This window comes from Hypomesus transpacificus, chromosome 10 (assembly GCF_021917145.1).
Source record: "Hypomesus transpacificus isolate Combined female chromosome 10, fHypTra1, whole genome shotgun sequence".
Lineage (NCBI taxonomy): Eukaryota > Metazoa > Chordata > Actinopteri > Osmeriformes > Osmeridae > Hypomesus > Hypomesus transpacificus.
Window position 1 is genome coordinate 1482195 of NC_061069.1, and position 140943 is coordinate 1623137.

The following is a 140943-nucleotide window of genomic DNA, read 5'->3' on the forward strand; positions in this document are numbered from 1 at the left end:
CGACAAATGCCTTGATTGCATCTCTGTTCCTCTTTCAAAATTAATGCGCTGTCGATGTCTTCTAAAACAGGCTCGATGGCAGAATCATAACATCCCAGATCTCCAGCGGTAGCCATGTTTGTTCAAAACAAATTCAACTTAAGCGCTCTTTTGCGTCGTGGGTGATTACGTTACTGTTGATCATCTGTCCATCATCGTATAAAGCCCGCCCTGGCAATTTCATTGGTTTGCCCAGATTCTGGTTTTCTGTAGTTGGTCCCCAATACGAGACCCTCCAGACCCAACTTCCCGACCAAATTTTTTGGGGGCGGGGAGAAGTTGGGCTGCTAGCTGGCAGCTAGTAAATTCCTATTTCCCCCTATAAATGGCTTTGAATTGAAGCATCTACTAAATTATGACATTGTTAAAAAGATGCAGGTAAGCCCATAACCATACAAGCCCCTCTTCAAATCAAATAAACTAATCTAGGGCTCTCACGCATTTCAACAATTTTCACGCAACACCTTGTATTTCTCACGCATTTCAACAATTTATTTAGAAGGGATAACTTGTCAGCTAGGCCTATATACAATTGATGGACAAGTTGCAGATTTCTGCCGAGTTGATAGTTGTCTCGAATTGCACAGTTATAAGCCATCAAATTAGAAATAATACCAGCAAACTTTTGATCAAACTTGAGAGCGCTGCAAAGGGTGGAGTTGAGAGTTTAAGTTTGGGTCTTCATGCTGCCACGCATCTCGTTGTTATGATCAGTGACCTATGCACTTTTGTACAGCTCTCTCTTGGAAGTCGATTGGATATAAGCGTCTGCTAAATGCATTAAAAAAATCAAAAACTTGGGGTTGCAGTATTTTTTATTGCCACCCCTTAGATCCGCCACTGCTGCCACGTTCTTTTTTGGCTGTTGAGATGCTCCCACATAATGGGACCGTGCTATTGAAGCCTATAACCAGCTGGCTAGCAACTCAAAAGTGATATAAACTTGTAATAAGTAGGCCTATATGATCCCTTGGATCGTAATATCGCTATCCCTGTAATCTCGACCAATGTCAGCAGTCAATTAAGCATGGTTAGTGTCTGTATTCAATTGATTAATTACTGTGCAGGAAAAACTGCACTCTGAAGCTACAGATGTACAGCAGGTTGGTGATGGATAAGCATCAGGGGTTCAGGTGAGAAGTTGAATTGTCCATTTTGGGAAAGATTGCATTAAATTGCTGTTTTTTAAGGGATGTTTACACAATGTTACCCATGAATGTTATCGTTCACACTTATACTTGGTAGGTAATAAAAAGGTGCTATGAATTGGGATGCCCAAATATAGGCCTAATTCATTTATTTTACTGGGGGGGGGGGGGGGTGAGTCCCTACCAAAGCTGAGACCACACGCCCTTGGAGCAGACCACCACATCGTAATCCATGACTTCCTCCCTATAGGCTCCATCGCTGTTGTGACCGGTTGTGCTTCTTGATTGACGCAAGATCTCTGATCACGGCTTGTACCGCCAACATCTTCAACAAGCCCAGTACACTTACACAAATGTTTGTAGTGAAAATATGGTGCTACTAGTCTGTGTTTGTGTTTAGATGATGCACACTCCTGAACAAAAGGTGGCGATAATGCACCAATAAGCTGAATGCCAGCTACCATAAACCAAGAAGAAGAAAAAGAAAGATGGCGCTACCCGGCACAGTACTCGTGCAATTTAGAGCGTTGTGCAACCTTGGGCAATGTTTTTATTCCCAAGGCAAAATTGGATTAAATGTTAGCAGTAGTGTTAGGTGGTACAAGACAAAAGCTCGTACCTTTCAGGACTCAGAAACGCCAGCAGAGCCAACTAAACAGGGTGAGCTACAATGAGTCACATAACTGCCTAGATGATGAGCCAGGTGACCATCACAACTGCGTGTAACCTCAAGGACAAACCAAATTAATATGCCTCGTAATAATTGTAGTGTTGATGAGTGTAAAGTTAGTATTTACCATTTACCGTAATACCTGCGAATTACAATACGTCCCATTTTACTCCGATTCTCATGTTTCACATGTTTCATGTGTTCTCATTCGTGTCCAACCAGGTAACCCCAAACTCTTGAAGGAGTTTCCTGAGCCGAAAGGCTTGCTGAACAATGCTATTTCCCGTTCACTTGGAGTGTCAGACCTCTCTAATCTCATACAGTACCACTGCACAGAAAATGGAGATGTCAAGGTCAGTATTCATGTAAACGAATCAGTTCACCATGAGGTCATTTCTCCAAGTCCATCACATTCATGGTTAAAAATGTCTGGTTTGATTTCAGAAAGCCACTGTCACGGTCTTATGGCCCACCAAAATTGAGGTGGAGGGCTTTGCATCCAGGAGACTTGATGCTGAACGCTTTGCTGCTGCAGCTGCCTGCCAGAAGCTGAAGGTAAACAAGACACCTGGTGGCTCTTGGGATTGAATGAATTGTTCCTGACCGTTTTTAGATAAGGATTCGCCTCAGGCTTCACAGCACTCTATTGTAACTTCTTCTCTAATGACTTTTTATCTCCTTGCCCCCTCGCTCTTTCTCCCCCCCCCCCCCCCCCCCCCCCCCCCCCCCACACACACATACAACCACACAACCAGGAGTTGGGGGTGCTTGGTCCAGATAACCAGCTGCCCAGAAAGGGAGCCGGCCGGGGCTGGGGAACCCAGCCGTCGGCCTTGTTTGATGCAGAGGAGGATCCTGTCCCAGATCAGGTCCACATGTCTGGAGTCTCCCAGACTCAACCCACACAACCGCAACTACTAACGAGGTATTAAGGATATCACTGGAAAAGAATCGTTTTAGGATGGGGGTTCAAATCTGTGTTGACTATTTTGTTGTCAATGCGTTTTGGCGTCAACAGGTCAACTGACGAGGACACCAGTTTGTATAAGGCTCTCTCAATGTTTCCCCAACCGAAGGCTCTCCTGGCCAGGGTCATCCAGGTGGCCACGTCCTCCAACTCTTTTAGGGTGGGTATTTCTCTCTCCTTTGTCCACACAAGCAAGCACACAGACTGACTGTTTCATTCATCACTGCAGGACCCAATCATTAACTTCACTTCCTTGTCCCCGCCCTGGCGGGTTAAACCCTTTTGGCTACAGGAGCTGGTTCAGTACAAGACAACCGGAGGGAAGACGAAGAGATGTGAGCTGACCGTCCGGTGGCCGGAGAACCTCACCTTTGTGGCCTCGGCGGGCCGCAGAGTGGAGGCCGAGAAGAGGGCATCCGCGCTGGCCTGTCTCAAACTGAAGGTGAGGACCGGCCAGTTCCAGGGGTCCCGTGTCTCAAACGGGCCCTCCCCCTGACGGCAACTCTTATACCTGTGTAGGAGATGGAGCTTCTGGACCAGGAAAACAACCCTCTGACCCACGCCAGATACCACAAGGAGCAGGTGCGCGAGGCGGGGGTGAAGGACCGGCGGCCCTACCCCCTGGAGATCCCCGAGTACTTGCAGGACAGGATGAGGGAATACCTGGCCGAGGTCAGTTCACCCGCTTCTCTCCTCTCTTTAACATGCCGTAGTCTGCCTGGCTGTACCCACAGTACCCAGACAGCTTAGCCATGCTTATTGTGCCCCGCGTTGTGAACGGCAGTACCCGGTGGCGTTGGAGGTGAAGCGGCTGTGGGAGGATGAGGAGGAGAGGGCCCAGCGGAGGCTGAACCAGCAGGACCGAGAGGAGGAGGACGACCTGGTGACGGACGCCATCACGGGCAGGCCTCACCGGCCTCTCTCCGCGTCCGAGGCGGAGGAACTGTCCGTCGACCTCCAGGAGCAGTGGGAGAGGGCCAGCCCCCGGCCGGGGGTGGAGCTCCCGGTCGACGCCCACCGGGAGAGGGTGCTGTCGGAGGTGGAGGCCTCCAGGGTGGTGGTGATCGCCGGGGAGACGGGCTGCGGCAAGACCACGCGCGTCCCCCGCTTCCTGCTGGAGGGGCGCGTGCGCGGGGGCCAGGGGGCCGACTGCAACATCCTGGTGACCCAGCCCCGCAGGATCAGCGCCGTGTCCGTGGCCCAGCGGGTGGCCCAGGAGATGGGGCCCGCCCTCAAGCACTCTGTGGGCTACCAGGTGAGTCTGGGGGATTGTGGGTAAAGCCCGGGGGATCGGGTCACCGCGGGGGGTCTTTCTCGAACGGCACTTTACTCACCCCCTCCCCTCCCCCCAGGTGCGCCTGGAGAGCCGACCCCCGGAGCACAGCGGGGGGGCCCTGCTGTTCCTGACGGTGGGGGTGCTGCTTAGGAAGCTGCAGGGCAACGCGTCCCTGCGGGGGGTCAGCCACGTGGTGGTGGACGAGGTCCACGAGCGGGACGTCAACACGGACCTGCTGCTGGCCCTGCTGCGCTCGGCCCTCCAGGACAACCCTCGCCTGCGGCTGGTGCTGATGAGCGCCACCGGGGACAACGTGAGGCTGGCCCAGTACTTTGGAGGCTGCCCGGTGGTCAAAGTTCCTGGTTTCATGCACCCGGTCCAGGACCGCTACCTGGAGGAGGTGCTGGAGGAGCTGGGGCGGCCCCCGCCGCGCCCGGTCAGGGCAAACCCTGAAGGACGGGTGAGTAAGGAGGGGACTCGAATGACTGGACTTGACTAAGACATGCGTTTCATCCAGATGGTCTGTGTGCTTTTGAAAAGCTGGCAAATGTGCCGTTTTTATAGTTTGGTGAGACAGCGTCGTCGTCTTGTTTGTGTGTTTGTGTTGTTCGTTCAGGAGCCAAAAGACGACGCCACGCCCAACCTGGACCTGGTAACTCACGTGATCGAGCACATCCACAGGCACGGGGAGCCAGGTGAGGCAACGTCTCGACGCCACTTCCCCTGCTTCGTCTCCCCCCCCTCCCCCCTAATCTCCCCCTCACCCCCCCCCCCCCCCGCTCTGCTCGTGTCCTCCCCCAGGGGCTGTGCTGTGTTTCCTGCCCGGCTGGCAGGACATCAAGGCCGTCCAGGAGCGTCTGGAGGAGAGGCCGGCCTTCCGCTCGGCCTCCCATGCCATCCTACCACGTAAGAAGGCTGTCCCACCACCGTGTCCCTTCTCCAGCTCACCTGATTCAAACGAGCGCTCGTTATCAGGCTTCCACTGTTTCTTTTCTCCAGCTCACCTGATTCAAACGAGCGCTCGTTATCAGGCTTCCACTGTTTCTTTTCTCCAGCTCACCTGATTCAAACGAGCGCTCGTTATCAGGCTTCCACTGTTTCTTTTCTCCAGCTCACCTGATTCAAACGAGCGCTCGTTATCAGGCTTCTACAGAGCTCGATAACAAACGTGTTCATTTGAGTCCGTCGTGTTGGAGCAGGGAAACGTGGAAAACACGTGGGGGTCCTGAGGGGCCGGGATTGAACACCCTTGGTCTAGACGTCTAGACTACGTGAGCGCTCGCTAGGTCTGAGCCGTCCTCCTCCTCCTCTGCCCAGTACATTCCAGTATGTCCGTGGCCGACCAGCAGGCGGTGTTCCAGCGCCCCCCGGAGGGCCGGAGGAAGATAGTCCTGGCCACCAACATCGCCGAGACCTCCATCACCATCGATGACATCGTCCATGTGGTGGACTCGGGCTCCCACAAGGAGCAGAACTACGACCCGCGGACCAAGGTGGGTCACCTCTGCGCCCCCTGGAAGATCGATTGTTGGGTGCCACTTCTGCCTTTTTTAACTATGTTTACGGTGACCATATAGAGAGACTGGAGATGCAGGGGAGAAATGGGAGGCCATGACAGAAAACAAAAACAAAGCTTTATTCAAACCCAGCAATAAGCCCTCAGCCAGTTTGGTACGTGCACTAACCCAGTGAGCCACCGGGGGCGCCGCTTGTTCCCTGTGTAATGTCTGTGGTCCGTGCAGGTGTCTTGTCTGGACACGGTGTGGGTCTCCCGCTCCAACATCACCCAGCGCAGAGGGAGGGCCGGACGCTGCCAGCCCGGACACTCCTACCACCTGTTCCCTAAGGCCCGGCTGGAGACCATGAGCCACTTCCCCGTGCCAGAGATCCTCCGCACCCCTCTGGAGAGCCTGGTGGTACAGGCCAAGATCCACAGCCCTCATCTCACGGTGGGTGGTGAGGACCGGGGCGGGGGAAATCCTCTGATATAGGGGTGTAAAGAGATTCTTTTTGTTGCCCCCTACCTACCTCATGTTGAGATATTGTGCTGGTGTGTTTTGTGCAGGCGGTAGATTTCTTGTCCCAGGTGTTGGACAGCCCAGAGGAACAAGCGGTGATTGATGCAGTCCGCAACCTGCAGGAAATCGGTGAGAGAAAAAAACATTTGTGTTGAAAAATAAACACATTTTCATCCAGGATAGCAGGTTTCCGATCATGTTTCAAAGGGAACGTCTGATATCCGCGGTTGTCTCGATCGCTGTCCTGCACGCTCGGATTATCTGCCATGACTCCGGTTCAATCCACCCTCTCTCCAGGAGTGCTGGACACCAGCGAGGCCCTGACCCCTCTGGGGGAGCGCGTGGCCTGCATGTCCTGTGACCCGCGGCTGGGCAAGGTGCTGGTGCTGGCGGCCGTGTTCCGCTGCGTGCTGCCCCTGCTGTCCGTGGCAGCCTGCCTGACCAGAGACCCCTTCCACAACAGCATGCAGAACCGAGCCCTCGTCTCCAAGGTACCCCTCCCCCCCCCCCCCCCCCCCCCCTCCCTCCCACCCCTCGAAACACCAGCCTACTCCCCTCGAATGGCTCTCTGTGTCGATGTTCCACAGATGAGTTCATATCCTTTCAAGGAAAATGTGCTGGAACGTATTGTATTCCGAGGTGAGAGAATGTGGCGAGTGACGGCGTGCCGTGTCCCTGTGTTGTGTCCAGTCTAAGAAGGCTCTGAGTGGCTCCAGCCACAGTGACTACCTGGCCCTGAGCAGAGCCGTGGCGGGCTGGAAGAGGGTGCTCCGTGAAGGGGGCCGCGAGGACAAGCAGGACTACCTGTACCAGCACACGCTGTCCGGAAGCAGCCTGCGCTTCATCAACGGTGGGACACGACACACACACACTGTCACATGACACACACTGTCATACGTCACACGACACACACGCACACACACTGTCGCACGACACACGCGCACACACACTGTCGCCCGACACACACACACACACTGTGACACGACGCACACACTGTCACACAATACACACACACTGTCGCACGACACACACACACACTGTCACACGACACACACTGTCACACGACACACACACTGTCGCACGACACACACACACAGACTGTCGCAGCCCAACGTTGAGACAACTTTAGCGATCCCAATAAAGGCGATGCATTCGCAGCCTACCCAGTCCATACACACAACTGAAAAACTCACTGGCAAGGAGTTATCAGTATACCATGGCCTATATATTCAAATCAGTGACAAAAACCTTTTATATACGGTAACCAAGTTTACAAAAGAATGAAGAACGGTCCTGTCAAATGACAGCTGTCTGTCATATCGGAGCCTCACAGCGGCTTCCACACGCAGGTCCGGTGTCTGTGTTTCCTGGTGCTGAGTGTCTGTGTGTCCTGGTGCTGAGTGTCTGTGTTTCCCTGGTGCTGAGTGTCTGTGTTTCCCTGGTGCTGAGTGTCTGTGTTTCCCTGGTGCTGAGTGTCTGTGTTTCCCTGGTGCTGAGTGTCTGTGTTTCCCTGGTGCTGAGTGTCTGTGTTTCCCTGGTGCTGAGTGTCTGTGTTTCCCTGGTGCTGAGTGTCTGTGTTTCCTGGTGCTGAGTGTCTGTGTGTCCTGGTGCTGAGTGTCTGTGTTTCCCTGGTGCTGAGTGTCTGTGTTTCCCTGGTGCTGAGTGTCTGTGTTTCCTGGTGCTGAGTGTCTGTGTGTCCTGGTGCTGAGTGTCTGTGTTTCCCTGGTGCTGAGTGTCTGTGTTTCCCTGGTGCTGAGTGTCTGTGTTTCCCTGGTGCTGAGTGTCTGTGTTTCCTGGTGCTGAGTGTCTGTGTTTCCTGGTGCTGAGTGTCTGTGTGTCCTGGTGCTGAGTGTCTGTGTTTCCCTGGTGCTGAGTGTCTGTGTTTCCCTGGTGCTGAGTGTCTGTGTTTCCCTGGTGCTGAGTGTCTGTGTTTCCCTGGTGCTGAGTGTCTGTGTTTCCCTGGTGCTGAGTGTCTGTGTTTCCCTGGTGCTGAGTGTCTGTGTTTCCCTGGTGCTGAGTGTCTGTGTGTCCTGGTGCTGAGTGTCTGTGTTTCCCTGGTGCTGAGTGTCTGTGTGTCCTGGTGCTGAGTGTCTGTGTTTCCCTGGTGCTGAGTGTCTGTGTGTCCTGGTGCTGAGTGTCTGTGTTTCCCTGGTGCTGAGTGTCTGTGTTTCCTGGTGCTGAGTGTCTGTGTGTCCTGGTGCTGAGTGTCTGTGTGTCCTGGTGCTGAGTGTCTGTGTGTCCTGGTGCTGAGTGTCTGTGTTTCCCTGGTGCTGAGTGTCTGTGTTTCCCTGGTGCTGAGTGTCTGTGTTTCCTGGTGCTGAGTGTCTGTGTTTCCCTGGTGCTGAGTGTCTGTGTTTCCTGGTGCTGAGTGTCTGTGTTTCCTGGTGCTGAGTGTCTGTGTTTCCCTGGTGCTGAGTGTCTGTGTTTCCCTGGTGCTGAGTGTCTGTGTTTCCCTGGTGCTGAGTGTCTGTGTTTCCTGGTGCTGAGTGTCTGTGTTTCCTGGTGCTGAGTGTCTGTGTTTCCTGGTGCTGAGTGTCTGTGTGTCCTGGTGCTGAGTGTCTGTGTTTCCCTGGTGCTGAGTGTCTGTGTTTCCCTGGTGCTGAGTGTCTGTGTTTCCTGGTGCTGAGTGTCTGTGTTTCCTGGTGCTGAGTGTCTGTGTGTCCTGGTGCTGAGTGTCTGTGTGTCCTGGTGCTGAGTGTCTGTGTTTCCTGGTGCTGAGTGTCTGTGTTTCCCTGGTGCTGAGTGTCTGTGTTTCCCTGGTGCTGAGTGTCTGTGTTTCCTGGTGCTGAGTGTCTGTGTTTTCTGTTGCTGAGTGTCTGTGTGTCCTGGTGCTGAGTGTCTGTGTGTCCTGGTGCTGAGTGTCTGTGTTTCCCTGGTGCTGAGTGTCTGTGTTTCCCTGGTGCTGAGTGTCTGTGTTTCCTGGTGCTGAGTGTCTGTGTGTCCTGGTGCTGAGTGTCTGTGTGTCCTGGTGCTGAGTGTCTGTGCTGACCCAGCCGTGTGCCGTGCCCCGTCCTCAGGCCTGACGTCCCAGTTCAGTGAGAACCTGTACGAGGCCCAGATGGTGTCGGCCTCCCCCGACTGCCAGCGGCCCTTCTCCCTCTACAACCAGCACAGCCAGCAGGAGGAGCTCGTCAAGGCCGTGCTGCTGGCTGGCCTCTACCCCAACCTCATCCAGGTGCCACACACACAGCGCGCACACCAGTCCGTACCTAGGATGTACACACCGTGTAAACCCTGCACGCTGTCCAGGGGCTGTTTTTGTGTTTGTGTGTGTCTGTCACGGTCACTAACCCTCCTCCAACGGTTTGTGTCCCAGCTGAAGAGGGGCCTGGTGACCAAAGGAGGGCGCTTCAGGCCCAACAACCTGGGCTACCGCACGCAGAGCGGCCCTGTGCATCTCCACCGCTCCTCGGTCAACAGGTGTGTATGTGTGTCCCTCCCTCGCTCGCGATATTGGGTAGTACTTGGCTGCACAAAGCTTTAGAGGGACAATGCTGTGGGCCAATCAGCACGTGCGTGTGTTGACGAGCTCCCGCCCGTGTCCCCCAGGGGGAGGGAGGACCTGCCGAGTCGCTGGCTCACCTTCTTCACCGCCGTCAAGTCCAGCGGCCAGGTGTTCATGCGCGACTCCTCCTCCGTGCACCCGCTGGCCCTGCTGCTGTTCACCGACTGTGACATCACCGAGCGAGGTAGGACACACGCACACGCACACACACAAACACACACACACACCGACCGAAACGAGACTTGTTCAAATTCCCCCCCTTGGAGGATCCATACTGAACAAGTCTGCGTTCAGAAACCACATTTCCATCATGCCCCCCAAAACAAAGCAGGCCGCTTCAACTAACCTGTCCTCCCCTTGCCCCTTCCTCTCCCCTTGCCCCTTCCTCTCCCCTTCCCCCTTCCTCTCCTCTTCTCCCCCCTCCCCTCTCTGTCCCAGTGCTAGGGGACCGGGTGGAGGTGTCCTTCCCGGGCCACTCCCTGTTTCGCTGCGAGCTGGCCACCCACACGTGGGAGCTGCTGTGGGAGCTCCGCACCTCCATCCAGACCATGGTGCAGCGCAGCCTGAGGGCCCGGGGAGACGCCCACAGCCAGGGCCAGGACGGGGAGCTGCTGGCCCTGCTGGTGGAGCTGCTCCACAACACAGACTCTGACTCGCAGCAGGGCGACAGCGAAGTGGACTAGTGGCACTTTGAAAATACCCTTTTCTTTTTTGGGGGGGGACGGTGAAGTTCTGCTTCCAGCCTGCAGGGGGCCCTGTCTGCGTGTCATGGACATGGTCAACGGGATACAGAAGAATCAAGTCGACAGTAAAAAAACTAACAAAACAAGTAAGAAACAGTCGTGTGATTTGTAAGCTGGAACATGAGGGAGAGGGATTACAGAATGTTTGGATGGCTGCCTTGATTACTAAACTGTCTCCGTTCGTCGTGCATCGTGCTGTCATTGCTCCATCCGGCCTTGAAGGCTGTGCACCAGGTCAATGACAATTCTTGTAGACTTTGAAGCATGAAATAATGCAGGTGAGGAAATCCATTTGCTTTGAGTGGATTTTGGACTCGATATTTGCTTTCTTAAAAGCAATAGTTGACTCTGTTAATGAGTACGGTGAGATGGGAGGAGGTGAGATTGTGCATTACTTGACCAAGTGGACAAGAACCTCTTTCAATGAAGATGTCATGGTCAATGGACAAACAATATAATTTATTGTTACAAATGATTCATCGTATTTAAGTAATATATGAATGTCAAATACATTTTAAAACACTCATTGGTTTGTGTGTGGGATTCTTTCCGTAAAGCCAGAACTTAGAAACATGATGTGGATGTTACTGATTGATCAGAAGGTTCTAGTGTGACAAGGCGCTGGTGTGTGTCTGGTAGGTTGCTGCTTAGGAAAAGTCCTCCATGAAGCGCAGGTGGAACGCTGTCAGTCGTCTCAGGGCCTCCTCCGCCCTCTCCACTGATGTTGCCATGGATATCCTACAAGGACATGACACCGTTAAAAAACAAACAGGGACTTGCATCATTGATTTGCTGTTCAGAGGTCTATATGTACTTATATGTTATGTTATGCCAGGTGCTTGTCTTGTCTTAAGAATTTCAGTGCCCAGTCTAACCTTGTGTTGTTCTGTGTACCTGACAAATAAAAAAAACACTTGAAGGTTCTTTGGTCAGTCAATGAGACACTATTGTCATTTAGTGGATTGTCCAAAAACGATTCTAATTTAATATGATAACATTTTATATTTCCGTTATAATTCTATGTCAGGCATTAGGTTTTGGGGCTATCTTGTTGTTATGTTCAGTGACCTATGCACTTTGTAAAGCTCTCTCTTGGAAGTCGCTTTGGATAAAAGCGTCTGCTAAATGAACACATGTAAATGTAGGTAGGGATGGATCCTGGTTTGGGTGGGTCAGTGAAGACAGTCGATGGTTGTACTGGATGTAAAGACTGACTGGTGACAGGAAGAGAGAGCGAGCTACCTCAGATGGTGTGTCCCCTCCATCTGCCCATGCTCACACCCCGGTGCCACACACAGCCCCTCCTCCTCCAGCAGCCTGGAGCAGTACAGCAGGTCGGGCTCCAGGCCAGCCTCCTAAACGGTCAACACAACCACACAACAGAAGAACTACTCCCCATTCAACTCCCCTCTGCTCAGCTGTTAAAATAGTCCACCGTCTAACAGGGAAGGTCCTGTGTGTAAGGATGTGACGTTTGTCTGTTGTCTGACCTGGGCCTGTTGGACTGCTCTGGGCGGGAGGTGCAGTCTGGGGAAGACGAAGGCTCCTCCCTCCACTGCCTGACAGCTGACCCCTGGAAGGCTGTTGAGGACCTCCAGGGCCCGGCCCACGTTCTGGACCAGCATGGCCCGGATGGCCTGGGTCTCCTGCAGGGGAGGAAAAAGAGTCCCCGAAATAGCACCCGCTTCCAATAAACTAGCGGGAGATGCATTGCTAGCTATGAAAACAAGACGGGAAAAACGATCGTTGCTTTCTGGAGGGGATGTCCCGGGATGGACAGATGATGCAGCCCACCTGGGTGTAGATGGGGTACGAGGGCTCCCCCGGCCTTGGAGGTTGAGCCATCAGTTCCAGGGCCAACTGGCCAGACACAGGCGCCCCAGCATCGGTGGAGAACAGGGTGTGGACATAGTCTATGATGCTGGGGTCCAGGTTTACCAGCTCCACATAGCCTCCTCGCAGACCTGCCCTGGGGGAATGACAGACAGTTGGATACAAGTTCTTGTGCAGTAGTGCCGGTTACAAATGATTGTAGCGGTGCTCTGGAGCCATGAAACTCACTCTCCCATGAAGCCTTTGGATGCTGAGTGGAGGGAGGCCAGTTCCACTGTGTGAGAGAAGGGGGGGCCCATCTCTGCCAGGACTCTCTTATAGGAAACAAACGTTTGACCTTTCCCAAACGTCATGTCTTGATACACCTGAAGACAAAAGTGAAAACGTTTGTCAGGCTTCATTGGTGAGGCTTCTATCAGGTCACTTTCAACCCCACACCCTCCATCACCTCATCAGCCATCAGGAAGAGCTTCTTCTCTGCAGCGAACCGGATGACTTCTTCAATAGACTTCCTGCTCTGGACATGACCTAGCGAAACATCCATTTGTACATTTGTCACACGATTCAATAAGCGAGTTAAGGAAATGGAATGGAAGAGAGGTGAAACAGTGATCAACAGGACCAGAAACGGGTCGACTCCTCACCGGTGGGGTTTCCTGGGTTGATGACGTAGAGCACGGTGGGCTTGCAGCTTCCCTCAGTGGCCCGCAGCGCTCTATGCAGCTCCTCGGTCTGCAGCACCCATCCTGGGCCCTCCCTGAGGTGGTAGGGCACGACGGCAGCCCCGAACGCCTCTAGGATCATGGTGACGCTTCGGTAGCCAGGGACTGGAGTCAGCACACCGGTCGGGGGCGAGCCTTCGCGGTGGACCAGCAGCTTGAGAACTTTCTAGAGCGGAGGAGCACAGGTGAATGGGAGTGGCCTTTCGCGATGATGATGGAGGAGGATTGGAGGAGGAGGGGGATGACGGCGGTTTGTACCATGATGGATCTCTGGGAGCCAGTGCTGATGTAGATGTTGTCGGGGTTGGACGGTACACCTCCATCTCTCTGACATATGAATCTTGCTACACTTTCCTGAACGTGACGCATGCCACTTGTGGCTGCGTATGAACCTATGGTTTAAAGACAGACAACAGAAGCGAAAGACGCCAACTGAACCAAAACAGGCTTTATACATGACCACACATCACACGAAACAGCCCTGAACCGTTAACCTCTCACCAGTGAACCTCCCCATGCCAGACTCTCTTACCCACACTCCCTCCCTCGCAAGCACCCAGCAGTGCCTGAGCCCTCTCTCTGACATCGATTGGAAGTTTGTCACTGTGGACCAGCTGTGGGTAATAGCAGGCTGCAAGAACCTGAAATACACAACAGACAGACAGGATATGGGACAGACAGACGAGCCAATGGCAACAGATGGAAACAAGCTTTATTAGAACGGCAGTCGGTAAGGACAGACAGCTGTACCTGTCGGACAAACGATAAAGGCCTCACTCCTCCTCCCTGAAGATCGCCCCAGAAGACGTCCATGAGGTTTTTATAAGGCTTCTTCACACCCTGGCGGAAACATGGAGGACAAACCATGTTGCGGTGGGTTTCCAGTGAAATACAGACGTCGGAACGGCAGAGTCAGAGGAGACTCACGTGTCGGAGCTCCTCTCTGAGTTGCTCCCCTCGCCTGACGAGCCTCTCCAGCTGCGAAGGCATGATTCTCCTCACGTTCTGATTGATCTCTCTCAAAAGAGTCATGACGCGAGGCTCTATCTTCTTTATGATCGTCTGCGGTCCAATACGTCTGGCCCCCCTCTCTTCTCTACAGCCTGCCTCTGTGATGCTCCCTGACAGGGTCGTCTATGGGGCTCCCAGCTGTATTTCTGAGGAAAGAGAGAGCGAGTCACAGATTCTCTCCTCACCGGTTTGTGACTGACTTCGTTTTCTAGGTATTCAGTTAGTCACAGGTACTTAGAGGGGACGTTTGTCATCAAGGACGTTGAGCTGAATTGAGTGTTTTTGGTGAGTAAATGAACACACCTTGAAAGACACACATTAACACGTAGTTGACATATCTCAGGCAGTGAGGTTTAGACTTGAAGCTCACTCACTCACTCGAGAAATGTAGGATGTCACAACATTCATTGATTTCTACATTAACTGATCACGTATTAGGACTAGACCTGCCTAATAGGTATAAAGCAGCTGAAAAATCCTGCATGTATGTATAGTAAAACAAATGTAGTAAAGTTGTAGTAAATCAATATCAACTATTTGTTTTGTAAATTATTGTATAGCAAATATTTTTTGCAAACGGAAAAAGTTTATCAGTAATTGTCTCAATTTGGTGGGTATTGGGAGATCTTGAAATTCAACAGCAGCTGGGTATGTTGGCTACTCCGTGACCCAGTTACCCAGACATGCCTAGTCCTAGACCAAAATCTTTTTCAATGGAGATCTTCAATAAATTGTTCTCTTAATTTAGCACTAGGCTAAATCCATGTGTGAGAAACTTGACCTCACAGTTGAAGCAGGTCTTTGCACGGACCGTTATGTTAATTGTTTAGCGGTAGAATCTTGAATCGGAGGTAAATAGAGGACGTACATTTCTACTTCCTGTTTTGATTTCCAGGTCGGTTTCGATTCTGGTTGTCAACAGGGCAGTTAGCGATCCTCCATTCTAGGCACCAGCTAACAACAATCTAGCTATGAAACTACATCTATTTACACACGGGTAGGCTGTAGAATTACTCTTTCTCAACGATCCGCTTTGACACCTGTCGTTCCGAGCGGTGTGTCACAGATGGCACTGAGCTCTGGTGGATGGGCTCCTACACCCGTGGCAGCCCCGTCCCAGGTTGCGCACGGTGGGCCTCCAATGGCTAGCTGCAATACCGTATTAATGTCGGTACGCGTGTCTGTTTGCCATTCGGGTATTCGGCCGCTGTGTCTCCCTGGAGCTGGTGATGAAGCTCTTCGTCTTCAGCTGAGCATGGACCCTAGCCGGGCTGGGGAGTTTAGGCTAGCTCTCCGAGACTCAAACAAAAGCGGCCGCAGTGTGGTAACAATTTTCTCCTTACCCGAGTTTTTTACGATTTTATAATTACATGGTGGAGTTAATTAGTCACATTTCCCTAGAAGTTGATCATGAATTTATTATCATCTGAAATAATAATATGTATGACCTGACGGAACAGTCGAACACCCTACTACTACTCTTAGCTTTGTGGCACATCCACATTTACTGTAGCAAAAATATATATATAATGTTTGTCTTGCATCATACTCAGATGTTGTCTTGTCAGTCACACTTGGAAAGTACCAGACTATATACTGGATAGATTCCTTTGTAAACGAATCCAAGTAACCTCATAAGTTTAGTGAAGAATACAATTGTCCACATACAAAGATAAACATGGCACCTTTCTTTTCCCCCCACAGTTCATAGCTGAGTTTGATCTGCGCTCTGTGCAGTATGAAATCAAGTCCCCTCGCTGTCATGAGATGCGTCTGGCCACGCCTCCACACGACTGCATCCGTTTCAACTTCCGCTGCGACAGAGAGGCTCAGGAATGGGCCACTGTGGCGATGTCATCACTCAGAGAAGCTCACAGAGGTCAGTGGGACAACACTCTCGCTGTCTGTCTCTCGTTCAGCCCCTCACCCCGCCACTTGTATCCCCAAATTCCTATCTGGTCTGAGAACACTAGCCTTGCTGTTAGAAACCGGGGTCTAAACCCTGGCTTTCTTTTTTGCAGTGGCAAACAGTTCCCCTCATCCTCTGAACGACAAGCCGCAGAAGCAGCAGCAGCAGCAGCAGAAGCACGCAGCCGCCGTAGAGCAGTGGAGTTCAGCCTCCTTACCCCTCACTGGTGAGGCCCTTCCTCCAGCCTGCCTGGCCCTGTCTTTGCTCCACAACCACAGAACATGCGGAGAACATTTCGATCTGTCTGCATCTCACTGTGACAACCTCCCCCCCCCCCCTCTCTCTCCTTGTCTTTTTCCCTCTCTCTCCCTCTGTCTCTCTGACAGAAGAACTGTGCTTAGAGCTGGCCCGGGCGATCGAGGCAGGCGACACCCAGGCCGCCTCCCAGCACGCGTCTTCCCTGGCCCGGCAGAAGCCTTCTCTGACCATCCAGCTGTCTGAGAAGAGCTACACTGACGGAGAGATCAGGTGAGGCGGCCGTCCGGGCCGGGGGGGGGGGGTCTGTCCGCAGCAGCCGCTGGCGTTCTAGCTAGCACGCGCTAACGAAGCCTCCCGTCTGTCTCCCAGCTTATCCGTGGCCGTGGAGGACGTTTCCTCTTCCTGTTGCGTGACGGTGAAAGTCTTCCCCCACATGACCGTCGCGGCACTCAAGCAGCAGGTGAGAGGGGGACTCAAATCTCTGCTTTTTTCCCAATTCCGTCTCCACGAGCACCCCACGAAGAAGAAGCAGAGCCGCCTCTCTTCCCGTCGGTCTGTGTAAAGAGAACGCTCTCTGTGACAGGTGTTCCTGGAGTACGGCTTTCACCCCCGGGTGCAGCGCTGGGTGATCGGCCAGTGCCTGTGCACCGAGCCCAGGTCGCTGGCCTCTTACGGGGTGCAGAAGGACGGCGACACGGCCTACCTCTACCTGGTCTCCGCTCGCCACAGCCGCCTCACCCGCCAGCTGTTCCAGCAGGACCAGGAGAGCGCCCTGCTGGCACCCCCTCCGCTCCCCAGCAACGGGCCCGCGTCCCAGGACTGGAGGGGCTACAGCACCCTGCCCTCCAGACTGAGCCACAGCAGCCAGGGTGGGGAGGGCCAGAGTGGGGACACTCTGACTGACTAACTCTGACTAACCTTCTGTTTCTGTGACTTTCCCCCCCCCCCACACCCCCATCCCCTGTTGTCTTTCTCACTTCCCACCTTGTTATCGTGTATATATAACCGTCCCATTGTGATTGGTCGTAGGGAGTGGAGGCGGGGCTGAGAGAGTGGGTGCGGCCGAGATCACGGACGCCCTCAACCTGAAGACGCTGCAGCTGAACGACAAGCCACCCAGTAAGAGTGGCAAAGCCCAGGTAAGGGCCGCTGGGGCTCCGACCAATCCCCTGTTCCCAGTCTGGAACGCTTCTGTTAGAGGACTTAGCCATGGATGCGAGAGTCATTCTACCCCTTCACCCCGCAGACGGAATGGGCCTGTCCCTCGTGCACCTTCATCAACAAGCCTTCTCGTCCAGGCTGTGAGATCTGTGCTACGGCCAGGCCCGACACGCGCAAGGCCCGCATCCAACAGGTAGGTCACCTGGACTGCAAGTCCGCATTGGTAAGTCCACCACCTGTATTTGTCCAGTGACTCAGCTTGAATTCCCGTGCTTCAGGAAAAGGGAAGGAAAGAGGACCAGGGAGAAGTGGCTGCGCCGAGTAGCTGACTGCCTGTCGCACAGACCGTCATTCCCCGAACAGAAGCCCGACACCCATACGCACACACTCTCGTCGTTTCCTCTCGCCCTCGAACGCTCAAAACTGGAGGCGGTGCTACCGCCTGGATGAGCCCGCAGAACTACTGACAATGTACTCACCCTTGGTGCAGCGACAGGCCTGCCGGCAGTCAGGTTGTCGCGACGCTGCAGACTCCTGCTGAGCTAGGGCTGGGGGTGTCAAGAGAACGCCTCAGTGTCTCTCTCTCTCTCTCTCTGAGGGTCACTCAGGCCTGTTCAATATTTATTCTAAAGGGGTGGGTCAGGGTTGGATGATGTGCGCTGTTGCTCAAGAAGCAGACTATCCCAATATTTATTTTAAACACAGAGGGGTCGATGCCTCACCTCTCTCCCCATCGTTTTAACACCAATGAAGATGAGAGGAAGTCATACGACCAGGCTGATGGACATTGACGTGCGAGGTGAGGTGAAGAAAGGAAAAAGGGCCAACGTGTTGTTCGGCACATCGAGAGGAACCTGCTTGCTTTTAGGGCATCGTCTGCAGAAGTTGACAGGGTTTTCAAAAGTGCTTTTATTTTTATAACATTGTATCGTGTATTCTCTGTATCAGAATGTCTAGAGTTATTGCTGTTCATTCGTTTGACCTATTTGCCATAAGTTACTCTGAACTGTGATTGTGATGGAATGATTTGTTTCGTCAGAACATAATACTGTAACCGGTGTTAACTGAATAAACACATGTTCATAAATTGGCTCTTGGCTTCCACATTATTTATGTAAATAAACGTGAAACTCCCAGTCAGTTGTCAGTTTTCAGATTTATTGGTTTGGCATATAAATGTGGTTGTGCACAGAGGGCTCACAAAGTTATCAAAACAAACGAATATAAAAACATTAAAAGCAACAGACGTTCGTACAGTGGATGAGTGGATACGTTCAACTCTTCTTCTCTAGAAGAAGCGTCAGACATCTTCTCTAGCGTCAGACATCACGCCTGTGGGGCCTGTACCCCCTCAAAATAAACAAACAAACAAACAAACAAACAAACAAACAAACTGACCATATAAATAAAAACCAGTGCCAGCATTTTCCCTCTGCTATCCAAACCCCCCACACCACCAAAAAAAAAAAAAACATTTAAATGCGCTCGAGCATTTAGCCTTTAACCTCGTCAACCCCATGAGTGTCTGCATACAAATCCAACCAAAGCATTCAACTCCTCCCCCTGTCCTCCTCAGCCAATCAGGTCATCTCCTCCCTCTCCCGGGAGGGGCCCAGTCCTCGGCCCAGCTCAGACACCCTGCAGCCGGAGAGCCCCCTCCCCACCTCCCCCTGGCCCCGGGTCTGGGATGGCTGTGGGTGAGGGGCAAGCTACTTCCAGAAGAGGATGTTCCAGAGCAGCAGCCAGCAGGGGTACACCAGCAGGGCCAGCAGAGGGTAGAGCAGCGAGCCGTACAGGGCGTGGTCCAGGATGCCCTGGGAGAGGACGGACAGGTAGAGCACCCAGCCCTCCAGCAGGGACACGGGCATCTCCTGCAGCTCCTGGAAGAGGAACACGCAGAACAGGAGGGTGCAGCCAGGGCTCAGGACCACCATGAGGAAGGCCGACAGAACCCTGGAGGGCGGACAGGGAAAGAAGGGCGGGGAGAGAGAGAGGGAGAAAGGGGGAGAGAGAGAGAGAGAGACCGACAAGGACTTTGAAAACAAACGACACCAAAGAGCGTGACTGAACGAGAAACTGCAACCAAACGGAACGGCGAGGGGCCCGCTGGCGTGTGCGAGAGGCTCACTTGGGCACGTGTGGGGTGATGAAGGCGGCCAGGGGCACCAGGGTGAGGGCCAGGATGAAGCCCAGGGAGAAGTTGATGAGGGCGGTGCAGCTGAGGAGCACCGCCAGGTACAGCACTGCCACCAGCTTCAGAACCCTCCAGCCCTGCTCCGTTCCCTCTCCCGACACCAGCCTGGAACACACGCACACAAACACACACACCACCGCAGCTCAGCGCCCTGTATGCTAGTGTGTCTGGGAGAGAAAGAGACCATGTGTGAAACGTGTGCGTGAGCTAATGAAGTGTGTGTGTGTGTGTGTGTGAAAGAGAGACCAGGTTAGATGTGGGTTCCTGTGCTTGCATGTGGATGGGCAAGTGAGATGTGTGTGTACCAGTGTATGTGTGTGAGATCAGGTGAGGTGTATGTGTGTGTGAAAACCAGGTGAGGGGTGTGTGTGTGTGTTTGTGAAACCAGGTGAGGTGTGTGTGTGCGTGTGTGTAACCAGGTGAGGGGTGTGTGTGTACCGGTGTGTGTTGTGTGGCAGGGCCAGGCCGGCTGTGTAGATGGCGATGGCTGTCAGGACCACCGCCTCAGTCTTGGACACGGGGAAGTGTTCCACCGCCGTGTCCTGAGACAGGATGGGCAGGGTGTAGAGGGCCACGCCCGTCATGTGACTGATCACCACCGGGGTCAGAATAGACAGAATCCCAGGGCTGGACGCCTGCGAGCCACGAGGAGAACGACAGGGGAGGAGGCGGCGGGGGGGGGGGGGGGTTAAGAGAGACAAGACAGACCAGGAGGGGAGAGGGGGGTCAAAGTTCAGATCTGATTCATCTCCGTGGGTCAGAGCTCCTTAGCAATGTCCCCCAGGGCAGGCGAACAGGAGGGGGGAGCGTGACTGACCTGCTCGGCCTCCACCTGCCCCTCCTCCGTCCTGGGGGCGGCGGCACCCAGCTGAACCCACAGGTCCAAGGCCTACACCGGGGGTTAAGGTCTACAAAGTACAGGGCTACGCACGGATGTCAGCAGCGCAACTAGGGGAACGTGCACACGCGCAAGCATCAAAGCAAACACGCAAACCACTCAAAACATCCAAACCCTCACAACACCCAAACACACACACACACTGTAGTTTGCCCGCGAGGCAGCCCGTGAGGCAGCCCGCGAGGCAGCCTTCAGTGGAGGTGCCGTGTGCTCCTCAGCTGCTGGTGCTAGGGGGAGGATACACGCAGGAGGAGGATGAGGGCCAGCAGGCCAAAGGCCGGCATGTAGTAGCCAATGGAGACGAAGCGAGAGAGGGAGGGCATCAGGTAGAAGAAGTAGGACTGGTGGAGACGCTCCAGGAGGTTGTTCAGCTTCCGGTACATTCCCTCCAGGAGCCTGAGGATGAGGACACACACAGACACACATCAGGAGACAGCCTTCCTGTGCATTGAGTGTAACCTACACGGAGATGGGTAGAGTCCAGTCATGTGAGCTCTGGGTCCTGACCTGCCTATGGTGGTGACGTCCGTCTTGTACTGCCGGAAGCTGTTGATGCCTCGCAGGGTGGCCGCCTCGATGTGGTAGCGCAGGAAGAGGCCGTGGTCCCCCCAGGGCCGCCCGCTGGCCTGCTTCAGCACCATCAGGCTCATGGTCTGGACGGCGTGGCTGTAGCCCGACGCCGTGTCCCAGTCGCTCCTCTGGAGCTGGGGGACGGGAGGCGAGGGTGAGCCACGGCCGACTGGGTTCAATTCCATCCGCCCGGGAGGGGGCCATTTTCCTGCTCTCTCCCTCCCTGCTCTCCTCTGTGTCGTGCAGAAGGGAAACGTCCACGCGGTCCTACCTTGCCCTGGATGGTGCAGAGCACGCCGATCTTCTGGCAGAAGGCGTGGAAGAGGTTGGCCAGGTCCAGGTTGGGCAGCTGCCCGTTCAGGCCCTCCAGGACCAGGTCCATGCTGGTGATCTCATCGCTGCTCAGCTCCAGCGACAGCGCCGCCTGGATGGACCCGCCCCGCCCCTGCAGAGGCGACCAATCCATACCTGAGGGACAGAGACGACGGAGGGGAGGGAGGGAGGGGGAGAGCGGGGGATTTGAAATCAACGCATTCTTTGGAAAAAGTAACAGGTGTGAGTGTGTGTGTGTGTGTGTGTGTGTGTGGGGGGGGGGGGGGGGCAGATGTCAGGCAGCCCTTACCGGTGGTGTTGGTGTGGTGGTATCCCTCCAGCCAAGCCTGCGTACCGATCAGGTCATGCTCGTTCACCAGGAAGATGATGTCCTTCGCCCAGAAGATCTGGCCTATTGACCAAACACCAACAGGCTCGACGTCGTAGAGCAACTAGGTGTCGAGGAGCGTGTACGTGTGTGGGCATGTGTGTATGTGTGTGTGTGTGTGTTGTACTCACTCCTGAAGTACTGGGCCAGGCCCAGCAGGAGCCCCACTGCCTGGTTGTTGCTGTTCCCGGGGGTGCAGGGGGCAGTCAGCACCAGGGCCTCGGTACGAGGCGCCCTGGGGGCCCGCAGGATGCCGTACACGTTGGTGCCACGCACCATCTGACCCACACAGGACACAGACAGAGGCCAAGGGACACTTTAGGGGGGGATACGCAGGTACCCGAACACTCGTGGACTACAAAGATGGCCGCTACGAGGTGCAGAGGGCTGTTCCTGGGTCCTATCGCTAACGTCGCCTCTTTGCGCACGCAGGCTCCACGTTTCTCCCACCGCACACTCACGTATCTCTCTTTGTTTTCGTCGGGGAAGGGCAAGGTGCGAGTGAAGCTCTGGGTGAACACCTCCAGCCCCTGAGCCTGCATGGTCTTCACCAGCCAGTCCACCGGCATCCCTCTACACACACACACACAGACGTCAGAGTCAGGACAGGTCTGCTAACACTGGCTGGGTTAAGAGTTTTGCTGGTAGAGCTGGCTTGTCTTACTCACCCTGCCTTCCTCTTGTGAGCGGCAAATTCTTTCCCCGTGGCTAGTGCCCTCTCCCCAGCTGGGAAGCGTTCCTCCACCATGGTAGAACCCATGGCGTTCTCCGACATGTAGGTCCGCAGCGTAAATGGCTCGAAGGCCAGCCCCATGAACCAAGCCACGCCCGCCATGTAACACACCACACTGAAAAGAGTGGCATGGGTTCAATTCATATTGATTCATGTAGTCGTATAATTTCACACACTGGCATATACCCGTTTTTGATGTTTAGGCAGTGTAACGTTTTAGTGAAAAGTGCATATACATTTTTTTTGCCCTAGGCAACATCCCAAGCATTCAACAACAGCCCCTTTTATGAATGACAATATGAGTTATTCACCAGATTGGTGCGTTGAGGCGGGTAAGGAGTTTGGTCAGGGCGCGCCTTCTGTTAGGGTCCGACAGAAGACCCATGGTCCAGTTCCAAGGGTTGTCTCAGGGCGGGACCCTGGCTAGGGCAAGGGGGACACAGTGTGGAACGAGGCTTTCTTAATACACTTGTACTAATGGTGAAAAAACGGAAGAGGATGGAATAGAATGGGCCACATTTGACAACACGAATTCACATACACACAAAAAAGACAATCACATTGATTTTAGAAAGTACGGTTGGCTAACGTGCAAGCTAACAAACTACCGCGCAAGCGAGCATCAACCCTAACGCAAGCGTCACATATCTGACAGCTTGTGAATGGTAACGGGTAAGATATGCTAATTAGATAAACGTTCATTCAGTTTTAGAAACAGAAATACAATTAGCCTACCTCGCTCACAGCAAAACCGGTAAACCACCAAGGGTTTTTGCAGGTGCAGCTGTTTTGCCGCTGGTCTATAATGTGGTTTCCGTGTTCCCTGTCGGAACCACAATACTGCGTACCAATTTCCGTAGAAGCAAAGATGATCAAAAACGAGATCTCGCTAATTAAATTACCGGCGGTCTGACACAAACAGCGATTTTGTACACCACACGTGAACTGTCGAAACGTTCATAATTTTGGATGCATGCTTAATATTCGGATTTAGGTATTTGACATAGGGATCTATTCGTTCCTAGTTGAATGTGTAATTTAAACAAGAGACATCCATTCGAGTTTAATGTGTTTACCGTATTTATTACAAATGCATAAGTAAATGAAAAAAAAAACTTCCAGACTCAGCCCCTCCACAGCTCTCAACCCATCAGTCTAAGTACTGTGTCCCACATCACTCTCCAGTCAGCACCGACACTTCCTGTAAATGTTGCCGGACCACCTCGTCCAAAACCTTGCTCACTCCCTTGCATGCAGTCATGGCTGCCTCCATCAGCGTCTCCAGGTGGTCCTGGTGGAGTCTGGCGTCCATCTGCAGCAGAGCGATCTGACCCCCGCGCGGCAGCAGAGCCAAGGCCAACGACGTGCCCCCTCCACTCTCCTCTGCATGGCACAGGTCTGCCAGGGGCGTCTCGTCCACGAAGCCAGCTGTGCAGGCACACACGTAGTCCCGCATGGGGATGCCTGCGTCGATCACTGCCAGGGTTGCAGCGTTCACACACGCACTGTAGTTCCCACCGTCTGACTGCAAGATCTAGGAGAAAGGAAAACTCATGAGTGTACAGTAAAGGTATAATAACATGGAACAACCTCGCTTCGTCAAATCTAGCACCTTAACATAGATGTCTATTTGCGAGCGAGGGTACAGTTGAGTCAACACAGCGGCTTCGAATGTCTGCTTGAGGTGAAGGCTCATCTCTGTGGACTTTCGGTCTCCATGGGGTCTTCTTTTCCTCTCTGCAGTGCTGAAAGTGGCCATGCTGTACTGACAGTTGATCGCTGCTCGGTCATAAAGAATCTTACTGCGGCCTCCACGCACCTGGTGATATCAGGGGCAAAATGACATCAGTTATTACTCTAAACCAAAGACAGGCAGGCAAAAGCCTGACATATATATATCTGTCTTATTGATCCTTAAGCTAGTCCTGGTTGATCGTCAACATAAAGAACTCGGCTAGAAGTTTTACTTTCATATTTCATTTATCAGACGCTTTTATCCCAAGTTATACAGCTACACTACAGTGCTTACAGTTAATACAGTATGTGCAGCATTTCATCAAAACACTGTCCACAGTTCTAATAGTAATTTCTTGGTCAGTTTCACAGGTAGGCCTACCATAAGAGGTGATGTAGCCTACAATTAAATGCAGCTTAAGTTTTGGAACTTTATGTTGATAATGAGATGCTGCGTGCAATCGATGGCATTTTTTTTTTGTCATTGCTGGTTTAAAGATAAGACAGTCATACTGCATAGTATTAATACATGTAATTACATATTATAGTAAATGCAATTTCCCTCCGCCAATACTCTCAACTCTGGTCTAGAGTACCTAGTAGGCAGCAATTTATCTAAATGCTAGCGTAAATGGTGGCTAGCTAGCTAGCTAATACTTACTTCATGTGGACCATACACAACGGCGAGGGCCTTGGTATTTCCCTGCTCTATGTATGCAGAGCCATCGGCTTGGGCGAAAACACCCATGCGGGCTTGAACTTTGCGAAGTTCGGTGGCTTTTCTTCCATCCAGACGATATCCCTGGTCGGAAAGTAATTCCAGTCCTGCCATGTTCGCTGTGTGTGCTACTGTGTTAAACTCGTGTGCACAAAGCAAAAGACTACGTTACCCAGACGCCCTAATGTACAGTAAGTGGGGGTAAAAAAAATTATAATTCTAATCTAAGAAACTCAATTGTATTTAATAACTGTCTATTAATAACGGTCTAAAACTGAAATAGCAGGTTTGTGCTACATATCAAATCAGTTACTAAAATAAAACGAACAACAGTTGACACTTTTAAAAATAAAATTTATTAGCATCTCTAATGTGTATAAATAAAAACATATATATGAAACAATGTATATACGTATAATGTAATGATCTGAACAATGACTGGATTATATGTGATACAAAGGAGCAGTCTTGTTTTTTAGCCAGTGTATGTGAGAGGAAAACTGTACCTTCAAATCAAGCATCTTCTTTTTTTTTTTCTTTTTTGACAATATGCATATCTATAAAGTTTCAACTCTATATTCTTTCAAAAGAATGAGCCAAACAGGGATGGCAATTCAAAAACATCAACAGGGAAAACATGGAAAATTGTTACTTTGCAATCCCTCAAAGTTTGCAAACAGACAGCATAGCATTAATATGTTAGGAGGTGTGGACTTTTTAGGTATTACTAACGAGGTTGAGGCTCACGCCACAACACTTTACACTGAACTGATAAATGAAACAGTACACTCTAAAGAGGACTTCCTTTTGCTTGTATCCCCACATATTGGAGGAACATCCCTTCACAAATGAATATACAAAAAGGGCCCTTTTCATTTGTGTACTTGAAATCTGGACCTGAAATAAGATGAAGTAACTCAAAATGTGCTTAATGTTTATGTTTACCCCAAAGGAAAAAACATTTTTTTTGTGTATCAGCTTTGTCATTCTCTGTAGTAGTGTACAGTGAACATCAATGGGTCAGTGGATCAATGGGACTTCATGGGGATCAGTGGAATCTGCACTCTAAGGCAAAGAAAGGAAGGGGCCCCTCTCTTAACACATCGTCCAATTGCTTCTATTTTGGTCATGCTTTTAACACCCAAAGTGTTCAAATGTCTTACAAAAGTGACAGAACAGATATGCACATAGGACAAATACTATTTCTGAAAGCTGGCCAAACATAAAAACCTGTTTCAGTCCAAGATACAATTATTCTCTTGATAAAAGCATTTGACTTGTAACAGACCACAAATATACACTGTCGACAACTATAGGCAATACCCTACAAACCATGTGTGATTGTGCCTCATAAAGAATCGATCTTGACGTTACACGGGGTGGACGCAACATTGGCCTTGGCCTTGTTTCGGGTTTTCCTCCTAAGTTGAAAAGTATCACATTTTAAAAGGGGAGCACAACATCCAAGACTACAACAACTGCTTCAAAGTTCAAAAAAGAGTGGGAAGATTAAAAAAAAAAAAAAAAAAAAAAAAAAGGAATAGAAAGAAAGAAAATATACTGGGGTAGTGAGGTGTCTGCTGCAGACTGCAGGTGGGTGTAACAGTGAGGTGTTATCGGCACCAAAAGGATCATGGCGACCTCATTCAGCCTTGTGGAATGAAGGGACTACGTAATAGTTTTGAACAATGGCGGTCTCTGCTTCAATCCCACGTCTTCAGAAGAGTGCAAAGATCCCATTACTTCATATGTGTTTTAGCCCTGATATATCCACGTTCCTGTGTCCTAAAACTCAGAAAACTCCTTTGCACACTTTTCTGTTAAGGAAACCCGGATTTCCTCTTCCTCGTAGTCGTCAAAGTTGCTCGTGTCCCCGGGGCCTCTGCACTTTGGTATGAACGGGGCTTCCACCTGCGGGCAAAGAACATCAGACCCTGAAGCTGGCACACAGCCCTGGAGGACACCGGCAGGCACGACTGAGCGTCTCCCAGAGACGGACGGGCGAGAGAACACACCGCCACGTACCTTCCGTTCGTAGATGGCGATCCAGTCCGTCGTGGCGAACCACTTGTGGCTCTTGATGTCGCTGACGCCGTTCTTCAGGTTCCCGTAGCGTTTGGTCAGGTCCACCTGCAGCAGGTTCCTCAGCAGGTCTTTGAGGTCGGAGCTGAAGTGGGAGGGGAATCGTACCTGCGGAGAACCAGTGGCAAGCAGCCCCAACATGAGAACGTTTGTGGCTTTTCACAACTGGCATTGTCGACCGAGCAGCACGGATGTTGATGTTTTAAAGAGGACGCCTCGCCTACCTTTCCAGACACTATCTTCTCGTAGATCTGAATGGGCTGGTCGGCGAAAAATGGAGGATAGCCAGCAGCCATCTCATAGATGAGGACCCCGAGCGCCCACCAGTCGACGGCTTTGTTGTAACCCTAGTCCAACAACAGCGGTGCACACGTCGTTCACGCCACAACACAGAAATAGCACCAAACAAACAACGCCTTTTCAACTGCTTTTCTTCCGTAGTGGCTTTCACATGGGAGACGTGGCTCTTACCTTGCTGAGGATGATCTCTGGGGCCAGGTACTCTGGGGTGCCACACAACGTCCAAGTCCTGCCTTTTACCCTCTTGGCAAACCCAAAGTCTGTCACCTGACGGGGCGACAGCACATAGGCAGGAGTCAAGGAGGAGCCAAATGATATAACCCGAGGCCTGTCCTCTCCTGCGATCAATCCTACCAACCTGGATGTAGCCATGCTGGTCAATGAGAAGGTTCTCAGGCTTCAGATCTCTGTAGATCAGATCGAGCGAATGGAGGTACTCGAATGTCAGGACTATCTGGGCGGCATAAAATCGTGCATGGGGTTCACTGTGGAGGAAAAAAGACTGTTATAGGGACTCTTGTATGGAATGTACCGTGTAGATGCATGAGCAAACATCTTCTTACTGAACATACAAGGTAACACTTTTTTGAACTACATAAAAATCGAAACGCTGTTTGTGACGAGGAGCGACGGTCACCTAAATCTTCCGATTCGTCTTAGATGTGAGAACATCTCTCCTCCTGGTACGTACTCCATCACCATGTACAAGTTGGAGTTGTCCTGGGAGAGAAATCAAGCAAACACACAGGCCACTCCACTGTCATTGAGCTGCCAGTCAAATGAAGGCTCTGTCACTAACAGACAGCACAGGGCAGAGATTGTACCTTGAAGGCTCTGTCACTGAGACAGCACAGGGCAGAGACTGTACCTTGAAGGCTCTGTCACTGAGCAGATAGCACAGGGCAGAGACTGTACCTTGAAGGCTCTGTCACTGTGACAGCACAGGGCAGAGACTGTACCTTGAAGGCTCTGTCACTGAGCAGACAGCACAGGGCAGAGACTGTACCTTGAAGGCTCTGTCACTGAGACAGCACAGGGCAGAGACTGTACCTTGAAGGCTCTGTCACTGAGCAGACAGCACAGGGCAGAGACTGTACCATGTCTTGCAAAAAGAAATTGATCAATCCAATACTCCACCAACAAAAAATAACTTCAATTGATCAATTTAAGTCTTGAGGTCTTTGTTTAACAGGTCTGTACCCCTGGTCTTTTGTTTATTTATTTCATTTTGTATCCGTATAGTATTGTTTGTTATTGTCATATACCGTACTTGCGATGCTACGATTTAGCTCATTTGTTTATAACTTTTGTCATTACTTGCATTTCAATACTGCATAACAAAAAATAAAAGACTGTACCTTGAACGAATACTCCAGCCTGACGAGGAAGGGGAAAGACACAGCCTGCAGGATTCTTTTCTCGTTCAACGTGTGCTCTATTTGTTTGAGTTTCACCACCTGATAAGACAAAAATATGAATCAACAGGCAGCTGCTGTGAAGGCATGACACTGCTTAATCCTGTCCTGAAATAACAAAACCTGTACTGAACAGACCTTCTAATATAATAACCAGGTATGTGCCCCATTTCTAACATGTGGGTCACTCACAACAATAAAAACCATGTGGGTGGCGTGAGGGTGGGGGCAGCACGTTAGGGAAACAGTGGTTTTTCCTCCCTGACCTTCTGCTTGTCCAGTATTTTCATGGCGTAGAACTGCTCTGTTCCTTTATGTTTCACCAGCATGACTCTGCCGAATGAGCCTGTGCCCAAGGTCTTCGTCCTTTCAAAGTCGTCTAGGCCCGTGGTGCTCTGCGATGGAAACACAGTCAGCTCGAAGGGGGTAACTGGACATCCAAATACGCTTCTAACTCCTGTTCCCCACTGCTTACCACAGGAGAGGAAACGACTAAAAAACGCTGCTCACCTGTGGTGGACACTCCCATTTCCGTAGGAAGTCTTCTTTGGCTTTGGCTAGAAACTCTTTAACTGGAAGGAGAAGTACACAACAAAAACTTGAGGGAATCCCGTGGAACACCACACTTTGTAAACTTAGACGAGGTCTGGATGGAGCGGGCAACAAACACCAACAGATGTTTTACGACGAGGGGGTTTTAGCAACACCAACACACAATATCCACTTTATAAGTGGGCTTGAGGAGGACACACACACACAGCAAAAGCACCGTTCTCTATCTGAAGAAGCACAGAATGACGACACACAACAAACAACCAAGACGACCACCACAGACTGGTGAGAAGTGATGACCGTGAGAGACCTCTCCCCCCCTCCTGTCTTATTAGGGCGGTCGAGGTTGACGAGGAAAGGAGAGGCCGGACTCCCAGGACATGCATGGCTGTTGTGCATCACTGTCTCCACAGCAAAACTGTTTTAATGAAAGCCTAAGAAACTCACACAGAATCACCACACTGATTACACAAGCAGGGACAAACCAACATTACATGGAAACAACAGCAGACATCCAGAATGACAGAGTGCAGACGACACGACACAATTGAGATTTGAAGGGGGGGGGGGGGGGGGGGGGGATTTTTGCAATGCATGTAGTACTGAATCACAAGACATATTTTGATGTCTTTAGAGAGAGCAAAGTTCTGTCATTTTGGGCATCTAGTGGAAAATATGGCCATACCAAAAGTCTCTATAGATCACCAAGGATTTGCCGGAACAATCACCCACATGGATGGGATGATAAGGAAGGAAAAAGACAAAGAGAGAAAGGGAGAAAGAGAGGTCGATTTTATGTACATACAAGAATCTCGGATCAACAGACATGAAGCATACAGTTTGCAATGACGAAGCAACAGTAAACAGGAAGGCAATGACAGCCGCGCCACTCAAATACAAGCCGATGCACTTGGAATGGCCCCCGAAAAACATGGTGCACAGAAGTTCAAAACACACAAGATGACAAGATGACCACATTCTCAGTGCTGTATATCTGGAATAGACAAAGTTTGACAAAAAAAGGTGCGTAGCCTATATATGATGTACCAGTCCACACCACACAGGCATATCTAACATGTAACACAATAGACACGATGATTATAGGTCCAGTCTGATCACATCTTTCTTGTGTTAAAAAATTAAAAAATAAACTATTCTAAGAAAGACGCACACCCACAGAGCTATTATGGGGAACCAGGTCGCCTTGTGAATCAACCCTTCAGACAAATCTGCAGCTCAGGGCACTGTGTCAGCTTAGACAGGTTTAACACCCAGCTCCAGCTTGGGACACTGCTGCTCGGGGGCCGCACTCCGAGAGCCACCCAGCAGAGCGCCCTGCTCATCTGGTCCACGGTGCCAGCGGGCATCTGGAAACGCAACCAGGTTCGTTTGCTTCGTCTCAGGACCCCAATCCATCTCACACCAGCAGATTCATAAGAGTCATAAAACGAAATGACACCCCTTAACAACCTTGATGCAGGTTAGCGGCCATAAATACTTACACTTCCAAGTGCATGTAGCATACTAAATCAATTCAACTATTTCCAAGTGAATGTAGGCTTCCAGAACGTAAAACAGAATGAAGAAACAAAGAGGTATGTCGTTAACACAAATTAAGTAAGTTAACAAGTCTAACCAATTTAATGAGCGTTGTCCCACTGAAATTTGACTACAAACCAACACCAATTCTGTATCTAAACTTTAGCCAAATGCGAAGAGAAGCATACGAATTTTTGCCTTATCACTATCAAATGGACACTGGTTATCAGCAAAATACGTCAAAGCATACCATGGCAAATTAATGCAGGCTAAAGGCTTGTTACGTCAAACCTTTCAAAGCTTGTAATTCAGCTTATCCTCTGACGAAGGTCTGATGACAAGCCTTTCCAGTCAATGACAAACTGTGTGTGTGTGATTGTACACACAGTACAAATGTGTGTGTGTGTGAGCGTGTGCGTGTGTGAAAGACACAGAACCTTAGCTCTACCTACATCAGAACAGGAACTCTAAACAAAAAAGATTGGTGTGATAAATCACTTGGGGTGGTTGTAGTAAAGCCTGGTTTTATGAATGGGAACAAGAGCATTTGTCATATCTTCACCATATTTGGTCACGCTCTGTGCGCTCTGGGAGAAAGCTGTGTTTATACAGTAAATCAAGAATAACAAAAAAGGCTAACTGCTTTCTAATGATATAGCACGCCATGGCTGTCTACAATGACTTTTGTGTGGCCATGGATTACTCCAACATTAATACAGTTAGGTAGCATTCGTACACATGAAGATGTGTTGCAGAACCACCCATATTAGCTTTCAAGCTATGATAGCTATACAACAGTTGCATGCAGCAACCACAATATACCAACAGCAGGCCATCATCGCCGGAATTACTTTCTAGGTCTAAAACCCCGACCCCGGTAATAGCAATGCATTTAGCTCTGCGACCAACAGTGGATTATAGGCTCGGGGCCGTCTCCAGTCAAGACACTGGCCCGGTACAGTAGCCTGTTACCGTTAGCTTTCAGACGCCAAATGGTTAGTGCTAACAATGCCAGATAACTGGTAAGCTAACAGGTTCGCCAGGTTCTCGCTTGTTAGCTAAGGCCTGTTGCAGACTTAATCCACCAAGTAGAATGATAGCAGACAGGCTAGCTGTACATATATCTTCCCCAGGCCGTTAAGTCTTAAAACCAAGTGACTAACACATGCATATCGTTTAGATGGCAACAGCTATCTAGCTAGCTAAAGAGAAAGCTGACACTCGGCATCTGTAAAGTTAGATAGTCTTCCTCTGTAGCAAAAGTAGCTAGATTACCCAACCCAGCCCCCTCGCTAAAATAGGGTTGCCAATGACAACATCGTCTAAAAATGTTGCTAATGATCAAACTGGCTCACATAACTTGACCAGCATGTTCCAATTAGTTGGCCTATAATGGACACTTCCTATAACTATAAATACAAGAACAGCTGGAGTTAGTACACAGCAAATGCATAATCGAACGTTATGCATGTAAAATTGTAGCTTTGCTGGGTAAGACTAGCCAAATTCCAACTGCATGTATAGAAAAAGACCATGTGAGCCCCAACCTTATTTTAAAATATTGGCTCTCTAAACTGAATTTGATGTAGGTGCTGTTCTCTGTATCTAAATACATTTGAGCGTGTTGACATATTTTAACTCACCGCTCTCTAGCTCGTTGCCTTTCTTGGCAGTGGCAGCGTTTCCCATCGTATGGAAGACACGGCGATCGCTAAGACTGCGGGAGATGGTGGTAGCTAACTACAGAAATATGCCCCCGCTCCTTGCTTATAACATTAAAATGTTAATGCAACTCGATAGCAATGTAATGATACAACCAACTATGAAATATATTGTCAGCAGCCCTATTCAACCCCTTTGGTAGCGATGTTTTCCGCCCCGACTATCTCTGACATCCAGCTAGCGGTCACTTCTCCCACAAGCATTCTCTGTTATTGGACGCTTTGCTCAGGCAGAGATCTCTGGTTTCGAGACATCGTACTTGATCTACTTCCGCCTCTCGAAGTTCTTCTTCTTTTAAATTAGCGGCAGTCTAGACTGATTACTGCCCTCTTCAGGCGAAAGAAAAAGCATAGCACTAAATATCTGCTCCAGGCTATACCCAGCCTAGGCCAAGAGTACAGGCCTTAGGATATTAACTTGAGGACCATCCAAGCAGTCACTTCCACAGCAGGGTCAGCCAACCCACAAAACAAACTGCAAACCTCCACTCAGCCCAGACCACAGTGCCCCAGCTTTCATCTGCCAAACACGCATCCACCCTACCGCCCCCAGAGCCTCCCTCTCCTTTTTGACTGTCGACTGAAAGGAAAACTACGTTTAATTCCTACCATTCCTCCCAACCACCCACACCTCCCTTGCCAATGTGCAGCCGATTCCTGCTCCCCTTCCCAAAACACACCCTCTCCTCCACCTCACCCCTGGACAGAGCAGTCCAAGCAATCCCATCCTATTTATTACCTGCTACCCACACACAATCCCCACTGCACAGCCTAAGTGCTCCCCCTCCAGAGAGAGAACCATGCCTCTAAGTTGTTCATATACTGTAAAATTAACATATCGCTATAAACATAATGGTACATTTATTCAACCTAGTGTGGATTGTGGGCTCACTTTCAAACATAAATCAAGAGATGAGCGTAACATACATTCTCACGCTTTAGGACACGGCTTTAACCACTGGACTCCGTTCATTCAGGGTCAACAGAACAGTTTTTGCCATGGTAACTTGCCGAGTTACTAAAAAGGAACCTGTAGTTTTCCCATCCAAAATCCAACGAGACTTTTCTAGAATTAAGAAAAAAAAGAGGCCAAAAAAAGGCCAAGCTATGTATTGCCAAGCTACTGCAAATGAGTGCACTGAATTCAGTATGACCCACCATTGAAAAAAATATTCTAATAGGACTCGATAAATCACACAAGCCAACAATTTCTTCCAGTACAGTACATCACAGTAAAAGGCCAACAGTTCCGTCTTTGTCCAATGGCAAAGTGCGCCTGTACAAGCTAACTTGATGGTTAATCAGTTTGCATTATAAATTACCATCCAAGATCAATCGATCTCAACGTTGAACTCAAAGCAAAAGTTTTATAAATAGCCAGCAGAAGAAGTAGAATCTAATCCAGCTAACCAAACCGTTACAGTATCCTAGTACTAGCTAGCTAGCTTACCATACTGTAGTATGAATGTACTAGTGTAGCTAGATAGCTACAGTAGAGCTAACTTGACATGACTGCTTTGCTGCACTTTGAATTACAGATTTTTGATACAATAAAACAGTTTGTTCATAGTCTCACACATACCGTCCATTTTCACCGATTTTTGTACAATGCCTTCCACCTGGCTAATAAAATCGAGCAATTAAGCTAGCCATGTTCGATCCACTTTAGATAGTAACGTTTGACAGCAGATCGAGAGGAGTCAGTTTGGCGGCTTGGCACAAGCGCAAGCTTGTGATTGGATCCACGGTGTCCGCGGACTGTCCGACGTGAGAAGATTGGATTTGCAAAACAAATGTTAACCCATTGCAATAATTGAGGCAGATCATTTATGCTTAAAGGAGGTATATATATTTATTTTTACACGTACATAGAATTCTTTCCATAACCTGAACGTTTATTTTTTTTAAAGCACACCAGCAGGGCACCACGGGTCATTTCCCGTCTCTCTAAAAACTATCACGACACCGCTGGCTGGTCAAACATGAGCTCGCAGATTCGTTCGTATATGGGGCGGATCTACCCCATCTACTCTCTATCTTACATGCCACCCCATTTCACCCTAAAAATAGCCTTGCCACACCAGTTGCCACCCCAGTTGACAGCTTTGAAAACAAAGAAAAGTTGTGGCTCATCAGACATTTGCAAAAGCGAATTTCTAATATCCCACTGCAAGTGAATGCAGCACTAGACGACTCCAACCACCCTCCCCACTCCACGGAATCGGACATTTGCAAGGCAAATTTATAATATCCTAATATCCGAATGCAGGTAAATGCAGCACGAGATGACGCCATCCACATTCCCTACACTGCCACCTAAGTTGCTTTCATTTGAACACAAAGAAGGCGCGAACTGACCATAAACGGCTCCAACTCAAGGAAGCAATCGTCGGCACGGACAGCAGACCACATCAGAGGAATGAGGTGTCAAGCAATCATCCATTAATGACTAAGAATTATAAGAAAAGGGCAGGTAGGCCTACAACAGAGTTGCAACGTTACTTTTCCCGTTGAATTGAGGTTAATAACGTTAATTCGTGAATTCTTGGGAAAACAACAACAAAGATGACCATGGTAAAGTTAGTTTGAAGTTCGATATTCAACAGATATTTGGACGCCCAGTATTGTGTTATTTAAACTGGTGATTAGCATGTGTATGTTTAGGGACTGTCAACAAATTACACATTTCATTCAGATAGACTTCAGTCAATAAATATTTTTCTAGATCCGCCCCTGATATGTCTTTAACCTGGAGATATCTCGTCTGTAAAACTTGAACATGTCAGCAGGGGGCATTGTTTGCTTGTGAAGGAAGTAATGTGACAGTCTGTGGGCTGAGGATTGGCTTTAAAGGTTGGATTACAGTAGCCTAAGGGAGTCCAATCCAAATGGTTGTATTCCATATTTGCTGTGAGTATGATGGGTAGGCCTAATTACCCTTAACAAAGCACTAATGGAGTAGCTTTTGGCACCTGCATTGACTAAAACCTTAATTTAACCTCAACCACTTGTTCTTTCTCTCCTGCTGTCCAATTGTATTTTCTTCACTTTCTTTACTTCCTTCTATTTTTCCACACAGCATGCTGAACAACGTATAACTGGACCTACGGCAATGCGTAAATAAAATGTTCTTGTACATGTACAGTACAATGCCAGACAAAAGCACAAATTATTGTATTCTTTCCCACAGTTTTTGTGTAACTTTTTGAGTGCACTTTAAATCTACGGACTTAACATAACCCACGTATATTGTAACTTGTCGGAGTGCATACCCTGGTCACAGCAATATGTTTCATTTCAGTTTTTGGTTTAGTAATATCCAAATTCTGAAATAACCTCAATCCTGGTGACAGTCACTGAGTGCTGTTTCCTGGATCATGACTTGATTTGCCTCTTGTAATCAGGTTTCTCTGGAGTCTTTCTTGCCAACCTGTGGAGGGACCCTCATCGCTGCTAACTGGGTCATGACTGCCGCACACTGCATCACGTGACCACAGCCTGTCAGTCAAGGAGATGTCTGGGTTGGAGTCACCACAGTATATTCTAGGCAAAAGATCCTAATATTCCTACCAGTCCATGAAATGAGGATATGAGTGAATGACTAAAGCATAATACCAGTTTTATTTCTATACTGACCCTTGAAACTCTACCAGACAATAAACTGGACTGCTTTTCTGTCTAGATTCAGATTCTTATATCAGGCCACCAGCATGTGGTGCTATAAGACTGAGCACTATAGCCTACTGTACTAAAGAGGAGCATCTCAGATAGATTGCTGCTTGTCCATCTCACATGTGTTTGTGTGTTGTCCAGGTTCCACACCTACAGGGTGGTTCTAGCAGAACATGACATGAACACAGAGGAGGGCTTTGAGCAGTCTATCGTGGTGGATAAGATGATCCTCCATCCAGACTGGAATGATAACTGTGTGTCCTGTGGGTAGGTCGACCGCCTTGTCTTAAAATTGCAGTGGACTCATGCATACAATGAAAAAACTATATGTATTTGCCTCCTTACACATTTTGTCAACAAAAGTTGATGAGGCTGACTGGTGTTCAACATTGGCTCTGTAACATTTTTCCATCTTCTTTTCTTCTTTCCTAATGATGACAGAAATGGAAGGCTTGTTGACTTGCTTGTTCAGAAAATGTGTGCATGGTTTTGAGGGGATGACGTGCATGAAATGTGAAGGATGTCTGTTTTTGCTCTTTTATCCCATCATTTAGCCTTTACATCCAGATTCCTCTCACTAACAAACATAATGTATTGTTCATCCAAAATGGCCAGCTGCTCTCAATATTTTCCTTGCAAGCGTGGCCGGACATTCTTCAAAGGGAATGATTGATGACCTTGAGTGAATGAATGAAAAGGACGCATATTTCCCGGTTGCCGTTTTGACTGAAGTACAGTAACCCTGTCATGTAGTCTATGATTCCTCTCCTATTCCTTCTTTGACCTCCAAATATAATATCATTTGGAAGACTTTGCCTGCATGGCACATTATAATATAATTTCATAAAGAAGGGTCATGCATTATCCAACATCTATGTTTGTGTACCTTGTGTTTGCATGCTGTGTTCGGAGGACTGCCATTTGCTTTTTTACTAGGCTCTTTTAATTATCCTGTTTGTTTTTCCAAGACCTCAAAAAGCACCACTAATCAGAGACTGAAATATCTGTAGAGGTGGCAGCAGACCTGTTGCGTGTTGGCAGCAGAATGTAGCTAAACAACAATACAGCAAAAACAGGGTTAATACACTAATACTAGGTTGGGAGTCAATTGGAGAGAAAAGGGAAGGAGGCGGGACTGAGAGAGATGATCTGGCAATCTCTTTATTATCAATCACCAGTTCCTATTAGGATGTTGCATGTGGTTCCAGGACATTACCCATTTCCTACTCTGTGTATCAAAGCCTCCAGAGTCCTTCCCCCTCCCCCTCTCCCCTAATTCACTCCAGATGAGCACAATGGGACATTTGATGTAGTGTGCAAAGACACATGTATACAGCTGTGTCTGCCTGTCTCCACCAGCTGGTACAAGGCCTGAAATGCAACGGCAAAGCGGCTCCAATCATGCATTTGTTTACGTAATTAAGATCAAGGAATCCGAGCCAAAGATCTTTTCCTATATGTTCTCAGCCAATGTCTGAAGTGATGTTTCAGTGCGATATAGCTAACTTGGTTGTGCTGGGCTCCTTGCTATTTCTGCCAAGTACAGAGTCATGGCTTCATAATGTGCAGGTGATATAAGTCTGGCTCTTCCAAGTGTGTCCCTGCATGTGTGAATGTCTGTCTGTGCATGTGTACGTTCCTCTGCAAACAGACCTATCGCTCCAGTGGTCAGAGGTGGCACCCCAGCGCGCACGAAGCTGGAATAATCCTGAACAGTTGTTGCTGTGACTAATTTCAAACATATCTTTTTGAATCTCTCAACGATGTGGGCCATCTTTACAGACACCGACTTAGACTAGGCTGAACTCGATGAGACGAGTCATCTGTTCTCTTTGAATCCATGCTGAGCACAGTGAGTCATCAGTTGTTCTCTAAAACGAGAAGTAATTCTGCTTCCCTCTGCGTTTATGACAGGCTTCCCAGAGCCTCATACAGTCACACCTTTGTAAAGGACTTGTCTGTTGAGGGTAAGGGATTTGAGACAGGGATTTGTAGTTTAGTGCCCTCTTCCTCTCTGCCACCTCCGGACTGAGCGCTCTCCGGGCACAAAGGGCTCTCCTAAAGTCTGTGTGTGTCTGGGAATGTTGATCTGAAAACCAGAAGGTATGGTTTGTGTCTGTTCAGTTTCTCCCAGCACATCAGACAGGCCTCTATTATGACTGTGGCTCGCAGCAAGCCTGTGTAGTCCTATACTTACAGAGAGACTCGCAGGCCTGCAACATAAATGGCTGTGATCTGTCTGCCACCAAATGAAATGTGTTCTAGAATCCCGAATGTCCACGCAGCTCTGCAAGTAGCTTATGCGACTGAATGTGCTGCTGCCTTCTGGAAGTCCCTGTGATTGAGATTGGTCTCAGAACACAGTCGACATCGAGTTTATCCCAACACTGTCCTAAAAATAAAGGTTTTCACGTGATATAAGACTTGGTAACAATTTGCCATCTTATTCTTGCAGTCTTTACCTGTAGCCTCAATGTTAAATGCCACCGTGGAAATGGACCTATTATATTCCAGTTGAAATACGATTTGGTCTAATTGTGTATGAAATGAATTACGGTGACTTTGACATATGGTTATGAAGATGTTGTTTTGATTGTGCGCCGAGAAGAGAAACAAACTTGAACGTGAGAGTGAATGCCATCATATTTCACTCTGAACTATCACACAGTCCCCATTTATCACAGCCAATTACAGCGAGGCAGAGCAGGAAGGGAGACTCTCGGGTCTCTCTCAGTCTGCTGCCGCAGTTTGGAGACAGAGCACAGATTATGGGAGGATAACACTGCACAACATGGCAGATCAAAGCCAAGACAATCAAAGCCAGAGTGAAAGCTACAGCCTCAGTAAGCCCCTTTAAATGTCTGCCTACCCCATCCCATCTACAGTGTTACATCATTCTCCTCAACTGGCTCCAATCGCCCCAACTTTTTCCATTTCTGGGGGGCCCTTCTTGGGCCTCTCGCACGAAAACTGGACACTGAGTAGCCAGGCATAAATCCTTCAAACCAATGCAAACACCACAGCAAATGACCTTAGTTAATATAAAACTTGAACTTCCATGTCATAAAGCCTACGTAATGCCATTATAGACATGACATGACACTGGTCATAATCATTTATGACAGGATATATTATGACAAATGACTCACGTAGGAGGTTGAGAAGGAGAGCGAGCTCACAGACTGCGCTGTCATTGAGTTTTGTGTTACCCAAACCTCCTCCACATGGGTTGTAATGTGGGATGTAAATATAATTCGCTGTCAAATGACTCATCTCCCGTTCATGTGAAACTACATGTGTATGTGTGCCTGCATGTGTGCGAGAACGTCTGTGTTTGTGCAGGAGTCGCGTATGTTTGGTCTCAGCTGTTAATTAGAGCACAAATATATGTAGATATTATGTTTTTTTTGCTGTTTTTTTACAAAGAATTCAAGGCCCCTTTGTGGTGAGATTAGATCAAATGGGGCTTGAGGTGGGACAGATTAGAGCAAACCGCCCACTGACCTAATGTTTTACACCCCGGAGTATGTCCTTTGATAACATCCCTCTGATCAAAATCAGCCAGCAGGGCAGGAGTTCTCTCTCCCTAGGTGTGGAAGGAGGTCTCCCTCCCTAGGCGTTGCAGGAGATCTCTCTCCCTAGGTGTGGCAGGAGATCTCTCTCCCTAGGTGTGGAAGGAGGTCTCCCTCCCTAGGTGTGGCAGGAGATCTCTCTCCCTAGGCGTTGCAGGAGATCTCTCTTCCTAGGTGTGGAAGGAGGTCTCCCTCCCTAGGTGTGGCAGGAGATCTCTCTCCCTAGGTGTGGCAGGAGATCTCTCTCCCTAGGTGTGGCAGGAGATCTCTCTCCCTAGGTGTGGCAGGAGATCTCTCTCCCTAGGTGTGGCAGGAGATCTCTCTCCCTAGGTGTGGCAGGAGATCTCTCTCCCTAGGTGTGGCAGGAGATCTCTCTCCCTAGGTGTGGCAGGAGATCTCTCTCCCTAGGTGTGGCAGGAGATCTCTCTCCCTAGGTGTGGCAGGAGATCTCTCTCCCTAGGTGTGGCAGGAGATCTCTCTCCCTAGGTGGGGCCACCACGTCCCCATGAGAAGGGAGGGAGCAACATGGTGACGATGTTTTCCACACCCGCGCGGAATTGTGCCGGAGTAAAACAAACTCGGGAATTTAGGCGAATTGGAGCAACAAGGATTGAGACCAAACCCTGTGACCTGGCACTGCTTGTCACTTCCAGAGACAGCAGCTTTCGGAGCACTTATGATGTGTGTGTGAAGAGAGGAGATGAGCTGGGCCCTCTGGGGGGGGGGGGGGGGGGGGGCAGCCCTCCCTTTGATGATGTTTCATTTCATCAATCCGTTTGAAGCTCTCTTTTTCAGTCTCTCCCCACTTCTCTCTTTGGTGGGCTCTTGCTTGGTTTGCTGTGTCAGTGTCGGATGAGTCATAGCAATAGACGAGGTCCACCGAGTCTGTGTGATTAGACATAAATGGAGATCTTCTTCTCCTTGTTAGAAAACAACCACACTGTCCAACAGGCTACTGAATGTTGCTTTTTCCCGGCATTTGGCTCGAAACTTGGAACGTTTGTGTGACAGTTGGAGAGGCCGTTTATACTTTAACAGCTGTCAACATGAATTACTTGTAAGAGGGTTGTTTGTTCGTATGCTTCTCTTTCAGAGGAACACTGAGGCCAAATAATGTTCACTGAAAAAGCAGCACAGAAGCCAATATGTCTGTCTCCTTCTCCCAGTTTCTACACTCTCTTTATTGTCTCCATTTTATCTTTCTCTCTCTCATTCTCAAGTCCATTTTTGCTGCCTTTTGCCCCGTCCAAGACCTGTAGTGAACGCACATCTCCCAGTTCCTCCATGGCCCTAGTTAGACGGGGACATGACTCCACTCTTTGTGTCCTCTCATGCTCCTTTGTCCATCCAGATCTGTGCGCAGGGGAAGAGTCTGTGTTTGGCGCCAGGACGGTGGAGGGAGGTAGTAAACGCCCAGGCACATAACACTACAACTGCTGCCTCTACTCTCCATGTCTGGCCATAAGGATCTGGCAGCATCTGCCTTGTGTCTCGCTAAACACGATGTGACCGTCAAGCCAAAACGCTCCATACCTCCTATGGATGGTCAAAGTTTTAAAAGACGTAATTGTCTGTTAGTCTGGATATAAAGGGCAAAAGAATTGTCTATGTAGAGCCGCTGCCGGACAGAGAGAACTTTTGAACAAAGTCTTACGTTGGATCAAGGTACGGTACATGTCTCTCATGCATGCTAATTATTTTAGTTCCCGGTGGATTTCACTCCAGTTCCCTCAGCCCCTCATTCGGTTTCTGAAGGAAGCCTGGCTGACAATGCCAGTGGGTATCTCAGTCTAATGCGTTGTATAAGTCAGCCTCCCGTGTCCAATGTCCTCTTTTAGACCAGAGCTTTACCTGTTACCATTGTAATTAAGAGAAAGTGTTCAGATAGAGAAATGGAATGAAAGACAGATGTGAACGCACAGCTCGGTTATCCCCTTGATTTATCTTCCCTTTGTTCCCTCGACAGTCTCACTGAGGGTGTGACGCAGCGAGGGAATGGAGGGCCCTAATGACAACCGCACAGGTATCGGAAATGACCGTTTCCATTGTCACCAAATGGCCCTATGAGGTTTCAAAGACTCATTGGTTCCATGTGAAATGAAACATGTATGCATTTTAAAAGGATATTGTATCTCCAAGTTGGATCTAGTCTTGAATAAGTAATGCTCTTGTCAGTACAGCCTAAGGTTAGAGAGGCCAGGACTAACATTCCCCCCTGCACTCAACTATACTTCCTCTCCATTAACTTTAACCACAGGACCACTTGTGGCCCACAAAAGAAATATTATACTGTAGCACATTAAAGTATAATGTGCAAGTCCCTTGGATGTAGAATCTGTACACTTGATGAGCATGGACGACTCCAAAATTAGGTCATTGCATCTGGGCCTACCAGATCCCTTATCCATTTTGGATTAATGAAATATGTTGTTTGAAGACCATCGGCTAGTTGATTCCTTGTGCCGTGCTGTCAAACGTTTCTGTCTCAACAAACCATTTGGTGGCGCTGTTTGCACCCTCTCTGACACGTTATTAGCCTTAGTACTCCTGTTGCCCTATCAGTCGCTAGCTCATTAAAGTGAGTGATGATAATAAGTCCCCCTGAGCCTGTGATCGTGCAATGAAGTCATATTGAGTTATAGATATATACATCAACAGCATATGCATATCAATTCATATGCTTCTCATCTATACAATAGAAGAATGGTTCTGCGGTTCTCAAACACACACGGACATACTCTCTCTTGCCCTCTCTCTCTCTCTCTCTCTCTCTCTCTCTCTGTCTCTCTTGTTTACACACAAACACAAACACACACACACATTCAGGCAGGAGAAAAAAAGCATACGATTTTCTCTACCGCCCATCCACTCTACAATCAGATTCCAATTCATCCAGATTGTTCAATGTATATTATTGTTCTCTGTGGGCCACACACACTCAATACATGGTTCTCTGAAAGCAGACCAGGAAGGTATTGGTTTAATCAGCCAAGGTTGCAGTGCGTTGCCTTCCAGTGTTGTTTGATGACATTGAGGGGCGGGGAGAGACACTGATCTGTATTCCACTCAGATGGCTTGTGTTACTAGGATCATGCAGATATGGGATTTTTCCCCCCCAGAATTAGAATCCACACGTCATGCTAATGGTCACATAGCCATAAAATATAATTTATGATTCTGCAGTTGGTATGACAAATGCCTCACACACCACACAGTGTTCGCTCGCTGTGAAAAATACTAAACACTGTTTTGAATTAGAATTTGATGGAAATAATCAATTCCATCTATCTACTTTCATCCCAAAACCCCACCTACAGTAAATGCTGAAGACAATCAGATTGACTTGCAAAACGGCCCCTTTTGTAGTATTCTGGAGGACTTGAATGCAGACATTGCTTAGAGGCTAAATGTATTTGGAAAAATTAATTTGCAATTGAACAATTCTAGTTGATGATCATAGCATATTCCACAAAAAATGTGTGTGCAAGCCCTCAGTAATAAGATTGTTTTTACATTTAACAATGGTGTTCTTTCCTTTCATTTGTATTCAGTTTTTATTTGTGTTCATCGGCAGATTCATTCAAATTAATATATGAAAGTGAGGACATGAAAATGTATTGCACAATTGTACAAGAAAGGGTGACAGTCGTAATCAGTTTCACATTAATGCAGAAAAAAATCACACTACTCTCAATATTAAGTCTTGTAAATGGCACACACAGTGAAGATAATCATATCAACTTGATACACATCAACATTTCATCCTTCTTTGAATTCTTTATTCAACAGTAATTTAGTTTGTGTTCATATGCACAATTTCTGAGCATAAACCATTTCTGTTAAATTGGACAATATGACAGCGATGCACGTTGTTATAGAGACGGAGATGCAGAAAGTCGTTTCTAGTTTTACATAGAGAACTAAAGCTTTGACGCCTCTCTCTGTAAATTATGCTGGAAATGCCTGAACAGAAGTGATAACATCAACCCATGGCATGTATATTTACAATGCAAAACACACGATGCAGATATGACGGTTGTACATCAAACAGCAATATTTGATTATGCTAATGAAACAAAAAACAAAGGCGTGCCCAGACATGAATCCTCTGTATAAAATCCTCCTTATCTGTGCTGTGGACCAGTGCTTGAAACCAGGAGACTGGTAACCAAGAAAGGATAATAGAATATTAAACACGTAATGAAAAAAAGAAGAAATAATCCTTTACAGACAAGCAACCACACGACTGACAAGTAGCACTGTTCTTGTGTACTTGCTCGTACGAGCGCATGGCACAGTTACAGTTCATGGGTGTCCTTGTTTGAGAATGTTTGTCTTGGCAGACATTTTTGAAAACACCGCTTCCAATGAACCTGTGAGTGAAATCTGTTTTTGAGGCCCCCACATTATCCCTGGTGCTGTCATTATGATTACGCACAACGGAAAAGCATTCTGAGTCTGTGCCAGACGCCTATACTTAGATCGGAAGACTTTTAATGGAGACATACCTGAAGTGACATAAACTTGGCAAGGCTGAAATAGTTTCCAGATAGTTAATTAACCTTAGCGACTGGCATTGCAGTCCTGCAGGGCCAGTCAGTCTCAATGAGTGCTGGGATAAATACAACCATTCAGGTGGACGTGTCACTGCTGATTCATGTCACCTGTGTATACTGGCTCCCTTCACGCTTTGTTTAGAGGTGAACTCACAGGGAATTTAAGCCCCAAAAAAGGAAAACTGTGTACTTGGTGCGTTGCCATAATGTAATACAAACATACCAGCATGAGTCACTTTTTTTCGAATTAGGTCAAAAGGATTGCAGATGGCAAAAGTTTACTTGATTATATTTGAGTAGGATGTTGACGGTTGTCAGTGTAAATGTTGTAACGGATAAAATGATCAAATCCACATTTAAAAGAGCAACAATTTAGTGCCACTTACCGATCTAAATGTTTGTCAATTTCTGTGAACCACAGCAACTCAGTTAATTGTTTGAATTATGAAGAATTGTGTTGTGTGGAGGACTGGCGGGGTGTGATAGCCTGGTAGAGGATGCACACAACACCCTCCCTTTTTTCTACTCTTGTTAGAGTACAGTGCACTCAGAGAAACCAGAGAAGTCAATGGCCTGCTACATTGGGAGACCACTGTACTTTGAGAACCTGGAGTTTTGGCTACTGTAGCGGGAGTGTTTCAAGCAAGGTAGAGGTAGCCCTGGAAGCTGTATCCTCCCTTACGCCACATTAACATTTATGTGGAACGTTTTCCAGGTTTTTAACACTTCCACGTTTTCCCAGCATCATTACACGTTGCTACATTCTGACTAGATCATTTCGAAGCCCCAGCTCAGAAGTAAAAGGAGAAGGTTGATGTAAAAAGTCAAAGAGAGAGAAACATATGTAGGATAACATCTCACAGCTCCTGGAGAAGAAAGTCATCACATTGGTAAAAAAAGATTAAATGTGTCAGAAAAATGGATTCAAGAATGGTATTGAGAAATTGGAATGATGAAACTTGCAGGGTTGAGATTACGCAAATGAATAGAAAACAGGTGGGCTTGGCTTGTGCGTTGCTCCTTGTCAGCATGGTTAATTCTTTGCAGGCGTTTTCGCAGACATCTCACACAGCACTGGGCATTACATTTAGGACGTCTTGAAAGGGAATTGACCATATTTAGAACTGACATTTTCCCTTATAAGCTTCCAAACCCATAGTAGGATTCCCCTGGTGCCTCACTAGAGTGGATGCCAGTGGCTCATGCAAGGCAAGCCCTCACCATGGAACCCACAAGTATACTGCTAGCTTTGAAACGCTATTCATTCAACGCTGGCCAAGAGCCAGTAATGCGACAGTGACGATTTTAGGTGGAGGGTTCAGCACAGAACATTGTTAAATCTCCTAATTGTCTGAGAATTTGTTTTGCCAACAAAGTTTGTTTGCAATTTGGTTGGGACAACCTTGCGAGCACCAAGAGTTTTATGAGCATGACGGTCAGTGCCATAGCCAATCAGGGCTCACAGGTCAGATACGTCACCCCCCCTCTGATTCTGTCAACGTCATTCTTCGCGCCCATCGTCGGACATGTCCCGGTCCAAACAGACTCCCATATTTTGTTTTAACGGTGTCGAGGTGATATAAGAATCTCTAACAGAGAAAGACATGCGGTTCATATTCTCATGGTTGTCTCGGCCTAAACGTCTCCAGATTTGTATAAAGGGTTGAGACTCTGGGAGGTGGGGGGAGTGTGTGTGTGAGGGGGGGGGGGGGGGTTGAGTCTCTGACGTTATTTACATGGGGAAAGTTTTGCAGCCGCCCTGTTGGCCAGCACATCAGGATTTAGGAATTTTTTGCCTATGACCTACATCTGGAATTGTGTATGCGAGCAGGGGTGCCCCCCCCCCCCCCCCCCCAAGAGCACGTCCCTGAACTGGAGTCAAAGACCTTAGAAGCTGCTCTCCAAAGTAACACTCTGAGCTGTTAAAAACGTTGCCCCGAGAATGTTTCGATCGCGCCTATCTCTGCTTTCGACACAGCAACACTTCCCGTTGTTCTTGCGTTTGGATCCGAAGCGCGCTGCAGCAGAGAGAGCTGTCCGACAGACCGTGCTCTCTGACAGCAGACGGGCTCACCTCAGACCTGGTCTGGTTTTCATCCCTGGTGCCCCACCCTGGCCCATGCACAATGGATTGAGAGCAGGCCCGTGACTTTTAACTCAGTCTGCAGATTCCATGCTCTACCGCCAGTTGGGCCAATATGCGTCTTGGAGACTCCCTTGATGTGTCAGCCAGAACAGCTTTGAATCCAATCATAGGGCCATAGGTTCCCAATGTAATAGCCCATCCATGTTCCTTCAGGGAGGCACAAGGGAATTGCGTTTATGTTCAGCAATGTGGAAAAAGATTCTAGTTGAAAAATCTCAAGTCTTACAGTACTGTGTTTCGAGAAAGAATAATAGATATAAATGACATCTGTCCAGTAGTTAGCCTAGCTTAGCCCTAGCCTCTTAGTCTACCCTCGACACACGTTTACTGCTCGTTTATCGAATCTCTCTGACTTTCCCTATCTTTTGAGACACACTCAATCTAAGGCCGTCATTAAGTAACCTCCCACAAGACACTTCTACATGAGAGAAACAGACGTGCTGCAGAATCTCCCAGAGCACTCTGCTGCCCTTCGCCGCAGCCTGCTTGTTGTTGAAACACAGAGGGCCTTTTGAGCTCCCACAGAATAAGAATGAACCGTTTAATGAAAGAAAGCTGGAGTGAATGAATCAGTCTGTCAGTCTGTCAGCCAGGTAGTCCGTCTGACGAAACAACAGAATCGCGGTTCTCTGCAGTTTGGAGTGTCTCCTCGGTCGGTTTGAGTGGTTTTCTCCTTGTAGCCTCCATGCAAACAAAGGCGGCCCCCCTAGCTCCATGCCTCATCCTCTCTCTCATATTGGACTCAGAGGGCTTTAGGGCTGTAATTAAATTCCAATCCCTGCTCTCGGTTCTCCGCTGGTTGTCCCCATCTCCGTGGGAGGTTGAGAAGTTGGGATTGCCGCCTATTGTGGTTTGTTTGAAAGCTCCAGAGTTCTCTGGAAACTCCAACCCTACCGATGGAATTCACACATGTGGCGTGAGGAAGGGCCTTTGCGAAGTTCGCACCCTACACTGTAGGACTGACTGCTGTATGCATTACTCTGCCATACCTACCCCAATCACCACGAGCCTGGGGATAATGTCCCAGTCACACCCCGCCTCCTTCTGGGCCTGGGAACAATAGGAGGCACGCTCGGTGGATTCTGTCATCATCATTCCGTCACTGTCATCGCTTACCCGTCCTGCCCGTATCCTGCGCAATAGCCGGCCCATATTAATGTGGGCATTATGACACCCATCTCTGGTGAACACCATACCCACCCTGCCTCGGCACCGCCTCACCACGATGACTCGTACGGCTGGCATGGATCCGCAGGCACGGGGCCTACAAAGTGAGGCTGCAGCAGCAGTCTGTCAGAGGGGCCCTCCTGACAGTGATATGAGGAGCTAGACTGCACAAGTCCGGTCCGACAGGGACCAGCGGGAGAGCCAGGCAGAGTTCTGCACCACTGATCCAGAGTGACAGTGATGGACAGGTTCGGAGAGGGGAGCTGATGGCCGGGGGGTTTTCGCCGGCCTGGACGGCCTTTGAAAAGATGGACAAGACGGTCACAAGGCCTCGTAGTCAGCGGGGCGTTTTCCCTGTGTGTGTGTGTGTGTGTGTGGGGGGGGGGGGGGGTGCGTGCGTGCGTGCATTGGGAGGGTGCGTGACAAACAGTCACGCAAAACGATTAACTTGCAGAGGAGGGGAAAGACAAACTTGAATCCATCAAATTGACTATTTCCCACCACGATGAGGCTCACGTGTAAAGCGAATCCTTCTGACTTGGCAAAGTCAGTGAGCTGACTGTAAACAGTCAACAGCGAGCCCGATCACCGAGAGCAAGAATGAAGGTATGTGTGTCATTCTCCAGGCAGCTCAGTCTTCAAGGCTTCATCCACAGTTCAGGTTTCCCACTGCTCGCTCATTAAATCAAGAACAAACATTGCCGCCCAAGGGGCAGCAATTAAGGCTAAACTTTTTGGACACCCTGCTGCCCCAGGACCTGGATCTAATCTGGACGTTAGCGCTCCTGGTTGTGCCACTTACCAAGCTGTCAGCTTTCATGACTCACATACGCACTCAGAGAGCCTACATCGCCTAAGTGTTTATGTGTTAAGTGTGTGTTAATCATCATATGTGTGTGTTTACGTGTGTGTGTATGTGTTGGCGTGTGTGCTTGCACACTCCTGTAAGACTGTTTGTGTGCTGGTGTGCCCTTGTTTCTGTTTATGTCTTGGATTGGCTCTCTGAGTATATGCTTTTTCCCAAGGACAACTAGGACATCCTCTGCCTCTTCAGACACACATATTACACAGGCAAATCTCTGGAGCAAACTCGCCCTCCTCTATGATGGTATGCATTTTATCTGACCACTTATGAATGCTCCTCCAAGATTTGCTGTTGCCATGGAAAATATAGGACCAAAGGATGAAGGAGAAATTGAATTTTGAAGGGGGCAGGATATTGTCCCTCACCCCCAATTGGAAACAAGAAAAGGGAGCCATTTCTTTTCACACCGTCTTTGGCTACTTTCAGACACCTTCTTCTATGGCACCCGAATTTAAGTCTCTCTAATACTATCTGGCTTGGGTGTTCAGATGGTTCTCTTCCTACTGTCAATAAGTCGTGGGATCCTGCACAATGAGCAGAGAATGGATGACATCTGCAGGCTCTACATTGGAAATGGACAGAATCTTCCGAGGCTTCTGAGCAGAGATGATGCTGCCTCCTGCTTGCAGCGTGAGGTGGGCAGAGACAGCCTGCCCCCGGCTTCAGGGGCTTTTGTGAGGTTGTTAAACATGTTCCTGTTCACTTTTCCAGCTGTGCCTCTGAAATGGTGCATTAAACTCTGGTAAACCCTAAAAGCCACCAGGGGAAACAAGCGATGGTCTTTGAACATCAAGTGGGTTCAAGGACAATTCCATGCAGTACTTTGTCATCTGTTTTTTTTTTCTCCCCCAGAATGAATGGACCCTGATAGGGTTTTGAAAGAGACAAAGATGGTGGATATTATGGTTACGTTAGTCCCAATTTTATTTTGCAGAACTAAATGATTTCGTGAAAAAACTGAAAGGACTGCAAGATCTTCTAAATGTCCATACAAAATATCCATTGTATATTTTGTGTTTTATAACAAGGTAGGGCTGCACAACGTAAGCCTATTTAATGAAACGGATGACATTTCTTAAGCAAGCAGTTTAAATATCTACATTTAGCATTTTGTTAATTTTGCTGATGTTTTTATCCAAAGCAATGTACACATATTGCATACAGAAAGAGGATCAAAGATCATAAGTGCACAGTATTTTGGTGGTCTGAGTAAAGGACACAAATGTATGTTTTTTCTAGCCACAGTGCAAATGAACCACCTTTCAGCCCCCAGGCAACAGTGAACAAAAATAATATTATAGTGCAAAAATAACATCTCAATTATCTAACTACAGTGCAACAATAAAATTTCAGTTACAGTTGCTGTCTAATTAAGGCTTGGTGAACAAAATATTATCCTGCAGTGCAATGATAGCATATCAATTAGCCTACTTAACTATAATTCAACAACAGGCCACAATGGAAGGACCGCATGGACAGAGAGAGGTGCGTAGCTGAACGGGAAAGTCATCCCACCACTGTGAAACATGGAAGCAGAAGACCTTTTCTTTGCGTTGAGATCGCAAGACGACCCGATAACGCAGAGCAAAGCATCCGAGACGATCAGAAGGCTGAATTATGCCCTGGACGTTTAAGCAGGGGCAATTCTAGGATCCTTTAGAGGGTCTCAGCCCCCAATGAGAATGTGACATCTGCACCATGAAACTAACTACTTATTTTCTCCTCTTCTGAAAGGTGCATGGCGACACTGGATATTAAAGCTGTTTTAAGCCCTTTGAACCTGTAATTGTTTGTCATCTCTCACTACCAGACACGTTGGCAAAATCTTACGTTAGAGCACTTACATTTATTTAAGATACCAATAGTTCTTTTTGTATTATTATTATTATTTTTAGGAGTGCTGAGATGAAATGTAGATGTTCTAGAGCACCCCTAAAAAGAGTCTTAAATCGCCACTGCATATAAGGCCAGTCCTTTTACATTCAATTGTATGGCATCATATAAAATGGGACCAGCAGAGCTTCTGGAACATTGCCTTCTCTTGGATTAAGTTCATACCTATACTACTTATAGGTATGAATGACTTATAGGTACGTATAGGTATGAAAGTCTTATGTATGAAATACATAAGACTTGATGTATTTCTGGTGTAAATACAACAGCTTTCACTAATCACAAAGGCTTTCAGAGAAATGTTCTTACATTTCATACCATCACTTGATGACCTTAAACCCGACCTTCCCCATTAGAAATGAGAACATGTATAGAAAATTGGAAATAATAAAAGTGGAAGGAACTCAAGGAACTAAGAGGCGCAGAAGAGAAGCGTAGAACTCAGCATTGAACTGGGATTATTTGTCTCGGCTAAAGTCATAATTTTCTTCAAATGTACATAAAAGCTTTCTATTTTTCATTATGCCTCAGGCACAAAACAAGAGTTAGCAAAGGTAAGCGACAAGTGCAGCTTTATGAAAGCGCAGCGAGCAAGGTAGGTGGAAGGCAGTGAAGGTGATGAATGTTTGGAACGCTAAGAGGATGAAGTGTAGCGGCGGCTGCTTTTGAGTTGCCTACGACTCTGGCTCCTTCCACAAAACCCAGAGTGCGGTGGAGTCTGTTCTTAAAAGAGATCATGTCCTTCTCTACAGTTGTCTGCCTGTCGCCTCCGTGCCTTCTCTCCATGGGTTGCAGTTGTAGCTGCCACGTGAACATGACTGACCCGGCAAAGTCAGGGAGACGTTAATGTATGGATGGATAATGCAGACGGTCCTCTCTTGTTGACTGTTTCACTATTGCCTTTTGTCAATGGTGACATCTTTCCATTTAGTTGCATCTGAAACACCAAGTAGCCTACAAGGCACTGTTGGCAGTTGTTTTAGAGCGGTCACTCGCTATGTTTTTAAAACTCACATAATGGAACACTCAGACAGATTGCCTGTCACGAGGTATTGACGACTTTCACCACTGACTCTCCGTCCCTGGCCCATTACCGATATTTTTTTCTGTCACCACCTGTTGCCAGGTAACGTGGCAGCATCTTGTCGTTCCTCACCGGGAGAGCACTCTGTTTCTCCCTGGCTCCCAGTCATGTGACTGACGCAGCGCTCAAGGTCAGAAACACACGCGGGCTACTCCCACAACAGCTATTGTGTAGACTGTGGACGGGTTGTGTTTTTTGTTTGTTCCTTACGTGTGTGTGTTTGTTGAATCGTGCAAGTGTGTGTGTGTGTGTCACTCTCACCTCCTGTCGTCGTGATTCCCAAATCAATAGAGAAGCAGAGAATCAGAAGCTCGGAATGTTACAGAATCCTTACCGGTATTGATTTTCCTAGTTTCATGATTATCTCCACATTGAGTTGATACTGCATACTCCACCGCCTGGCCAAGCGGTCTACCTATTGTGTGTAAATTAGCCGTCAATAAGACATTTTAAGGCACGATCCCAGTGTCTGTGAACCCTCAACGATCCAGCATCGTCTGCAAATTCCACTTGCCCACATTTACATAATGCTTTCGTAAAGTCGTTGGAGCTGTGTTTTATTTTCAAAGGCCAACAGTCCCCCCCCCCTGTGCAATCAAGTATGATTGTCCTCTGTTGGGGTTTTCAATTTGTGGGCCTCCAGGCGGCTGGAGAGATCAATCTGAGATCAGAAGGTCCTGTTGCTGAGAGGACATGTGTGAACAATAGTTCTGCTTGGTAGTGGAGCCATCCTGTTGCTGAGCCTCTCTATCTCTCGCTTTCACACACACACAAACGTACACACACACAATTACTCGCACACAGTTGTGGACACACGCACATGTACTGAGCTCCAAAACATGAGGGCTCATGGTTGTTTTGACAAACTTTAATGGTTACAAATCCTAAATTGATTGTCAGATTCCTTCTCTGATCCACTCATTTCCCTAAGAATGTCAGTTTAGGAAACCGTTGAACTCCTGTAGAATTCAGAAAGCATGGTTTGTGTCTTGTAATGTTGGGTTATGTTGGAGTAACTGGTTTGCACGGAAGTGATTCCCAACGGAAATGATTCCCAACATTAAACCAGTGCCTTTTCCATTTTACAAATGATCCTGCTTGATACAATTAATTATTAAAAGCAATCATTTTTAATTCGGCACATCTTGAGGATAAATAAAAAAATCCATCCTCTGTATATCAAACAAGCCTTTAGTCCTTAGTGATATGCTTGGAAGAAACCCTATCTTTGAGATGTCATTTCAAACAACACTTTGAAGTGAAATTCAAAATCACCATATTCTGTCTTCTGATAAAATGTTCACATATGTTTAATGTCATGTGCACACCATCTTCTAAGCATTTCGAAGTGCATTTCTCAATGCACTATATCCCCACTGTGTCTGCCTCTTTGTTTCGGATTCTCAGCCTTGGTCAAATGTTCTGGGCTGAGAACACCACCCAAAGAGCAGGAAACAAATGATTTGATTCTGGCCTTTTCACAAGGTTTCAGATTTTGAGGGAACAATGGCTAACAGAAAAAGAACGGTCTTGTTCTGGTTCTGAAAATGATGATGTCAATGTATTACTGTTGGGTCAACAAAATGTCACCTGTCCATCTCTCATTCGACTGTATTCTCACCTGCACAGCCCGGAAAGGGTACAAAAACACACTCCTCAGCGGAGTGTTTACCGTTTAATGAGGGTGACAGGTCACCTCAGCCCAATTTCTTCCACAGTGGAGGTGTTTCATACGAGGGATGACAGTTTTACAATTGTATCGCTTAGAGTGGAATGATTTTTGACAGATTGCTTGACTGGAGTACTAACACATGCACGTGGACACGTTAAGTCACTCGGTCTCACACCACATGACACCCTCACGTACACACGCACACGAAAATGAAACGATATCAGTCCGTCTTCAGCTGTGAACTCGGGGAGGCCTCGTGTGAATGTCCCGAGCCGTGACGCCCGTAATCTCTTCTAATAGGCTTCAGTAAGGGATAGCCTAAGATCCTGTTTTCCTCTGGTTTTCTCTCTCCCTCTTTGCTTTCGTCTGGCTTTGGTCTCACCACCCTTGAAATAGCAAAGCATGAGCACCCTCAAATGAATAAATCATGGCGGAAAAGTGCCTGAGTAAAAAAACACAAAGACACACAACACATTTTTGCTGCCCAACAGGATTTCTAGGTTACTGCACAAGGCAATGGAAGGGGTTTAACCATCGTGCGTTTGGATGTAAAAACCTTTAAAAAACCGGACTTACAAATACAGTGAGCCACAATGTGCATCGTACAGCTGGCAACAACCATGGAAATTCAAGCGAATCAGATTTCACTCTTTTTTTTTGGGGGGGGGGCTGTTTTGTCAATTCTTCCTCTCTAGTGAAGTCTTGTTTTCCCCTCCTCTCTAAATGCACGGCGCGGTGGTGCAGCGGCCCAACTGTGGAGGCAGGATAGGAATGACGCAGGGAGGCACAGTCAGATGGTCTTTATCTTCCTGCTGCAGAGTCAAATGTGGAGGAATGTAAGCTGTGCATTCACAGGGGCCCAGAGGTAATATAATAGTCCCCCTGCTTTGTGTCTCTAGTAACGTAATTATGCATAGTTCCCGTTTTGGCAAAGATTGCTATACTGAAACATAAACAGTGGTCCGTAAGAACGCCTAATGTGGATAGGGCCTTTTCTTTACTATCCCTGAACATTCAGTTAGACTATGAAGAAAAAGGAATTGTAGGAAAAATTTGAACGCAAATTATTTTTTATCCGAAGTTGGGGATGGTTAAAAAACGCCCTCAAAACACGTACATTTTAGAACAGGGTCTATGATCTGAGTATGAATTCAGCTTCTTGTTTGATGTCTTTTGAAGATGGACATGAAATAATGTCAAATTCACCAGAGGCTGAAACATCAAACGGATTCCAATGAAAACACAGCTAATGTCTTCTCAGCCTCCGCCTTCCATTGCACCTTGGTTTGCCACCGCGATGAGATCTCCCGTTTGGCTGGGAACAGATAAAAGATGGATTGATTAGTTAAGTACTTTCATCTCTCACTCATGCTCTCTCACAAACCTTAAGAGCTGATCATTTACAGCACGACCCCTCCCCTCGTTGATCTGCTATTGAGATCCTAACCAGGAAGGGAACCTGAGGGACTGACAGAGGAGGGATGAGCAGGGATTCTCAAGGTGAAGAGGCCAGGTTCAGGGTGGAGGTAAGGACATGACTGCAGCATGTCTCTGACTCTCTCAGACAGGATTGTTTCCCTCACCGGTGTCTGGGTGTACAGCATGGACCAGCGTCAAACCCCTCCAGAAGCTCTCCTGCTCATCTTGAGACCAGCCACCGTCACCTGCACTGTATATTGTTCAATTTCACAATCCACTGTACTTGAAGGTGAGAAGGTGCGAGAGCTAATATAGCGGACAGATTACAGAGCGATAATGAACCAATATATATGCATCATGCAAAACCAGCCCTAAAGCTTCTTGAAGGGAGCTGGAGATTTCCATCATAATTATTTTGTTTGAGTTATGATGAACTCACGCCCAGACACACTGGGAAATGGGCCTGTGGCAGAACATGGTCAGTGAGCTGGCATGCCCCCAGGCCCTGTGTTCTGAGTGACCTGTGAGGTGTGGCACAAGCAGAGCAGCAGACCAAGGAGCCGTCCTGTTCGACTGGAAGCCCTGAAGAACCCTCCCTAGACCACATAGGCTCTTTCCAGACCAACTGTTAGAGGAGCCGGTCATCAGCTTTGCATTTCGTTGGATTTACAACTGAACTGGAGCCAAGTTTCCATATCCTTTCCAGGCTCCACTCGATGTCCTGCAGGCCTGCTGGATGGCTGCGTGTAAACGGAGAGGCTGACATTGAAAACAGTGAGGCGGAGAGGCACCCTTGAAGCTCTGCCTTGGCTTGAGATGCAGAGGCTGACAGAGACCTGGCATCCAGCACGGGCTAATAGAGTGCGTGTCACAGCTCCCAGTGAAGCGACGAGACGAGTGTCTGCTCCAAACAGCTGGGTGGTCAGCTGAACCAGGACCCACAGGGGAGGAACACAGTGAAATGTATATAGTGCAGCACATCAGCTGACTCCATAAGCTGTCTCATCCACCCTAGCACTTACTGTCTGGGAGGGTTGACTGACACGCTAAACTGTCCCTGTAATCAAAGTTATCAACCTTGAACTAAGCCTGACAGTGGACCAACACTTGATGCTAATATAGATATGAATGTATTTTCTTTGTTTTTGCATGAAAATATATTTTCTTTGTTTTTGCATGAAAATATATATATATATTTTTTTTTTTATCAAGAAAAAAATACATTTGCAAACAAGAAAAATCTCACATTTATTTGATATCAAACAAGAGTTGAATTGTATATTGTCTGACAATGGGCTCTTACAAAATAAATGAAATGAAACTAAACAGTGCTGAAACAAATCACACAGTCCAACCATTTTCTTTTTCAATTTTCAATAGTTCAAAAACAATAAATTAATTTGTGTCAAACTCTGAAATATGTTCATAAAACTTGAATATCGTATTGACATAAAAAGTATCCTGACAAATTTCTTCAAGTAAAATAAATTACACAACGATCCAATTCACTCCAAATCTGTGCATGGCATGGTGTTGACAAATATATTACTGGCAAAACTCACCATTCATGAAAGCAAAGCACTTCACAAGCAGATGTGAGCATGGTTTCATAAGGGATTTGTAACAGTTTTTTTTTTTTTTTTCCAAACATACTACAATGAGTCAAGTGTGAAAGGAAAACCACATTTCCACCATTTGAACAACCTTATTTTTTTTTCTCAAAAATGATTGCCTCAACATTAAAAGGTCATAGTCACTAAATCGTTGCCGTAACATTTTTTGTTCACTTTTTACACCTGTGGTACAGCAAAATATATTTTCTTTAGCTGTTACTTTGACAACAGTTAAATGTGCAATAGAGAAAATATAAGGCCTGAGTCTTGAATTAGTGGTATCTAAATGTCTCCAGTCCTGACAGAGTGGTAGCAGTTCTCTGGTGATGAGAGTTCAGGACCAAACACATCCTGGTTTTTGGACCTTGGTTCTGGAATCTCGTCCAGAACATGAGGAACATTCCACAGTTCTAAACCCGGACCATGTCTTTTGTTCTCGCTGTCTTTAGTATAATACAAATGCAAGCTGAACAGGGGTGGCGCCAGATTTCTCTCTAACACTCGGAGTGGTCTGTGCACTATTGTCTCCACGTCTAGATGGACAGCAGAGCAGTTCCAGTTCGAAAAGACGCCTGGTTTCACAGAGACGTTTCGTGTATTTTACTCACGTCTGTGGGAAAGAAAAAGTCATCCATCTCCTCCCTTCCTACCCACAAACATCCTGTACTGACAGGAAGTGTATTGAGGGTGCAGAGGAGGGCTTGGCAAACAGTTTTGACATCAACCAAAAGCCCAGATATGTTCAGGCCGGTGCTAACAGAAGGATGGCGTTCCCCCCTGCTCAGAGGCTGGTGATCAGCTGCATCTGTCCATCCCGGGGGCCCTCTTCCTCGGGCACGCAGTCTTCAGCGCTAGGTGGGACAATGCACCCATCGCTGGTGCCCCGGTTTATGTGGTAGTAGGACAGGGGCTGGGGCCCATCGCCCAGCTCAGGCATGCTCTTGTGGTAGAGGTCCTCGCCCTCGCTTCTAGTGGAGGGGGAGAGTTCCTCCTCCTCCTCCTCCTCGGGGGGGTAGGGCGAGGCCGGGGGGGAGGGCGAGTCTCTCAGGTTAGGCATGCTCGTGTACAGGGAGTCCCTGTTATTGTTCGGCGAATGGGGGTCCATGTCCTCCCTAACCGTCATGGTCTCTGAGGTGTGGCCCACGCCCCCCTCAGCCCTGCGGGGGGCCTTCTGGGCGCTGTAGAGCAGGGAGTGAGTCCTCTGGGGCAGCAGGGGGGCCTCCAGCGCCTCCTTGTGGTGGGGGTGCAGCAGCAGCTCCAGGGTGGGGTGGCCTCCCCCCAGTCCGACCCCCCGCTGGGGGGGCGAGGCCTGGGCGTGGTCCGCGACGATGGCGTCGTCCTCGCTGCCGCTCCCACCCCCACCGCGGTCACCCCTGGCCCTGGTCTGGGGGGGAGGGGCCCTGTCCCGCTCCTTGTCCCTGGGGAGGTCGTGGCCCTTGGAGGCTCCGCGGGGCCTCAGGTGGTTCTGAACCAGCTCGGAGATGATCATCTTCTCGAAAGCGGCGTCGTCCAGGCTGAGGCCCCCCAGGTCGCCGGGGGCACGCACGCCCACGTCCTCGTAGTCGTCGTCACGCAGGGAGTAGCTGTTGTTGAAGTTGCCGTTGAGGGGGAGGGTGTCCATGGCGCTGATGTCCCTGCTGTTGGTCAGAGAGTGCTGCCCTGCAACGACAGGCGAGAGGCGTGGATTAGACGTGCAGCTCCCGACCTGCTCTGGTCCACAACAAATCTATGACATACTGCTCAGGACACCTCCGCTCGATCACCGCTTTGGGTGTTATCTGTTTTGTGTTATCTGTGATGTAGACATCTGAATGCAGTTCGGATTACCGAACATGTGAGGATGTCATAGTTAGTTGTTAAAATCACGACGAATGTTAGGAGGTGTTGCTGAACAATATTAGGCCACGAGAAAGTAGAGGAAGTAGAAGAAATAAATATGTTAAAACATACAGTGACACACTGAAATGCAGCGGGGCCAAGGAACAACCGCGCACAATACGACATCCACAGAAATGAGAAAAGGAAAGAATGAAGCTTGTGCGGGGAGGTGGCTTGGAAACGACAGCAAATCAAAAACATTCCACTCTCAGGACGGAAAGAAAGAAAGAGCGAAAGAAAGGAGAGAAAGAAAAGAAAAGGCAAGACAAAGAGGAACTTGTGGCCAACACAGACGCTAGGCCACCTCTCAGCATGGGGACCCACAAGCACAGCAACGCCCCCCCGACACACCACGATACACAGGCAGGGTGCAATGACTCACTTTGCCACCACTCACATCAAGTGTGTCTGCTCAGGCTATCTGGCCTAAGAACTGCTGATGTGCAAAAAAAAAAAAAAAAAAAAAAAAAGTAAAAACAGATGCCTTTTTTCAATTGCAGCAGAAAGGAGAAATTACTGAAATAAGACAAAAGGGGAGGGGGGGGGGCTACAAAAACCAGGTCTGGATTCAGTCAGTCCACTCTCGGATTGGGCTCCTTGAGGGTAAACTCCCCACAATGTCTCAGAATGGCTCCTACGAGCGCTCTTTCGCAGAGCCCTTATGAACCTCTGTCATGACAGAATCGGAATGCTTTGGAAAGGAATGACTCGGGGGGGGGGGAATGGACGGCGAATCCTGTGGACGACTGAATCCAGAACTTGGCAGGTGGTGGGGCTCGGCGGCAAGCAATCACAGTCTGATCACAGTTTAAATGGCAGTTACATTGTCATATCATTACTCTCTCTCTCTCTCTCTCTCTCTCTCTCTCTCTCTCTCTCTCTCTCTCTCTCTCTCTCTCTCTCTCTCTTCAGAACAGGACTGATGGGGGGGGGGGGGGGGGGGGGGGGGGTTTAAATGTTTCTACAAGTACCTACTTAATAGGTAGACAATGACATACACAGTAGATTACATTGATAACTTCTTGTGAAGCCCCCATAATTGCCCATAATAAACAGTGGTGCGGGGCCGGGTGGGTGTGCTGTGGTTTTACAGGGTGGTTTGATGTGAAAGGAATCGGAATGAGAGGCTGAGCAGGGGATGAAAGAGAACACTGGCTGTCTCCGAGTCGCCTACATGCACAGGAGAAAGGGAGATGGAAGTCTAAGATTTCAGCTAAATTAGTCTGAATAGATGCGAATGTGAGATTGGTGGGGGTGGGGGGGGGGAGAGGGAGGATTGAAGCGCTACAATGTCATTGCCGTGGAGATAAGGAGTGTCTCTTTAGTAGAGAGAAAAGGAGAGTAAAAACAGACATCAAAGACGTTTCTAGAAAAGAGCGGACGGGGGGGGGGGGGGGGGGGGGGAGGAGGAGTAGGGGGGAAACGAGGGGGCAAAAAGGGGGGAAGGATTCTTTGGGGTTGAGAAATATATATATTATTATTTTTTGAACCTGGTGAACATTTGCATTTGTTTATGCATCAGCAATCATTTGAATGCAGACAGGTATTGTCTACTGGGAGGGGGGAAGTGATGTGAACGGAATTGAGCTGGACACCGCGACAGCTGCATTCTGGGAAACGGTCCAAAGGAGATTCATCCAAGATGTTCTCTCTTCCATTTTTTACTGCATCAAATGAACATCTGCAGAGTATTATTTCATATTAATAAATATATAATTGAAGCCATGCTCATCCTCTTGGCCAATATGAAGACTGCAGCAGAGGAAATTTGAAATAAGCCAAAATGTCAGAACTAGGTATTCTCCATCACTACAGCCTTGAAACATGGTAGTTGATCGTCCCAGGAAGATCTTAATGTTACAGCCACAACCAGTGACTAATCCTGAACCACTTCCTCATAAACATCCATTTTTGTTGGGACCATATTGCAACTCTTGGACCTATGTAGTGTGCTAAATGCTTTTTCTTGGCTCTAGATCGCTCTGGATAAGAGCTCTAAGTCGCTCGGGATAAAAGCGTCTGCTAAAATGACTAAATGTCGATGTTTTGAAGTGTTCTCCCTCCTGCCTCCGCCATTTTGCATCGGCTGGACTTCCACACGGTTACTCGTACGAGAGGACTGACTAAGCAGTGTCTCTACAGGTTAGATGACAATTACGATGACACACACAATAACCTGTTCATTAGCTGTTGCCACTTTCCATCCATCTATGCCACTCAGATCAAATATGCTAACATTGTTGTGACTGTGAAGATAAACATCTCATGTCTTTAAAAAAGGTTGTTTAATGGCACATGGGGAGTTCTAAATATGCAGGCCATTTGATGCCAAGATTGCGCTCGCGACGCGATTAGCGGCGTGTCTTTGATTCCTGTGAAATCCGTGATAGGCTCCAACCTTGCGCCGTCGACAGAGGCGGGAGCCAGACTTGGAAGTGCTCTCATTGTGATGCGAGCGTGAGCTCCAAGACGCAGCGAATCAAGAGAGCTGCTGCAGTGTGCATGTTATCGTGAATCCTTCCTTCCTCTCGCATTTACCCTGCCCGTACCGCCTTCCGTCCCCCCTTTCATCATCAAATGCCTCTGCATATCTCAGGGTGTAGAATGCTGCCTGCATTGCGTCATGTGCTCCTGTGTGTTTTGTGATTTTTCTTCCTTTTTCTTCCGACGGTGCGTGCGCGCGCGTTCCATAGCATGCCTTATCTCCTCCTCCTCCACCCCCCCCCCCCCCCCCCCCCCCCACCCCGCTTTGACAGAGGGTAAAGTAGGTCACAGAAAACACTGACAGCATTCCAATCATCAATCTGGCTTGAGAACTTGAGAAAGGAGGTGTGGTAACAAAAATAAAACAATACCAAAATTCTGTTGTAAAGATATCATTTAGACATGTAGATACGAGGAACGCGCGCTGAAGATCAGGGGACGTATCTGAGTTCTGACTTGATTTCCCCACATGCTCTGATGTAGTCCAAGCAGATAGCTCCGAGCGCTCCGGGCCTTATCTCTCGCTGTGTTTTAAAAAAGGCACTTGCATAGATAGAGACAGAGTAAAGATAGAGGGGAGGGAAAGGGGGGGGGGGGGATCTACAGCGAGGCCTTTCAACACTTCATGCTGTGTCGGGGGTCGAGGGGCGACGCCCCCGAAGTACGCCGTTTCAATTAACTTCAAAAGCGGGGCAGGAAACAAACGCATCGAGAGCAAGGAGCGGAGAGAGGTGAAAGGTGGAGGAGCACCTGGAGAGTGAAAAGCCGGAGGGGAGGGGGTGTTGCACACCACCGTTTCCGCCAGCAGGTTGTTATAAGGGTTGTTAGTGTCGTGGGCTCTCAGCAGTGGGTTAGTGAGGAGGTAGTTGCCAGTCATTCCTGCGAGAAGAGCGAGAGAGCGGAGGGAGCGGGAGAAGGAGGAGTGAGGACACGGGGGGGAGATGAGGGGAGACAGGAAGGGGGCGAGAGAGAAGAGAGGAATAATTGATGTAAGTCAAGACGTTGACGCACCGCGTGGTTATTATTACCCACTGTGTTAGCCGTGTAAACATGTCTGCATCTCCCATCGCTGAGCTGGCTAACAAAAGTGACACGGAAGTCTACCTCCCTTCTGCCGTTTCGTCATTGTCATCACAGACTTGTTGCACAAAATACTTATGTTCTGGGAAAAGTTATGAACCCAAAACTTGCAATGACATTTAGCCGCGACTCTTATTACAAATATCCTGCCAAAAGATGAACATTCCTTTACAATTCAGTTGAAAACATTTCAGTGTGATTAATTATCGTCCCTGTTATTATTATTTTGAATAAATCATTATTGGGCAGGCATTTGACTTGAACGAGCAGCTCCAGTTCTGTTGGGGTACACTTTGAAGAGACCCTGAGGAGATCCTCTCCCAGCTGTGACCCCCTCCTTGCCAACTGCCTGACGATGCCTGCCGTTCAGCAGTGAGTCATGGAAGCAGCCAGATCCAGCGGGCCTGGGTCACCCAGAGTTGAAAACCATCTCCTCGTCAGCCAACACCTCACGCCAAACTAAACAGCACACGTCACCATCCCCTAACGACACAACAAGTAGCAGCTGTGCTCCTCTGACAACAACGCCTTGGTCACGGACTTTGAAGGTGGGATGGGAACAATTAAGGTGGGGTTTTCGCTGGTAGCTGACCAAAACAAGTCCACCAAACTGACCAACTTGTACATATTTATTCTGAACTGTGTAACTTCAGAAAAAGGTTCTGTTACACTAACCTTATATACACACACAAAAAAAAAATATTGTCGCTTTGCATTAAAGTTAAATGAATAGACTGTACATTGTCAAATAGGAATGGACGATTTACAGACATATCTTCATTTTCATAACATATCTTCCTAGTAACTGCAGCAGAGTTTCACGTGCAGGGCCTACCTACAGATATATCCCTGGTGCTTCTCCTGCTGCTGGGACAAAGAGAACGGGATATGTGGCTGGTGGTGTCACCTCACCCTGGTTGAGAGTGGAGGTGCTGTTGATGTCTCCCGAGATGAAGGACGACTCGGACTGCTTCCTCACCGTGTCGTTCCACATCCTCCTGATGCGACTCTGGGGGCACAGGGAGAGCAGACGTATCAGCGCCAAGCCCCGTCTTGGAGGGAGTCAGTCCTTACCGGACATGAGTAAACGCAGTACTACAAATACAGAATTTCGATTGGTAGATATCATTGCGTACATTTAGTACACGCGACTAAAAACGCGAATAATACTGGCGTGTGCACAGGCAGCGTGTCATTTCCCTGCGTCTACCATCGCACGCTCAGCGCCATCCCTCAACTGTGAGGGGCGGGGCTCATGTGTTCCTGTGCTACACTGATGCGTAAAAGGCTCTGTTGGCGCTGGGCGCTGGGCTCAAACCCCCCCCCCCCCCCCCCCCCCCACCTCTCCCAAGTATGGGTAAGACCTTTCAGAACCATCTGCTGTGACGAGGGCTGTGGTGGGGCCCGGGGGGGGAACAAGCTCCTCTGGGTGGCCCAGAGAGGGCCAGCGGGCCTGGGCGTGGGGTGCTGGGCGTGGGGTGCTGGGCGTGGGGGTACACACCCTGTCCTGTACCTGCGTGGCGGACGAGTAGCGGGCGGTGGAGCGGGAGGTGGCCGTCTTGGCGGCGCTGTGGGGCCCCTCGGAGGGCAGGCGCCGGCAGCAGTGGGACTGACGGAAACACTTGCTGTACTCTTTACGCACCTGCGGGACGGCCAGGAATCAGGGGAGTCAGAACGGTGTGGACATGGCGGGTGAACACCACACACACACACACACACACACACACACACACACACACACACACACACACACAGACAGGATCGAAATCGTTTTTAAATGCCACCCAGCTGACAGCAGATCAAAATGGCATATCTCTAGAGAGAAATCTGGCCCATATTCAAAGTTGACACTAAAATACCATAAAGAGAGGGCATTTTGGACAAATATGAACAGCTGGTGTTCCTGGAATCAAGATGACTTAAATGTCAAGAGACGCTGTTCCCAAAGTAAAAAAAGAAAGGACAAAAAAGTCAGTTTAGCTGCGCTTCACACGCTGGGGAAATGTTTCCGTTCGAGATGCGTGTGTCAGTGTGTGTCAGTGTGTGTCAGCGTGTGTCAGCGTGTGTCAGCGTGTGTCTGCTCCTCTCCTAAAAAGATGTGTCACAGAAAGGGGGTTTGGGGTCGCACAGTACCTTCTTCTGCAGGAGGCAGTGGAAGATGAAGATGAACATGCCCTGGAGGGTGTTGAAGATGGTGAACAGGTAGGCCATCACCACGGAGGAATCGTTGAGGAAGAACAGGCCGAACGACCAGGTCAACCCCAGCAGGCAGAGCAGGGCGAAGGCTCCCATCACCCAGGACCTGGCCACACACACAGAGCAGAGCGCCACAGTGGGCGTTAAAACGACATCCCCCATAAAGCCTCGCGTTTCCCCCCGTTTCCCCGTCTCCAGAGGCCGGCGCTTCCTCCCGAGGTTTCTCCTGTGCGGGACAAGAAGCCTGCTGAGTCGTTTTCAACTCGACACGTTATGTACACGCGGTGCTGCTCTGGACGTCGGAACTGCCGATGTCTGTCCACAGAGCTTACGACACCGCGTCAAACAATATCTCCTCCCGGGAGCTTGGGGCTTCAACAATTGCAGAGACAGCAGGTTTCCAGAGGTTTCCAGGAACGCCTAGAGGAAATCAGATAACCGGGCGGCGATCTTCCAATGACGACAGCTGGCGAAGCGAGCCATCGATACGGGGGGACAGAAGTGAGCTGCCTCCCTGGGAGAGGGAGAGAGGACGGAGAAGAAAGGCAGAGCGCTGGGACAGCCGAGGCACCATTGTGGCCCGTTTGTGAGAGAAAATTCCACAGACAGTGAGATGAATAGGATGGGTGAAAAAGGAAGAGATGCGACCGATTAGCTCTACTGCGCCAGGCATTCTGTGCGTCCTTTTCATGGTATTTGTGCGTGGGCGCAAACGCCTTTTGTCTTTCAAGCGCCACCGATTCTTTCCACAGTCTTTGTGGAAAGTTTCCCTTTCGCTTTTTGACATTGGAGTAAAATGCATGTTCGATTGGAGGTGGACCCCAATTAAATGACAGTTAATGAGTTTTTCGCACTTTGAATTTTTGTGTTTGAAAAGAGTCGCTATCTACAAATGCAGGCTCTTTTTAAACTCAACTTTGTGCCCAGATAGCACAACGCAAAGGTCGATGAAAATACTTTTTTTCCCCCCTTCCCCTGCTACAGCTAAAGAAATAAACACATATGGGGGATGCATCATGTTACCTCTAAGCAGGAATAAAACATGTTGTTTTGTCTTGAGACCATTTGATCAAGTAACTGGGACATGAAACATGGCATGGGACTGGTCTTTATTTATCCGACTCCCTGACTGGCTTTTACAATGGAGGGATGGGCACATTTCCAGTTTCTCCGCCCTTAAATCTATGAGCCATATGTTTGGGCCAACTGTCCAGGGGGGGGCTGTAAACCATGCCAGCACAGGAGCGACTGATACATGAGGTCAAAGATGCAGTTACGGTCGAAATAAAAAGAACCAATAACCTCAGCAGAGAGCAAACACTGGCCTTATAAAACCAAGCAAAAAGGCAGGATAGAAATCAAATCTGAAAAGCATATCTCGGAGCCGGGGCAGTTTTGAGAGAAATGAGAGGAAGTGTAAAAGGTCAAATACAGATTGAATATTACACAAACAAAGCAAAAGGCCTGGTAGTGCACTTTCTATTTCTTTGTATTTCCCAGCTCCCCCCCCTCCCTCATGCGCAGTGGTATGACCCAGAAGCCCCCGCTGCGATCGGCGCGCCGCCCTCACCTGATCCCCCCCAGCCTGGAGGAGTCCGGTTTCATGGAAGTGGAGTGCTTCACCATCTTGTACATCGTCACCATCAGAAAGATGAGATTGAGCTGTCAAAACAAGAGGCATGTCAAGGTTAAAGCGGCGCACTTTGGACGCGAAGCGTTCATTTCCTGACATCCAGGGCTAGTCAGACAGCGCTGAGCTCACAGTGGGTGTTGCTGTGCTCACCAGTATGTACCCTGGCATAACTCACCCAGATGGATATGAAACTTTGTGGCCTCGGTGAAAATAATAAAGCGCACCATATAACAGGGAATGAGAGAGGTCTGGGTTTGTGTTTTTGTATCGTCTTTGACAAACTGCCTTCAAGGCCCCTTCCTCGCTTGTAGCTCATGTAATGCACAACCCCAGACCTTGGCCAAGCGGCCTCGTACAGAGTGTTATTCCTCATCAGACAAGAGAGAAAGAGACAGACAAAGGGGGGGGGGAAAAGAAAAGGAGAGAAAGAAAAATATTTTAGGCGGATGTGTATCTAACCACAGTCAAACCAAACAGGTATGTCTAACTAGGACAGAAGTTATGACAGACTGTGACAGAGAGAGGGATGCATTTAAACAGACATATTTCCGCAACTGTCTGTTGCCAGAAAAAACTGCCACATCTAAACCATACATAACGATTTAACTTTTTTGTGACTTCTGGATGCTTTTGTGGCATGGAAGAGTCTCTCACTACCCGGAGTACAAGCAGGAGACATCCTGCCATTTGGCTCACCACCAACTTATAAAAGGCACTTTGGTGAATATTCAGGAAGACAAAATCGATATCCTGATTTTTAAGTTATTAAAGGCTTTTCTGTAATCCGCCCTCAAGCAAGTGTCTTCAGAAACCCAAAGCAATCCATATACGAACCAAAATAAATATCAGAAGCCGCAATGGAGGACAACACCGCAAAGCAACGCAAAACGGTATCTGGGCCTGAATCTGCTGAGAAAAGCTGTTCATCTCCTCTAAACTCATTAAAAATGGAAACGTTTAAACACGGGAGCTAAACAGACCTTGGTTTTAAAGACAAAGAGAGAAACGGAAAGACAGTTAATGGAGAGAGGAGGCAGAGGAAAGAGAGAGAGAAAGCGGGCAGAGAGAGAGAAACCATGTTTTATATTGATGAATATTTCTGTAATTCTTCTGTAGTTTCGGCAATATCAACTATTGTTGTTTTCATGTCAATAAAGCCCTTTGAACTGAACTGAGAGAAAGAGAGACAGAGAGAGACAGAGAGACAGAGAGAGAGGGAGAGAGGGAGAGAGGGAGACAGAGAGAGAGAGGCTGTTAGATCACGACTCGGGAGGTTCGTCTCCCGGCCACCGGGGCCGTTTTACGTGTGCATGAGTCGAGCTGCTGGAGATGCCTTTAACACGGCCGTGAGTGATGACACAGATCTCATGAGCCAGACAGCCAGACAGCCAGCCAGCCAGCAAGCCAGGCAAACGAGTCCTGTCCCCCACGCCCAGTCTCCAAGGGACCCCCCTCCCCCCCCTCCACCACTCACCTTCTCAAAAATACACCACAAAAAAAAAGGAAGCTCCCACTGCAGGGCGTGCCCCACAGCCTGTGGACGGTACAACACATGTACAGCATGTGCACATACACATGCGCCCTTTTTGATCTATCAATAGATTTCCAGTATGCGAGTTCTGGCGTGGTTTCTGTGCCTGTGTGTGTATGTTGAGTGACTGAGTGTGTGTGGGTGTGCTTGTGCATGAACTTGGTGAGCCAGCACATGAAATATTAAAAGGTGAAGATGGAGACGTCCGTGTGCTGGGATTGGCTAGGGATGTGTCATGATCCGGAGCACAGCTCTGGGTCGTGCTGGTAATGGCTGTCTTGGCCACCCACTCATTACCTCCATGTTCTAGCTCTCTCTATTCTCTCTCTAGCCTCCACCCCCCCCCCCCCCACTCTTTCTCTTCGCTGAGCAAATGACCTTCACGCCGCCGACAATTGCGTCCCCTCCTGCAATCAGGGAGGAAGAGGAGGAGTGCCTTGTGCGACGAGCCCCGCTCTCCACACCAAACAGACCGGCCGCTGACGCTTCGCCCCGGCTTTGATTTCAGGAGGATTTCATAGTTGGGCGACTCCTGATGTCCTCATGTCAGGATATAATGGACCCACTATCCATTCATGCAAATTGATTTGCAAAAGTAGAGCTAAGTGACTGCGCAGGGGAAATAGCACCAATAACTACATGTTGGAAATGAGAGAAAGGGGGATTTTGATCTCCTAAAAAAAGCTACAGACAGACAGAGAGACAAACAGACAGAGACAGACAGACATCCCCTCACACGCCGGACGCAGCGAGCCTCACCGTAATAATGAAGGTGACGGGTCCAATGAAGCTCCATATGAAGTGGTTCTCCGCGTTCAGCCAGCACCTGCAACCCACAGCACACGTACACCCACAGTTACACCAACATGCCACCCCCCCCGTTCTGGCTCTCTGTGAAAGCTCCACATTGCCTACACTCACCCTTACAATAAAGCCATTACGGTTCATCGATTAGACCCAGGTGAGAGCTGAGCTGGAGAGATGGTGGCAGTGTGATACAGACTACAGCAGCCATGATCCCCCCCCCCCCCCGCCCCCATCTCTAACCTCCCCCCCCCCCCCCCCCCTCCTGCCGCTACAGTGATGAAAGCCTGACCTTGAAAACATGCTGGCTACAAGCCATAAAGGACCTGAACTGAGCAGTTGTGGTACCGGATCCATGACATCAGAGTCTACCAATGTCGACAAATGAGAAGGCGGTCTCACTCTTGACTGTGTTCTGAACCTTCCCCGGAAAATAAATAAATAACGTGGCTCTCATCAGAGATGTGTGTATTATCTTAGGGGGAACGACCTTTTCCAATGAAGAGATCAGTGCTCCTCGACCCCGGAAAGTGAAGAAAAACCCTTAATGTGCTGTAATCTACACCACATAAATCCAGGTAGTGGAGAATATACGTAACAAATCATTTGGCTTTGCTTCTTGGATAAAGGCCACTGGAGGATTCAAAAGAAAAAAGTTTGAGAGCCGAGGGGCAGGAGGGAAAACAGAGGAAGGGAAAACAGCCCAGTAAACCAGCGCAGCTAGCCAGAGCATTCATTAACGTAGCGGTTTTGCTCACAGCCCTCTCTTTTAGCACTGACAAGGGTGTAAATTTGTTATCAGCCAGAGGAGGAACCAGGCTGTGCGATGTTGCTCTCATTAGCACATATATCTGTACGGGGGAAGAAAGCAGTTCCTTACACGAGTGCCACGAAGGCGGGAAAAACTGCTGAGGGAACGCCGTGTGAAAGTCGAGAGAAAGAGAGCCGCAAAGCGACTGCTCACTTACGCCTTCTGAGTCCCGTAGCTGCGGTAGTCGATGGCTGCGGAGATGACCACCACCAGGGACGGGAAGAGGTACCCGGACGCGTAGTAGTACTTCCTGCGGGAGAACTCGCTCTCAAACACCTCCACCAGCATGAGGTACAGCTGCACGCCCTCCAGACACATCCAGGAGAAGGCCGCCAGGAAGAAGAAGTGGAGGACCCCAGCGATGATGGAGCACATCAGCTGCAGGGCAGGGCAAGGGGGGTGGAGGGGGACACATTTAGAGGGTGCACACATGGCAGGATCAACTGTGACCGAGCTGTATACCCTATAGTGGCGTCACGATGAACACATTTACCCCTGAGGGGGGGGGGGTGAAAGAACCGGCAAGCACACTTAAATAGATATACAGAATTATATTTCATTAAAATATTAGGACATGTTTGTTCCCTTGATGATGAATAATGATGAAATCCTAAAAAACAGCTACAACTACAACCCTGATCTGTGAGTCTATCGTTGGGTCGGGGGAGGAGAGTATGTGTGTGTGTGTTTACCTGAGGCTCTGTCATGTTGATGCCCACGAGGAAGACCAGCTCGGCGATGAAGAGGTTGAAGCAGAGGTTCTTGTGGATGGTGTTGCGGTCGCTCTGCAGGCCGCGGAAGAAGCAGAAGGTGAAGAGGCTGATGGCCAGGCACACCAGCGACACGGCGATGCCCATCCTGGTCATCACTGTCAGCAGGAGCTCATGCACGCTGCCCTCCCCCTGCCGGACACACAGGCACATAGCAGGAAGGGTTAGAGGGGGGAGGGGAGGGGGGAGATTACTAGAGCGCACGTAATCAAACGCACCTCTGGGTGTTAAAAAAAACAACAACAAGTATAAATATCACAGTTTTAATTTGTAATTGTGACGCTATGACAGGTGCGACCATGTCTGTGACGCAGGCTTGACTCGCGTCAACAAGGGACAAGGTTTGTCTCAGGGACCAGATGTCCATACCTAATAAAGACTGGCAGAGGCATCGGACACAACCTCCAGCGCACAAACTAGACATTCCCAAATGTCACAGCCAGTTGTTGCTGTGGTGGCATGTTGGCGTGCTCTGGCACGTGTTGCGGCGCGTTAGGTCCTTAGCAACACGCCAGCGGTTCTGTGAGAGGCTCTCTCTCCGAACAGGAGATCAGAGCGCATGTCAGAGGCGATGAAACTGAGCACATTTCAAGCTGGACGCTCGCCGAAATAGAACGCCACACAGAGTCTTATTCGAGAGCGGCGGTATTAAAAGTGAGGTCATCTCTTCCTAGCTTTGTAATTTTATTGAGGGCAGGAGTTGTAGTTGAGGTGGGTTGGAAGGGGTTGGTGAGAGTGAAGGCTTAGCCCGGGAGGTTCGGCTTCATACTTGTGGTAAAGGTTCGGGTTGCAGCGGATGACGGGGAACAGAGTTCACGAGTCGGGATATGCTATTATTTCAACCGCGAACTTATGTTCCACATTTATTACTGGCTACATGCTCGCAGCACACAATATTTATCATGTAATTGGATTGTAATTGCATTTCGCCAGCATATGGATCCAGTCCACTTCACGTCGAGTGGAAATGCAAATGAAAGCTCATTGCGCGCCGTATCCCATGATTCCCCGGAACACACATGTGCAAGGAGGGCTATTAGTCACGGGCCATAGATAAAATGTAATTCATTTCCAATAACAGTCTTAGCTCCAAACCATCTTATTCCTGAATCTGGGCCCGTGTCTCTGGGTGCAGTAAGCAGCTGACTCCATACATGCCTCAAATCAAACCTCACTGCTATTCTCAATACCACCCCCCCCCCCACCGCCCCCCACACACACAGACTCCTCCACCCTACAGCTATGAACTAATCACGTGTACGTTATCTTGCACCTCGCATGTTGTCATCATGGGTAGATAACGTGGAGGAGAGAGAATGAGGAACAGAGGGGGGGGGGGGGGGGGGGCTGGTCGCAGCCACTCACCACATTTCCTTTGTGGGCCATCAGGATGGCGAAGTTGGTCAGGTGACTGCAGGAGCAGGTGGTGTGGCTCTTGTTGGTGTCCAGAAGCTTGCAGCCCAGGGTGGACCAGTATCCCATCATGCTCCTCTCCGAGTAGTTCCAGAAAGAGCAGTTGGGGTTATAGTAGTGCTCTTTCTACAGGGCCGCGAGACAAGAAAAAAAAGAAAAACAACGTGTATGACAAAATCCAAGCTCAAACACGGAGGCATCGCAGGTACACCACCACGTAATGGACATTCCTAGATATTCTCATCCCTTTCATCACGGTCAATTAAGCAGCAGGTTGTAGCGCACGTTGCCATGGTAATCAAAGAGCAGAACACTTCAAGTCGTATGTGCGAGCCCTACTGCTGTACGCTGTGCAACCGAGCCCCGACTCAAGTCATTACACATCCATCAAAACTCCAAGATAAACACCAATACTTGTCAGACCTTCCATTTGAAATACCACGGGAAAAAAAACATTTCTCCCTTCTTTCTCTGCCTCTCTCTCCAACCCCCCTCCCCTCTCTCTCTCTCTCTCTCCCTCTCTCTCCCTCCCTCTCTCTCTCTCCCTCCCTCTCCCTGTCTCTCTCTCTCTCGACAGCGGTGTTCAAGGTTTCATGACACTGACATTCATCTCCCTCTGCTAAAGACCACCCTGCCATTTCCCTCTCCCTGGTTGAGCCCTGAGCCGGCTAGAGGTTGTAGGGCTCCGGGGGCTTTGTTTTGGTTCTCGGGGGAGGGGGGGTAGGGGGGTGGAGGGAGCTTACATCCAGGTGTTCCAGGGTGAAGATCACCGGGTCGGACACAAACACGCGGCTGGACTCCTTGGTGATGGAGGCGGACAGGATGTGGGAGTTGACTGTCAGGGAGAGGTTGCGGCGTTCCGCCTCCCCCGGCCCCCTCAGCGTGGCGTTCTCCGTGCTGAGGAAGTGGCCCAGGTGCTTGTAAAGGACAAACACCAGCTTGGCCACCCCTGAAAGCAAACACGGGGGGAAAAAGGAGGATGAACAGTGGGTTTTTTTTCCAGCGGTTTCGCCGCTCATTTCGGCAGCAAGCCGAGCACGGCCTGTACACAAGAGGCACGGGCGCTCTCGAAACAAGAATAAATAGAAAGAAGGCGGCAGCCCTCGGGCGTGTCGCGAAAGGGGGGGGGTGGGGGTGGGGGACGGACGGACGACGACGTCTAGCTGCCTACCGTTCTTGCTGTTGACTTTGACCGTGTTGGAGGTGAGCTGGATGGACGCCTCGCCCTTGCTGCTCTGGGGGAACCTGAAGTCTTGTACCTGCCCGTCCGTGCTCAACACGTACACGTCCAGCACTGTGGGGGGGGGGGGGGGGGGGGGGGGCACAGGGACGGCATTACTCATAGGTCACATTACAAAAGCAATACGTCGTGTTTAATAGAGCTCCCATATAGAGGCCGGGGGGGGGGGGGGGGTGACAGGGGGGGGGGGGGGGGTGAAACAGGAGAACACAAGTCCAGCAGACCAGCAACAGAATCCAATCTTATTGTCAATAACCCATCCAGTGCTATTTACTATAAAAAAAAGATAGTGAGCTGTAGACTGTGCAGCTCCTCAGGGAGAACTAGAACAGGAGACGGAGAGAGCCAAGAGGCCAGGGGAGGAAGAAAGAGAGAACATCGGAGAGAGAGAGGCAGAGCGAGTGAGGACAGGGGAGAGATAGAGAGGCAGAGCGAGCGAGGACAGGGGAGATAGAGAGGCAGAGCGAGCGAGCGAGGACAGGGGAGAGATAGAGGCCGAGCGAGAGAGAGAGGGGTAGAGCAGGCGAGCGCGTAACCTGGTGCAGCATGAATGTCAAATATTCATAAGATCAAAAAATATCATTGGGTTTTTTTACTCCCCCCGCCCACCCCACCCCACCCCCACCACCTTCAGATAACTCTGGAGCTCGCTGAGCAAATCTCTGAAAAGCTACCCAATTCCAGCAGCCTCTCTCTCCCTCTCCCTCTCTCTGTCTCTTTCCCCTCTCTCTCTCTCTCTCTCTCTCTCTCTCTCTCTCTCTCTCTCTCTCTCTCTCTCTCTCTCTCTCTCTCTCTCTCTCTCTCTCTCTCTCTCTCTGTCTCTCTCCCCTCTCTCTCTCCCCCCCTCTCTCTCTCTCCTTCTCTCTACCCCCTCTCTCTCTCTCTCTCCCCTCTCTCCACTCTCCTCTCTCTTCTGCGGCGTGCCAGCTGCCGGGTGGTGCTCCCTTTGATGTGTGAAATTACTGAGGGGTCAGGAGGACACACGTATCAGCGCGCTCCCTCGCGTCAGAAACAGCCTCGCCTCCTTCAGATAGATGGCTTTTGACAGATGGAGATGAGGAATTGTCCTCCTAACATCCCCCCCCCCCCCCCCCACCTTTAACTTAACTCCCCCTACCCCTTGACAGGCGGACATTTCTGTGTTTTTGGGGATGGTGGTGGTGGTGGTGGTGGGGGTGTGGTGGTGGTGGGGAGAATGTTAATTGGGCGAGAGGATCATTTTGGCCTTTCTTCTGGGCTTGTGGGGAAAGCTCCGGGTCAGACGACTTGTTCTGAGCCTTGAGCCGCCTGGTTCTACACCGGGCTGCTCTCTGCCACCGTCCACAATCCTCTCACTCTGTTGCCACAATAGTACAATAACATCAACCCAGAGCTACAATAACCTTTACCCAGAGCTAGGGAACTGCATGGGAAGAAACGGCATTAAGCCATGAACTTCTTACTACACAGCATATTAATCGGTGTATTAGTCCTATATAACTAGACCTTATTCCTTATCTACTTAGGTTGGTGTATTATCATTTAATGGAAAGAGGTCTAAGGACTCATACAATAGCATCTATAGAGTAATACTTTTCAATTGGCTCTTTTGTTTTCCCTGGACGAACCGGGAACTTCATCTTGCAGCTGAGAGACTCACTTGGAATATTTAACTATGCAAGAAATAGATTAGGAATCAAGGAAGACAAAAAAAAAAAGAGACTGAGCCGGAAACCATAACCATGGCAACGGAAAGCCACGTGAATTTCTTTTTTTTAATGACAGTTCACCGCACAAAGCTGACTTAAATGAATGAGATCACGTTGCTAATAAACTGCCTGTGAGAACATGTTAGCTCGCTAGCGCCAGACGCGTCATCAAAACCTCCTACTGTGACTTTAACTAAATTTGGTTTTGCTTTTTAATAGCACTTTTCTCTCCTGGAGGAATAGCTGTCCAGGTTCTTTATCAGTGTCGAGATGACTAAGCCTAGGATCGGTGCCTGGGGGCTTTAGTTTGGCAGTATGCTTATGCTTACACGATGGTTGTGAATGTTAACTTCTACTTCTCGGGACGAAAAATCCCATTTAAACAACCAAGGTCAAAGCAATTTCCCCCACGATGACACGGGAGATTCTCCCGGAAGGGAAGTCGTCGTTATGATTGTGGATTGTGACTGGCAGACGAGTCGTTTGGGTCTCTCTGTTTTATGCAGGATTGAAAAGGAACTCACCGATATTCTCGGCGGGCACTTTGACTACAGCTGGCTCGATCAGGTTGTCGGCAAGGACGAACGCCCCCTCCTCCAGGGTATCCAGTAACATGGTGGCGGCGTGCGTTTGCTCCGTGGAATTCATGTCTTCCCAGGATTTCAGAGCTTCCGGCCTGAGGAGGTTGTCAACCGTATCTACAATGGCCTGTATCCGGGGAGACGAGTAAAATGTCAGCACACTTTTGCCCCCTCCCGCTCATCATAACTTCTGAAACACTGTAGTCTTAAGGGAGCAATGGAGGGCATGGGATAATGGAAAGCAAGGGCCACAACCAGTCAAACTGAAAACAGCCAAATGTCATTTAAATGAAGGAGACATTGAGGAGAACATGACTCAAAATGCATTTAAAAGATGACGGTTACAGATTACATGGAATTTGAGGATGCTTCCTTTCTACTGCCCGTTTTAGAATGCCGTCTTTCTCAGGATAACAAATCTATGCCTGGAGGGGGAAGTAGTAATACAAACCAAATGTTTTTTCATAAGACCAGAGCTGCCATCCATAGAGGGGCTCTCAGTTCACAAGTTCTTAAATTCCTTTTTTTCCCGAAAACAATTATCTTCAGTGACAATGACTTTATTCCATAACAGGATTCAATCATAACAGGCTAGAAAATGCACTGCTTTCCTGAACGTTCTTATCACTGCAAGCAAACCCACTTGTCCGTGAGTGGCAGTCTCCGTCAAGACACGGACCACGCCGTTTGTTTTCCAAGGCAAATCCTTTCATTTCCTGGTTTCTGATAAGCGGTAAGTAAGCAAAACATTCCAGTTTCAAACAAGAGAAGTATCAGATGTTGATAAAACAGAGGTCCAGTTGACCCTGTGAGGGTGAGTTCACGGCTCCCTTCCTAGCCCAGTATACCCACAGCAGCATTTAACCCTAAACCAAACATGACCAGGCATCGCTAAATTAGCCCAAATCCATTTCAACCCGTGTCCCAATAAACCAGAGTGACAATTTAACCACAGGTGCCATTAACCACTGAGACCCTTCTCACCACACCGGTAATTAAGCACAACAACCTGTCCCACTTCCTGTAACAATTAGCCACAGCTGTTATTATCCACCACACTAATTGACCACAGGCACAATTACCCCTTTTGCCTGGATTAACCAGATCGGGGATTAATCCCAATTGCAATCGAATGCAGGCTGACATAAGACCACAGCACTTAACCGCACCATCACCATAAACCACAGCTGTCCTGCAGTACATCTCTGCATGGGCCTCCAGGTATGAAATACCGCCCTAACAAAGAGGTGAGAATGAACCACTCCGGTCTTGACCTTAACTCTGAGTGGGGCCCCGTGAACTGTGATGGAATGAGAGAGTTGGGGGGGGGGGGGGCAGGAGAGAGAGAGATTGAGAGACAGAGAGAGGAAGACGGAGATATGGAAGCAGGGAGAAGGAACGAGAGAATGAGAGCGAGAGAGAGAGAGAGAGAGAGAGAGAGAGAGAGAGAGAGAGAGAGAGAGAGAGAGAGAGAGAGAGAGAGGAAATAAAAAGAGAAAGTGAGAAAGAAGCATGCAGGGGTGATTACAGGGCCGGAGCCAACCCTCCCAGACAGACACTAAATGGTCTGCCCCACCCCCCCCCCCCCGGTGAGCTGTCCTCGAAGGACGAGAGGGGGGGGGGGGGTTGCTGGGGGAGCATCCGTGTCTCTAATTTGCCAAACGTCGAAAGCAACACACGTTGTGACTGAATCCTCTCAAATTCTTGCCTGGGTGGAGGTCAAAACAAGCTACAAATCACAGAGGGGCCTCGGGCGAGACCCCGCCACCGGCCGACAGGAAACACATACGTGGTCGTGGGCGGGGCGTGGGCTGACTCGATGGAACGCCCTCAGTTGACGAATGGAGATGCGGGAAAGGGAGGACAAGGTCTAAATCAATGGAGGCGGTTTGCATTCGCGTTCCTCGCAGTCAAAATCGACTCCGTCAAAACAAGCTTCTGTTCCCCGAGACCCACCAGCGGTCACCGCGGAATGCTCTAGTGCTCTCTCACGATTTTTAGTCGGTCCCGGCGCACAAACTATGAGTGTTTCAACAGAGCCGCGTCGGAGACATAAACAAAAGCAGAGGAAAGGAAAATGACAAGGGGAGGAAGGAAGGATGAAAAGGACCAACACATCAGATATTAACACAAACACATTAATGGGACAGAAATTAGACCCATCACATTGAGAGAGAGAGCGAGAGAGAGACAGAGAGAGAGCGAGAGAGAGAGATAGAGAGAGAGAGACAGAGAGAGAGGGAGGGAGGGAGGGAGAGAGAGATAGAGAGAGAGAGAGAGGAGATAAATAACGTTGGTATGGTGAAAAGGTACAAGAGAGGATGGAAATTGTAAAAAGTAAGCAAGTGGAAAAAAAGAATGAGTGCACTGCCACTTTGATCACACTTCTAGCTGACAGGGAGGTGCAATCACGGCCGTGGGAAGGCAATTACTCATACAACGCACAGAGAGCAGACAGGAGAGAGAGAGAGAGAGAGAGAGGGGGAGAGGGAGAGGGGGAGGGAGGGAAGGAGGAGTTGAAGAAATAGAGAGTAAGCGGGGGAGAGAAGGAGGACGGGGGGAAAAAGACAGAAGAGAATGACGGGAGAGAAAAAGGAAGGGTAGACGTGACGGGAGAAAGGGAAGAAAATAGGCCCAGGAAGGACAAGGATGGGCAGATAAGCGGAGGGATATCGACAAAACCGGTGTGGCCAGGAGAGCCACGCGCCGACAGGTTTGCAGACAGACAGACAGGCAGACAGACAGGCAGACAGACAGGGGAAAAGGGAAGACAGAGATTGCAGCAAACACACAAGCGGGTCCCAGACAAAGAGACACGCGGCCATGCCGACACCAGCGCTGCATGCTGCCTGGCAGACACAGGGAGCAACAGAACATCGCTCTGTACATCCACGAGGTTTACCTTCATGTAAGCCCTGCAAGTTTTCTCTCTCTTCTGAAGCTTTTCAGGGGAGGACGGAGAACAACAGACACTCTATTAGAGGAGAGAGAAGAGTTTGGGAATAAAAAGCGTCTTTCAAATCACAGACGTCTTGGCGTGTGAAGTTACCCCCCTTACCATTGTTCCGTTGCTGAAATTAAACTAAAACCTTCTTTTGTTGAGGCCCCTGAACGACGACCTTGAGACAATGCAGCGATTACAAACGCGTCTCTGAGGCGGTGTTGGAATATGTATCCAGCTTACATAACGTCAAGGTTGGGGGTTGGGCTCCGAGACGCCTGGCAGTGTGGGGGAAGCAACGTGATGAGATTCCTACACTTTGCATTAACCATGCTTTAAAAAGCACAGAGTCAATAAACAATGTTGGACTGCGGGTCATTTGTGCTTTGTGGCATGGTGGTTGAGATGGTCTGCCAGCACAGGCTTTTAAAGGCCTTTGTTAGTCTTTCAGTCAAATGAAAATGTTGCATTGCCCCCCACAGCTGAGTCAAGGCTAGGTAAACTAAACAACTTCAGTCGAGGGAGAACGACTCGACAGAACACAAAGGACGGTGCCAAACCACTCCAAAGAAAGGGGGGAAAAGTTTGTAAAAAAACAAATTTTAGAGCGCGTTTGCAACTTCCTTGGCCTCAAAGTTGGAATAACAAAACACACTTTTCAACCTGTCAATCATTTCTCCGGGTGACTGACAAGCGGCTGTGAGGACGTAGGTTTTGGGCCCTCCCCCCCTCCCTCGCAGGGGGCTGCTGCGGAGATGTCAAGGTTCTGGGGGGGGAGGGACCTTTCAGCTCTTGACAGCACATGCCAGGACTGGCGAGTCATTCTCCGTGTTCATGGGGGGTGGCGGTTCTAACCGTGAGCTCTCTCAGGCTCAGCCGCCAGGTAACGGCTGCACGTGGGAAGCCAGTAATGACCCAGAGAATGATCCTCCCAACAGTCAAAGTTTCCCCCTCAGGGCTGTGGGTGTGTCTGCCTCCCCTTACTGCGTCACCTGGAGGGGCTCTGCGTGCGGGGTGCGACTGTCTAATGACCGGCCTCGCCCATGTGCGTGTCAAAGTTGGGTCAGAGGTTTGGCGCAGGGGTGCGGTGTTCTAACGAGGTCCGGGGTCGGGGGAGGGATGGCAGCCTACCTTGTTGAAGCTGCGCCCGGCCGAGTCCTTCTCGCTGGGCCTCAGCTCCTGCAGCTGGGCGTCCAGGATGTCCACCAGCTGCTCCATGAGGCGCACCGACGAGCTGACGTCCCCCGCAAACACCGGGCCCTGCGTGTGGCGCGCCAGCTCGTTGGCCAGGTTGGCCGCGTTCTCGCCGCTGCGGATCTGAGAGAGAGGGGGGGGGGGGGAGGGGGGGGGGGGTGGAAGAGGTGGGTTGACGCAGTTCAGAGATATGCGGGGTGGACCCGGTCGTGCGTCTGGCACACGGGCTTTGAGTTGAAATCGATGCCGACGCTGCGCCCCGTTTGACGGGTGGAGCGACTTGGCCGTGGGCGGAATAACTGCAAGCGCCGGCATTCGCCGTGTATTGCTGGCGGACAAAAGCGATGACTCATCGGGTCGGGCATCGGCAAACCGGTTCCCTCGCAGTTGCGGTCTTTTCACAACGCATCTGCGTTTCGCTCGGCTACGGCGCAGATAAAGAAGTGCGAAGGCTGGGGGGAGATTGCGCGCGCGCACACAAGGTTGCTGTGCTTTGCGCCCCCCCCCCCTCCTCCTCCTCCCCCCTCTTTTTCTTTCACCTCCTCACCTTTTGTGCCACTTGCGTCACCCAATGGGAGGTGCAGTTGCTGAGGTCGGGCCCTCTCGGGGTCCAGGTCCCCGTCACCGTGCAGAGGTAGGAGGCGATGCCTGCAGGGGCACAAACACGTCCAGGCTTTAGAGAGGCACTCTCACTCCTGCTGCTCCTCCATTCAGCAGGCTCCTCTAAGCAGGAAGACCCCCCCCCCCCTCCCCTTTCTCCATCTCCCTCCTCCTCCCCCCACCCCGGCTCCTCTGTGCCTCAGGAAGGAGAAGCGACGACGCATAAAGGAAAGCCGCCTGGCCACACGGCGGGGTTGCCAGGTTTGGGAGACTGTCAAAGATTCGGGAGCTTGGACCTTGCTTGGTGAGTTTCTTGACGTGTTTGTGCATGTGTATTACATGTATGAATATGCTAGCAATTACATAAACGGTACGTAAACAGTGTATCGGTAACTAACAATGACGCTGTGTCAACGAAGCCGTGTCGAGACGTTCTCTCACACGGCTCCAGAACATTCCCTCGCTGTTCTCTTCATCCTAATATATTCTTTGTTGTGACAGTTATGGATGATAATTATCTCACAATGATTATTTCATGACAGTTGTCTGTGGTACGGGCGATGATTATTTCATGACAGTTGAGTTATGATTAAATAATCTCACTGCAGGACGCAGCCCATACCTGTCATTGGTATGCTTGATTACAAAAAAGGTAGAAGAAAGAAAGAAGAACGTTCCAGAAACATTCCAGCCAGCCACGCCGGTGATGCTGCTGAACGCCTATAGAGACCCCATACCTCTGGTTCCTTTGGGGCAGGGTCTGTCGACCGTGGAGGCGGTGTGGGTCTGTGGCCAGGAGATGCCCCTCCTCGCCGTGCCCTCGCAGAAGCGCCTGGGGGTGGGGGGCATCTCTGGGGCGGAGGGCTCGGCCGTCACGTGGGAGTCCTCGGCCCGGTTGGGCTCCCTGCCGTCACGCGGGTCTGCGGCCGAGGCGGAGGTGGTGGTGGTGGTGTTCTGCTGGCCCCTGGTCGAGGGCGTGCTGGTGGCCAGGTGCGCCGCGGTGGTGTCGGGCGGGAACGCCGTTGACAAGAAGTCGTCTGTGGCGGGCGCTGCGGAGGGAGGGAGGGAGGGGGAGAGAAGGGCTGCGGTTAGACCTTACTGAAAAAGGTTTGACCTGGAACTTTCCACATCCATCAGTCAGCTAGGGGACGTTCATGGTAGCTTTGCAGCTTCGGTTGCAGCGCTCCGAGCGATCACACACCAGTGCTGAGTTACCACCAGCCATAAGTCCCGGAGATAAAACGACCAGGGCAGGACTGGACCTATAACTCCTCTGTCCAAGCACAGCACAAAGTTGGAGGGGGAGAACCTGCAAACACTACACTATCTCAGCCATTTTTACCTGACTTCAACCTGCAAATAAGGAAAAGACAGGAGGTGGACGCATCCATTTGCTTGCCGGTGATTTCTCCAGGAGGGGCAGTTCCCGGGGCTGATTAAATGTCAACAAGGAAGACAAAGCCTGCCTGCATCTTACCTTTTTCTTTTGGCCCCGTTTGACAAAGCAGGCGTGGGGATATTCAACTGCAACGTAACCCCCCCCCTTCCACATCCCCTAGGCGAAAACCATACATCAGCGATAATGCGCCTCTGCTGTACTGAATGCACAGCTTAAAGAGGAACTGTGTGTGTGTGTGTGTGTGTTTTTGTGCGAGTTTGTGACTGCCTCCTCAGTGCGTGTACAATCCCCATGTGTGCAGGTGTGTTTCTAAATCGGTGCTCATTACTGTGGATGCAGATGTTGGAAACGAGACCGAGGGAACTAGTAAACCAGAGTGGAAATAGTCAAACGTATTAATCTACCGTGCAAGGAACCATCAGTGCGTCTGTGGTTGTCTCCTGCCTGAGTGATCATATATTATACCCACGGCCGCATGATCGCCGGTGGAGATAACCACAGCTTCCCACAATGAGGGGCTGCCGCTGCGAAAAAGCCCCGCTGTGCCGTCTTCAGGAGTCCTCGGTGCTTTGGGGGGGAAAATGCAATATCACGCTATCTGACACCCCATCGTCACATGCGTATCTCCATTTCCTGAGACTGAACGGTGACAAAGCCCACGGTTTGCATCTGGAGCCAATCAGGAGATCAGGGGAGCCTTTGTTTCTTGTTTTCCTGTTCCAGTCAAATGTGGAGGTTCGTGACAGAGAAACTCTCTGTTTGGGGCCGCTTCAAAAGCTCGGGGAGGATAGACAGCAGAAGCACTAGGCTTTACAGCTAACTAGCCACGACTCACAAGTTAGTGGGAGAAAGAGTGTTGCTCCTACTGGAATTGGCTTTAACAAAAAAAAAAATATATATATATATATAAAAAGAAATATATATATATATATTTAAAAAAAAAATATATATATATAGAAGGTGGCCGGATCACCCTGCAGTGCTGTTGTGTTATGACATTTCACTCAATGACCTTCTCCCCCCCCACTGCCACCTCCCACTAGCAGAGCTTAATTACCCTGCGCTCCCCTTGCTCATTGTGTGCCTGCCTGTCCCCCAGCCGGTCCTTCACACCTCTCTGAGCTGTGTGGATGCAGATCTGACGCCTGACATATGTCCGGTTATAGTCGCAGACAGATGTTGCGAAGAGCTTCTGATGTCAACTTGTGGGAAGATCCGCGTCTCTCCTCGTCTGTGTCTCTTGTCTCCCTCCTCTTTCCTCTTCATCTGTCTATTCGTTTCTGTTTGTGAGCTTGTGTGTGTGTGAGCGTGTGTGTGTTTGTCCTCCTCTTTCTTGTCTTCCCCCTTATCTCTATCAATTGGTCGCCGAGCAGACAGGCGATGAAGACCATACGAGAGCAGAAAACATCTATACAATTATGCCAAACAGAGAAACACTCTTGGTGGTGACTCACCGGCCTGTGTCAAATAACTTGAGGAACTTCTGGAGGATAATTATCTTGTCTGAAAGGACTTGGTCAAGTTCGGCCTTACAGAAAAATTGAATGAGGCTATTAGAGGAGAGCAGACCTATGCCACCGTAACAAATAAATAAATATACAAACAGATGAATAGGAAGTAAGGCACTTCACAGCAACCTATGCTATCGTGGATTCTCTTCCATGTCTCCTCTCAGGCCGCCCCTCCACAATTTTCTTTTGATTACGACAAGCTATTCCAGCAGAGGTAAAAGCTAGCCGTCTTTTAACAGCTCTCAGCCTAGAGAGGGGGCACCTCAATTAGCCGTCATTTCACTCAAGGGCCTGTTAAGTCACTCTTCTTGAGGAATCCGACAGCAAGGACATACTGTGCAGCATATGCTGATTGGCAGCAGTTATAAGTAGCGTGGGGTGATCAGGGAACAAAGAGGGCACCAAACGGGGGCATTAGCTGTCAGGAAGCTTAACTAAGTTTACTTGACAGAATTGAAGTTAAATTGATTATACTTATCGAGCATATATTGTCAGCCATACGCATGCAGTTTCCTATACTGAAACATCAAGTTTGAAATGAAATATTTATAAATCTGCTATAGGGAGATGATCAGATGCCTTGCAATTCTGTTTGTCTGTGGTAAGATCTCCTTAAGGAAAAAAAAGGGAGGATATCTTCACAGCTCATCACACATGCTAGATAACTAAGAAACATCCTTGTTATCCCTGAAGGATTGGCAGCCAAACAAGTTCTAATGGAGGCTTGTGTGATTTAGGTGATCGTTCTTAGAGCCTTCTAATTTTACCAGTGGGTGCAAACGGCAAAGAATGCTTTGCAGAAATGGTCTTCGAAAATAAAATGTCAAATACTGAGTGTTATTAAATCCTCACGGTGAAGAGTACCGACCAACCAATCATGACAAACTTTTGAATGACCCTTTTAGCACATGGTACTTATCACCGCTCTCGTCTACTGTGGGTGAGAAGAATAGAGACCTCCAGTCTAACTGTGCACACTCGAGAGACACTGAACTAGCCTACAGAAAAATTGAATGAGGCTATTAGAGGAGAGCAGACCTATCCCTGAAGGATTGGCAGCCAAACAAGTTCTAATGGAGGCTTGTGTGATTTAGGTGATCGTTCTTAGAGCCTTCTAATTTTACCAGTGGGTGCAAACGGCAAAGAATGCTTTGCAGAAATGGTCTTCGAAAATAAAATGTCAAATACTGAGTGTTATTAAATCCTCACGGTGAAGAGTACCGACCAACCAATCATGACAAACTTTTGAATGACCCTTTTAGCACATGGTACTTATCACCGCTCTCGTCTACTGTGGGTGAGAAGAATAGAGACCTCCAGTCTAACTGTGCACACTCGAGAGACACTGAACTAGCCTACAGAAAAATTACTACTACTCTTAAAAGGCAGTCTGGGCTACTGTTGTGGGGTTGTTTCACTCTCTGCGCCAGTCGCTAATAACAGAGGAACAACAGATCCCACAAGCCATGAATTTTACATGAACTTGTTTATACGCAGACTCGTGCTGCTGTATTCAAGGGCCGGTGACGTGAACATCAGTTCTGTGTTCCGGAATAGGCCAAAGTAAACCATCTGGTCACATAGCCTGGCTAAGCCGGCACAAAACACACCGTCATAACAGTCCAAGGAGACAGGTGATAATGCTTTTTTACATCCAGTGTTCTTCTTCTTCTTCTTCCTATAGGCTTTCCTAAAGCCCTTGGCAGACTGAGTGGTGGTGTGTGAGTGTTCTAGTGTTCCGCGTGGACACCTGGTTCCTTAAAGAGCAGGGGACAGAAAAAGCTCTGCCAGTCAGGACCAGTATCCATCTCTCGGCTTGATTTATGAGGCCTGAAACTAAAGACGGCGGGCCACCCCACACTGGGCACCAACACCGTATACAGTATATACCTTACCATATACCCACGCAGCACCAGAGACAGGAGAATTCAATATATGTATTTGTCATTGTCATAGAAAAACAACATGTTTTCTATGACAATGACAAATAAATATATTGAATTGAAAAGGGGGGCCACATGCAACCCTCCCACGAGCTAAAACCTCGCATTCGACCCAAAAGTCACACATCCAACCAATGTCGGTTTAGAGTTTGGGCAACAGACAGAACTGAGAGAACAGTTTCAATCAGCCAGTGGTAGTTTGACCCTGACCTTGCATGGCTTCACTTATACCTCCCTCTCCATGAGGGGCAACAAACCTGTGCAGTCCAAGCAAATATTTGTGTTGTTTTATCGTCTGCCTCGCGGAGCCCCCATGGATGCGCGACTTTGAACGCGATGCATTCACTAATGAGGCCGTGGCTGCGTCGTGATGGCTCACTCTACTGCATTTGTTCAATGGTTTGAAAACATACAGATAAGACTAACTGATTTTGAGCAGCAAAATTGAATGAGCATAACGCAGGCTTGATGGCGCTAACCTTCTGAGGCGGAAGATGTCTATTAGCATCTGGCTAACTAACCTTTTCTAATGCTGTGCGGCAGCATGACTCCTGCTCTCTTTTGTCTAAATCTCGACAAAATCCTACTTTTCTTGACGGCTTTCCCTCCGCAAAGCCATTCATTTTACACAGCCCTTCTGTAGCCCTCAGATCAATGCTACTTCGAAGGCAAATTAATTTCCTCCTCTTTCTCCTCGTTACTTTGAAATCCCCCTGGCAATTATTTGCTGTTCTGATTGGTTTTCGGAATTCGCTGGACCGAAACCAGGCGATTCCTTTGAGCATTGCAGACAATACCATGTAAGTGTCCCTACAAATTTAGTAATGGCCACCACTTAGGTGTGCTTTTTATTGACACGCATTGCTTTAGTAGTGGTACTTCTAAGGAGTTGAGACTATCTGAGCATTGATCATTGGGCGTCTTTGTACTCTTAACGCATTCAAAGACTTTGGACTTCTAACGTGGTACTTGTGTTTGTGTTGGAATCATTTCATCCCGGGCAATCTATAGTGACTTGAATTGTAAAAAGCTCCTTCATTTCCTGGAACTGAAAAAGCTTACATTCTAAGGTGAGTATGGCTCTGCCCACATACTTTCCTCTAAATATAGACTACCCATCGTCTTGGATCGTGCGGTCTCTGTGGAATTGGACGAGTACCGTTTTTGGAAGTTTCTATGACACTGTGCTGACTGAGGTCTCTGAAACAAAAAATTGCAGTGATTTCTCTCTTTGTGGCGCTTTACTAGGGGGCACATGAATCTTTATGGACACAATTAATTTTCTCCCTGCCTCAAGTGCTCCTCAGTTTCAGTGAGAGAGACATTATTTCAACGCCATGAGATTACCCTGTGGAACAGGTTGTCTCACTCACTACATTTTGAGCTGCAATAAATCCTAATGGCGATCCACTCCAGCAGTTTAAGGTGTAGATCTGGGAAACCTAATAAACATGAAGCAATTACTCGTGCCGTTCACAAAACCTCGCACACAGCTGCTGGCATGGCCCCGCTGTTCTTTCTAGCGGCCCCTCTTTTAACAGAGGTGCTTTAAAAAAAAAAGGACGAAAAGAGTGCTCTCGTGAACTTAACGGTTTGTGGTGGCAAGTACACCCAGAAACACAGCGCTCGCACTAGAGACTAGCTTAGCAGAGGCACAGCTGGAGATGGGTTCTAAAAATAATAGGTGAAACCTGTCGGCTGTCTTCCTGATTACATGTGCCCGAGCTCCAGTGGAGTTTCTTATTACGGTGCGCATTTACCGAGGCATTACAGCAGTTAGCTGAGTGCCCGCGAAAGCCCCTTGTTGGAAATGTACAGCTATGCGCACTTTCCACCCCCCCGCCACGAGTGTGTTTTAAGAAAAGGAGGGTAATTATGATAATTCAGTTGTTAATTACATTTACATACATCTGAGCGTGAACACGAGAGCAGGCAAGTCGGCTCACACGCGCAGCCAGCTCACGGAGAACTCATTAAAAATGACACTATCTCGTGTGTACAGTACATGGTCTTAATGGAGGCTTTTGACAAGTTGGGATAAGCCAGGGTCAACCTTAAGGGCCCCCGCCCCCCCCCCCCCCCAGAAACAGCGGCGGCGGAATACAAACAGGCATGTTGACAAGCGGTCAGAGTTCAAGAGCACATGGGCCCCGCGTGGAGACGTTTGGCCCTCGGCGCAGGTCAGGGGTCGTGCTTCTCTCTCTGACAGCCCCGCCCCGGAGCGTTCACAAAGTTCAGACTAAAATCAGAACTTCAACCGGAACGCTGTATTTAAGGGAAAACGGTTGGTGGTGGTGGCTGTGGTGGGAAGGGAACGCGGGGACTTGAACCTGCGACATCCACAGTCTGGCTGGTGGAGCTCCCAACGCGGGGACTTAGCCTGGCTCTCAGGGATAAGGAGGCTACGGGCAGGTAATTACAGCCATTATGGCCGTGATGTAAGAGCCCTGTCTGATGACACATCTGTCTCCCCTCAGCACTTCACAGATTATTCTAAACCCCCTCGTCTCCTGACAGGACGCCCGGCAGTAATTGATCTTTCTTTTCACGGCGCAGACCTTCTCCTCATCCAGTCGCTCGCCATGATTCACCATAAAGCTACCTAGTGCACACACGCATACACTATGATTCTGGGTTTTAACTCCCACCCGATATTATGGAGATTGTCCACCAGGCTATTGTAAGTAGGGACCCCAGTACAGTTGATGGGGTAGCCATGGCAACAGATGTCCGAATCCAAAGGCAGAGGAAGGGGATAACCTTCTGTCATACTGTGCGCAATATTTCAGAATCTCATTCCTTAGCATTAAAAGTAAGTTCACAAGGGCAGTGTTTATAATGGGTTGGGATAAGGCCTGAGATTAGAGAATTTGATGGGGTCCAAGCTTCAAGTAGAGCGAGTGTCTGGACTTGGCATATGGTAATAATGGAGCAGGGCTTTCAGGAGCTGTGTGCCAACAAGGTCCCCGCAGAAGCCATCTCTCGGTCCAAGGTGAATCTGTCATTTCTGTTTGCAAATGAGCCCTTTCCCCAAGACTAACAAAGCTCTCTTCCCCATATCACACCTGGATTGCATTCGGAATTAAAAGGCAGTCGTCCGTGACTCCTCACACTGCTAGCTTCCAGTGTAAGATCCTCATTTTATACAAAGACAACACGGACAGAAAGAGAGAGAGAGACGGAGGAGGGAGGGTGTTCAGAGCCTTACCTTCGTCTGGATCCGGCGGGCCAAACTCCAGGTCGTAGCGCAGGATGTAGAAGTTATTCCACACGTAGAGCTGGTTGTCCCTGGGGTTGTAATCCACAGCGGCGATGTACTGGTGCTGGTTGGGGAACAGGATGTCGGTGTACTCGCCCTGGCTCAGCTTGGTGTTATAGGTGTAGTCGATGTGGCTCTTGCTGGCCTCGCTCTCGTTCTCCTCGTAGGTGGAGCGCACCACGTGCAGCACCCCGCACACCATGAAGGCGTTGGAGGCCGAGCGCTTGTCGTACGCCGTGTCCCACGTGGCCTCGAAGCGCAGCGTGTACGGGTTGAGCTGGCTCACCACGATGCGCCCGTTGTTCTGCTCCGTGGCGTACACCACCCACAGGCCCCTCTCGTCCACCGCCAGGTCGATGTCCGTCTTGCCGCCCCAGCGGTACGGCGACGTGTCGTGGTAGTTGGCGTTGGCCACGATGGCCTCGCCGCTCTTGATGCGCGTGCGCAGGTCGAACTTGACGATGTTGCGCGTGCGCTCCTTGTTGAAGAAGATGGCGCCGTCGTAGGCCACGAAGCCTGTGCCGTCCACCCGGTGAGGGAGCTTGTAGGTGGTGGTCTGGCGGCTGTTCTTGAAGTCCTCCAGGGAGGCGTACTCGATGAGCGTGTCGGTGCGGTAGGGCGTCCAGGGCATGAAGAAGACCTTGTCCCCCGACTGGAGGGGGTCTTTGCACCATGCCCCCGCCTGCTGCTCCGCCTCAAACACAAAGGTGGGCTCCCCGACCCCCTTCAGAGTCCCGGGACAAATGAAAACTAGTGACAGAAAGAGGGGAGCGAAACAAAATCAGGCATTTAGGTTAAAACAGCCGAGATTGAATTGAAACACCTGAATTTCTGTTCTTTTAATGGTATCTTTTGTTTGTTTGTTGCTGCTGTCCAAATCTATTGCTGTCCGAGTCAGGGACATCGGTGTCGGAGTCTATTTTTGGGAGTCGTTTTTATACTGTCGTTTTTTGCTATTGTTTGTGGAGAGGGAAAAGAGGAAAACAAAGGGTTATGTCCAGATGGCGGTGTAGAATGATAAGAGTCGGAATCAACAAAGGGTTGACTTCTTAAGATTCTGCCATACGCTGACTGTGTGGGACAAAAACAAATGTAAGGAAAAAATCAAAGGAGAAGGTACCTGTAAATGCAAGACCTGGGAGACGGCAGAGGTTGGGGACAAGCTAGTGCTTAGAAGGGTCCTATAAGTGGGATTGCGGGCGACAGACACACGTAATGGCAGCTTGTTTCTGGAATCGTGTACCGTGCTGACAGCTAGGTACATGACACGCTCCACATGCACGCACACATGGCTCGGGTCGTGAAACGAAAGGACGAGGGGAAGACGTCACATCTTGCGGTGGGACCAAACGACAGACAGACAGAGAGTTTGGATGGAGGTCAAATGGGGGTGGGGGGGGGAGGGTGGGGTGGGGTGGAGACAGAATGAAGGGTAGCACCAATGGCCTCAAGTCTGCTTCTGTCTCACAGGGATGAGTGAGGGAGGCAACGGACAAGTTCCAAATCACTGCATCCATAATAACTCCCCCGAAATACCTTTCGTTTTCCGATGATTTTCCGCTTACAACCTGGTTAGCCTCACTCAGCCATCCCTGCTACTGAACATCACATGCAGAGAGGGGGTGATAGAGGCCAAGCATACCGCGACCGGCCCCCGAATACGAGGACACTGATGACTACTCTCTCTCTAGCTAAGGCTGCGATGATATCCCCTCGCTGTAGACATCGGCTGCTGATCTCTCTTAGGATATGCCGTGCATTACCCGTCTGGACTGAGATCTCTTTAAGAGGCATATGGGCTCCTTTTAAAATCTGGTTTCGAAATTTAAATTGGGCTCCCAGTGCTGCAATCAATCCCCCCATGGGTTTTGGCATTGAACAAAGAGAGGCAATCAAAAGGGAGGAAGACAAGGGGAGTTGGGGGAGAGGGGGAGGGGGGGGTAAGGGGGGCTGGATTCAACACCACAGGACAAGGAGCTTGGTGGGGTGTGTGTGGGGGCGGGGAGGGGGAGGGCGGTGAGGGCCAAACCACTCATTTACCTTTTTGTTCCACTTCTATTTTAGGCATTGGAAAAGAAAGCAAAAAAAAAAGTGCACAAGGGAGAGAAAAGGTTATCAGGAGTCAACTACCATGCAGGTACACGAGTAGAGAATGTTAGAGGACATGAGGAGGAGACAGCTGGCCTGTGTTGGGGAGGAAAGCAAGGTAAAACAGAAAAACAGAAACAGTGTTAGACAGCCTCTGCTCCTGCGATAAAAAAATGGACACGGCTCACATCGAGGCCTTTACAATGCGTGTTGCCCCTGAGAATGATGATGTGTTCGTGCATTTCTTCTTCTGGTGTCGTCAAACCCCATTTTGAAATCACACACACGGCCGGGTTGAAATCTAATATGTCTACAACACGAACTGCTATTAAAAAGTCCCATCGGAATCCTCGATTCATCCAGTGTGCTTTTGCGCTGCCTGATATATCTGTTTAGATTAGATCTCATTCTCAGGGAAACCGAGCACTAGTTATTTCTGGCCGTTTCAACTGGGGGTGGCGTGAACACCGACGTTACAGACACAAATCTCAACTCGATTCCAAAGACCCTCGCCCACACACAAAACATAACGTGCCGCTAATGTTACAGGCTCAACTGCCTTAATGAGCCAAAACACACAATGGCAAATAAACAATGAGGAATGTAGCGTCAGCCCAAATATGGCCTTCCGTTCCCAGTAGGAGGCCCTCGCTCGACTGTTGGAGACAGAACGCAACCCTGGACGTTAAAGGGACCAGAGAAAATAGATTTATCTGGGAGAGGATCACAACAGAAAGAAGAGGTCGGTCAAAAAGAGAAGGGATTAACTCGACCCGATTGTCGACGGCTAAAAGGTCAGATTAAAGTGTGTAGTACACAGAGAAAGAGAGACAGGTGCGGTGCAATCGGAGGCACATGTAGACAAACATGTAGACAGAATACTTACTATAGGGAACACACTCATACTGGACCTCTAAGTACTTGTAGGTTCCCGGGCAGGGGTCTGGAAAGACGTCGGACCCAGTGACAACCACACACTGGGTACGGTTGTTACACCTGAAAAAGATGGACCACAGGGTTGAGAGCTGGTGGGAGCAGATGTCCTCAGTGGGGTGCTAACAGACCACTCAGCGTGAGCGGGGGACTTCCGTCGTCCAATACAAATCGAGGATATCGAAAACATTTCTGGGATGATCATCTTCTGGGCCGGGGAGAGTCTTGGTGCCATGTTCTGTAGTTGCCTCCCTGGGCAAGTGGAGGGAGAAAAGGGGGTGAAAGAGATCAGCGAAAGAGAGAGGGGGAGAGAGAGAGAACATGCTGATGGCGAAACGCATTTGAAGAGCTGGGGTTTGGGTGAGTCATGGATGTGTCGAGAGGAGGTCGGAATATGTGTTTCATCGACGGTACACCTAAACTCTTTCATTAGACCAAGAGTATATGAGAGACATCCAGAGGTGACATATTCGGTGGCAGGTTACCTCACCGCTGGAGCTTTCGGTGGTGGTTCCAAGCCACGTCTACACGAGCACCCTTCTGCCACTCTCTTATGAGAGAGGAAATCATTTCAAAAAGCCCCGCAGGGGGTTTGGGCATGTCATTGAGAGAAATGGCTGCCTTTCATTGGTAACCGGAGAAGAGATTCTTTGGAAAAGGAAAACCACATATAACACATCAAGTTCCACTGGACTCATTAGCATATTACTTATAGCCTTTGAAACTGTGTGAGAGACGGCTGCATTAAGACGCGAGTGTGTTCGCATGAGTGTGTGTTTCCTGTTTGTGCCTGCATGTTTTGCGAGCGGATGAGTGAGAGAAAACGGAAAAGAGATGAGCGATTTTCTGTGCAAACACAGGGTGAAATTGGCCCCACTTCAATCAAGCTCTCTTGAGACAGGAGGATTGAGAGGGTTGCCGACCGACGCAGAGCCAAACAGACATTCAGGAGGGGGAAAAAGACCCCCCCCCCCCTAAAAAGACTTAACAATTTGAAGGTCGATGATAAATATTTGAGGAGGTCAAATGCAAAGTCACAAAAGCCAGACAGATCACTGAAAGGAACACAGGTGGACCACTGTCCATTTGAAAATCAAACTGTTAGCCAGTTCTACATAAACTAGCTCGCGAGTCGTGACCCATTCATCTAACATGACATTTCGCCGTGATTCACAGTACAAGTGAAAATATTAAATAATATCAAATATCAAATAGCAAATATTCCATAACTAGTGACGGAATGTCTGCTTTGAACTTGTAATTGCTGCTGAGATATTGAACCATCAGTTCTACCTAATAAACAGTAATGATATATCCCCTATCTCCTTTCCAACTGTTTCTCCATGGCATAATTTACAATAACAGCCTACAGATCATCACCATCATCATCACCATCACCATCACCCCCCAACCCCATACCCATCACCATCACCAGGGCCACATGATCATATTACTGGGGGTGTCTGGGAGGCTATGCCATGACTGCTTCTGCTAGCTACACTCAGGCAACCTCCGCCAGAGAATATTAATTGAGAACAATTTCATTATCCTCTGCCCGAGGCCATTACCCTGCCCTACTCTGAGGGAGAAGATAGCACGGGGGAAGGATGCAGAAAGCCCTAGAACTTCCCTTTTGCAAAACACTGGCAATTAATCTCCAACTCTTTCCTGTTTTCCTCCAATGACACCCCAATGACACCAGAAATTAGGATTCTGAGTTCATTTACAGGACTTTCTTCCTTGCTGCCTTCCCTCCAAATGCTTTGGTGTGCATGAACTATCCTCCACGCTCCTCTGAAAGCCCAATTTCCACATATCGGGTGTGCGGGTTGATGTGACAGTGTGAATGTGTGAGCAGTTGTACTCAATTGTTTCAGTGTGTGGTAGACTGGATATTCGTCCCACCGTGGTAGTAGGGCTACAGACACAGCTTGGGTTGTTATATCAATGCTAATTATTGTCAGGATCCATTTCCTCTGATCCAGCCAATTAGAATCATGTAGACTAGCTGGGGACATTGGCGGCGCAGACAAGCCGGGCCCACTCGCACCTCTACTCTCCGAGTCATTGTTGCAGATTAGTCTGAAGTGCTGTTCAGGGGGTTTGGGGCAAACCGGGGAGAGAGGGACTATCGACGCGTCTCTACCGGAGTGTGACGGATCACAGTCAAATGGGAGGAGGGGGGGAGACGAGTCGGAGAGCGATTAGTGCCGTCTGTCTGTTTGAGAATTCCATGATTGTTGCCGCAAACCCAGCGTGACGGGCTAACACAGGGCGTCTTGATTAGCGGGTTTGACGGCGGAACCGTCGGTCGGGGACGGGGGGCAGACGCGGGCGGGGCGGGAGAGATGGCGGAGCGGGGCCCTGCTGTAGCTGCCGGTGCTCAGGGTGGCAGGAGGGGGGAGGGGGGGGGGGGGGGCAGGAGGGGGAGCGGGGGGGAAGTGGGCAGAAGGGGGGAGCGGGGGGGGGGGGGGCGGCATGAGGGGGAGCGGGGTGGCAGGAGGGGGAGCCGGGGCAAGGCCCCGTCTCGTTGGCTGAGCACGACTGCTTGTGACTTATGAATAGTTAATCCGGAGCCCTTTAAATACACACATCTACACCTCTGGGGGCGGCCGAGCGGCAGAAGGGAGGCGATGCGTGTGCTCTACTGTGCTGAACCGTCTTGGGAGAACAGCACTAATATAAATGGTGTTATAAGGGAGCAGTGCTCGGGGGAATTGGGGCCTTGCAGTGTCAATGCAGCACAAGTGTTTGAACAAAGAAAGTCAAACGTTCCAAACGGGATATAAAGAGGGCGCCGTGTCATGTGATTCAGCCGCTCTGATTTGATAGGGCCTCAGCATCTGCACTAGGGCGGCGGACCAAAGAAGTATGGGTGAAGGGTTGCCAGGTTCTAAGGTTGCCAAGTTCAACCTGTTTGAATTTAACACATAAACTAGTTTCCTGTCTCCACCCCCCTCGACAATATCTTTAACTCAATCTCGCTGAAGCAGATGCCAGTCAAACTCCATCTCATTAAAAGCTCGAAGTTCGAGAGGTTCAGGATCTGAGGGAAAGAAAGAAAATCTCTCTCCACACCTCCCTTCTTCCGTGGGCTTGTTTGGGATATGAGATACCCTCGCCCCGGCCTTTTTACCTTTGCGATATAATCTTGTAGGCGTCCGGGAGGTAGCAGTTGACATTCTCCATCTGGAAGGGGTCAGCGTCGCAGATCTTGTCGTCCGTCCGTCCGTAGTTGGCCGTTTCGATCATGATGACGTCACTCCCCGGGCAGCGCAGGTCGATGGCGTAGCCCTCGCAGGAGAGCTCTCTTCTCACCAGGCCGAAAGGCAAGGCAGCTCTGCTGAACCCTGGAGGAGTGGGAGAGGAAGGAGGAAAGAAAAGGGTGGGGTGTTTATGATGGGCGTAAAACTTTATAAGCATGGAGGTGCAGTGAGAGTCAGATGCAGTCTGAGCCAGATGGCTGCGCGGTTAGGGAATCGGGTTATTAATCCGAAGGTTGCCGGTTTGATTCCCCTGGCTGTGCCGAATGATGTTGTGTCCTTGCAAGGCACTTGTTGCCTCGGGGGAATGTCCCTGTTCTTACTGTAAGTCGCTCTGGATAAGAGCGTCTGCTAAATGGCTAAATGTAAACGTAGGCGCACCGGTGACAGAGTGCGTACCACGTAGGCTAAGGCCTTATCACAGGGGCTCGGGTTCGAAGCCGGCCCAGGCCATTTCCCATTTCTTCCCGTCTCTCTCTCTCTCTCTCCTACATTTCCCATCACTCTGTAAATGCAACTCTCACAATAAAGCAGAAAAGGCCAGAAATATCTCTTTAGAGGTTCATAAGCGTGCAGTGGGCCTATAGTGACAACAGTCGAAACAGGTGGTAGCACATAAACAAGGCTAGAGGGAGAAAGGCAAATTAATTCAATTTCTTCGCTCCACTTGTTGGCAGAGGCCTCAGATGTTAAGTCAGGGAATACAAGAAGGAACTGTGAAAAAGCGCTGGGAAAATACTGAGACGACACTGGAGCACACCCTCCCACCCACCTCTCTCCCTTAAGCAACACACACGCATACTGTAGGTTCACTCAGAAGTGCTTCCCTTACAATAGGTACATGGTTCCTGATTTGTTTTTTTGGGGATACTTGAACTGTTTTTCTATCAGTGGAGTAAGACAGAAAAATAGCAGAATCTCAGCAGCATGGAGTGTAATCTAATCCATTTTACAGTGTCGGCAATCGAAGGAGGGGCCGTCTGGGGTCCACACAAGAGGAAAAATCTATACGTGGGACTTAACAGATGTGAGCTCAACTAAAGAGCTAGGCTTGGGAAAAATTAAATGTTTCACAATTAGTTTTGTTCCTCTTCAACAAATGATTCCCAAAACATGTATTTATTTTCCTAGAGAAAGTAAACGCCAAACCATTAATGCTTAGAATACCAGTGAAAAAATAAATTGGTGTGTGTGTGTGTGTAAGTGGGGGGGGGGGGGGGGGGGGGGAGAGAGAGAGAGAACAAGAGAAAAACTCCACAAAGAGAAGTAAGAAATACTGAAAGTGTAACTGTCTATTAGAACTTGGATACAGTACAGTACTTGTCATAAACTAATGACGAGTACAAAACGACTTCAGAGACAAGGATTAAGTCCAAGTACAAAAATGCAAATGCACTCTGTTGCAAAAGTGCGAGGCAGAGCACCGCATGAACTGTCAATAATCACCATTGTTCGTGGCAACAGTGGGTCCCAGAGGGGGCAGCTGCCATTTGTGTTTTCTGCTCCGCGCTCCCCTAATTAGCCCCGCTTTCAGCCTGTTACCTTGTTCATGCTCCTATTGGCTGCGCCGCATTGTCATGTACTAACACTAACCACCCCGGGCTCGCTTTGCACCCTCGCGCTAATTACCCTCCCACTTTTGACAGCCGGGGCTTGACGCAATTAGTTTGGTTTAAACCTCAGAAAGTTGAAGTGATTCCTGCTTGAAATTCCTACCTCGCGACCCCAACCTCTCACGCTCGCTCCTTTTTGGATTGTTGGGCCTCGCTTCATTAAAATTATATATTCAACGGCAGCGCAGCCTGTCACATACAGTGTGGACTAACACACGAGTGGGGGGGGGGGGGGCAGATATAGACGGACGGATGGACGGCGAGATATACACGCACGATGACAAGACCTCCAGCATTCCGTCGCTGCATTACACCATGATGGATCTGCTGGCCCGTAGATTCTGCTTAGCCTGGGTGTTTAGGGTGGATTAATGGAGATAGCAGTGTGGGGCACTGCTGTGTGTGTGGGGAGGGAGTGGGCTTCCCTTCACATCTTGTCCAATAAGTAATAGGAATGACGACCATAATTACCCGCGCTTTTCAGAAAAAACCTGTCCAAAATAGTGAATGATAAAAAGAGCAGAGCGGGGCCCTGCCTCGCCACAAAGACTAATGAACAGTCCGCTCGGCCGTTGCTCATGCAGCGAGTGACAGGTTTATCACGCTGGCTACAGAGAGCAGACAGAAAGAATGCGTTTCATGGGGTTTTTAAACAGTGACTGGAGAACACTCCTCAAGACTGTACCCCCCCCTCCCCACCCCCCTCACTGTAACCTCCCTCCCCGAGCTCTCTGGCCATCCATCAGTCTGCTGCGGTGTGATTGCACACAGCTGCCAACAGAGGCCTAGCGATTGATTAAGCCTGGTGCTCGCCTACCTCCTTCTTTCCTTGCACTGTATGGATCTCCCTGGTCATAGGGCACAAGGACATCAATTAAGGGGAGTATCTTCACCGTGTGCCGGAGGCCTATATTGGACAAATTGCTGGTTCCCTCAGCCCCAGATAGACCTGGGCTCATTAATGGATGTCTTAGCTTCCAGTCATTGGACAGATAATGACAAAAACTTCGAAAGATTTCAGGATTTTATTTACTTAGTCAGTAGAAAATTCCTGCTTTTACAAAAATGCCAAGACTACTTTTGTGGTCTGAAGCAGCCATTTCAGTCAAGGCTGCCTCATTTCAACACAGCCCCTAAAACCAGGCCTTTACCGGGTGCTTTATCCACCAGGGCTATAACAAGTAGTACTTTTTCTTTTGGTTTTTAAGTTTGGACCTGCAAACCATGGGAAAGTACTTTAAATGTTGCAAGGACATTTCATGTCAGCGTAGTTCAAAAAACATGCTGAAACAGTTCAGACTTTTTTTTGTTTTTTGTTTTTTTTTGAAGGGGGGGGGGGGGGGGGGGCGGGGGTGTGTGCGTGTTTGTGTGCGTGAGTGTCGAAGTCTTCAGAATGTCTGAGAAGCTTTTCATCTTTGGGCTCCGTGCTTGGTTCGACTGCTCAACTTCACAGCAGCATACAGGCAGGCACCAGCCTCAGTTCAGAAACCAGCTTAAGAAAGCTGGCAGGGAGAAACTGAGGGTGAAACACTGCGGCTCCTCAGTCTTCCCCAGTCCTCCAGGCTAACATGAAATCACACCAAGGCTGCACCCCAGCCAAGTAAATAATAAATTATATGGAATGCTCAATCAAATCGCCATGGCAACTGCCTCAGCTGGGACATAATTGGCTGTGATCCCCTACTCCGGCCTTGTTGACACGGAGCCTTATCAGGCATTCTGGTCAGTGAATGACTGGGAGAAGAGTAGCTTTTCAGGTCCCTCCCCCTGACCAGCGCGCTAAGCCTGCTACTGAGCTCAAGAGAGCAAGGCAGCGGCCAATATTGCCACTCAATACCGTTGCATTCTGGGAGTCACTTCTCTTTTGCAGTCTGTAGGCTGTAATTCACTGGCAACAATCCCTCCTCCATAATACATATTTTGTTTTCTATCAACACCCTTGAAATTGGAATTGGCACTGTGGCTCAGATGGGTGAAGCTGAAAAAGCCAGTGCGGCAGTGGCACAATCTATGGCTTTCAAACCCCGGAGAAGAAATGCAGTGATTAAGGGAGGTCTGATACAAAACTATCGACATTTGCCAATCTAGGAAAGAGCTGTAAAGAGCACAAGACCAGACACATACTGTCATGTTTAGGTCCGTCCTTGCAGTACCTTTCCCAGGATTGTTTTGTCCTCAGGAGGCCTATCCTTATTCACCTTTGACCTCCCCCACCCCTCCCAAACTTCCCTCCACCAAGCCCTCAGACGAGGGGAAGGAGGGGGGGGGTGGAGAAAAGTGGTGGAATGTTTGATCTGAGTCGAAATACGGGGCTGTTTTTTGGAGGGGGAGACTGAGTGGCGAGGGCTGGGGGCAGACAGAGAGAGCAGGCGTTGGTTGACGCTTGTCATCCTCCATTAAGGCCCCTTTGATTGGCTTTTGTGGTCCTGGAAACGGCAAACAGCTGCATGCAAATGGCTCTGTTCCCTGAGGCTGGGCCCCATTGTTCTGTGCTTGACAGGGACTCATTCTCAGCGGGATAAAGGAGGGTGTAGCCTTTAGTCGGATCAGAGTGGCCCCATAGTGGACACAGCGGGAGCGCCTCAAGATTTGTTTGTCTTTTTTGTCATTTCTTTCTCAATATTACTGGTAGCCAACATCTTTGGAAGAAAGAAAAGATCTCAGAGTCAAGCATTCCTCCAACTGTGTGGATGCCTCCATAATCCAATATCCGGCCTGAGAGCCGGCGTACACTATGTTTTCCAAAGATGAAGTCAAGATTTCCAAAGGGAATTAGAAAACAGGAGAGAAAGAAAAAAAATGGAAAGCACATTTGAATGCTTAACATGTGAGAACAAAACCAAAGTTTGGGCTCTTTTTTACCCCTACGGTCTTTGTTCCTCCTCGCAACAAAGGAATTAGAATTTTTTTTCTTAAAGTTGATGATGGTGAGGCAATCAACCTCTTTTTACATGTTATAATCTTTTCTGTCTACCCCCACCCCACGTGCTTGCACTGCGATTGTTGTCTGATGTGCTGAACAAAGTTATACATCCAACCTTCTCAGGCGAGACACTTATCAACTCGAGGGAATAAGGTGGAAGATGAGGGGAGAGATTTGGGACTTGCAAAAATAACATCTGTTTGTCAAACACATGCGATAGCCTGAGCAGAAGCATGACCACAGCACCGTGGCTACAATTTCATTTCAACCGCCAAAACGTCATTGTGAAAATCTACAAGGACATATGACACGCAGCCCTCTCTCGACCCTTACCTTGCTGGGAATGGTTTCTAAAGACAGTGTCGGGCAAGACCACAAAACCGAAGGCTAAACTCTGCTTTCCCAGCCAACTGCTATCAAACACTCACAATTCCGATAGAAGTGTTCGAAAATAAACCCGGAACTATGATCCAGTCCATTTGTGGTGAAAGACACGTTCAGGGCAATTGCTTTTTTTTTCTTCTTCTCTTCTATCTCTCTCTTTTTCTCCCCCAATCTCTCTCTCTCTCGTGGTGCAAGAGCACACCGTTGATGCTTCAGGTTCCAAATTCACTATTTGTATTCATGACCGTGATGCTTTCTCCAGTTCATCTCCTGGGTGATGTTTTTTTTTCCCTCCCTCCAAGAACAGTGGGTGGGCAGGCAGAGGAGCATCCCATGTATTGCATGTTGATGCACGTCTGCCAGAGGGGGGGGATTCTTTTTTAAAGAGAAGGATTTGTCATATCAGCTGGGCTAAGTATTATGGAGCTCCCCCCCCCCCCCCCCCCCCCCTCACCCATCCCCCCCTCTTCCCCAAGGTGTAGTCTCTTTATGCACTCAGGTGGGTCTATTCAGACGGAGTGGGATCCTGTCACGGCAGATGCTTGGGTGCTGTCCCTCATCCCACTGCTGCTCTCCCTCTCTGGCTCGGGGTCAAACGCGCGCATGCAGGTGTGCTCACACGAGAGCCCCCCCCCCCTTCGACCGTCCAAAAACATCACAATCTCCACTCTCTATTTCTCTTCCGAGAGAAATCTCTTTTAACGTCGAGACTGGGTCTTTTTTGGGGGGGGCCGTCGTGTTTGCGGCGCGATATGGTTGCCCTGCATCGCCAGTGTTCGCTCGGAGTTTCTTTGTCCAAGTTCAGTGGCTCTGTTTAATTCCTCTTGCTCGGAGGCAAGATGGTCTATTCCAGCTGTGGACTTTCTCACATCAAGTACTCCCTAAAGGGAGTGAGCATTAAGACCTAGGCCCTGGGCGAGCATGGGGTTATCTCAGCATGCCTGTTCAAACTGAAGCTCCTCTTCTCTGTCAATGGACTGAGTGACCTCTGACCTCCTGGAGACACATCTGAGCAAGCCGTCTCGGGAAGAGGAGCGCTTCATTACATTGCTAATGCATATAATCCTTGAAGGCCAGTGGAGGGTCGTCCATTAATATGACTCATCATGATAGGGATGACACACGGCAAGGATTTTGAAAATAAATCCGCCTCTCCCTTTTGTCTTTCCCATCTAACCATCCAGCTCCACTGCTGTGGAGGCCGGGGAATTCCACAAGTTATGCGAATAACACACTCCCCTCAAAGCGATACAAATATCTGTCACAGAGGCTAAACATTTAACAGCAAGCAAATTCTTATCGGGAGTTCAAATAAAACACCCTATATGCACAGGGGAGAGAGACATGTTGACAGAATTAGTTCACCGCTATACAGGGGAGTAGCTGCATATTGTTCACAGGGTTCATACTGTTTACGTTTGCTTTTCTCCAGCAGTTGATGAAACGCACAGAAACAACAGAGTCTGGAGAAGAAGCAGGAAAAACGCAAATGAATCTCCCCTCTAACACCCGCACGTAGCGAGCAGCCAGGGCGGAGTCCTGGTGCCTTGATCCCCTCGGAATGATTCTGCTACTTAAACTCCCTGAAAGGTCCATCGCTAACCCTCCCCATGCCAACCCTCCCCCCTGCCCCTGCACTTCAAACCCCAGCTGGGCTTAGCAAAGGGCTAAGGTCCCCCGTTGGAAAAGTCAGGTGCCTTCCCTGAGGGTGGGATGGGCTGGTGGGAAGGAGGAGGGCAGGTTCATCACATGTCTGCGTCTCTGTGCTTGCTTGCTGAGGCAGAGTCACCCCCCCCCCCCCCCCCCCCCCCCCCCCGTTCCCGAGACAAGCCCAGGAGGCTCCCTCGGTACGACACGTAGACAAGAGTGTCATGACGAGCCGCCACCAGAACAGAGATTACATGGCTTCAGAATAATGAGGCTGAGACAGCCAAGGGTGACTGGGGACGGGGGCAGCCCAGGAGACTGCAGGGCTGTGCCAGTACACACACGCGAAACACACACCTCAGCAAACTCACAAACAGACACACATGCCAGCGTCCACTGCCACAAACACACGGCACAATAAAACATATTCATAATGGTATAATCAATTGTGTTTGGCTTGGCTTGGCATGTGCGTCCTTATAGGGCCATGGCCTTAACGACTATCCAATAAGGTGCCCCTCCTGGAGGCTTGTCCAGGAAGTCAGTGATAAACAGACACATTCCACAGCATTGGGCCCTGCTATCTCTGGAACACTGACCAGTTTGATTGACTGGAGTGTGATGACCTTGCCCCCGCCCCCGCCCACACGGGGCCCAGTCAATACCAACAACAAGCAGGTCCCCTGATAAGAGCCACGGGCGAGGGACCTTGGTGACGGACGCTTTCCTGCCCTCCTCTTCGACGAGGCCATTGTGCCCCGCGCGCACTCAAGCGAGGAATATGCTACAAGAGGAGGTCAATACTGATAACGTACGGCAAACAAAACGTCTCTTTGTGCCACACTGTTTTGCGGGACGTTTCCCCCCCCCCCTCTGCCTCTCACTTATTCAATTTCCTGCACAGCGGCAAAGGGCTCCCTTATCTTGGACTGTTTATACCTGAAAATCACCCAGCTGCCTTTTGTTTGCAGGTGACCCACCCTGGGGTGACATTTAATTCCTGGACAAAAAAAAAAGAAAAAGGACAAAAAAATAGTGTTGTCATGCTCTGTGGCCCCAGCTTGCCTGGAGGGATTACCACTGAAGGGATGGGACAGAGCTGCATTCATTCTCTCCAGACAGAACCGGCAGACTGACCGAGGCATACACAAACACCAGGCCACACGTGCACAAGAGACAAGGCTGGCCTGCAAAGGCCCCAAACGGGTTTTCTTTGAACCTTGTTTTTTCCCCCCTTTACGTTTGGCCGTTTTCGGTGCAATTCTGATCTGTTTCAAACACTCTCCATTATCTGTCGACGTCTTGGAGAAAACAAACATCTGCTGTGTAAATCACATGTCGCCGAGCCAAGCGTGAATTAACATCGCCGCTTTTTTTTTTTCACTGCAAAAGTGTTGAGAAATAAATGCCAGTGACAAATGTGTCTCAAAGTGGGGATAATGTCTGGACAATCTTCACATACTGAGAATATAATTGTAGGCCACTTCCTATTGAAATCTGAATGCAGACTTTAAAAGTATCCTCTTCTGCAAACAGGATGTTACTTAAAATGTCATGACAGAGAAACTGAAGCCGTCTTAAAACTGTGTTTGCGTGCAGGTATAAACAGCTGAGACAGGATTTATTAGCCTTGTTTTCGTCATGGCTTCTCTTATCTCTTACTCTTCCCAGTATATAACGTGCCTTTGTTCTTGTTTGTTGTCGAGCATCACACGTGTTTATTGTTCTGCTTATCGTTAACTAATGATAAATCTACCAACAAGAAATCTTTGAACAAAAGGTATCAAGCAACACGAAGGTAAATACGAAGGTCCTGTCAACTTTGATTTGCATGTCTTTGTTTCAGTCTATCTATAATTAACACTCTTGGCAAACATTTGGGAATAAATTGAATAAATACAATGTTGCAGACCGGCGTGGTCTGATCATTGGGTTTAACTTTAAAAGCTTTTCCGTTTCCTCTCTGGATTAAATACAGTACATTGTCTTGACAGCTGCAAGTCCTGGGAAGAAGTCACTTGTGAAAAGCAAATCCGAAAGTTTACACTCTGAAGGAGTGTTACTACAGGGAACACTAAAGCTGGACTGCTGTGTTATTTGCACAGAACTGTCTGAGTAGAGTCAGTACAGAGCCCATGCATTTGGGTGGAAAGAGTGAAGGAGGCATCTGGTCCAGTGTTTATACTCCTGTGACTTAGAGGGGTGTGAATTGAGCAGGGTTGCGTCGCTGCCAGGGTGCCAGATTTAAGGCATGCTTAGCAAATGAAATCAAACTGTCAGAAACTGTAGCTCTCAGCCTATTAGATTGAGGGCCTGTTCATCATCGAAGCCATATAACAGGGAGTTTTACTATCACATGTAAATACACAATAAAGCAGGCCTCTCCCAAAGGCGTGCTCTCCTAAATTCTCTTCGCGTACAAGAACATTTTTGCTGTTTTTTGGTTTACCGAAGACCCACTCAGGAAACCAGTGCGGCTCTAAATCTGGAGTGAGCCCATCCAAGTTGATATTGCATTTCGTTCTTATTTTCCCCGAACCAAATTCAGATCCACACTTTGTACGCGACACGGTCTCATTTTCGTCTCATTCCGTGGTCGTGTCCAACACACCACTGTATTTCCAGTGTTGTTTGAGTCATCCCTGAAGCCCAATGTAGGAAACAGCCACAACAAATACATTTCTTTCTTTTCTTTTTCGGCAAAACGGATTTTGACATTCAAACGCAAATCCACAAACCATGTGACAGATGATATGGGACAGTGGGTGTCATGAGAGTCATTAGTGGAAGGAGCAGAGCGTCGTGACAACAGAATGAAGAGTCTGGAGGAGATGTGTCTTTCAACACCCCCCCCCCCCCAACCCCACCGCCACCCCCACCTACCAACACGTCCGTCATGGCCAGATTAATGTCCGGGTGATAAAACCAGTCTTGTTTCATGGACGGTTTCACATTCTGGCAGAAAGTCCACAAGAGACTGATAAATCAGATCTTTTGTGTGTGTGTTTTCGTTTATGTTTGTGTGTGTGTGTGTGTGTGTGTGTGTGCCTGTCTTTGCCACGCAGTTTGTCCAGTCATCTGTGAATCTTCCAATGGCTCTGTTGATCACTCATGATATCCCTGTCACAGCCTCATAGCATTCAGATAGGAATTATAAAACCTCCAAACTGAGCGTAGCCCTGGTTGACAGACAGGATGTCTGGGCCCCAGGGCCAGACTGGAGCTGAGGTACAAGGGCCATTCCCTTTGTTGGACTCAGACTGGAAATACCAGTGTGGTGCACAGGGACGGCTTCTCCATCTCCAGTAGCTCAGGACTAATGGTGTATGACTTATTACCCATGTCTGTCAAGAACTGTTCATAAATTAAGTACAACATTAGGTGACAGGGTTTCACTTCTCGGTCAACTATTCTGATATTCTCTCATTTGTGTGGAAGAGCAATAATGTTCAAATTGGTAGAATACTTTAAATATTTAAACTTGTGTGTCAAACCTCTGCTACATCTCTGTAATGCACTTGGCAAACAGAATTAGAGTGGGCTGAAACCGCACCTAAAGGAAAGTTCCTGAAATGCAAACACTTGTTAGGCACAAAACAAACATGGTTTCTTAAGTTATCCAATCCATGTCCACACAGAGATCACACAGATAGTACAGACAAATGGCACCATCTATTTAATCTTCCTCGTGTTCATGTTTGGATGTTTCAGTGAAGCTTCATATGAAAATCGGCATTACCACACACGCACACACAACAGCCAGCTCAGCGTCTAACACAAACAAACCGCAAAACATAATCCACCCAAACATGGGCTCCGCTTCTTTGAAGATCACAATAACTGGCATTGTGAGAAGCTGGCAGGTATCAGCCTGTGTCCTGGCCCTGCCTTTGTGGTTTCTCACTCTGAACCATGTGAACATCCATCTCCATACCTCTAACAGAGGAGGTCTGAAAACACCTCTGAACAAACCAGCTCATCCATGATCCAGTTAGCTTCTCAGGCAGTGTCAATATAGAGCACTTAGATCATGTCTAGAAGAAAACCATGAAAGAAGATAGCCTATGTGAACACAGTACACCCAGAAAAAGAGGATTCCTCTCGCCGGTTAAAACGTCACTTTAAATATATGCCACCTACCCTTCGTGAAAGGCACATCCTGGCTGATTGTCTCTTTGAATTGAAATAGAGCATGTTATGCTAATACAACTGTGACTGCAATTTCTTGGTGTATCTAATTAAGGCCAAGGATATTTATGAATGGGTCTGATTAAAGGAAAAATCAGAATTTTCCACGCATTCGTCTTGGCATCACAATCGATCCCCATTTTGAATCATGTCCTTGACATTTTTGATCACATCCTTCCTTCCCTTTACTTCAGGAAACGCGAGTGGTCAATAACTAGCGGGAGGAAAACACATCCTTCCCGCTCAAGTAAGCCATTAAAGATGTCTGAGCAGGAGGAATGTTTTGGGTGTAAATGATCACACTGTGATCCTATCTGCCAGCAAGAAGGGCAGTTAATTACGGCGAGGCCTGTTTGTCCCAGGCATCCTGGGATATGTTCCATACTTCCCAAAAATGCCGGGCCTCGGGGGCCAGGCAGGGTGAAGGTGAGTGACATGTGGACGGCTCGCACGCTGCTTTCAGAGGAACCCGCACACACATTCCTTCATTGATGAATGGGCAAATATGCATTCATACAAGCAGAGAGCCCTCGCGTCAAGTGAAACCCAAAACCTTGGGCTTTCTGCATACCAAAGCAGAGCCTCCCGTCTGAGGGGGGAAAACGAACGGGAAGCACTCGGCCCAGGCGGGCTCCGGAGCTCAACAGACCACAGTCCTGTTCTTCACAGGCTCCTCTCACTGGGATGACTTTCGCCTTCTGAGTCACAATCTCTGAACGCTTTCATACGGTGGTACAATGGTTCAAATGTACAAAGAAAATGTATCTCTGTCACCGAGTCTGACAGTTTGTTACAGCGCCATCTCTCTTTGTTAACAAATCACTTCCCACAGCTCGATCCAAATACAGCTCGGGGACAGGGATGCTGACGACAGTTTGTAATAAAAACAGGAAAACATTTCAGAAGAAACCTCCGGAATGATGCACTTTGACATATTGCTGTAATCAATGCTTGGCACACAAGTATGTGATTTCAGTCTACTTTGTTTCAGAGTACAATGAGAAAGAAAGGGAACGGAAATGTAATGATTGTCATTAAGCAGACATACCACCATCAGGGATTCTGATGGGTATATAACAGAAAGAGTATTTTAAGACAAAACTTGTAATTACACCCAAACATACTAATCAAACGTGATGGAGGGAAATGAAATACAGCCTTGGGGATGTCTTTCCACAACATTCTAGAACATCAGTAATTCTCTCCAAAAACTCCTGGCTTTGGCAGAGTGCCAGCTTGATGGAACCAGGTGCTCTGTCTGCTCAGATTGTCTAATCAAGGTGCGTATTTAGACTATGCACTGGCAGCATGTCAGAGGGAAATAAACACTTGGATAGGAGACAATCGTCCACTTTAAGTAAACAAGGCAATTTCGAGACAGGAATTGCCAATGTCAGTTCTTTCTAACAGATGTATTTTTGTCCAGTGGTACATGGTGTATCACTATCTATACGAGACAAAAAAAGCAAAAGCAATTAAAAAAAACACATGAACCTGTACCATTGCATCTCAATGGTACAGGCTCAATGGTGGCTCATCTCAATGGTGGCTAGAACCTATATTTACTATAAATTAATTTGTTTTTTTTGGTCTCTGGAAAAAGTGTTGGTACATTGAGTAATAAGAGATGTTTCATATATATTCATGGGAGCACAGGTGTCAGCCGCATGTGATAACTTACCTTCGGAACAATGAAGGTAAATGAGAGTGAGCAGCAGCCAGTGGAACAGGGAACACCTCCACTGTGTTGAGGCCATTGTGCTTTCAGGGGAAATGGGCTCCAGATGACTGCTGTCTGATGGTAGTGCTTCAACGTTTTTGCGGACGGGAAAAAAAAAAACACGGAGCGAGAGAGCTGGGAAACGTCAACGATCCGTGGTTCTCAGAGAAGCCTCACCAGTCATCTTCTCATCTGCAAGAATAGGAAGGAGAAATGGTGAGGATGGGAAGAAATGAGTAGCGCAAGACATTCAAAATCACCATCATCATCTTTGTATAGGGCCGTGCCATTGCCATTACTGCTGGGAAAACATTCCGGAAAAGATTTCATGAGCTAGAGACATAACCATAGACATCACACATATCATTCAGTCAACATGTCGTCATTTTACTTGATGTTTCCATGCTGCTGGATGGGTGCTCCTCAACAAATAAATAAATCAAACACAGGGCGAGCACTGTAGCGGGTGTGCGTGCTCGCTCATACTGATCGCGTCCAAACACACGCAAATTCTTTGCATTTTAGCTCTCGCTGGTGTGTGAAAGCATGGCCGTTCATGGCTGACTGGACACCCAATAATACTCGCAGTGCAAGCGGCTCCGGTGCCTTGTAGGCGTACAAGGCAGAACAGTGCAAAGCACTTGTCTCCCCATCCTGTCTCATCTTCTCCATGTTGCAGTCTGAGTGTTTACACCCCACCCCCCCACCCCCATCTCCCCCACCTTCACACTCGCCTACCCTCCCCCCTCCCCCAACCTCTTCCACCTCCCCCCAGACGAGCCTCCGTGTCCCATCCCCACAGGAAAAGGCCTGTCGCTCAGGCAACGTGCTCGGACAGGACACCATTAATGCTACAGCGTCTTTGTGGGCTACTTTTGTCTCCTTCCTTATCTCGAGGGTCGGCACAAACAACCCAGACGGCTTTGTCTGCCTCGGCAAAGGTTAAGAAACCCAGACATGACACACCAGAAGCTAACACTCATCAGAACACAAGTTAAATACCGGGTGGGAGAATGTGTCAAATACTGTTCACACAAACGCACAAACATGGCTACACACACACACCCACAGCCGCACACACTCACACACACACACTTCCTTTTCCCTAAAGGTCATATTCCCTGGTGTACCACATCCGGTATATTCTCGGTACACACGGACCAACACACATTCATCTACATCGTACACTGGATCTCACACTTTGAAGTTAATTGTACGCGGAATAGAACAACTTTGGTTTCCATCTGCACTTCTGCTCTCTAGAGTCACTTGTCAGCCACCGTGATTATCTTATAATGAAGCTAAATTTGAACAGCCCAGTGCTGGGCTGTGAACACTCACTGGGCCTCTCTAATGCTCGAGGATATTTCTGCCTACATAAAAGAACCACAAAACATTGGGAACTACCACATTAGCATACAGAGTTATAATCTAAATTGCCATTATGGGTTCATTGCCCAATTCCTGGCTGGGAATACAGTTTATAAAAGGCAAACTGCAGGCCTGTGTGAACCTGATGGCACCGAGGGTATTTATCGTTGTTTGAGGTCACTTTTGCCAAAGGATCGTGCCACACGCTGGGCGGTCTGGGCCGTCATTTCTCAGTCAACCTGAGGTGATTCGATTGAGTGTCATGTGATTCTATTTGTCCCGAAAATTGCTTATCTAACCATCGCCGACCGCCACATCAGATAAGAAAAGCCTGCAGTGAAAAGTGCAGCTCTGCCTCTGGCCGCCTGACAAGGCTGCTGCCGCCGCCGCCGCTGTTTCTGCTCCTAATAATCTCCCGTCTCTGAGCAGGGCTGTCACCAGCCACGCTGGGCAGGAGACCACGAGTGTTTTTCCCCTTTCAAATCTCCCGAGGCCCCACGTGACCGTGCCCTCCCTCAGCGCTCGGCCATTTATCATCCCCAAATATGAGTCTGGCGTTGGGCGTGGGGCTCATGCAGGGAACCATAATGGTGTTTGTCGGGTGGAAACCGGAGCATGGTGGTGGGTTGAGGAGGAAGGGGGCCAGGCCCCACGCCACCCCCCCCTCCCACCCCACACCCCTCCTGGCATGCTGGGCGGGCGGAGACGCTTATCCCCTCCAGACACCAGGGGGCGAGGGCCAGCCTGGCCTGGGGGTCCTGCCTGCCCGGGGCCTTTCTCCCGATCAGACCCACCCGCACGGTCGCCCCGCTGAGTAACATGTTTCCATTTTCCCTTAAGCTGCCTGAGGAGCGGGCCGGGCTCATCCCCCCCCCTCCCCCCCCCCCCTCCCTAAACACCGTTTTGTTTGGTGGGGATTTCTGGACTGGATTTGGTCCGACTTGAGATAAAAGGATTAGCCGATTAACATTAAGACGCTTTTCACGAGTGCTGACAGACGTATCATAATTTGACATCGGGGGGAAAATGACGGGAGATGCCGGGGGTGGGGGGGGGTAGCGGTGTTCTCAAGCAGAAAATGATTTAAAGAGGTAAGTGAGGCATGGTTAACCCCTCAGAGATTGTGGGGGGAAATTATCTACAGTAGAACTCCCTCAAGCGTGGGAATCGAGGTTACTTGTTGCTCAACCAATAATATACACATAACATCCACCCGCAGAGGCAGATGAAATACTGTAGGCCTTCACAGTGGTGGCCTTCCTGTCAATGTGCACGTTAAATCTAACAGCATGAATGTTCACAAACCTGATGTCTTGAGAGCCATCAAAAGCTATTCATGGGAGTGACTTCATTCAACAGTCCCATCGGATTCGAGAGGTATGCATGTGAACCCCGTACTCTGTATTAACGGTGTTCCTTGACATGAAAAAAAAACTGTCAGAGGGATGACAAATGACACGCAAACATCCACAACATCTGTTTTCCTTTTCACCCTCCCACCCATAGACGGCGAGAAATCGAGGAGACAAATTCATCATCGGCCTCGAGTTTGGGGGGATAAGGACAAACTACAACCTAATTTTTCATGTTATCAGTGGAATGGTAGGAAAGCAAATAAGCAGCGAGCCTTTAAAAAGGGAAGGCAAGCAATTAAAATGTAATTAGAATAAATGGATGAAGGCAGAGACAGCCCCACACACGTCCTAGCATGAAATACGAGTCCGGCTTGAGACAGCAGGCTGAGTGAATGTGACGCTTCTTTGACAAAGCTTGTAGCTGCCTCTCAAGCTAGCGAGGCGGCCAGTGAAAGAATAGCCTGGGAGAAAAAAGAGAGAGAGAGAGAGAGAGAGTGACACAGAGAGTTAGAGAGACAGAGAGAGAGAGAGAGAGAGAGAGAGAGAGAGAGAGAGAGAGAGAGAGAGAGGGAGAAAGAGAGAGAGAGAGAGTCTCTAGGCTTTCTAAGATGGGAAGGACTGAATGGATGGGAGAGGGAGAGGACCAGGAGAGAAGAATGGAAGGGAGGAGAAAGAAGGGGGTGGTGGGGTCACAGAGGAGGATTGACAGCTTGTGAGTGTGGCTTGACCCCCCGGGTTCACCCCAAAGTATTCTCAACAGGCTTAGAGAAGGGGAAAAAATAAAGCCCGGAATGTTAATTTATTTTCAATTGTCATTGCAGGGGAAGGGAGAAATAAAGAGTGCATATATACATATCAAGTGAGACCTGGAACAAAACTATAAGTAGGAGTGTAGTGTAAGCTTCAAAACCTACAAGGGAAATAGAGACGTGGCTCGGTCTGTGAATGCTGGACCTTCACAGCCACAATGCCCTGCCCTTCGCTCCCCCAGACAATTTGTGTAGCTGCCCCCCTCCTTCCCTACCCTCCCTCCCTACCCTCCCACCCAACCCCCACCTCCCCCATGCCCTACATTCAGCACAAAAAAGCCTAATATGTGAGAGGGGAATTTCAAACCCAAGACAGAGGTTGGTGGGTGTCTTTGAGGACGAGGGGAGCAGGGAAACCACAGGCCGCGTGTCTTATGTTCCGTGTCCTCCATGTACCCTCACGCTCCCGGGGGAAAGCGCTCTGTCCTGACAGTTCCTGTCAGGGATGCCCTCTCTTGCCTCTCTCGGGGACGTGATGTCATTTCCTTGACTCCGTCTGTGGGCGCACGGCGCTCGTCGTCTGCCGCCGGTGACGGAGACGGCCGCGCGTCAGCCGCGCCAGTCAGGAGGGAACGCAGCGGAGCTGAGGAGATATTTTTGGGACGGGGGAGGCGGCGCGGCAAACAGGCATCGTAGCTCCCTCCGAGCCCGACAACAGTTGGTCTTTCTCAAGGTTCTTCACCAACTGACGGTGAAGATAAAGAAGATGGAGTGGCAAGGGGCAGATAGGTGGCAGAGAGGAGGAGAACAGATATACTATGGCGGGGAGGAAGGGCTTAAAGAGACAGGATACTAAAGCCTGCAAAGACCTTTAGCAACAAAATACAGTGGCTAAAAGAATACATATATATATATATACACACACACACATACACACCACCAGTGCGGAGGAGACAAGCCAACGTGTGTTTGGAGAAGGTTCAAAACTAAATCCACGAGATAAAGACACCACGGACGCTTCCTGTCAACTCAATCTCAGCATCCCCGACCCTATTATCACCGATCACTTAAAATCACCCCCCCAGAATAACAAGTACAGAGCCTGATTACTGCCCTCGGAGCCTGCGTTGACATAACACGCGCTAATGAAAACTAAATGTGAAAAACCCACATGATACTCCTGCTAAAAACACAGCCCTATGCCCATCTTCGGTTACACAGCTCGAGCAATTTGTAAAAGGTTACTTGATTTTAATGAGCTGAAATGTATTCTCCGCAATAAGCGAGTACAGAGACAGTAATGAAATGTCAGGTTCATTGACCAGTATTGTACTGTCTTCTTTTTCCTCATAGCTCAGTGGCTCTATAACCTTGGCTGGGGGAGTGAGTGAATCATTTGACCTTGACTGGGTTTGTTAAACAGGTAGGTCAGCAGAGAGGGTTTGGGAGGGGTCGGAGGCAGAACACACTGAACCTCCCTCTACCAGTCCCCCCCCCCCCCTTCCCCCCCACCCCCATGACATCTCCGAGAACGCCACACACCTCGCTCCTGCTGCACACCCATTCTCACACTCCCCCCGCCCTTTATCCTTGCTCGCTCGTTTGCTCCAACACACGCACGCACGCACGCCCATCTTAAACCGCCCCCCCCCCCCTCCTACCCCCACCCGCCCTCAATCAAACACTCAATCACCGTTTACTCGTGAGATTGTGGTTGGCTTGGCAACCTCACTCGCACTCAAGTTCACGACAAATGGAATAAGCAGAGCCAAGGCCCGCGTTCATTCTGTGAATGCAGAAACACATTGGGGACCTTGATGCGAGGACGGAAGCCGCGCGATTGGCGGCGGCTGATGTGGAGGGAGCTGTCCACACCCAGCGAGGTGAGGCCTATTTGCATGCTGCGACGGACGCGCTCGCTGACACACCCGGCCTCATTTCTTACAAGGAGACAGAAGTAGATGTGGGAGAGGCGTGGTAATGCATGCACTCCCAGGCATGGCGGGAGGTCACGGAGCAGCAGGGATGGACTCCTCAGCCCACATCCACTCAAGTAAACACACGCAAACACACACACACACACTCACACACTCAGTCAACATGCACAAACACAGGTACAACACACACACACACACTCTTAGTGCCTCCAGCTATACAGCCACACAAACACCATATGGTAAATCAAACAAAGGACTTACTTAGTGTAAGTACCTGTAAAAGGATCCATTCAAATGCCACCAATTTACAGTGGAACTACTCCACTAGATGAATGGGGGAGGGCAGTGTGTTCCATTGCTTCCCATGCCGAGCCTTGCATTGAACACCAGCCTGCTTCCTTGGGGAACCCGGTTAGACTCGTTTTTCCTGTGCTCTCTGTGTTCATCATTTTCTTTTTGCTTTCACCTTAAGTCCTCAGAACCAGCTCTCAAGCTACACTGAAACTGGTACCTTTTATAATGGATATGTTAAAGCAGAGTTTTCAAAAGAAGCCCATTTGATAACTCTGTCAAATGCTAAACAAAGAAAATAAAAGAAATCACAAAATACTCCAACCAGAATGTTGTCGGCCCTGCATAGATCACCGCAGATAAAGAAAGCACACAAACAGCCATATACCACTTCTTAATACTTCAAATAAAAAGAGGGGGGAGAGGAAGGCCAACTACAGGATTCAAGCTTTTCTCTGCATAGCTGCCAAGTTTCCTTTATACTGTGGCTCAGACCAATAGAAGAGCAGAAGACGCCTTCTCTTTATTTTATTTTCAGCCCCCCTGCCTCCATTTTTTTTCTTCTTCCTCCTCCAGTACATCATTCCTGTGGGTGTTTGTGTTGTGTCCCTTAGTTACGGGATAAGAGTCCCGGCAGCTCAGAGAGTTAAAAGCCTGCCCTGTCCCACTCATACGAACAAGACCATCAATAATTCACCATCATCGGGAAGCATTATCTAACAGCCTGCTGAATTTTTCAAAATGGTGGGTGACAACACGGAACCATGAAGAAAGTGCTCAGTAAGAAGACACTCCAGGTGGCAACAGGGTTGGCAACAGATGTGGCGGAGCAGGAGCCGGAGAAGTCACACTTCCAACACGCTTGGATGTGTCAGCTAGCCCCTCAGATTGCAATTTAGCCATTACACACATTACACATGAAGGACAGATGCCTCGCGAGGCGCGGAGGGGAATGAAAGATAAGGAGCCGTGTCTCGTCTGTTCTGCGCCCAGACTGAGGAAGTGCCGTGTAGCTGGAGTGAGGAGGTGGAGACACACCGGGCTGTATTAGTGCCTAGGCCCATTCTCATTGACAGTGGAAATCCCTTTAAGCTGGGATCAATTACACTCGGCTCTGCTGTAATTAAAACGTCCTAACAAAGGTCCTGCAGCTTGGGACACGAACCTGCACGGTGAAAAATACGCCGGGCTCTCTAATCTATATATTACAACCTGAAAGCAAAACAGCTTATGATTAAGTTCAGATCCCACTGAACTCCAAAGAATTCATTCCAGGTCATTTTATAGCTGGTTCTTTCCGTTTGTGATGGATATACCCCAGATGGGTGTACCTCCCCAGACACATCAGACCTAAGCTGTAAAGTAATGTACTACCTTGAAACAAAAACTTAAACATAGCATAAACCTACTTATGAGCACATTCAACGTGATATTTAATACGACATCGGGCCAACATGTTAGTGCTTCTGGAGCGCTAACAACACAAACAAAAGCAATTATTTGTTCCCTTTAAGCATGTTTGATACTTAACTGTGCTCTGCTGAGAGCAGACAGGCTGCTTATGACTCTCCTAATTAAAACTCAGAGAGCAATCAGCAATCACAACTCCACTCTCCAAATATCAAGATCTGATTTGCTTGGCTGATCAACAACAAGCTCCCTCTCTTTCGGAGCACCGAGCCTGTAGCCTTCCCAGTCTTCAGGAGGCTTTTGAAATGGAACAAATCATCCCGGCTCCTGGAGGAGAGGAAATGAAGAAGCCTCGCTCCGACTCCCAATTCGGCAAACGCTCTGCTCGGCTAGAATTCTGTCTCAGGTAGTACATAATGTTTTCCACAAGCAGATAGAAGAGGATCTCCACCATAGACGATAAGCTCTTTTGCTAGGCCCCGCCAGGCCAAAGGCAATCCATTAAGTATCGTCTGATCACAGGATAAACTTTTTTTTGGGGGGGGGGGGGGGGTTGGTTGTAAAATGCATAAGAATAAGTCTCGCTTTCACATAAGACGATAAACCAGAACTTCAGAACCGGTTTTTGAGTTTTGCCTTATGTATCAAAGCCAGTCTCCATGTGAATTGAACAAGCTGTACGATTCAGAAAAAGAAAAGGACTAAGATGTCTCACTGCATGAATACCGCAGTGTAAAAGTGTGGCTTTTCCATCGAGGTAATAGATTCTCTGCGGTGCGTGATTCTCATAGCTTCTCTGCTTGAGTGACAAGGGGCTGTCTATCAGAGCCCAAGGACCATTCAAGGGCTTTGACAACATCTCCTCACCTTAAAAACATAATGGCCCCATCCCAAGTCACACACAGGATACAAAATAGGCAGCGAACGGTCATTAGACACGGTAAGGAGAGGCCGACAGAGGTGACTGAGTTTCTGAGGCATTGTTCTCTTCCCCAAGAAAGAGCTTCAAAATCCCCATCAACAATCCTTCCCAGACGGGAAAAAAACAACAAAAACATCAAATGCCAGCAATATCGTGGGAGGTGACATTTAAGTGTTGGATGGAAGATGCCCAATATGAACACAGCCACTCTCCTCCAACCATCCTTACAGGAGGAACACGCAATATTATTAGACAATATTACTTAGTTATGACTTATTATTTATTTTATGACCTGACATTCTTCATTTTTTTTAAAGCAAGAAAACATCCTGATCCTGTCTCTGGGACCATTGAACTGTTCTAGATGTTCCAAATTTTCGGTCCAAAAGCTATTGCTTGAGTATTCCTCTGAAACCATTTTACCGAATTCAATCTTCCTATCACAAGTACTGTACAGACCTCAGACAGTTTTTCAATGGAAAGACAATGAAGGGACCTCAGGCTTGACTGACAGAATGCACGGCTATCTGTGATTACCAGTCTCTTTTCTTGCCCATTAATGCAAATATCCAAACCGCAAACAATGATGTGATGAGATATCCCGGCATACGGCAATCATTTACATTTATATAAGATCCCGCAAAAAGGATGGAGAGAACAAGTCTTCACAAAGGCATACATTACCGCAATCTGTGTCATCATCCACACAATGCGTCTTCAGGAGAGAAGAAAAATGGTTTCACGCCTAAAAGATAGATGACCTGTCAGATACATACCAACACAAAGCCCGGAGCCCAAGACTGCACACTTCCTGTGACCCAAGCTGGACGGACCACCAAATAAAGCCCATTATCTTAGTATCCCCAGAGACAAAGTAGTGTCCTGTCTTATGCTAATGGATGCCAGGGGTGGTTGAAGAAGCTTGGAAAGCGGTTCCAACAACTCACAGGTCAGTGCTAATCTCCTGATATATGGGGCCTAAGGACCTGTGACTATCCATCACACACAGACGACTGGGCTACAACTGGGAGAGCTTCGCACACACCAAAGGGTTAACACAGACCCAAAAGACCTTAGACTATCCATCACTCAAAACCAGCCCCTCCGACGATGGGAGCTTGACAAACAGAGAGGGGGTTGCTTTCTTATAGAGGAAAATCCATTCTGGGTAAAGGTCTCTCGTTGGTGAGAACTTATCCAGTCAGTTTCGACGCTGCAGGCCTCTGTTGATCATTAAACATCCATTTTGAAAGCAGTGGGGGAAAGTTAACTGTCATTTAAAGCACAGGAGGAGGTAGGGAGAAACATTATCCCCTTCAGATGCCCAGTAAAGCATACATTCATCTAACTGGTCGACTGTCCTCATTGGCTCCATTCTAGGACGATTCATCTCAGTGGGGTGGAGGGAAGATGCCACAACGGATGTCACCATTTACAACTCGGCCAATCAAATCCACCCCTTCTTCCTCCTCGCTGCTTCTGTCCTGTTCCTCTCTCTCTCTCGCTCTCTCTCTCTCTCCATCTGTTTGTACCTAACTTTTGACAGTGAGTGTGTCAGAGAAACAGAACAAGACAGCTGTCAAACCGACCTGCTGTGATTGAAGATGGCAGGTGAGGTACCTACCCCCTCTCTCCACCTCACCTCTGAGGCCCTCTGAAGTGATTTTGTTTGCGTCCGGCACAGGAAGCGGTGGGTTCTATTCTTTACCTGGCAGGGTGGGGCAGGGGGCACACCACTTAGTATATTACCCAGGTGCAGACCACGGCCAGTGGCCACGTCCATATGACATGGAAGTCTCCCTGGCATCTATATTCTCTGCCTCTGGGCTCAGCCCTACCGCCAGGGTCCCCTCCCTGCACACGACCCAGACTCAATCACAGTGGAGGCTCACCGCTTGAGGGAGCGCACCACATGGGCTGAGGCCTTTACCGCAGTGACCCAGGTTTGAATCCAGCCCGGGCCAATCTCTACATATGTCTACCCTCTCTCCCTCCCTTTCCTGTCAAGCTCATACTTTAACTGTCAAGTAAAACATGAAAATATCAAAAGTATATCCAAAAAAAGAGAGAAAAATCAATGGAAAAGATTACAGCCATTAACCTGCCCTGATCCTCACTGCATCCAGGAAATGTGGTTCATGGGTCCCTGGGCTAAGCCCCTGCACAACAGCATCCTTACTTCAAAGGGACATGAAGAAATAACAATGCAATGGAGAGAAATAAAGTCTGGGAGACTGTTCTAGACTATAGGGCGGATTATTATTTTTGAAAGCACTTTTTATTCTTTGTGAAGGTGTGTGTCTTGTGTGGGAGAAAGACAAAGAGAACGAGAGTGTTTTTCGTTCTATTATTGCACTTCAACACAGGACTAAATGAGGAAAGAAATCAAAATAAACATTGGGACTAAACTCTGCACTGTATTCTTTTACAACCAAGTAACAGCTGCATTGCATTGAAAACAAACATTATCTCCATGACAGAAAAACAAGCAGGGCCATTGGTTCTTAAAACCAGTACTTCACACTAACCCCTAACGTCTATGCAAGCATGTTCTTGCTGAATTTCAGAAACTACATACGGATCGGCTTGTTTTTAAAGTATATTGAAAAACAAGAAATTCAAGAATGTGTAACCCGTGTCATTGCATATATTTAGTATATCAGCCAGTATATCTTCTTCCCTTTCTTACCCAAACTCGGGTCCTCTGATTCACGCACACTGTGACCACCTTTATAACAGCACCAAATGGAAAATGTATTATTAGTGAAATTTAAATATGTTGCATTAGCTAACACCTTGGTTACAAACGCATACATATCATTCCATAACTACACAATTTGATATACGGAAATATAAAATGTAGGAACGCTCCTTACAATTCTATTACAGTAGGCCTAGGTTACTGCAGCAAGGGCTTACATTTGGTGGTGGGCTGAAACAGTTCTACTTTGTGTGTGTGTTGTTCTTTTTTTTTGTACATACACTGAAACGTGCAATCCAACACAAGCACATGAGCATGGACAATAAAAGCCATTAAAAAATAAAAACGTTACCAGTAAACGTAGGTGACTGCTGCTGCTACTTCAGCCTGTCTCCCAGCACCTAGCCGTTACTTTTTAGGACATGACTAGTTGGAGGAAGGGGGCTGGGAGCTCAAGTTCTCTCTATTGAAATGCAAACACTTTGATATGTAAATTGACGGTTACAAAAAACCCGCTAGAAATCACACTAGCGAGCATTCAAGCCATCTGAGATGCGGACAAATGGACCAACCCAGTGCGGCGGGTAGAGAGGGGGTTGGGCAGGGGGGACAACGGAACATTTGTTCTGGTTAATTCCTTCAGCAACTCTAATAAATAAAAACACACTAACGAATAATGTTCGGGCAACAATTATCTTAGGACACTCGCTAACTTAATCTCCTGGAGTAAACTCACTTTAATTTGACCTACTTTAAGATTTCCAGTTGTGAACATTTTCAAAGAACCAGAATTAAATAGCTGAACAAATCTTATACTAAAGTGTAAGGTGAACGTGTGTACATAGGACGCCTCAACTCCAGATAACGGGTGAGCTCTGCGCTCATTAATAACATAAATAGACCCCCTCACACACCCGTCTCTCCCCCTCTCTCTCTCGTGTGCGTGTGTGTGTGTGTTTGTTTGTTCACACATGGCTGGCTTGGATGTCTGTGAATTATACATGTTCAGTGAAATGATCTTATTTAACAGCCAGGCATGGAGAGAAAACGGAAGACATGCAGCTACTTAGGTTGTTGAGTTTATGGTCCACAAGATTTTGTGTAATGGGACATATTTTTGTATTTCAATGTCACTATCACTCTATTCTTCTTACACAATTGGCATAATAGGCTGTTGCTTTTAAGTGTGGCCTTATATAATAAGTTTTTTATTAAGCGTCAGCTCTATCAGTAATTTCTGATAATGTAACTAATTGGAGCGCGCCGACTTGTGTGAGTCTCTAAAGGCAAAACAAAATAAAAAATCCATTACCTATTCAAACCAAGAATATTTTATTTTATTATTATTTTTATGTATTTTTATTGGGAAGGGGGCAGCAAACATCTATTTTCTCTATTTAAGATAGACAAATTGATTAGGTGAATTCAGATACGAGTTGCATTCAACCCTGAAGTGCCAGCTGAGAGCCACATCTGGATAGTTGCCCCATGCAACTTTATTTTCGTATTATCCACGGCTCGAGCTGCTCAGTTGCAAAGAACCATTGCAATATGTTGAGATCCTACACGAATCCCACATTTGACGTAGTAAAAGCTTAGTGCCAAATAAAGCCATTCATTCAAACATTGTTCAGGCTACTTGAGCATCCAGACAATTGCAGTGTAGACACTTTACGAGGTAACATTTTAACCCACCTTTGGATGTATAGTCCTAAATGGTTTTGGACGTAGGGTGTTGCTCGACCGATGGAGCACAGAGAACGGTCAGCCCTCTAGTTGAGGCCCCCCGAAACTCGCAGTGCGCAGTGGGCTACACAAAGACGTATGTGGTTCCGATGCATGCTCTAATTATCGGTGGAAAAGTACGAATTTTCTTAATGCAGGTATCACTTGCTCCTTAAGTCCGTGTATCTCCAACGACCGGACCAAATGTTCCATGGCAATGGGCTATTCGAAACTATGATCGCAATAGTTTTTCACTAAAGCCCACGCATGCATCCACAGTCTTCTTTCCCAGGAAGGCAACGCTGCGAAATTTAAGCTACTCGACTTCAATCTTTCAGTAGACTATATGACACTAATGAGAAGCACTCGTTTTACATCCTCAATTGAAATAGACAATTATTGTCCAAAATGTCAATTTTATCTGACGAAGTCTCGAAAACTGTACCCAAACAGCCCCAATGAGAGTTCAGAGTCCTGGCTCAATGCGTTGGTCTTTCACTGCAAAACAATTGCTTCTTCGCTCCTTCGTACACCGAGGGAGCCAGCTCGAGGATTCATGAGGCAAACGAGACTGGGAGAAACGGTGCGCCGGCTCCCCGCTCTGCAGCAGCTGGTTTTGAACGGGACAACCACAAAACCCGGCGCGGACCATTCCAAGGGAGTGTTTCATTACCCTAAAGCTATGACATAGACTGAAGAACTGGATACAAACAATTCAGGTGATGTCACTAATGTAAATAAAATGATCAAATAGACGTCATTGTTAGGGTTTATAAGTAGGTTTGAATGTGAATGCATTAGCATTATGTACTGGTTTTCCGCACTGTTCCACATGGTGTCCAATTGGATCAACATATGGATACATTACATTTTCCCAGCTATGTTGGAAAAACATTTTATATCCAGACCCATATTTGAAACTAAAACCAAAATCATCCTTTCTGCTATCCCTGGACCAAGAGGAAATATTTACCTGCTTCGGTTTCACCAGCTGTGGCTACATGTCAACACAGCCACCAGAGTCACTTCATAACCCTGAGATTAAGACCACTGATGACAACATGTCGTTTTAAATTTCAGAAGTGTTACTGTTTTTCCATGGCCCTTTTTGTCTTCAAATAGTATGTGAACTGTATTTAGTGTCATTATTATTCAACAAAGGAGGCAACGAAGTGAAAAAGATCTACCCAAATGAATAATGTTCAACAAGTTTATGGTAATTTTCTCTCAGGTTCTGAAAGCAAAGCCCCATGCAGTTCTCCTTTGAATGTGATATTACACTTTTAATAAGAGTATTCATTTCTGACCAGAGTCCCCTTTATTTTTAGAACTAAGCTTTGCGCTCAACATTTGAAAACAGCAGAGCCTATTTCCTGCCGAACATTTGCACAGAATACATATTCCTTTAAACAGGGGTCAGCAATAAAAAAAAAAGACATGTTAGGTTTAAAAATGTTATTGTCCTGAAGATGAATTCCCCTCTTTTTCTCAGAAGCCAAAGTACACAGGCAGGTCAGTGGGCTCGGTTACACGTGGCTCCAATAAAAACCAGTTCCCTGCCTGCACAGGGGAAATGCGAATTTGGGTCAAATTCACCAGGTGGAAAGTGAGAGGATTAGTGCATAGCTCTCATGTTTTCCAAGGCATAATTTTACATAATAAAGAATAGCAGGGTAAGAGAAAACAGATGTAATGATGGTAATCCACTGGTAGGACATTCTTATTTGGAGAAATAATGTTTATGTATAAAGTACTACTGGAAGTATAAGCGCTCTACTTTATTTGAAGTGACCCGTGAGTGGCTGAAATATTTGTATGTTTTATTCATTCAGGCTTGTGGTCGACTCTATATATGACCAAAGAAACACAAAAGGCCCCTTTCTGTGTTTTTAGAGTACTTCTGAAGCTCTTAGAAAATGCTTATTCCTGCCATTTCCCTGCAGTTTGTTGTGCTGCCCCTATTCAATATGGGTCTCCTGATTTTGTGTTCATATTTGGGTATGGTGAAGACTTTGCTAAAGAGTAGCTCCCACACCACATTAGCATCCTCTTCCTCTGCAGTCATTCTCACAACTGTTAAGTTTCCTTTCTTTTCTCTGTGCTGAAGAGGTATCAATGTCAAACCATCACTAAGTATCATATTGTATCATGTATACGTATCATATGTACACAAAAATGGCTGCATTGTCACCTGTGTGGAAATGAAAAAATACATAATTTTGAAGGAAATCCCTGCGTAAAAATATTTAGTGCAATAATATTATAAAATAAAATCAAATTAACTTCAACATTGTTAGTGGGCCTACATGCCCCATAAGCATAGAGTAGCCAACAATGACCTGTACCATTTGTGAAAAATACTAGCTTAGAGATTAGTCTATTGTGAGACATTTTAGAGGGTTCAATGTGACATTTTTGTTTGTGGTATTTGTGCCTTAATTATGAGGACCCCCCAAAAGTGAGCATGTCTCAGTCCCACTCCTCCACCCCTACATAGTTTCTTTGATTTTATCTTCCCATGAATGTGTTCCTCCAAATGTGTTGTTCGCATTATGGCTGAAACCTCATGGTGGATTGCAGAGCATTTCAGCAAACCTCAACATGGTTAATAAGAGGGTACTGGAGAGTGTTGTGGTAAATATGTCTTGAGCCATTATTTGGTGGTTTGACTCATTATGATCAAACACCCTAAACTCAAAGGCAATCTGAAATGATAAAGGGGAAAAGACATCCATCCAAATTATGGAAAAAAAGTCTAAAAACAAGTCGGGGAAATTTGCTCTGGCACTGGATAAATGCTTGTACATTTAGCCCGGGTTTCCCAGACTCGTTAAGAAGCTCTTAACGCTAAGATCTTCTTAAGAACGCTCTAAGAGCGTTCTGGAAACCCGGCCAAACACAATGTGCTTTGGCTGCGTTGAAGTTACACTCATTCCTAATGTGCCCATAGGATCGTCCATATTTGTTATTTCAGTCCTTCGTGTGCGACTGTTTATACTTATGTTGTCACGTCACCATGCATATTCAGACAGAGCTCAAGGTGAACTCCACCTGAGGGCATATTTTAAACACGTCACATGATCTGCCAGTAAAAAAGCTACAGAATTCAGGCAATCCAATATATATATATAGTTTTGATGTAACCAATTTAAAGTAAAGAGTAAAAATTGGTGAAAACATGATCTAAAATCTGTTCTAAAATGTGACTTCAATTAAATCAGGATGTAGCAGTAGATCTACTCCTAACCCTTTTCTGGTATTTCAAAAGCATGGCTGCACCATGCTCTGAGAGCCATGTAGTCCTCCATCTCTTTTCCCATGGGTCCTCTGCCGACTGCAGACGTAGTTGACAGAAATTAGATCAAGCATAGAAAAAGAATCCAGCCCTCTACATCAGATGAAATCTGACAAGCAACACGGATATAGACTTGTCCACTCTCACGACCTCTTCGACTCATGGAGACTTTTCTTTTTCTTCGAACCTCAATGAATAGTTCACATTTTTTTTTATTCACAGTATTTTTAAGGCCGCCAGATTAAGGTATCTTCACTCCACTGGATGTGAATAATCTACATTACTAAAAATACATACATATATATATATTAAATGCATGATCAATGAAAACCTATCGAGGTTCAGATGTTTGTTGTTTGTCATTTATTCATTTCCTTTGATAGTAACAATAAGCCCATTTTAAAAAGGGTTCAAAATGTACTGTTTGTGTGTGTGTGTAATTATGCAAGTTGGAAAGTGGAGGTTAATGTTCTGTTGTTGATGCCGGTCCCTTTTCTCCCTCAAGTCTCTGTAGAAACTCTGCCAAATGGAAACAGATGCCGCTTCCTCCAGTGTACAAAGTGGAAAAGAAAAAAACATTTACAGTGTCAAATAATTCCATTATACAGTAGCTGACCCACCAGTTTGCCTCACTCTATTGAGATGTGCATTATCTTGTGGAGACGAGGGGTTGCAAAACATTGACTGCTCAAAATGTGCTTCAAAAAGGGTTAAAAATATGCATGTTTAGCTACCTGGCATTCTCAGATAACATAATTTTACCATTATAAGTGCATTACAAATGCCACAATTTAAATAGGATAAATGTTCTACTCTTGGGAATGAGGAAACAAGGTCCTCTTTGCGTGCCATAGATCGGAATCTGTTGTCACTCAACTGTGTTCTGGGATTGTCTCTAATTTTAGCACCTGGAGCTTTGAAACATAACATACCATTCAGTGTAACCATGACGCACACAGAAACAATAAATCATTAAACAAACTAAACGTACTTTGAGATCATTTAACCATGACCCCAAGTGAGTTGTCCGTACCAAAGAAGTGCTTTTAATACAGCCAAAAAAAAAATTTGTATTGAAAGTGCAGATTGAAATGTCTTGTAAAACATTTGGATTAATTGCGTCTGTGTAATGATGTACTTTAATTTACGAATGCTATGAAACCGAACACCGTTAAAATGGACAGATACAACTTAAAGAGACTGTGACATCACTCGGAATTTTGTGCAGACAATAATTTATAATTATTACAAAACTGTACTGTTCTTTTATAATTGGAGGACACTGGGAGTCAGAGTGCATCAAATTGAGTCCATTCCCTCTCAGTCTTTTTCACTTGTACTTCTTTCTAAGCCCATAAAAGCCCAACTATTTAGTTTATTCAATAACTCTATGTTCAACCTCAATGTCAAGCATCAGTTAGAGTACCTTTTCTTCAAGCCTGTTTGGCTCCCTCCCCTGCAGCCTCTCTTTGGGGTGCAGCCTTGAGCGCCTGCTACTCCAAGACTCCATCTGGAACCGTGCACTTGCCTTTGTGCAACACTCAGCTTCTAAGGACAAGAGAAGCATTTCTGAACCACAAGAATTTTAGTGCAAATAGAGCTGCTCAATAGAGGTTGTGAAGAAGGGTAGGTTGGAGATGAGACATTACTTAGTGAGCTATGTACTGGAAGTGCAGCAACTTGTCATCTCATGCAAGGAATCAATACCAAATATAACCCTACCTGTTGGCTGAACAAACACCGGTAGACATTGCACCTTTTAATAGACCTCATTGTTGGTTTTCTAAAGGTGTTACAAATGTATATAAACATATCGTTTCTTTTCTGTAAATTAAATATACTGCCTCAATCAATATTTTTGTCAGTGACTCAATGTCAAAGTAGTTCTTCCATTTCTGAGCATCTAACACTATCCATGTCTCTGTACTGAACACCCTTGACTGAGACAGCTCGACTTGACTGAGAGTTTCACCGATGTATAGTTACAGCCAAATACATTACACAATGCTGATAGTTTATTGAGGAATATATATTGACCTGTGTTAGATTTACCTGTTGAGGTAAAATAAACCAACACATTACCTGACAAAAAATATGACAACTATATGGAGTTAGATTAGTTTCATAATTCAAACAAACAAACGCAACACGATTCAAACAATAATATGGAGTTAGATTAGTTTCATAATTCAAACAAACAAACGCAACACGATTCAAACAAATTTAACACGATCCAAACAAACGTAACACGATTCATACAAACATAACACGATTCAAACAAACAAACGTAACACGATTCAAACAAACGTAACACGATTCACAAATGTATTTCGTGATTCACAATTGTAACGCGATTCACAAATAAATGACCCTATTACATTCGTTTGCAACCTGACAAACACAAGTTACAAATCCCTGCATTCGTTGGTGTGAATCCTTGCATTCGTTCGTGTGGATTTTTGGAACTTTCCTGACGCGCTTTTATGGAGTTAGATTAGTTTCATAATTCAAACAAACAAACGCAACACGATTCAAACAATAATATGGAGTTAGATTAGTTTCATAATTCAAACAAACAAACGCAACACGATTCAAACAAATTTAACACGATCCAAACAAACGTAACACGATTCATACAAACATAACACGATTCAAACAAACAAACGTAACACGATTCAAACAAACGTAACACGATTCACAAATGTATTTCGTGATTCACAATTGTAACGCGATTCACAAATAAATGACCCTATTACATTCGTTTGCAACCTGACAAACACAAGTTACAAATCCCTGCATTCGTTGGTGTGAATCCTTGCATTCGTTCGTGTGGATTTTTGGAACTTTCCTGACGCGCTTTGATCCACAAATGCATTTTTTCTAAAAGATATCCTCAGCAGCCTATCAGGTCGTCTCTTCCAATTTTAGCCAATCACATTAACGTGTCTATGTGGACTTCAACAACCTGCCATAATGACGGACATCGTCTCCTTCAGATCATGAGCAATGTCGTCTGGTTGCATGTAGGTGAAATATTGCTTGTTAATCTTATTAAACCGATGATCATACCTGATTAAATATTGTTGAGAATGGCAGGATTCATGTTTAGTCATTTTCCGTGTTTCCTAGGCTAACGCAGAGCCCGTCTACCCATATTAGACATTCTCCGGTGATTGGCTAAAATTGGAAGAGACGACCTGATAGGCTGCTGAGGATATCTTTTAGAAAAAATGCATTTGTGGATCAAAGCGCGTCAGGAAAGTTCCAAAAATCCACACGAACGAATGCAAGGATTCACACCAACGAATGCAGGGATTTGTAACTTGTGTTTGTCAGGTTGCAAACGAATGTACTAGGGTCATTTATTTGTGAATCGCGTTACATTTGTGAATCACGAAATACATTTGTGAATCGTGTTACGTTTGTTTGTTTGAATCGTGTTATGTTTGTATGAATCGTGTTACGTTTGTTTGGATCGTGTTAAGTTTGTTTGAATCGTGTTGCGTTTGTTTGTTTGAATTATGAAACTAATCTAACTCCATAATGATCATACCTGATTAAATATTGTTGAGAATGGCAGGATTCATGTTTAGTCATTTTCCGTGTTTCCTAGGCTAACGCAGAGCCCGTCTACCCATATTAGACATTCTCCGGTGATTGGCTAAAATTGGAAGAGACGACCTGATAGGCTGCTGAGGATATCTTTTAGAAAAAATGCATTTGTGGATCAAAGCGCGTCAGGAAAGTTCCAAAAATCCACACGAACGAATGCAAGGATTCACACCAACGAATGCAGGGATTTGTAACTTGTGTTTGTCAGGTTGCAAACGAATGTAATAGGGTCATTTATTTGTGAATCGCGTTACATTTGTGAATCACGAAATACATTTGTGAATCGTGTTACGTTTGTTTGTTTGAATCGTGTTATGTTTGTATGAATCGTGTTACGTTTGTTTGGATCGTGTTAAGTTTGTTTGAATCGTGTTGCGTTTGTTTGTTTGAATTATGAAACTAATCTAACTCCATACAACTATAGTTAGTTAATTAACAAGTTAATGGGTTACTTGGTTGATCGATTGACAAAATGTCCAAAAAAGGTTAAAAAAAATGATGACAATAATAATGAGGCACTTGAAGGGAAGAAGTGAAAATAGTAATAATATACAAAGTATTTCAGACGGCTATCACATGGTCAGAGATGAGTGTTGATAGACCAGGGGTTTGTACTGTGTAAAGTGCAGAGCTGGGATTTAGTGATGACTTGTTTTGCTGATGTTGGTCTTTGTTTTCTGTGTGCTGCATCATCCTAGTTTGGATTCATCAAGTGACAGGCAAAATTGTCAGATAAGTAGTTTAAACACTGTTCACTGTGTGGGAAACCTTGCATGACTTCAAATATGCCAGATGGCAAGTGTGAGAGTTTCAAGTGTATCTGCATTTGAATTCTGCTCTTTGTACCAGCAAAAGCATGTCCCAAGATTCACCAATAGTTTTTTCGGGTGTCGCCTTACATATGTAAGAAATGTTTATAATCCTGTGTTTAGTGGTGTTCTCCAGTGGTTGAGAAGAAAAAAGAGACAAATATGACTTGTAAACAACAAAGGGCATGCTATGACAACTTCCTCCGGGCCAAGCTGAAAGTTAGAGACACTATTGAATAAACATGCCAATTCTTTCACAAGCACTGTCAAAACGTCATTGTTCTGGACTATTGTATGACTTCTGCCTTTCAATGGGACATATATGTATGCATATATAAACAGTATATATTGCTTAGCATATCAATATTTCTATTACAGGACTTCCATCTTCTCTTTATGCATACCATGTGTGGAGGGAGGCAGTTTGACGTGGTGTTGGTGCGGTAGTGCTGAGGGGCAAGGCCTCAGATACTTTACACATGCCAGACTGTTAGACAATGGAAGACTGTGAGACAACGATAAAATGTTCATATCAAAAGCATTTACCCCTCTACAGGCGCCAGGCTGTCTGACACTGGCTGAAATTGATTCTTAATTGGGTTTGTATGGACCCTGAATGTACTGTTGGTGAGCACACTGAAGCACACTGAAGCACACTGAAGAGTGGACTAGCCTGGTTCTGCCAGTGGTTCAGGAAATGTGATCACATAACCAACCCACTAGAGAGCAGAAGTATAGCATATACAATTTTGTTGTAAGAAATTATGGAACGGATCATCTGCGCATCTTGAAAACGAATCCAAACGAACGATCCATCATTCCGACACGGTAGAACAAAGATACTAATTCAAAGGGACGTCATTACTCATCAGCAGTCACTACCAGTTGTCGTTAACCAGCTGTGTGGCTAAATGTCTTTTTGGAAGACTTGTCTTTTTTGGTTGCAATAAATCACTCAAGGTTGCTGAGGAATGCAGGCCAGTGCTCTGGAACCGCTTGGTCTTGGTAGAGGTGATGTTCTTTTTCTAGGCTGACATTCCTCATTATCTATTTTGGCTTGCCTTGCGTGCACACTGGGTCGTGCAGGGGCTGGTTAAAAAGCCAGGGGTGGGGGGCCCACTTGGTCCCCGGTGCCTTTTCTTCCAGCCCTCCAGTGAAGCTCAGCATGCCAGTGTGTCTTCCATAGTGAGAGGGAGGGAGGGAGGGGGGGAGGGAGGGAGGGAGGGAGGGAGGGAGGGAGGGAGGGGGGGAGGGAGGGAGGGAAGGGAGGGAGGGAGGGAGGGAGGGAGGGAGGGAGGGAGGGAGGGAGGGAGGGAGGGAGGGAGGGAGGGAGGGGGGGGAGGAGGGAGGGAGTGACCCCCACCTTGTTGAAGCTTATGAATTCCATCTCTCCCCTCTGCTCACAGAAGAAGCTTGTTAACAGTACAGGCAGCGAGTCTGTGTAAGCCATTCCACAATGCCTTATTCAAGCACAGGGAGAATCTGCTGTGGATTATGGCCCATATCTGGGATGGTCTGGTCTCAATTTTAATGCCTTTATACAGTCGGAATGGCTGCTTCCTATACTGTACATCTTTGAAGGCAATGGCTCAAAGCAGCGTAATATAATCCAGACTTAGTTGTCATCAAATTGGAAACACAATAATGATGAAAATGATTGTGTTGATCGGATGATAAATAAAAAAAAGCTAATGATAATAATTTGGACAATACTAAGGATAATTATAATAATCGAATATGAAACAATCAGTCATAATGTTGATTGATGTTATTATTTACTCTCTTGGTCATTGTCAATTGATTTACTGTTTAGTTGTTATTATTATTGTTACAGTTACAATTATAGTTACACAACTAGAAGTAGTAGTTGTAGTAGCAGTCTTTTTTATTGTTGTTGTTATAATTATTATACATTTTATGGTTATGTTGCAGTAATGTGTAATTCACTCTAACCCCAGTATGACCGTGATAACCACAGACGAGGAAGTCCAGCCCTGCAACCATGTGTGCTGCCAAACCCCTGCACAGAGCAGGTGAGCGGGTGACTTTGAATCGCACCCTGTGTTTGTCTCCCTGCCAGATACGGCCTGAGCAGCAGGTCTGCAATCAGCTGGTGTGGGTGCCGTAAACTGGGCCAGGGACCTAGGTCTCCAAAGCAGCCCAGGGTGGTCCTCTACCATCCCGGGGTGGGCCCTGAGCACTCACAGGCCCACTGGGCTTGTTAGTGTCAGTTTGGCACTTCTATTCCAGTCCTTTAATTCAAGAGGAGTGAGTGGGTGGATGGTTGGTTGTGTGGGTGGGATGATGGGTGGGTGGGTGTGGTGAAGGTATGTCTGAAGCACATGGTGGTCCCGTCATTTCCTCTTTTACGCCGCATTGTTGAATATGCTGGGAAGGAGACAGGAATTTACAACACTGGAAAGTGCCTGTGTTTCTTTGGGATTTAAAGAGCTACATATTGACTCCACAGGAATAGCTTCATGTATATCTGCACCAACTCAATGTCGCATCCAGAGACAGAGTTTGGAGTTCTGTAGCGGTCTGTGGTCTTGCCAATGCACTGAACGACTCAGTTTATCTGCTTTTCTCCAAGAAATGATTCTCTAAATCTACAAAAGTGGTTTCCAGTTGCATAAACCTCCTCTCGGCCTGATCCTCTGTAGAAGCTCTCTGGCTTTGTTTTAAAATGCAATACATTCACTTTTTTTTAAACACACTTGAATAATATTAAAAGTAAAGAGCTTGTTGCCAAGTGAGTGGGAGTTTGCCCAGCAATTGGATTTTGGTTCCATAGCATTGAGGGCCATTTTTCATCAGTGCAGAACAAAAATACAGATGACTGCCAAATCTGATTAGGTTGTTCCTGTTTAAAGACATTTGTATATCTGATTGTCTCTGTAATTGTCTGAAAGGGAAGGGAATTTTTCATTTTATTTGCTTCAATTCATACAAATGTAGAAATTACAATATGTTTAAAGATGCAAAATATATTGTTACTTATTAAATAATATGCTTCTGTGCTGTATGTTCTTTGTTCTTTCAATAAATCACAAGAAATTGTTGGTTCTTTACTCGTTTGTTTTTATGTCCTTTGAAGAAAACGTTTCCAAGATTTTGTGATTGTGTAAAACCAACCAACATAATCTGACAGCCTCTATTTCTTTATATTCCATAAATAAATCGCTTAATTGGTTCTGTCTGTTCTTTTATAGTATCTGTCTTTGGACTTTTGACGTTCTGAAATCCTTTGTTTAAAGTCATATTTGACTTTTTTTATATTTTATTGCATTCCATCTTTAACCAGATTCCTCTTGTATTTAAATGGGTAAGTGTTCCTCTGTAGTTCTGCTGAGAGCAGGCCACTTCTGCCAGATCTGTGGCCTGTTGTGGTCCAAAAGAACAGCACCGCAGGGAGCTCCAGAAAAACTCACTCAGATTTCAGTTTTTGAAATACAGCCTTGGCCCAGGGGATGAGAGCATTTTCCCAGTCCAATATTTCACATCAGAGAACGGGGTGGTACAGTCCACAGCTTTAAAGCAGGAGGGCTCATCTAGAGGGAATTAAAACAGCATTAGAAACTGAGGTATGAAAAAATAAAAAGACGTAATGAGAGATTGGATGGCTACTTGTTGCTGGGTGCCCATGGCTACAGCGCAACACATGAGTGAACCCTGGACAGGTGCTGAGGTCTTGTGTGTCTGGAGGGAAGCTTAAGAGCTCTCCGCTCTTTTACAAGACCTGCCCCGATTTTATGCCGGATTCACCCAACACATGGCTGTATTTTACAATGCTCTGGAAAGCACTCTTCTGCGCCTTAACTTCATTATGCTCTGTCATGGAATGAATGCAGCCATTGCACACGTCTGAGACCTCATTTGCAACATGTATAGTGTTATTTGATAGGAGATTCACGGAAACGTGATTACTGTCCAGTGTAAAGTATGAAGATTCTGGAAACCATTCGAGGAATGAAAAATGGCACAAATGCGTGTGCTGTATATGGCACTGAGTGACGGGGAGATGAAAGAAGAGTCTACTGTCTGTCCTTCTTCCGGCGCAGCGTAAACGAACAGCTCTTGGTGCAGCAGCTGCATTGTGTGTACACAGCATACATTGATTAGTTCCTGCATGGAATATTTCTATTCCCCTTTCTGCCTCCAAACTCCCTCATTGGGAATATGCTAATGGAATCCGTCACGATCGCTGATTCCCTTTGAACTTTTTTTTCCCCGTCGCAGGCGGAGCAAATCACAGAGGTAGAGAGCAGGAGGTTTTATGCCGCAAGCCCACGGCCCCTCTCCCACCATCTGCCGGACCTCATTTCATTTGAATAATAAATGATAGATTTTTTTTCCTTCTTCTTAACTCTGACTCAGAGGCGCTTCGGTTCACTAACATGTTTTTGCAGTTCAAGGAAACAGCCACCAGCCAGGAAAGGATTGCTGTTTCCCAGGGAGGGGGACTTACTCGGGGTCTATCGGCAGCACCAGCATGCAGGCTTCCATGAACCCAGCGGCAGCCTGCAGCATTTAAACAGAAACGTGCTCTGAGTCACACTATGAGGGAATTTGAGTAAATGTAGATCAATCAAAAGAAATAGGTTTCCTGTTTGTCTTTGGGAGCTCAGAGAACTTAAAAGGGGTTCCACGCTGAGTTAATTCCAGCAGAAAAAGCAGATTGTTGAATACAAAAGGTTTAGAACCTGACCATAATAATCTTCTGGATCTAAATGTTGTCTCTGATGTTGACCTGATAAGGCTTGCTAACAAACCAATCCCCGTCATGCCCTTGCACCATGGTTATAACGTCCTCTGTAGTTATCGGTGAGAGACAAGGCTGCCCCAATAACTGAATCAAAAGGAAAAGCCTTGAATGGACTCGCACACATAAAGATACTTGAACTCCTAAAATTTGCATAGTCCTCATCTTGGGATGTACTGGAGCATATCTGACTTCAACCTTCCTGCAAAGACCTCCAGAAGTGGCCCACATAACACCAGAGCGCCTGGCCTCTGCCCCCCAATCTGCTTCCCACTGTCCACACTTCACAAGAGCCTGTTCTCTATGTAAAGCTTATAATATTTTCTCACCAATAGATTCAAATTCATTCAATGGAATCTTGTCCCTCCAGGCGCTCAGCATGTAGCATCTCAAACAATGTTTTTTCTAGAATGGCTGGTATTCTGTTACTTGGACAGGATTCAGACAACGATCATTTGTGGCTCATTCAAGCAAACATCTGAGTTTACAGTAAATGATGTATGTGCCAGTCAGTATTATGATTTTTTTCTTCCTTTCCCTGTGAAGAATTCGGAAATCAATCAATCAAATGGTGGCCTAATGTCACGTTGGCCCAGCCTCCAGTATCAATACCTTGGGTCTGGGTCTTAACACAACAAAGCAGGAGAGGAGAGGAACCCAACACCCCCAGTTCCTCCTCCAGAGTTTGGGAAGGTTGACCTATGTTGGCTTTCAGAAGCTTGGAAATGGCGAATGCCCTTGACACACGAGGTATGAGAGAAAGTCAAAACGAAGTGAAGCCCCAGGGATCAGTGGGGCAGTGAACCAGGCCGTTCCATTTCCCCCTTCCATTACAGCATCTCCCACAACCTCTCCAGTCCTGGGCCCTTGGGCCCTGGCAGGAACAATGAGATCCCAGCTTGCCTTAATTAAACAATTATCAGTAAAGTTAAAAAAAATTAACCCGCTTTCCAAATCCGATGCAGTGTGTGTGGGTTCCACAGTAGGATGTGGGGGTAAAACATACATAGGTGCCATAATGGAACAACACTGGCACTTAATAACCTGGGTGAGTCTCCAAGGCCCCTGAGACTGAGTGATGCTCTCCTCCTGCTTTCCTTTCCCATTCTAACCATTAGAGTGATAATGACTGAGCACACATCCCAGCTGCCGCCTGGCTACTGCATCCCAAACAGACGAGTGTTTAAGTCTCTCATTATCATACCTAAAGTGTGATCGGCCCTTCTGTACGAGCTGAGCTCTGCGGTACGACAGCGCTAATCACAGGCTAAGCAGTGTGCACACTGAGAAAACATATCACATTGTCACCTTTGAGTCCTGCTACTCCCGCTCTGCCGCTGGAGAGACTGTGCTTGTGACGCCGAGATGAAACCGTGGGATTGCAGTGTGTTGCAGCGTTTTGTTGTGTTTTGAAGCGTTCTATATCTGGAGGGGATTTTCAGTAAGATGAATGACAATGCAGTGCAACACCTTCGCTATCCAAAGATGAACGTGCTTTTCCTTGCTGGTACGTGTCATTTCATGGTGAGGGTTGCTGATTATTCATACTGGTCACTGCGTCCACCAGAAATCAAGTCCCTTCAGGGTTTCCTGTGTCATACAACATTATTTGCCAAAGTAATTGGTGTAACAGCTCAGTGTGGTACTTTTAAAGGGAAGTGATCAGAATGTCTTGGAATACACTCAGAGAACTCATTGTTTCTCCTCTTTTCTGGCCTGTAAAACTGTCCAACCTGTGTACTCAGGAACAGACAAATAGAGAAAATATGTGAGAAAGAGAAGATAGCTTTTCCAAACGGATATTTCCGTGTTTCGAAGACTTTCATGTTTTTTTTTATTGCCATAAGTCAATATACTTAGCATTAAAGTGTAACCATAAGCTGTCTGTCATGCATTGATGGCAATGTGCCCCAAGGCCATGTGTTTGGTTCTTACAGTGTTTAAAGTTCATTAATAAGCAAACATATGGTCATTGTATTATTTTGCACAAAGAAAAAGTACCACCTGCCCAGGTAAATTAGTTGTAACCATGCTTCCTGTCTCTGGGCAGACATTGCCTTTTCATCAGACTGTTTCCGAAGCCTACTTTTGTTTACTTTTTTTGGTATCGTTTGTTTTACTGCCAAGTTTACAGCCTTGTGTACGAATACAAACACTATGGAAAGACTCATGGAGCACCAACGTACATTTTTCTGACAGTCCAGAATTACGGTGGGCAGTCTGGATCCAGGCCGCGAGGAAAGAGAGAGGGCCCCAGGCAAGCTGCCCTGGCTTTGTTTACAACAAAAAGCCCTTGTTTGATGTGGTCGCTCGGCCCGCTACAAAACTCCCCCTCCCACAGGATGTGCTTTGGGTAGAATGCCAGACGGAGGCCACTGCTGGATGACTTACACACAGTTAGACTGGGTCTGTGAGCCCGCTCCTCCTTGGGGCTCCAGAGACTACGTTCTCCATCAACCCAACTTATAGAACAATGGCAGAATTGTTACCAGGTCCAGGGGTGCCTTTTTTCTGTCTGTGTATCTAACTGTTGTATGGGGCCAATATTTGTACTAGGGTTTATATTCAATTGTATATCAGCTTCCTTGTTATGTTGGCACCCAGACAGGAAATCACTTGACAGAGGAAACAAAAGCATAAACATCAGTAGTTCACCTGAATGGCTAATGCTGCCTTTACAATACAGAAAAGTCATGCTTTTTTCAAACAAAAGGATCCACACAAGGAATATCTAGGATCAATTAACTGCCTCATATATATATATACATATTTTATTCAGACATTTACACATTTTCATCACTCGATTTGTTTGTGTTCTTTGTTCAAATGTTACCTCAGTCTTGCTTACAAAGGAACAGGAATAATGAATTTGTAAGTGGTGTCGTTTTCACACGGATAGGAGTCAAACCTAATTACTTTCTATTCGGACTAACTTTTTTGTGCAGTCTTCGGTTTCAAAAAAGCAGACATTCCCCCCCCCAAAATATATTCGCAGGAAACATAAGTGGATTTCATTTTTCATTCAATGGAACATTTCTCTCTTAACCTCCATCTGCCTGTCTGTGTTTCATCTGCCAAATTATTAACAGAGTCAAGCTACATGCTCCTACCTCACCGGCCACTGGGAACTCAGCCTGTGTTATGGTTGTGATACGATTGCTCAATTCAAACAGCATGATCCAAATGTAGGGCACATAAAGGATGTGACTAACGGAAAACGATGAACATACCCGCCATTCCATTCATCTTTCATAAGGCCTTGAAAGAGGTGGCCACCCAAATGCCTGGTTGCAATCTTAAGAGTAAGACGCTTTTTTAATCCCCTATTAATAAAGTGCTTTGAGGAGGAGCAGAGAAGACACAAATGTTGCATAAACATGTCAAGGTAGGATAGAGATAGTCCCGACAGCCAATAGGATCTGTGCATGTTAGCAGGGGCTGATGTGCCACACAGCCACAAAGGTTTGCTGTAACAGTAGCCAGTGTGGGGGGATAATCTATGCCTTAAAGCAAGACTGGGCTAGCAGAGAAACATGTGGTGGTAAGCCAAGCTTAAATCCCCTCTGACCTTGCCCCCTTCCCAGCAACCAGGAGGGGATGAAAGGAAGTAGCGATGTCTCTACTGCCCCCCAGAGGCAAGTTCAGAGGATGGATGCAAAGTAGGAAAAAAAGTATTCAAGGCCAGACTACAAAAACCACGTTTAGACCTAATATTTAAGATTATTTTAAAGTTGCTTGTTCTTAATGATGATTATTGTGGGTACAGTTACAAGGGATTTTTTAAATAGAATTCTAGGCTTGACTTTTATATATAAATGCAATAACAGAATCTAAAAATAGATTATTTAATAATAAATCATGTCAGGCAAGGTTAATACAGTCCTTTGCTGACCAGAACATGTGACTTGTGCTCTATAACAGCAAAAGCGAGTATGTTAAATATCTTGTTGGTTTACCACATCCTTTTCTGAAACAGATCTTTGCATAACATCCTTCAGGTGTCACAATGCACCGTCAAGTGAATCATTAGATGATAAAATATGATCTACTACTTGTCATAAATTGTGACGAATTGGGGTGGAGGGGGGGGGGGGGGGGGGGAATGATGAGATCTAATGCAAGAGATTATAACAGAAAATAAAACTCACTGAAACAAAGACAGCCTAATGATGGCTCCTTTTTAATTTCATGTTGCATAATCTTGTCTCTGCAGTTTATTGCCAGACATTTCATCTTTCGGCCACCATTGCTTGGATTAATAGCATCTTAAACCCATGCAGCTGTGAATGCTCTATGGTTTGTGGCAGCCTGTGTTTGTCAGGAAGCCTGTTGGTATTTTGATATGATGAGACGTGCCTCTAATGTGTGGTAGAGGTTCAGTGTTTTATCTCCCAGTGCCACACCTTACAAGGGAACCAACCCACCTCACTCATCTCAATATCCATGAGCTGCTTGTGACAACGGGTAGTCGAATGTACCTATTTATTTTGGGGTAAATCTCATTTAGCTTTTTTTAAAGACAGGCATAGAAGTAAAATGTTATCTTTACATTCATTTTTTAACGTTTTTGTTGCAAAACAATTTCTGAAAATATCAATGACATTTAGTATTAATACTTAACAAAAACAATTTACATCTCATATGTGTTTTATAACATTCACCCGTAACTGTTTTTTTTCTGCAGTTTTTTGATTGGAAGAGATAAAGTACCACATTATCCCTTTAAATCTCTGGCATTAGTTTGTCAGGTGATTGGGAAAAACCTAAAAATGTAATCTACAAAGATTTTTACAATTCATTTCTGACAGCAAAATAGTTCTTTGGATTTTTCCACTTGACACAATATTTGAATTAATGCAGCAATAAACATTTTCTATGTTTTTTAATTACAACCTTTTTCCAAAAACGTTACCATAGGAGGAGCATCGTGACTGTTTTTAATGGGAAAGGGCACCTTGCTCAGAGGGGGACGTGCCTGTCAAAATTGTAGGCGAGTCAGAATTGCTCCTTGTCAACCAATATTGTACATGTTCCTGGCGATATTTGACAAGGCTATTGCTTTTTAAACTGTGGTTGGAGTAATTACATAGGGCTGCTTTCAGCTGAAACCCAGGACAGCCTTGAATGTAGCACTTGAATTTCAATAAGGTTCACACTCACTCAGGATTCTTCCGCCTAACCTCACTCTCAGGCCATGTATGGAACTCGACAGGAACAATAAGAAGAGCAGGAGAGATTAATATGGAACTGAGTATCATAAATCAGTATATGCCCGTGTCCTAGAATCGAACATCTCAACACAGGATAAAAAAAGGAATTAATGAGAACAAATCTCGGCGGTATTGAATCTATATCAAAGCAAATGAATGGTGCATGTTTACGTGGATTATTCAGATGATATCTCGCCTCATGGAGATAGTTGGCTTGAGGGAAGATTAAAGGAGTTTCATGTGTAAGGCTGTCGATCAAATACTGTGCAATTTGAAAAGGTGGCTGGATGTTGATAGGTTTGAAAAACGGATTCGTTGCTCCCCTCTCAGCAGTGAGCTTGAGAGAAGAGTATTCTCACATAAAATGGCTGCCATGTTACGTATTATCAAGGCAGATGAAATGCAAAACAAAAATAATAATGATTACCTGTTGGGATTGTCCATATTTTCTATCCAGGGCCAGGGCTCTTGAAATCCCAAATAATGCATGCATTTTCCCAAAACATTCTTGAGAAAAATCATTTAATTTGGTCAATGTCATAAAAGCAGTTATTATTTCACCACCAACTTACAATAGTCACAACAGTGAATGTGAAATGGCTGAAATAAAAGTTGTTGATGGCAGCCTGCCTGGCAGCTCGAGACCAGCCTGAGGATAAGCCTCCAGCTAGACTGCGCTGGGAGGCTGTGGATGGCCTTTGGAGAAGTGATGGCTACTGGCTACAACACGAAACAATGGTCTCTCAGGCAAGCATGCTGCTGCGGTGGCAGAATACACCAGTGGTAAGTGTCACAAACAAGGAGTCTGCAGCGAAAACTGTCAAGACCTTCATGGAAACAACGGAAGACGGAACAGCGAGGAAGAATGAGCGAAAGAAAGACCATTTTTAGCAGTTATTTCGAGAAGGTTTGTTAAGGTGTGAAACTGCTGGGGGAAAGAATAGATTTCTTTGCTCCTTTTTTCGGTCAGAATTGAAAGGATTGCTTGGATAATATAATTGGTTCCAGGGGTGGAGGGGGAGGGGAGGGGAACACTTATACATACCACAAGAAACCTGACGGTACATGCTGCAAGGAGAAAAGAATAAAGAAAAGCAAAATAAACGCAAGTTGACAGGCAAAATGGGGGGACAGTTTGGCTTAGTGTTATTACCATGACAAAGAGAAAAAGAGATCTGTGTCTACTCCCGGCATGGAGGGTGAAGGGGTTTAGGACAGAGCAGCAGGAGAAGAGGAAGTGGCACGCCGAGCAGTGTGTGTCTGTATGTGTGTGTCTGTGTGTGTGTGTGTGTGTCTGTGTGTGTGTCTATGTGTGTCTGTGTGTCTGTGTGTGTGTGTGTGTGTCTGTGTTTGTGTGAGGGTCTCATCTCGACCTACATAATTTCACTTCTTGCACGGCTTGGCATTTCTTCTCTTTTGATAGTACCGTCTGCAACAACTTAGAACATTCAACCACAAGATAACAACATATAACCCGAAGGCCCAAAGTCTCTCTCTCTCGTTGTAATGACAGAAATGATTAAGTGTGTCAGCCGAATGTTTATAACAGGCTCGAATTGGTGTTACAAAGACTACTATCAAAGACTGAACTTTCCTAAAGGGCCCTTCAGGCAAACATGAGACATATTACTTCTCTACAGGGCAAGAAGTGACATCACCTTTGGCTAGAGAAATGTTCGGATGGAGAGTTCCAAAGCACTAGCTTTATAGACCGTACTAGCATTCTTCCAGAACACCTAGACCTTGACTAGATTAGTATGGAGAGTAGCGTGTGTATTGACAACCCTTTACTTCAAACCAACACTTCAAACAGCATATCGTCGAGGATTCATCGTTCCCCATGGCACTGTCTCAGAGATCTTCACTGGAACACAGATGCAACATCTCTGTTCAAAAATCAACCATCGTTGGCTGCCACATGCATGGACATCTATTCATTTACAATTGGTTCTGCTAGTATAGTTCAATTATATAAGTAACAACAAAATGCAGGTCCATTTATTGATGGTACTATGAAGATTAAAACTTTCATACAAGAACAAACATTTCTGACATTTTTTAAATTGGAAAGATTTTTTATTTTTTACTTGACTGAAAAGGATGTTTTACTTGCAATAATTGCACTTTAAGCTCCAAGGAAACAGATCTTCGTTGTCAAATTATGTATTAAATCAACAAATACTGTATATCTATTACCTGGCGTTATCGAGAGTGGCCACTTTACTGAAAATATAGCTCTCGTTATCTCTTGTGGTTAGGTGGTGGTGGGATTCTGGACCACATGCCAACAGTTACTTTTGATAGATATTCTTCATATCTGATAAAAAAAGTTTGGTCCGGCAGACCCTCCAGTAAATGTTTTTATGCCTTTTAATCCAAATTACACTGTTATCATTGGCAGTGACATCAACAAGCAGAGAATTCATTCTCTATTACTGGACTCAATTATCTGATTAGGCTATACATTTTCTTGTCAGACTGCACACTGCAGTGTAGACCGAGGCCCCCCCAGCATTTGTTATTACGTTATTTTCTCTCACAGTCAACTATTTTTCGCAGGCTAATATGTTCTTGTTATTTGGAGTTCATATGCTGAGGATTATCCAGTGCTGGACTCACTACCTTCAGAACCGATCATTTTATTCAGAGCAGAAAACAGGTTATGTTTGCTCATTTCCATCACGCTGTCTCAAGTGAAGCATAGACAGTGAAGATAATGATGGTGGAGATGATGGTGAAGAGCAACTTGAATGTACCAAGTCGAAATTCCTCGTTTGACAGGCGGACTTTCCAAAAAGTCGATGTTATAATGGACCCCTCAACAGCCATTTGAGAGAAAACCAAGAATCCAGGTCCATCCTACTATTTGGTAACACAACCGCTTCATTTACGTAATGACCTTCTCCACAATGACCTAGCATTTGCAACTATTATCCAAATACTGCTGCTGTTCCGGACGTACACTCCTATCTCCTCATATGGCCTGTTTTCCAGATAGCCTATAGCCTTGTGTTGACACAGGACCTGACACTAATAAAAGTCAATTGGGTATTTTGTTGTTCCTTCGTCCTATCGTGTTGGTGTTCAGCCTCCCTGTGGCAACAGTTTATCTCCTCGCATGACAAACATGTGTTTGGAGCCACGTTGTGTACAGTGCTGCTGTGTAAGCAACAACATAATTGCAACATTGACAGCTGTATTTCCATGTGCCAGGGAACTCAGAATGTTTCTCCAAACACGGGGTGATGGGAGAGACGAGACAGGCGGTGAAAACTGACAAATGTGTGGTGTCATGATGAGCATTTCATAGAACACTGCTCTGGCATAGGGTGCGAGGAAATTATTCAGCACCGAGTCGTTTAAGGACGAAAGCCACCTTAGGAACATGCCCCATACTTCTGGAGTGCCCAAAACACAAGATGGGTGTCAAAAGGAATTTCACTCACAATTATTTAGTTTTTGGCATCCCTGCACTGGCACCCAAGTGTATTATTACCTAACTGGGTATGTAAATGGTTGGCAGAAGTCTTTAGGTTTGGCCGAAGTTAAGCTTGACTATACTAGACAGAGAACACACGATTCTGGACAAAGGGCAACTATACATTTTGGTCTGTTCCTCACTACAAAAAAAAATCCACATGTGAATCCTTCCTTTAACTGTTGTTATTGTGGTAGTACTAATCTATCTTTCTCAGATTGAATGTCTTCACATCATCACAAGTAAAACTCTGGGTAAATTTACAGAATGTTGCAAAAAATCTCCTAAATATAAGGCATGTCTCCAAGTGACAGTTGAATATGGTCTTCATGCTAATTCAGCGGATTAGACAGAAAAAGAAACCGTCAGGAGAGCTTGAAAAGTAGGCCAGCTTGATTAGCCCTGCAGAGTGTTTTAGCTGGCAATAAACGCAATATTCTTTTTTCTATCTTTTAGATTGGGGAGCTTAAAATAAAGAAATAGCAGGTGTAGCAATGAATGATATCATGTCAAAGACAGCAAAGTATTTAAAAAAATCTTGAGTTTTTTTTACCGAGCTCAATCTATAACCTTTGTAACACAGGGAAGGGCTTACTGTAACCTCTACCACTGTCTTCAGTATTTGCTTGAAGATCATATTGAGCTATGGTATAGTCCCTGCTCCGTAAGAATACAATTACCCTGTTGTCGTCTCTCACTGGATATCAAAGGAACAAGGTGAAGTGTTGTATGTTAGTCCAGACGGGAGAGAACTGCAGTGTTTACTGAACCAGCACACCAAGCTGTCCTCATATACAGTATCTATGGTTACACTATAGTTGTTTGAAGGTCCATCGTTGCACTATAGACCTTCAAACTTCTCTAACTAAACAATTCAAAACATTCAAGAATATCAAGTCTGGCACACGTTGGAGAAAAATTGAGAATATTTTGCTCCTAAAAACATTTTGCAAAACGCCCAAGGATGGCAAAGGTGGAAAATGAGATTGACATTGTCCTCCTCTCAGAATCGGAGGAAAATAAGTTAAAAGCACAAAAGATGTGTTGATGTTGCAGCCTTGGCATGATTGACATAACACCTGAGAGAATGTTTTTCCAGACAGCCTTCCCATAGAGCTTTAAAAATTCCCTCTAGACAAAGTCACTGTCTTGTTAAAAGACGTGACCTCACTTCCCCTGTATAAAGCAAGTTATATAAACACATTGGGCATTCAATGTTGCACCGAGCTGAAAAGGTTTGCAATGATAACATTGAAAACAAATTACATCTTCTCATCTTACTGTCGATATTCACCAACGCTTACATTATATTTTATGTTGAGAAGACGGATTTTGCGCTTCACGTTTGATGGTTGAAATAAATGTTTCAGTAATTTACAGATTCTGTATGCTGCTTGCTATGACAGATCTATCTGTTTTTAATGTCTCCAACCATTAGATAAAAACTAATAGAAACGGATTACATTACATCATTTTTTAAGTAATCAATAATCATGTTACATCTTTTATTTAAATCTAATTTTTTA

General features: G+C 47.4%; 7 protein-coding genes across 15 annotated transcripts; 2 read left to right on the forward strand and 5 right to left on the reverse strand.

Moving 5' to 3' along the window:
• The first annotated feature begins 1634 nt into the window (after positions 1-1634).
• dhx30 (DEAH (Asp-Glu-Ala-His) box helicase 30) lies at positions 1635-10456 on the forward strand. Its single transcript, XM_047027823.1, has 20 exons — positions 1635-1847; positions 2080-2210; positions 2302-2412; positions 2613-2782; positions 2876-2984; positions 3117-3266; positions 3344-3496; positions 3609-4079; positions 4177-4560; positions 4717-4795; positions 4902-5006; positions 5418-5593; positions 5843-6049; positions 6166-6247; positions 6416-6609; positions 6809-6968; positions 9136-9293; positions 9435-9538; positions 9668-9807; positions 10062-10456. The coding sequence occupies exons 1-20, from the start codon at positions 1676-1678 to the stop codon at positions 10304-10306; spliced, it is 3501 nt and encodes a 1166-aa protein (XP_046883779.1). The 5' UTR covers positions 1635-1675; the 3' UTR covers positions 10307-10456.
• Positions 10457-10513: 57 nt separating this feature from the next.
• On the reverse strand, positions 10514-14864 carry LOC124472788 (alanine aminotransferase 1-like). The gene is made up of 12 exons (XM_047027824.1): positions 14801-14864; positions 13849-14078; positions 13672-13761; positions 13454-13562; positions 13180-13313; positions 12844-13087; positions 12648-12727; positions 12428-12564; positions 12161-12335; positions 11857-12012; positions 11609-11721; positions 10514-11104 (listed from the first exon to the last, which is right to left on the reverse strand). Exons 2-12 carry the CDS (start codon positions 13951-13953, stop codon positions 11014-11016), a joined length of 1434 nt encoding a protein of 477 aa, XP_046883780.1. The 5' UTR covers positions 13954-14078; positions 14801-14864; the 3' UTR covers positions 10514-11013.
• On the forward strand, positions 14827-18350 carry LOC124472789 (ranBP-type and C3HC4-type zinc finger-containing protein 1-like). 2 transcript variants are annotated; one of them, XM_047027826.1, is made up of 9 exons: positions 14827-15256; positions 15637-15811; positions 15954-16067; positions 16231-16369; positions 16469-16559; positions 16683-16968; positions 17129-17238; positions 17346-17453; positions 17539-18350. In XM_047027826.1, exons 1-9 carry the CDS (start codon positions 14999-15001, stop codon positions 17587-17589), a joined length of 1332 nt encoding a protein of 443 aa, XP_046883782.1. In that variant the 5' UTR covers positions 14827-14998; the 3' UTR covers positions 17590-18350. The 2 variants fall into 2 exon arrangements, with proteins under 2 accessions (XP_046883782.1, XP_046883781.1); XM_047027825.1 differs by having other exon boundaries at positions 14828-15256; positions 16228-16369.
• A 47-nt stretch (positions 18351-18397) lies between these two features.
• On the reverse strand, positions 18398-23324 carry gpaa1 (glycosylphosphatidylinositol anchor attachment 1). 3 transcript variants are annotated; one of them, XM_047028293.1, is made up of 13 exons: positions 23091-23324; positions 22667-22774; positions 22291-22470; positions 22084-22195; positions 21754-21901; positions 21545-21646; positions 21194-21390; positions 20860-21056; positions 20595-20748; positions 20272-20343; positions 19893-20089; positions 19389-19559; positions 18398-19213 (listed from the first exon to the last, which is right to left on the reverse strand). In XM_047028293.1, exons 2-13 carry the CDS (start codon positions 22738-22740, stop codon positions 18970-18972), a joined length of 1848 nt encoding a protein of 615 aa, XP_046884249.1. In that variant the 5' UTR covers positions 22741-22774; positions 23091-23324; the 3' UTR covers positions 18398-18969. The 3 variants fall into 3 exon arrangements, with proteins under 3 accessions (XP_046884249.1, XP_046884248.1, XP_046884250.1); XM_047028292.1 differs by having other exon boundaries at positions 22667-22778; XM_047028294.1 differs by having other exon boundaries at positions 22667-22829.
• A 93-nt stretch (positions 23325-23417) lies between these two features.
• On the reverse strand, positions 23418-24960 carry exosc4 (exosome component 4). Its single transcript, XM_047028296.1, has 3 exons — positions 24751-24960; positions 23968-24174; positions 23418-23889 (listed from the first exon to the last, which is right to left on the reverse strand). The coding sequence occupies exons 1-3, from the start codon at positions 24919-24921 to the stop codon at positions 23530-23532; spliced, it is 738 nt and encodes a 245-aa protein (XP_046884252.1). The 5' UTR covers positions 24922-24960; the 3' UTR covers positions 23418-23529.
• Positions 24961-25144: 184 nt separating this feature from the next.
• Positions 25145-32687, reverse strand: prkacbb (protein kinase, cAMP-dependent, catalytic, beta b). 2 transcript variants are annotated; one of them, XM_047027620.1, is made up of 11 exons: positions 32339-32687; positions 29842-29850; positions 29115-29176; positions 28871-28999; positions 28548-28646; positions 27827-27909; positions 27548-27674; positions 27361-27456; positions 27114-27236; positions 26833-26997; positions 25145-26718 (listed from the first exon to the last, which is right to left on the reverse strand). In XM_047027620.1, exons 1-11 carry the CDS (start codon positions 32382-32384, stop codon positions 26593-26595), a joined length of 1065 nt encoding a protein of 354 aa, XP_046883576.1. In that variant the 5' UTR covers positions 32385-32687; the 3' UTR covers positions 25145-26592. The 2 variants fall into 2 exon arrangements, with proteins under 2 accessions (XP_046883576.1, XP_046883577.1); XM_047027621.1 differs by lacking the exon at positions 29842-29850 and having other exon boundaries at positions 32339-32685.
• Positions 32688-55697: 23010 nt separating this feature from the next.
• Positions 55698-118853, reverse strand: LOC124472165 (adhesion G protein-coupled receptor L2-like). 5 transcript variants are annotated; one of them, XM_047026846.1, is made up of 23 exons: positions 118222-118853; positions 105752-105982; positions 93189-93402; positions 90006-90115; positions 89072-89086; positions 86981-87781; positions 79657-79968; positions 78867-78967; positions 78257-78442; positions 77087-77125; positions 74128-74311; positions 71847-71969; positions 71419-71624; positions 70628-70801; positions 69185-69394; positions 68650-68870; positions 67637-67703; positions 65284-65375; positions 63651-63819; positions 63031-63159; positions 62430-62526; positions 61188-61316; positions 55698-57734 (listed from the first exon to the last, which is right to left on the reverse strand). In XM_047026846.1, the coding sequence occupies exons 2-23, from the start codon at positions 105825-105827 to the stop codon at positions 56857-56859; spliced, it is 4533 nt and encodes a 1510-aa protein (XP_046882802.1). In that variant the 5' UTR covers positions 105828-105982; positions 118222-118853; the 3' UTR covers positions 55698-56856. The 5 variants fall into 5 exon arrangements, with proteins under 5 accessions (XP_046882802.1, XP_046882801.1, XP_046882803.1 ...); XM_047026845.1 differs by lacking the exon at positions 89072-89086 and having other exon boundaries at positions 63019-63159; positions 77087-77158; XM_047026847.1 differs by lacking the exons at positions 77087-77125; positions 89072-89086 and having other exon boundaries at positions 118222-118852.
• Positions 118854-140943: the final 22090 nt, after the last annotated feature.

Coding starts and splice junctions, on each gene's coding strand:
- prkacbb (XM_047027620.1), bottom strand. CDS start 32,384: ATGGGAAACGCTGCCACTGCCAAGAAAGGCAACGAGCTAGAGAGCG. Junction 27,457..27,547: donor ACCAGCATGGCTACATCCAG/GTTGGTAGGATT, acceptor TCGCCCCGTCAG/GTGACAGACTTTGGGTTTGC. Junction 27,237..27,360: donor CAGAGATCATCCTCAGCAAG/GTAAGAGCCACG, acceptor TTGTTGGACTAG/GGTTACAACAAAGCCGTCGA.
- dhx30 (XM_047027823.1), top strand. CDS start 1,676: ATGGCGCTACCCGGCACAGTACTCGTGCAATTTAGAGCGTTGTGCAAC. Junction 3,267..3,343: donor TGGCCTGTCTCAAACTGAAG/GTGAGGACCGGC, acceptor ATACCTGTGTAG/GAGATGGAGCTTCTGGACCA. Junction 4,080..4,176: donor AGCACTCTGTGGGCTACCAG/GTGAGTCTGGGG, acceptor CCCTCCCCCCAG/GTGCGCCTGGAGAGCCGACC.
- LOC124472165 (XM_047026845.1), bottom strand. CDS start 105,827: ATGGCCTCAACACAGTGGAGGTGTTCCCTGTTCCACTGGCTGCTGCTC. Junction 78,968..79,656: donor CTGCCCCAAAGGAACCAGAG/GTATGGGGTCTC, acceptor GTGCCCCTGCAG/GCATCGCCTCCTACCTCTGC. Junction 62,527..63,018: donor CCACGCAGGTACAGGACAGG/GTGTGTACCCCC, acceptor CTGTGCCCCCAG/AGTCGCATCAGGAGGATGTG.
- gpaa1 (XM_047028293.1), bottom strand. CDS start 22,740: ATGGGTCTTCTGTCGGACCCTAACAGAAGGCGCGCCCTGACCAAACTC. Junction 22,196..22,290: donor GCTCACAAGAGGAAGGCAGG/GTGAGTAAGACA, acceptor GTGTGTGTGTAG/AGGGATGCCGGTGGACTGGC. Junction 21,057..21,193: donor TCTGCACCATCCAGGGCAAG/GTAGGACCGCGT, acceptor CCCGTCCCCCAG/CTCCAGAGGAGCGACTGGGA.
- LOC124472789 (XM_047027825.1), top strand. CDS start 14,999: ATGGCACTGAGCTCTGGTGGATGGGCTCCTACACCCGTGGCAGCCCCG. Junction 16,068..16,227: donor AGCCTCCTTACCCCTCACTG/GTGAGGCCCTTC, acceptor TCTCTCTGACAG/AAGAACTGTGCTTAGAGCTG. Junction 16,560..16,682: donor TCGCGGCACTCAAGCAGCAG/GTGAGAGGGGGA, acceptor TCTCTGTGACAG/GTGTTCCTGGAGTACGGCTT.
- exosc4 (XM_047028296.1), bottom strand. CDS start 24,921: ATGGCAGGACTGGAATTACTTTCCGACCAGGGATATCGTCTGGATGGA. Junction 24,175..24,750: donor TTGTGTATGGTCCACATGAA/GTAAGTATTAGC, acceptor TGATATCACCAG/GTGCGTGGAGGCCGCAGTAA. Junction 23,890..23,967: donor AAATAGACATCTATGTTAAG/GTGCTAGATTTG, acceptor CCTTTCTCCTAG/ATCTTGCAGTCAGACGGTGG.
- LOC124472788 (XM_047027824.1), bottom strand. CDS start 13,953: ATGACTCTTTTGAGAGAGATCAATCAGAACGTGAGGAGAATCATGCCT. Junction 12,728..12,843: donor CAACCCAGGAAACCCCACCG/GTGAGGAGTCGA, acceptor ATGTTTCGCTAG/GTCATGTCCAGAGCAGGAAG. Junction 11,105..11,608: donor GAGGGGACACACCATCTGAG/GTAGCTCGCTCT, acceptor ATGTCCTTGTAG/GATATCCATGGCAACATCAG.